We start from the raw sequence: 136202 nt of genomic DNA on the forward strand, positions 1-136202 counted from the left end.
GATGAGGTTCACCTCTCCAGCCCCAGCTGGACATCTGTCTACCGCCACGTCCCCACCACGGGGAGGGGGGTGTCCGGGGTTACGTGGTGGATGCAAGCTGGGGTCCCAGAGCCGCCTTGCTTCCTTATCTCCCTCAGGCCAGCGTGCCCTTGGGACTCTGCCAGAATCCTGTGCAGCAGGCGAGGTCCTGGGATGGAGCAGGTGGCACCCGGGGTTCCCGCTGTGGGATTTCAAAGCACTGGGTGGATGTCGGGAGCCGGGTGAAGTCGTGCATCACTGTGGGGCCAGCCCTGGAGGTGCCCACACATGAGGGCGATCGTGGATCTGCCGGCTCCCCTGCCATAAAAAGGACTGGTGTGGAGGACAGTGGCGTCTGCAGGCCTTTCCGGGGCCTCCCACCTTGTTCTCAAAACCACCTCCCTCCTCTCAGAGCAGGGACTTGAGGCCAGCTCAAGGAACAGTGTCCTCTGGGAGCGACTCCTGCAGGTGGACGTGGTTACAGTCCCCTTGCAGAGAGCAGCCGGGGTCCCACAGGAGAGAGGTGGTTGGCTCTCCCTGCAGGAAGACACAATGAGCTGAGACCCAAGACCCGGGTCCTCGAAGGCCCCGCCCCCTACCGTGGGTCTTCATCCAACTCCCCGACTTGATCCCTGCCCTCCATGGCAGCCCCGGGCCCCCCACATTGACTCCAGGCTGTGGGTGAGCCGGAGGATCTCACATCCTGACACCTCCCGCTGCATCATAAACACAGTACGCCCGGAAGGACCAGGCTCCCACCACGGACCTGCCGGACCTGCCTCCTCCCGCCTCCCCAGGGATGCCCGAGCCTGCTCGTCCTTCCTCGGCCCCTAGAGCCTGTCCAGCTGACAGCCAGCCTGTCCTCTGAACTGAGCCCCTCCTATGCGACAGTGAGGGGACGTGGGGTCAGCGGCTCCCCAGCATCTGTGCTGAGGGGACCGTTCACCCATCTCCCAGCGGCCATGATGAACGCTCAGTGAGCAGCTTGGCTACGCCCCTTACGCAGCGCTCCTCAGCTGCCTCTGAGAAGGCAAACGCGCCTGGCAGAGTCCTCATTAACCAATTAGCCCGGCACTAATTACAGGCTTTGTGGTGTAGGGCTGAGGCAGCCCCAGCTGCCATAGCCTCCCCACCCTCCCCACAGCCTGTCCCCACCTCGGAGGCAAGCTCAGTCACCTCCCTAGAGACCGTGCCCACGCTCCCACTGGGTGCAGCCCAGGACAGGTCCTCCATGGACCTACAGTGTCCCTCAGAGCCTGGCTCTCCATCCCCTTCCCAGGCCAAACTCAGGAAATGGCGCTGTGTGCGCCCCGGGGCCTGTCTGTAGCCGGTTCCCTGGAGCCCCAGGCGTAGCGGCAAGGGCTGACTCTGAGGTGTGGAGATGTGAGCTGAACAGGAGCTCCCAGGGCATAGATGTGCCTACTCGGAGCATCTGGAGAGCAAGCCCCCAGGGCAGCCAGACTGGGCCACAGGGCAGAGAGGATGTTCCAGAAGGCTGGCCTGCACCCACTACTCCAGGAGGCTGGCTGGAGAGGTGACAGGGGCTTTCTCCACTGCAGAGTCGCTGGCAGCTGTGGCCACCGCCATAGGGCTGGGTACATAGTTGAAGGGAGGGACCCGTGCAGCCCTGCTGGGGGAGCCATGCCTGCTGGTGGGAAAGCCTCCAGTGACGACACTCAGGCCCTCATGGGTGAAGGGCGCAGAGGCGCCAGACGGCTTGGTGAGGACTGGCCCGTCCACATCACTGCCCAGTGGACCAACGGGGCCGCTGGCCGGGGCCTGTGGGGGATCCCTGCTCTCCAGGCTGGGTGACGTGCTGGAGTTGGTCTTAGAGGTGGCCACATCCTCTGTCTGTACCACTGCGTCACTGGTCTTGCGTTGTGGAGTCCCAGCGGGGCTGTCCTCGGGTGATGGACCCCTGAGGGGCAGGGCAGTGGCCGGCAGGGTGCTACGCAGGATGTGGGGGACATCTTCGTCTTTGATTCGACGCCAGGTGGTACCTGGCGCGGCCACCCTGGGCAGTGGCCTGGTCTCCCCGTCGCTCCCCCGGCGAGTGGTGTTAGCATGGGTGGTGGGCACAGAGGTGGCACTCTCTGGCCTGCGTGCAACGCTGATGTGGGGCAGGGAGGCGTACCGCTTGACTGTCTCAGGCCGCCCGGGAGGCGCCCGCACAGGCAGGCGTGAGGGGCTCTCAGAGCTGGTGCGCCTGGGCGCACGCGGAGCAGGACCTGGCTTGGCCTGTGGGGACCTCTGTGGTGTCAGGGGCTGCCGTGGGGACGCTCGCAACTCATCACAGCGAGAGGAGCAAAGGAAGACAGCAGGGAGTGCGGGCCGGCCACGGTGGGGCGAGGCGGCCTGGGAGGTGGAGGCCGTGGAGTCCGCGGAGGACAGCTCGGACCGGCGGCGGCGAAGGAGACCCGGGGATTCCTTGATGAAGGTCAGCTGCCTGCGGAAGCCTGAGCGGTCCGAGGACTCACTGCCACTGGAGCGGGCTGATGCCATACGCACGAGGCCCGGGCGGCCACCACGCACCCCCACAGCCCCCTCAGTCCCAGCTCTGCCCCTGGGTCCAGACTCTGGGGACGGCCTGGCCAGTGGCGGTGGCCCTCTCTTGGCTGGCCTTTGCATGAACGGGATCCGCACAGGTGACTTCTGGGTCTTGTGTTGCTTAGCCAGAAGGGCCCGGGCCGGTGATTTGGGCACTGGGGACCCTCCAGGGCCAGGCAGAGGCCCTGCAGTCGGAGTGGCCAGAGGGGACCTCCTAGGCAGGGGCTGGGACGCTGGCGAAGTTTGTGAGGAGCTTGAGGATGGAGTCTTGGCGAGGCGGGCTGGAGGGGTGGCGCTCCTGGGCGGATGACTGAAGGCTGCTAGCTCCGAGATCTTACCTGGCCGGTGGAGGCTCCGTGAACGCTGTTGCCCAGGGCTGGGGGTTTTGGTGGTGGTTTCTGGCTGAGGAGTACCAGATGTCCCCGTCTTCTTAGGTGTGGTACAAGTGCCAGAAACTCCTCTGGACTGAGCCCGGGAGGCTGGGCTGGCTGTGTAGATCACCGTCCGTCCCCGGAGCATGGCTGGTTCCCCAGCCACCGTTTTCTGGGTACCCTTTGCCTTCTCGGGGCCACTAGGGAACCGTGGACTCCCACTGATCTTGGAGGAAGTTGCACCCCGTTTCTCTGGGCGCCAGACACCCCCAGCCTCAGCCCCAGGCTTCCGTGCTTTCCTGGGTTTGGAGGGCTGTGTGGTGGACCCTGCTGACAGCCCGGACACCAGAGACAAGAGGGACTCGGACTCAGAAGACGCCTCCAGGCTGGCCTTGGCTGCCGCCTGGTGCAGCCACGTGACGATGGAGTTCGCGCCCTCCTGGATGGCCTGCCACTCAACACTGTCTAAGTCGGAGGCTGGATCAGAGCCAGGCGCCTCCTCGCGGCATTTCCGGGGTACCTCCGTGGGCCGCGTGTTGGCCCGGGTAGCTCTGGTCTTGCGACGCCGAGATCCAGGAACCTGGGTCCGGCGCCTGGGCAGAGCTAAGCTGATACACCTCTGCAGTAGTTCCTCCTCTGCTCTGGGGCTTGGAGAGCTGTCCTGCTTCCTGCCTGGGCCTGGGTCCTTGGTGGTTGCCTGCTCCCGGCCTCGGGGGTGACTGGCCGGCTGTTCAGGGGCCTCGGGCTCGCTCAGGGAGCTAGCTGAAGAGTAGCAGGGTGGGGTCTCATCCACGATCAGTCTGGGCTGGGCCCTCACGGGGGGCGTGGCAGTCTGTGACGCCCTGGATGGGATCTCCTTCCTTCCTGTGGGTTTCTCACGCTTAAGAGCCCGCGGGATGGCAGACGGCAGCCGGGGTGGTGGTGCCGTGGCTGGTGGCTCCTCCTCAGAGTCATAGAAGCAATACACCGCTTCCTCCGTGGGCGTTGTGAGGCACAGCGACTGCAGAGCGCCGTCCCCTCGGGGCCGGGTCTGGCACGCGCCATCCCTGTTGGATCGAGCACTCTGGGGCCGGCTAAGGGGTAATTCCAGTCCTGCCCGGCTCCTACCGGCCCCCCGGGTCTGCTCTGTACTCTTACCAGCGCTTGCCGCCTTGGGTCGGTGCCCACGGGTCTGCCTGGCAGGGGCAGCTCGGCCTGTGGGTTTCTGCCTCTCTCCGGGCGCTCCGGGCTTGTCCCTGGAGGGTCCCTGTAAGGTCTCATCACTGAGCGATGCCGCACTGGAGAAGTTGACAGGTGTGCCCTCTTCAGAGTCGGTGCCAGAGTCATCATCCGGAGCCGGGGCGGGCACTAACATGTACACGGGCACCGGCAGTGCCCGGCGGCCAGGCACCAACGCAGAGACCACCTTGCGGAGCCGGGCGGGCATGGCTGCCCCCAGACATTCACGCAGTACCTCCAGTTCTTTATCAGCTGCTGACCGAGCCCTAGAACCAGCCGGCGCTGGGCCCTCCAGGCGGCCGGGGGCCTCATCCCTCCGACGGTGTCCCCCGCCGCCGCCGCCCCCGCCTGCGCGTTCTGGGCAGGCTGGGGGCCTCAGTCGCAGCTCCACATCCTGCTGGACGTACAGCTCGTGCAGGGCCAGCGCGCTGAGGCTGGAGGCGCAGGAGAAGTTCTCATCCGGCTTCTCCACTGTGAACCGCACGCTGCCCGCGTCCAGCTCCGAGGGCGGCTGGCGCCGCTCCCGACAATCTGCGATGTCGAGGAAGCGCTTCACGTAGCTCTCCCACTGCAGGCTGAACTGGCTGGTCTCAGGCTGGCCGGGGGGCGCCGGCGGCGTCTTGCTGCGGCTCGGGGGCATCGTCTGCCCGGGGCTGTCGGGCAACTCACTGGGGCTCACTGTGCCACTGCCCAGCCCACTGCACGGGTCACTGGGGATGGAGCTGGCAATGGAGCGGCTCTCGAAGCTGCCCAGAGAGCTCACAGAGCTACAGCGGCTCAGGACCAAGGGCGTCTCCTGGATGCAGTTCTCAGAAGAACTGGACGGCGTTGCATCCTCCACCCCAAGACCTCTACTGCGGCCCCGGTGCGGGGCTGGGATGGACACGGGCAAAGAGGTGGACCCAGATGCTCGCCACGCCCCGTCCAGCTCCGCCTCACCGGGGCCAGCCTCCTCCAGCCCCTCCAGGGATGAATCACTGTCGTCGTCGAGGTTCCCAGCCTGGCTAGGGCCAGCATGGCCAGCGGAAGACAGAGACGACAGTGAACTGCACCGGGAGAGGGACATCGCCCCATCTTGGGCCACGAGTTTCTGCAGCACCTTGCTAGCGGCTGCAGGCAGCGGGGAGGACACCAGTTTCTCGGGGACTTTGCTCAGGCTATCTGCAGGTATCCACGCCTGTTTCCGAGCCCCTGGGGAGGCTCCGGGTCCAGCGAGGGGTCTGACACCCGCCCCAGTGGCACCATCGAGCAGTGGCACATGCTGATAGGTTGGGGATAGCTTGATGGTACGCACGCGGGCATCGGCGGCGGCTGCCGTGTCCCGGGCAGGCAGTTCAGCCCGGCTGGGCAGGTCCAGGTCCAGCCGGCTGGGCCGAGTCTGCCCGCGCAAAGGGTCATCACGGTGCTCTGCCAATGCAGCCAGGGGGCAGGGCTGCATGTGTTCCCGGGGACAGTAGCCGTCACTTGTGCTTCCACTGTTCAGGCTGTCGTTAGAGAGGCTGGTGTGCGCTGCCTTGAGCCTCAGCAGAGGGTGTGCCCGGCTGCTGGCCTCACGCCGCCCACCCTCGGTGCCTCGGCAGGGAGAGCAGGACTGGGCACGACCCTCCCTTGGTGCCTCCTGCCCGGGGTCCCCCGAGCTGAGGCTGAAGCTGTCGTCCGAGGAAGTGTGCAGGGCAGAGATGTCCTCCACCAGCCGGTCGATCCGAGCTACGGCCAGCGCCAGCTTGGCTTTAGCTTTGGCAGCCACAGCCGCCTCCCCGCCAGCCTCCTTCTCGGGTTCTAGGCCACCCTGGCGGGCAGGCTGGGTGCGGGCCAGTGCCTGGCCCTGAAGAAAGGGACCGCCAAGGAACATAGACAGTACTGCGGGGCTGGCAGGCTCAGCTGTGGTGGCTGCGGCAGCCAGGGATGGTGCATCATCATCGTCAAAGCAGCCAGAGTCAGAGGCGTAGTCCTGCACCAGCCCGTCTAGGTGGCGGAGGGGCGGCAGGGGCTTCTTTGAAGTGCTCTCGGCCTCAGGCAGACCCTGCTTCTCCAGGTGGCCGAGCGCATGCGCCAGGCGCCGGGTGTCCAACTCAGCTTCCAGAGCCTTCTGCTTTCGGACGTACAGGCTGGGCACGCAGGTGCCCGGGGAGATGGCCGTGGCCGCTGCCTGGTACTTGGCAGGTCGGTGGGCCAGCAGGTTCCGCAGGGCAGCTGCGCTACCCATGGCGATCATCTTGTGTTTGGAGTGGACGAGGTTGCGCAGCATGCCCACAGCCCCCAGGTCCCACAGCAGTTCCTGGTCCCGGGGGCTGCGGGCGGACAGGTTCCAGAGTGTGCCACAGGCATTGCTCACGATGGTCAGGCTGTGGGACGTGAGGTGCTGCAGCAGCGTTTGCAGGCAGTTGTGGTCACGGAGCACCTGCCTGGGGGAACCCAGAGCAAAAGGAAGGTGGGCTTGGAGACCCCAGCCCTGCGGAGCCCACCATCCACACCACACTGCCCATCAGGCCAGGCTGCAATCCAAGCCACACCCACTACAGGAGAGTGTTCCACCGCAAGGTCCCAGCACAGACCCGAGCTCAGCCATGTCCACCCCTGGCCACCCACACTCCCGGCTCCACTACACCCACTTCTACCTTGCTGAGCCTTAGCCAAGTCAGGTCTACCCCGACCTGTGATGAAGCTGATCCCAATTCTGCCTTTCTAAACCCCTCGGCCTTCCACACCCACCGGGCCTGCTGTCCATGCCCACACCCACCCTGCCCGCTGTCCACACCCACCCTGCCCGCTGTCCACACCCACCCTGCCCGCTGTCCACACCCACCCTGCCCGCTGTCCACACCCACCCTGCCCGCTGTCCACACCCACCCTGCCTGCTGTCCACACACACCCTGCCTGCTGTCCACACCCACCCTGCCTGCTGTCCATGCCCACACACACCCTGCCTGCTGTCCACACCCACCCTGCCTGCTGTCCACACCCACCCTGCCCGCTGTCCACACCCACCCTGCCTGCTGTCCACACCCACCCTGCCTGCTGTCCACACCCACCCTGCCTGCTGTCCACACCCACCCTGCCCGCTGTCCACACCCACCCTGCCTGCTGTCCATGCCCACACCCACCCTGCCCGCTGTCCACACCCACCCTGCCTGCTGTCCACACCCACCCTGCCTGCTGTCCATGCCCACACCCACCCTGCCTGCTGTCCACACCCACCCTGCCCGCTGTCCACACCCACCCTGCCTGCTGTCCATGCCCACACCCACTCTGCCCGCTGTCCACACCCACCCTGCCCGCTGTCCACACCCACCCTGCCCGCTGTCCACACCCACCCTGCCCGCTGTCCACACCCACCCTGCCCGCTGTCCACACCCACCCTGCCCGCTGTCCACACCCACCCTGCCCGCTGTCCACACCCACCCTGCCTGCTGTCCACACCCACCCTGCCTGCTGTCCATGCCCACACACACCCTGCCTGCTGTCCACACCCACCCTGCCTGCTGTCCATGCCCACACACACCCTGCCCGCTGTCCACACCCACCCTGCCTGCTGTCCATGCCCACACACACCCTGCCCGCTGTCCATGCCCACACCCACCCTGCCCGCTGTCCATGCCCACACCCACCCTGCCCGCTGTCCATGCCCACACCCACCCTGCCCGCTGTCCATGCCCACACCCACCCTGCCCGCTGTCCATGCCCACACCCACCCTGCCCGCTGTCCATGCCCACACCCACCCTGCCCGCTGTCCATGCCCACACCCACCCTGCCCGCTGTCCATGCCCACACCCACCCTGCCTGCTGTCCATGCCCACACCCACCCTGCCCGCTGTCCATGCCCACACACACCCTGCCCGCTGTCCATGCCCACACCCACCCTGCCTGCTGTCCATGCCCACACACACCCTGCCCGCTGTCCATGCCCACACACACCCTGCCCGCTGTCCACACCCACCCTGCCCGCTGTCCATGCCCACACACACCCTGCCCGCTGTCCACACCCACCCTGCCCGCTGTCCATGCCCACACACACCCTGCCCGCTGTCCATGCCCACACCCACCCTGCCCGCTGTCCATGCCCACACACACCCTGCCCGCTGTCCATGCCCACACACACCCTGCCCGCTGTCCACACCCACCCTGCCCGCTGTCCATGCCCACACCCACCCTGCCTGCTGTCCATGCCCATCCTGCCTGCTGTCCATGCCCACACCCACCCTGCCCGCTGTCCATGCCCACACACACCCTGCCCGCTGTCCACACCCACCCTGCCCGCTGTCCATGCCCACACCCACCCTGCCCGCTGTCCATGCCCACACCCACCCTGCCTGCTGTCCATGCCCACACCCACCCTGCCTGCTGTCCATGCCCACACCCATCCTACCTGCTGTCCATGCCCATCCTGCCTGCCTGCTGTCCATGCCCACCCGGCCTGCTTTGCCCCAGCCATGCCCACTCTCCCTGCTCAGCCATGTCTACGTCTATTTACAGCACAGCCTGGTTACTCCCAGCTTGCTGGTTACACCAAGATTTAGCCACACCCCCGCTTGCCACGCCCACCAGCAGACTAGAACCATTAGATCTGGCACATGTCCATCCTTTAGGTTTGAATTGGAGAAAAAATGAAATAGCTATGGCATAAGCGTACCCACCCCGAGCTGCACGATGAGCTGCGGTGGTTTGGATTTTGTCTTAAGGAAGGCTCGGAGGAAGCCAATTGCTAGCTGACGCTGGCCTTGCATTTAGCTCCCTCTACCAGGGTCTAGTGTGTGCCCTGTACCACCACCCTGGGTTATTGCCGGGGTCTAGTGTGTGCCCTGTACCACCACACCTGGGCTATTTATTTAGCGTGTTTATTTTTAAAACTTAATTTTTATTTTATTTATTTATTTTTGGTGTTTGAGACAGGGTTTCTCTGTGTAGCCCTGGATGCCCTGGATCTCGTTCTGGAGCCCAGGCTGGCCTTAAACTCACAGAGATCCACCTGCCTCTGCCTCCCGAGTGCCAGAATTAAAGGCGTGTGCCACCACCACCACGTGGACAATTATTTTATCGCATGTGTAAGTGTGTTTTGCCTGCATGTGTGTCTGTGCACCACGTGTGTGCAGTCCCCACCAATGCCAGAGGGCCCTGGAACTGGAGTTACAGTGGTTGCCAGCTGCCCAACCTGATGCTGGGAACTAAACCCAGGTTCTCAGTAAGAGCAGTTACTGAGAAGCAACCAGGACCCCATCCACCCACCTGTCCTTTCTCTTTTCTTTCTTTCTTTCTTTCTTTCTTTTTCTTTCTTTCTTCCTTCCTTTCTTTCTTTCTTCCTTCCTTCCTTCCTTCCTTCCTTCCTTCCTTCCTTCCTTTCTTCCTCTCTCTCTCTCTCTCTCTCTCTCTCTCTCTCTCTCTCTCTCTCTCTCTGTTTTAGAAGATCTCACTTGATAGCCCTGCCTGGCCTGAAACTTGCAGAGTGCCTGTGCTTCCCAGGTGCTGGGTTGAGAAGCATGCCTTGCCACGTCCACCTTATTATGAACATTATTTAACAACATGGTTTACTTTAGTCTACGTGTACAAGTGTTTTGCCTGTGTGTCTGGCACCACGTGTGCCTGGTGCCCACAGAGGCAAGAAGAGGGTACAGGATTCCCTGGAACTGGAGTTACAAACGTTTGTGAGCCTCCATGTGGGTGCTGGGAACCGAACTCAGGTCCTCTGCAGGAGCAGCCAGTGCTCTTAACCTCTGAGCCATCTCTCCAGCCCCCAACAATACCTTTTTAACTTAAGCAGTCTAGGGCTGGGTGGTGACCCACGCCTTTAGTCCCAGCACTTGGGAGGCAGAAGCAGGCGGATCTCTCTGAGTTTGAGGCCAGCCTGGTCTACAGAGTGAGTTCCAGGACAGCCAGGGCTTCATAGAGAAACCCTGTCTCAGTGAGGGGGACAGCAATCTAGGATAAGTATCCTCCATGCACTTTTTTTTTCTTTTTTGGTTTTTCTGGAACTAGTGCTGTAGCTCAGGATGGTCTTGAACTCACAGATCCTCCTGCCTCTGCCTCCCTGGTGCTGGGACTAAAGGCGTGGGTCACCACCGCCCGCTTCCCATGTAACTTTCTTGTGCTGTTTTTTTGTATCTACTTTGGTCAACTGGATACAAACCCAGAGGCAGCCGGGGTGAGAAAGACACAGCCCCCATCAGGTTGGCCCAGACTGGCCGGTGGGGAAGTCTGTGAGGCATTTCCTAGATGAACAACGATGCCGGAGGATCCCAGCCACTGTGGGCGGTCCACCCCTGGGCTGGTGGTGCTGCATGCCGTGGCCAGCACCCTCCATGTTCCTGCCTATGCTCCTACCCTGGCTTCCCTCAAGGATGGACAGTGATCAGAACGTGTAGGTCAAATAAACCCTCCCGTGGTGTCTCACGGCAATGGAGCCCTAAGACGCTGTGTGTTACATCCGGGAAAATAAGCCTCTTGCTACACAGGAGGTAGCAGCTGCCATCTGCAGCCCTGCCGTGCCCCGGCCCGCAGTACAGCCGGGCAAATCGGAGCGGAGGCTGACCTGTAGTCTTCTCGGGTGGCGATGAGGCTTGACACGTTGCGCAGGATCCCACCCCCGCTCTCGATGACAGCCAGGGAGTTCCCTTGGCAGCGATAGGTGAGTGTGCTCACCAGGAAACCCAGTGCACCATCGACCTGGCAAATGGCCGCCTTGTTCTCTGTGCTGTGTGCAGACAGGTTCCACAGAGCACTGAGCACGCTCTTCAGGGTGGACTCCTGGATGGTAGAGAAGTCAGCATGAGGGGCTGGGGGCGTGGTCAGGGTGGAGCCCCGCCCAGAATCCCCAAGGAGGGGCTGGGGGCGTGGTCAGGGTGGAGCCCCGCCCAGAATCCCCAGGGAGGGGCTGCGGGGCAGTGAGTTTCTAGTCCAGCATGTGAGTAGCACTCCTCCCGTCCTCAGCAGTGGTGTCTAGGGCTGGAGGCTTCAGAACTTCGGGAGTCCTGGGATCACTCATCCAGTTTGCCTTGTTTCCCCAGACAGGGCACTCATCACCTGCCCCCGTGTCTCCCCACTCTGAGCCTGGGGCTCACGGTGGCCACTATGGGGACCCTCTGCCCTCTCCAATCCCATCCGTCCATGCTCACCTTGGAGGCCCGCAGCACACACTCCATGAGGGCGGTCATGCTGCCGACTTCCCTCAGCACCTTCTTGCTGCTGATGTCCGCACGCCACGACAGATTCCGCAGGATACTGGACACGACCTGGCCGTGGTAGGAGGGGCAGCCACAGTGGACCCGGATCCAAAGGCATCGCCCCCCTCCCACCACGGTGACCCTGGGGAGGGGCCGGTCACCGAAGCTGGGGTGTTACTCATAAAAGGGATCCCGTGGGAGTCATCCCGGCCCGGGAGGAAGAAGGCGCGCCCGCCCACTCCAGCCCTGCCTGGTACCTGATGCAGCTCCTCGCTCTCAGAGGCCAGCTGGGCCACGATGGCTTCCATGCAGCCTCGGCGGGCACACAGGGTGGCCTGTTGGGATGGACACGGAGCAGTTGCTGTCACGGCAGTGAGAAGAGGGGACTCCCCCGCCCTTTCTCTCCCTTCACCCCACTGGCCGGCTGAGGAAAGTGAGACCCCATAGGAGGAGGACCCTGCCAGACAATTCTCCAGACAGTTGTCCTTGCTGGTCTGATGTGATCCCAAAGGAAGCTCTCGCCGGCCTCTGCCCTCTCTAGACCCTATCGCCTGCCTTCACTACCCCTCTGTATGCCGGAAGTGACTACCCCTACCTCTCAGGACCACATCCAGGCTGGGGTGAGCCCCACCCACCCTCCTCCCACCCCTGGGAACCTTGTTGGCAACATCTCCAAAGGTGAGGTTGGTGAGGGTCATGCCAGCGTATCGGCGCAGGGCAAGGTTGAGCGGATCCCGGGTCATTTTGTGCATCTCATAATCCACTTGCAGGAGCTCTGCCACAGCTTGGAGCCCCCCTGTGTGAGCGGGAAGGGAGGCAGGTGACGGGGAGGCCAAGGCTAGCCCAGTCTCTCATCACATTCGTACCCACTTTCCCAGTTCTTGGGTTTGGTTTGGTCTTTTGAGACAGGGTTTCTCTGTGTAGCCCTGGCTGTCCTGGATCTCACTCTGTAGCCCAGGCTGGCCTCGAAGTCACTCTGTAGCCCAGGCTGGCCTGGATCTCACTCTGTAGCCCAGGCTGGCCTCGAACTCACAGAGATCCGCCTGCCTCTGCCTCCTGAGGGCTGGGATTAAAGGCGTGTGCCACCACCCGACTTCCTTCCCTGTTCTGACACGGTCCCCCATACGCACTGCCAACCCGTCCTCTGTACCACGGCATCTAGAGGGGAAGCCCAGGAAGGAACACGAGGGAGGTGAGGGGAGCTCACCTAGTTCGTTCATAGCCCGACGGTATTCCTCGTCAAAGGAGAGCTTCATCACGGCACAGGTAGCCTGGCAGATCTGAGGCTCGATGGGGACAGGGGCTGCGGGCGGGGGTGAGGTTAGAGTTCCATGCCGGGCGTGACATCCCCGGGGGACACCCAGGCTCTCCCTTTCCTCTCCCCATGCTGTCTCTACTGCTTCAAATTCCGTGGCATGTCACACTCGCTGGGTAACGGCCTCCTGTGCAAACGTCTCAAGGCAGCTGCTTGTATAGCAGCAGAAACAGGTCACCGAACCCTGCTGCCAGGCTGGTAGCCCAGGCCTGCGACTTCAGCGCCATAAGCTAAGGCAGGAGGGTCACAAATTCAAGCCCAGCAGGGACAAGTTAGTGAGACTTCGCCTCAGAAGAAAAGGAGGGCTGGTGGCCTGCCCCACCAATACAGAACCCCCAGTGACAGCTGGGGGCGTGGTCAGGGTGGAGCCCCGCCCAGAATCCCCCAGTGAGGGGCTGGGGCGTGGTCAGGGTGGAGCCCCGCCTAGAATCCCCCAGTGAGGGGCGTGGTCAGGGTGGAGCCCCGCCTAGAATCCCCAGTGAGGGGCTAGGGGCGTGGTCAGGGTGGAGCCCCGCCTAGAATCCCCCAGTGAGGGGCTGGGGGCGTGGTCAGGGTGGAGCCCCGCCTAGAATCCCCCAGTGAGGGGCTGGGGGCGTGGTCAGGGTGGAGCCCCGCCTAGAATCCCCCAGTGAGGGGCTGGGGGCGTGGTCAGGGTGGAGCCCCGCCTAGAATCTCCCAGGGAGGGGCTGGGGGCGTGGTCGGGGTGGAGAGTCTTGTGCATTCCTCTGCCCCATCATCTTAGTCCCATAGGTTCAGCTGACAGGGCTCTGAGGCTGTGCGTCCCAAGCCCACGCACGCCGCGCAGGTGCTTCACACTCACCGCCTCCTGCACCCCCCTCGGTCCCGCCGTCGCGCGCCTGCAGCCAGTCCCAGCAGGTCTCACAGTAGGCTCGGATCTGCTCCAGCACGTGCAGCACACGCATCTCCTTGCGCGCCAGGCCCTGATCCGGCTGGGAGAAAACGATGTTGTGCAGCGCCGCGTTGGCGCGCATGCGTGCGTCTTTGGCCCCAGGGGCCCCAGGGGTCCCCGCACGCCCCCCAGCCCCGGCCTCGGCGCCGTGAAGGATCTGGAGCAACAGCGGGAGACAGCCCGAGCGGCGCATGGCTACGCAGCTCTCGGGAGAGCTGGACATGGCCAGGAGCGTGCGCGCTGTGTCTTCCTGGTCGCGCGTTGCCAACATGGACAGGAGCCAGAAGACCACCTCCACCTGCAGGGGGACACAGGGCGAGCGACAGGACGGACGCAGGTCAACAGTGGGGACTGAGCTCCCCCACTGGATGGCAATCCCCCTTCAGGAAGTGGCCGGTGGGCGGTAGGAAGGCTCAGTTGGTAAAGGCACTGGCCACGGAACCGACGACCTAGGTTCCCTTTCCAGCACCCACGTGACGGAAGGAGAGACCCGACGCCTGCGAGCTGTCCTCTGACCTCCTCATTACCCCAAAGCATGACGGCCGCCCTGGGCTCCCACACTTTAACCCCAGCAAGCAGGAGGCAGAGGCGGGCGGGTATTTGAGTTTGAGACCAGCCTCGTCTACACAGAGTTCCAGGCCAGCCGGGGCTCCACGGTGGGACTCCGTCTCAGAACAGAGACCTCTCACCTCACAGGGAGCCTCTGTCCAGGGCGCCTCTCCATCCATCCGGGTTGCCTGGGGACCCTCACCCTACGTCACTGGCGGCCCATCCTCGGACTTTCCCTTCTCACCTTGCTGTTGCCGGGCTGAGGGGTGCCATCCTCAGGGTTCGGGGGAACTTCCGGCTCCTGCTCCTCCTCCACTGCCACGGGCTTCACTGCCAGCAGAGCCTGCAGGGAGAGCATGAGGCTTGGGGGTTCAGTCTGCACCACCCACAGGCTGCAGACCCTTCCTGGGCACAGGATAGGGACCGTCACTCGGTTGACAGAAATCTGTCATCATCCCTGCGGCCCTAGCTCTGCTTGTCCTGGTACCTGGGGCTCCGTCTGCTGCACCCGGTCCTGGGCCTCCAACAGCTCCTTGTCAATCTGCTCCAGGCGCGAAGCGCGGATCTGGAGACCAGAGAAAGGTCAGGCGAGCATGCTTGCTTGGCTGACCCCGCCCCCGACTGACTCCTCCTCCCCGCCTTGACTCCTCCCACCCCTGACTCCACCTCCTAATTCTCTGCTTTGCCGCTGACTCCTCCCATTCAGCCCGCCCTCCTCTCCCTGACGCCCGCCTGTGCACCCCGCACCTGCGCGCGCTGCACCATCTCGTCCGAGGTGCCGAAGCGCTCCTCCATCAGCGAGCGGATGTGCTGGGCCTCGAACTCCAGCTGCTGCCGGATCAGATCCATCTGCATCGAGAACTGCTGGGAGGGGGCACGGGCTGAGGTGAGGCGCGGCCGGGACCGGCCTCCCTGCCACACACAGCCCGTTCTCCCCCATATTCTCTAGGTGCGCCCCGGGAGCTCACCGTGTCAACGTGTGGCAGCTCATCCAAGCGCTTGGACAGGCCCTGCAGCTGAGAGTAATACCAGAGCTTCTCCTTCTCCTCTTTCTCGATCTCGCTCAGCAGGAAGCATCTGGGGGAGGGGTGCGGGGGGCCTCCTTATAGGTGGCGTTCGCAGAGACCCCCCACCCCTGCTCCCAGCTGTGAGGTGGGCACTGGAAGGAAATGAGTGTGGGGGGAAGCTAATTGGAAGGGGAAAACAGCAATCCCTTGGGAGGCTGACGCGGGAGAAGAGCCGAGTTTGAAGTCAGCCTTGACCACAAAGTGTAACCCTGTCTCAAGGGTTCAGGGAGGTGGCTCAGCAGGGAAACGCACTTGCGGCCAAGTCTGATGACCCCAGGGTTCCATCCCCAGAACCCGCATGGTTGGAGAGAAAGGGACTTCTGCGGGCTGCCTTCTGACCTACACACACTCAAGCACACACAAGTAAATCAATTTGTAATGTGAACATTTTTAAACCAGTGACGCTATGGGATTGTGCATCCCATTTCAGCACTTTGGGAGGGCCAGGGATCTTGATCAGTCCTGGCTACACGGCTGAGGGTAAGCCGAGGGGTACCTGACAGCCTCCTCTTAAAGTAGATAAAATAAACCAGGAGGTGGTGGCGCACGCCTGTAATCCCAGCACTCAGAGGCAGGGGCAGGAGGATCTCTGTGAGTTCCAGGCCAGCCTGGGCTACAGACTGAGTTCTGGGACAGCCAGGACTACAAAGAGATCCTGTTTCCATCGATAGATAGATAGATAGATAGATAGATAGATAGATAGATAGATAGATAGACAGATGGATAAAAAGGAAGGAAAGAAAGAAAAAGTAACTCTAGGAAAGCCTCCAACATCCGCTCACCTCCTCCAGTCCACACACCAGCTGTCAGGCCCGGAAGCCCCTCTCCAGGACCGTCACCCAGCACTGAGGAGGCTGAGCCTGAGGGATCGTGACCAGCCTGGACTACATGCTAAGACCCCTTCTTTAATATGTTTATTTAAAGAGGCTGGAGAGTTACCTAGGTGGGTAAGACGTTTGTCACCAAGCCTGGCCATCCAAGTCTGCCCCTGTGGGTCTTCTGGTGTCCCCTGACTACCACACACATGCCATGGTGCTCCCCAAAGAAATAAATGTGGTTGGGGAGCCAACAAGAAAGGGAAAAAAGCAACCAATGGAACTCTATCCCATTTCATGGAGCAGAAGTCTGAGGCAGGGAAGTCTCAGCAGAGCTGACTTAAGGGTGAGCTGTTCGTCGACTGCCCATCTGACTGACCTCATGCAGCCCAAACGGGCTGAGCTGGGTCTCCAGCACTGCCCCCTCCACTGGCCCCGGGCCCAGAATTTTTGGGCTTCTGTCCTTCCATCAACAAAGGCCCCCTTGAGGATCTCTGGCGTTAGGCCTGATCTGAGCCCTGACTTTGGATTCGGCTCTGTCCCTAGAGACGCCTCTATGTCTCCGACTCAGGGGTGCGGGGACCGTCTCCCAGGAGCCTTTCCCCTCGCAGGGAAGGTCCCCATGTCCTCTGTCCTCCAGCTGGGGTCAGCCCCACAGGGATACAGTGCAGATGGGCGTGGACGAGCCCGGAGGTGGGTGTGACTGGTAAGGGGGCGTGGCCGCAAGCCAGTGAGCCAATCACAGGGTATGTGTCCCTGGGGGCGGGCCCTTTCCCACGCCCTCTCACCGCTCCTGGTCCAGTTCTTCGAGCAGGCGGATGGTGGCCCGGCTCAGCTCCCCGAAACTGTCCTTGGACGGGCCAGAGCCATGCACTGGGCTTCCCTCTGGGGTCCGGGCGGCAGGCTCCGGGCCCAGGGCCGGGGGCTGGAACTTTAGGTTGTAGAGGCTACTGATGTCAGTCTGAAGAGCTGGAGACAGGGGCGTCACGGTGAAGGTCAGCGACTGTCCTGCTGTGTCCCCGCTGGCCGTGGGGAGCCCCGAGGTCACTCACCTTTCAGTTGTTCTAACACTTCGGTCTGCCCGGAGGACACCAGGACCCGCGCCTCCTGCTCCAGCTTGCCCTGAAGGTGTTTCAGAACCTCCTGCGGGCAGGGTAGGGAACAGAGCTGTGGTCACCATGGCTACCCGGGGTGCCGCGGGTCTCCTCTCTCAGCCTTTGACCCACGCCAGCCATGCAGACGTCACCTTCATGCCCGAAGTCTCTGTCTCCAGCTTGGAGAGGTGACTGGAGTTATCCCTCAGTTCCTGCCTTAAGTGTGTGTTCTCGGCCTTCAAGGCCTCCACCTGCCTCACCAGCTGCTCGTATGAAGCCATGGAGCTGGTAATCTTCAACTCCTGCAGTGCCTGGGGCCAAGGGGGTCACAAGAACGAGAGCTGGTCCCTGGAGCCCCTTCAGAAAGGCGGGGCCTGAGCCCACTCCTCCCACCCAGCTCGGGTGTGCGTGCTGGGCAGGAATGGCTGTCCGGTGTGAACCGGTCACCCAGGAGCCAGCATTCAGAGACAGACAGACAGAGACAGAGGGGAACTGAAGCTGGAAGCCCTTAGAGGGCTACTTGACGCATACAAGGCTAACTGATGGGTGGACAGACAGACAGACTCGTGGACACCTGCACTGACAGGCAGACAAAGGGGCACACAGACATCTGTCACCCTGCCAGTCCCAGTCAGCAGGTGGATGGGCCACCTGGAGGCTACCAGGCTCACAGACTGACACAGGAGAAGCTGACAGACAGACAGACAGACAGACAGATGGGACCGATCCCCCACCAAAGCACAGATTGCCCGGGCTGGCAGACCGCCCGGCGAGGATGGGTCATTAGCTCGCCCAGAACACTGTGCAGGCCAAGGAGCCCCGGCCAGGGGAGCCATGGGCAGGGCAGGGTGGTGGGGAAAATCCAGACTCACCAAGGTCGTCCCAAGGCTTTGAGTCCTGGCCCGGGACCCCCCCGAAGCCCCACCTCCCTCCATTCACGAGAGGGTCCCCGTGGCTCTGTTCACGCTACCCTCAGCTGGGTCACAGCCCAGCTCTTTGTGCTCCTGCCTGCCTCCTCCCTCTGTCCAGCCTCCTCCCTCTGTCCAGCTGGCCGGTGCCCCCTCCCTCAGCTTGGCTGTCCCTCCACAGCCATCCTGAACCCCCCACAACCCCCTCCGTCTTTGTTCCCGTCCATCCGCGAGAGCCCCCTCCCTCCGCCTTTGTCTGAGACGCACCAATAGCATCCCGCCTCTTCTGCTGCCTCCTCCTCCTCCTCGGGAGCCCCCCTCTCCTCGCCAGCCTCGAGGCTCCATCCCAAATCAACCACACCCCCACCCTGCCTAGGTGCCACCTGCCCTCCGCCTCCCCACACACCTGGACACACACAACCAGATGCTCTTTCTTTCCTCCTCTGATGTCACCCAGGGCATGGGTGGAGGGAACCAGTGAATGTCTGAGGGCCTCAGTCTCCCGTCATCCCACCCTGCCTGGAGGACCTGCTGGGGCCTAGCCATGCCTTCCAGCTTCTTCCTAAAACAGACCTAAATCTCAGTTGTTCCCAGGAGAGAGAAACTGAGGTCCGGGGCTGGGGCTGGGGGAGCCAGAGGAGGAGTAAGACAGGTGTGACCAGAACCCGGACCCTTACTGCGGGGGTACTCAGCAGTCCAGGTAGGTAGCTGGGCATGGCGGCGCACACCTGCCATCCCAACACTGAGGAGGAGGCAGGAGGATCAAGAATTCAAGGCTAGGCCGGGCAGTGGTGGTGCACGCCTTTAATCCCAGCACCTGGGAGGCAGAGGCAGGCGGATCTCTGTGAGTTCGAGGCCAGCCTGGTCTACAGAGTGAGTTCCAGGAAAGGCACCAAAACTACACAGAGAAACCCTGTCTCGGAAAAGAAGAAGAGGAGGAGGAGGAGGAGGAGGACGAGGAGGAGGAGGAGGAAGAAGAATTTAAGGCTAGTTGGGCAGTGGCGGCGCACACCTTTAATCCCAGCTCTCAGGAGGCAGAGGCAGGTGGATCTCTGTGAGTTCGAGGCCAGCCTGGTCTACAGAGCAAGTTCCAGGACAGCCAGAGCTACACAGAGAAACCCTGTCACAAAACAAAACAAAAAACAGGATTCAAGGCTAGATTAGGCTACATATTGAGTTCATAGCTAGCCTGGGCTACATAAGACCCTGTCTCAAATGATCAAACACTAAAAACAAACAAGACAGACCCATGCCCTCTCTGTGCCTGTGTGCATTCATCTGAAGAGTGGGGAAGATCAGCCCCCGGATGCCCCAAAGGGCTGATGGGAGGTCCCAAGGAGGAAGTGGCTCCACCTAGATGCTAATTCCACCCAAGGAGCAAGGCTCATATCTAAATCTGACCCCAGGTTCGAGCGGAAGGCACCATGCTGTGCCCAGCCCAGAGAAGAGACTCAGCAGGAACACAGCCCCCATGCCCACCCATTTGGACGTCTGTGGTCCACCCTTGATGGTTCCCTCAATGTAGCCGACTCCACAGAGCTACCAGCCCTTCAGGCTGGCCTCTGAATCCACCCCAGCCTTACCCCGAGGCCTCTATACCCCTCACCAGGCCCTGCCATCAGCCTCCTCCGGGCTGCTGTGTACTGAAGACACACTCCCCTCCAGGGAATGGGAAGCTCACAGTTGGGTTCCATCCTTGTGGTGCTCAGACACTTCCCATGGCTCCCCAGTGCCCTCGGGACAAACCCTGACCCCCTCCACGCGCGCACGGATTCCCTGGCTGCACACGAAGCCACCTTCCCTGACTCCTGTGGCCCCACACCCTACATAGCCCTACAGACAGCGCCCCCGCCTGCCTCTAACCCCGAGACTCCATCAAGAGGCCCCTTGGCAGATGACGGACAGTGAAACCGCAGTAACTGGACGTGGGTCTACTGAGAGTCATTCAGAAGGGGGAGACACAGGTGTGGAGGCAGGGAGAGACAACACGGGGCGCGGGGAGCTCATCTCTGAATTCCTGTCATCCCAACCCCTTTACAGAGAGGAAAAGAAACAGACCAGAGACACACAGCCACTCCCCAGGGGCGCACAGCATCCTGCTCTCCACTCTCCTCCACCCCTTATGTATCATCTCCTAAGGACCTGGGTGTTGGAGCCCGTGAGTGTGTGTGAGTGTGCGCGTGTGTGTAGCGACTCAGATGCCTTCCTCATCCAGACTCAGTTTCCCCTCAGCTCCTACTCTGCGTTTGAGTCCGTACTGACAGGGCGCGGCAGGTCGCGCCTCTGCCCTCCGCCCAGGGGAAGACGCACGCTTACTTGCATCTGGGCTAGCTGTGAGGCCAGGGCCTCCTTCCTCCTCTCGGCTAGGCCTGCAACCCAGACCTGGGGTGTCTAGGCGTCCCGGGGTCTCAGCAGCACGGGCAAAAGGGGGTGTTCCGGAGGGACAAAGCCGGATCCCGGCCTGGCCAGGTGGCGCTGCCGCTCCTGGCGCTGGGCGAGACCACCGCAAGCGAGCGGGGGAGGATGCGGGATGCGGGATGCAGGCGCTTGGGCCAATGGCGGCGCGGGAAGACGAGCTGGTGCCATGGCAACAGCCAATGGCAACCCGGGGCGGGGATCCAGGCTGACCACCGGGCGTCGGGCTTCCTCTGGGGCTCAGGGGCTGATGGGGTGGGGGCACTGGGATTGGCAAGCCCCTTACCAAGGGAGCAGGGGCGCCGTGAAACCAAAACCCCATGCAAAGTATCAAATTGATCAATGTTACGGCAGAACCCTGGGGGAGGGGGACCACTCAACCCACTAGGTGTGGAGGTGTCAAGACAGCAGCGGCTGGGGACAAGCAAAGCCGGGGTACCCCGAAGTCCTCAGTGACCCGCCCGCGACTTGGAAGGCTGGGAGATGGGCAGGCACTCCGGGGGAAAGATTGGCAACCCCATCTTTCTCCACCATCCCGTCACCCGGCAGAGCATCGGGGCCAGGCCTGTCATTTCCTGTGACGGTTCCTCTCCGTGTCTCTCTGTCCCTGTTTCTATCTCTCCCTCAGTCTCCCTCCATCTCTGACTCCTCGATGCCCAAAGGGATGCCCTTGGGCGTTAACCCTGCACAGCCTGGGGCCGGAGAGATGGCTCAGCAGTTAACCGTGCATATTGCTCTTCCTGCGAACACAAGTTCAGTTCCCAAAATCCAGGTCTGGTGACTCACAACTGCCTGGAGCTCCAGTTCCAGGGACCCCACACCTCCAGCGACTTCCTGCACCCGCATCGTGTGTGAGCGTGCACACACACACACAGCCCAGCTCTACAGGTTCTGAGCAGCCTCTGGCTGCCAGCCCCACTCACGGGACAAAGGTGGCCAGTGCCGGGAGAGGTGGCTGTGGCCCACTGTGGTATTTTCCCACATGGGGACCCAGAAAAACCATGGAACTCCTGCCCTCTGCGGCTGTGAAGGAATCACAGCAGATACAGGCCAGCCAGAGGAACCCCTCACCCCCCAGTATTGCGAGGTAGTAACAATCAAGGGCACCCGGGACCCTAAGGCTTCCGCCCAAGGCTCATCAGGGACCTGCAGCTGCCTCCAGCTGGCTGAACGTGGCATCCAGAGGTGGACACAGCTGTCCCTGATGCTGGGAAGGAAGTGGCCGAGAGGCTCTTGCTGGAGATGGGGAAGGCTGCTGTTCTCACGTCTGACATCCCAGCACTGAGGCTGAGGCAGGAAGGTTACATGGCGTTTGAGGCCAGCCTGTGCTAAGGTGAGACCCTGTCTCAAAAATAAAAGGGGTTAAGCGGGATGGTGCACTTAAGGGCCAGGAGGGGACTGTGCCCGGCACCAAGAAACGAGCGGGGCTTGCTCCTGGCCTGGCGGGTGTCCGGTGCAGCTCTGGAGTGGGGTCTGTGGGGTTCAGTCAGAGCAAGCCACCAAGGCCGGGACATCTGGGGCGGTCCTCATAGGTCGGCTCAGACTTGAGCAGGGCTGGCTGGAGCTGGGGTGGGCAGGTCCAGGAGCCTTTGGCTCAGTTCTGCCTCTACCTCCCTGGTGACCTTGGACGTAACGTCTCCAGCCTTGGTGGCCAGCTTGGCTGGCAGTCCTTACAGAATAATCCTCTCTCTACTCTGTTTTGTCCAGAACACCACAGATTGCCAGGTCCTCTCAGGCAAGGGCTGCTGGGGGGGAGGGGAGAGTGGCCCCTCCCATACGGAGAAACTGAGGCTTGGGCTAGGGAACACACTGCTTCAGTTCACACCTGAGCCCCAGCCAGGCCTCTGGGGATCCTGGGCCTCCTCCTCTCTTCCCTCCTCAGAAGGCTATGAGGACCCCTAGGCAGGACGCCCTTAGCCCTAACCTGGAACATTTCCTCACTCCTGTCCTCTCCCTGCTGGAGGAGCAGCAGACGGACTTGAACCTCATGTCACCAGGCACTCTGAAGCCCTAAGGGCCTCTGGAATCCAATCCCCACCCCAGTCACCAAGTACCCGAGGCCTGACCTTCAAGTGCCCTGGGAGACCCTGCACCTGCTGCACTGTGCGCAGCTCCGGGGTACTCCAGGCTCCCCAGAGGGCGCAATGCACCCTGGGACCTCCATTTGTGACACTGCAGAGGTCCCTGGACCTCCTGAGTCCGATGGCTGCCGCTGTCCTCCTGGCGTCCCGCCAGCCCACACCCCCGAGTGGGCTCCACTGGGTGTGGAGTGGGCCCAGGGGCCGCTGCATGGCCACACGCTGCCCATCCTTTGGGCACGGCTGTGTGCGGGGTGGCGGGGCACAGCCCTAAGTGGGAGGAAACAGAGGCGGTGGAGCACCCTAACGGACCTCAGTTTCCCCAGAGGGGAGCAGGCACCCACCCCCCCCCCCCCCCGGCACGCAAGCTCTTCTTGGCTCAGTCATGTGACCTTGGGCAGCTTAGTTGTGCCACAGCCTCAGTTTCCCCTTACACGGCGGAACTGCGACCTTAGGAATGTCAGTTAGTGGACACTGAGTAGGTGGGCCCTAGCTCCGTAGCGTCCACAGGGAAACTGAGGCCTAGCAAGGTGCAGGGCGTGGTCGGGCCCCGCATTCTGCGCTGTCTGGACCCCGAGCTCGGTGCACCCCTGCTGCAGTCCCCTGTCCCCAGCCGCCGGTCTCCAGAGGGAAGGGGGTAAGAGGAGAGTGAGGGTCCCCGGCGGAGGGATGCGCCTGCGCCTGCGCAGGCCGGGGGAGGGGTCGCCGCCACGCACGGGAGGGGAGTCAGCCCCAAGCTCATGCCCAGGCGGTTTCCTTGGCAACTGTCTCCAGAGCAACTGTGAGACCCCCGACCCATCACGCCGGCCTGCTCCAGCCTGGTGTCCTCACGCTGTCCCCGGGGCCGCCGGTCCCACAGCCAGGACCCCCCGGTGGTTCCCGACCGTCGCCCCGACCCGGACCCCTGCGCCCTACCTGCTCCCCGAAGAAGGCCGAGTGCAGGAGGCTTAGCAGCCCCAAGAGCCCCATGGAGCCGCGGCCGCTGGACAGCGCGGGCCCCGCCCTCGGCCGCAGGGATGGAGGCGGGGGCCGGGAGTACTGCGCCTGCGCACAGACGGGAGGGGGGTTGTCACTCTGGGGAGGGGTGACCCGAGACCCGAGGATGGCAGTATGCGACGGGGACCCGCTTGGGCACAGCGACAAAGCGCATCTCTGATGGGCCTGGGGACCCTGAGAGCCCCTTGGACCCTGGGGACGGTCCAAGGGGCTGACGCGGAGGGGCCCAGGAGGAAGCGAGGAGTGGGGGCCAGAGGCGCCACCCTGCGGCCGGGGACTGGCCGGGGCAGTCCCCGCGTGCGCAGACGCCTGCTGAGTGCCCAGGATTCACTAGTCACTCAGCAAACGAGAGCTGTGGGAGGGAAGGGCGCGGAGGGCCGGTTGGGTGGGGACACGTGTCAACACGGGACACACTGCGTGCCGACCCTGCACGGTGGCGGTGCACACCTTTGATCCCCGAGCTCTGGAATAGAGGCAGATCTGAGTTCGAGGCCAGCCTGGGCTACAGAGCGAGATCCAGGCCAGCCAGGGCTACAGAGAAACCCTGCCTCAGAAAACAGATGTGGTGGTGGACTCGGGAGACTGAGGCAGGGCTGCCAGGTGCCGGGAGATGTAATCTCGGCCGAACGCTGACCACTGAACTACCCCAGAAGGCAGTGTGGTAGCAGGCGACCCCGGGTGACTGAGAACGGACCTGGCAGAGGGGGCGGCGCAGATCTAGACTGAACGGAGTCGGGAAAGGGGGACGGAGTCTGCGCAGTGGGCGGGAGGTGGGGCGGCCCGGAGCTGCGCACTGGGTGATGATCAGGTGTGAAGCCGGGGCAGGGAAGACGCAGTTAGCAGGACACTTCCGGGAGCCGGGTGTTCACTGCGGCCGCGCGGGGACCAGCGGCCTTGACTGGATCTTCGCCCTTTTTTGGGTAGGTTTTTTTGATTCAGGGTTTCTCTTTGTAGTTTTGGTTCCTGTCCTGGATCTCGCTCTGTAGCCCAGGCTGGCCTCGAACTCGCAGAGATCCACCTGCCTCTGCCTCCCGAGTGCTGGGGTTAAAGGGGTGCGCCCGTCAATCTTTTCCCCTTCCTAAGTGTCCCCAGCAGGGCGCTGTGGGTGGGGCTGGTGCCAATTAACGCCAGCGTCAGGAAGCACGTGCCGTTCCTGCTGAGGACCCAGGTTCAGTACCCAGCACCCACTCAAGCTCCGTGCGGTCCCAGAGTCTCCCTCACTTCAGGACACACAACCCAGGTCTCCCACCAGAGAAAGCCTGACTTGAGAGGGGCTAGCCTGGACAAACGTCCCCTCCATGTGCAGCATCCGGTGATGCACCGAGGTCCCCCAGCCCTCCAGCTGCTGAACCGCACCAGGAATCCCGGGACCGCAGGAGTGGCAACAGCCTCACAGTATGGAGATGGGGATGGAGGAGGAGGAGGAGGAGGAGGAGGAGGAGGAGGAGGAGGAGGAGGAGATGGAGGAGGAGATGGAGGAGGAGGAGGAGGAGGAGGAGATGGAGGAGGAGGAGGAGGAGGAGATGGAGGAGGAGGAGGAGATGGAGGAGGAGATGGAGGAGGAGGAGGAGGAGATGGAGGAGGAGGAGGAGGAGGAGATGGAGGAGGAGGAGGAGGAGATGGAGGAGGAGGAGGAGGAGGAGATGGAGGAGGAGGAGGAGGAGATGGAGGAGGAGGAGGAGGAGGAGGAGGAGGAGGAGGAGGAGATGGAGGAGGAGGAGGAGATGGAGGAGGAGGAGGAGGAGATGGAGGAGGAGGAGATGGAGGTGGAGGAGGAGGAGGAGGAGGAGATGGAGGAGGAGGAGGAGGAGATGGAGGAGGAGGAGGAGGAGATGGAGGAGGAGGAGGAGGAGGAGGAGATGGAGGAGGAGGAGGAGGAGATGGAGGAGGAGGAGGAGGAGGAGGAGGAGGCCGCGGCCAGCAGGCCCCTGCCCGGCAGAAGGGGTCCACCACCACTTCCGGCCAGACTGACGGTCTCAGGTTCGTTCAATGGACCCGCGGACCCACTTCCCAGACCAACACCCCGCCGCGTAGACGCGCGCACGCGGCCTCCCCGGGGCCCCGGCCCACGGAAGGAAGCAGAACCCAGGGTCACACACGAGTCTTTATTGGCCACGGCTACTTGAGGGGGATGAAGCGCGAGGAGTGGGTGGCGCCGATGCCAGGCCGGCCGTGCTTCACCGGCTTGTAGGTGATGGAGAACTCGCCCAGGTAGTGGCCGATCATCTCCGGCTGTGGGTTCGAGGACAGCGCTGGGTGTGAGCAGAGGCTCCAGGTCCCCCCCCCCCCCAGGCCCGCCCGGGCCCCCAGACCCCCTCCCGCCCCCTCCGGTCGCCCTGGACCCCTCCCCGGCCCCGCACTCACCTTGATCTCCACCTGGTTGAAGGTCTTGCCGTTGTACACGCCCACCATGCTGCCCACCATCTCGGGCAGGATGATCATGTCCCGCAGGTGCGTCTTCACCACCTCGGGCTTCTCCATGGGCGGCGCCTCCTTCTTGGCCTTCCTCAGCCGCTTGAGCAGCGAGTGCTGTTTGCGCCGCAGGCCGCGGTTCAGGCGGCGCCTCTGCCGGGCGCTGTAGAGCTGCATCAGCTGCTCGCTGCGGGACGGGGAGGGTGGCTGCCCACGTGGGTCGGACACCAGCGGGGAGCGTGCGCGCACGGGGACGGGGAGGGTGCGTGAGCGCACGGGGACGGGGAGTGTGCGCACACGCGGGTCCGAGCCCGGCCGGGCAGTGTGCGCACACGGGGACGGGGAGGGTGGCTGCCCACGCGGGTCGGACACCAGCGGGGCGCGTGAGCGCACGGGGACGGGGAGGGTGCGTGAGCGCACGGGGACGGGGAGGGTGGCTGCCCACGCGGGTCCGAGCCCGACCGGGGACGTGAGCGCACGGGGATGGGGAGGGTGGCTGCCCACGCGGGTCGGACACCAGCGGGGAGTGTGCGGACGGGGACGGGGAGGGTGCGTGCGCGCATGGAGGAGAGGGTGGCTGCCCACGCGGGTCCGAGCCCTCACCACGGACCGGGTCAACCTTGGGCACCCCGCCCCCGGCCGCATCGCTGCCTGCCATCCCCCTCCCCCCCCGCCGTGCGCCACGGGGAGCCGGGCGCGCGGGTTCGAGGCTGGCCCGGGGCCTTACTAGGACATGTCGAGCAGCTGGTCCAGGTCCACGCCGCGGTAGGTGAACTTGCGGAAGGTCCGCTTCTTCTTCTGCTCCACTTCAGCCTGCGCGAGCGCGGGTCGGGGTCACCGGGGCCCGTGTCCGGCCGCGCCCTCCCCCCGCGGCCTCCGCGGCCGGCAGCGCACCGCGCCACCCCGCCACCCCGAACGGCGACCCCGAGCCCCGGGACCCCGGCCCCGGGCGGATGGCGGCGGATACAGCCGCGCCGAGCGCCAGGACCTCACACTCACCATCTCGGCGGCGGCTCGGAAAAGGAAGCGTTGGCTGCGCCTGCGCAGTTATCGCGAGCTCCGCCGGGAGGCCGCGCCCCCAGCCGCGCGCGCGCTTCCGCTCTCCGGAGCCGCGCTGTCGCCCCCTGCTGTGTGGAGGGCAGAGCGCAGCCGGCCGGCCTGGGTGCGGTTTTTGTTCTGGTGTGGAGCTGCTCCTGTCTCTCTTCCTCCTGCCGATTTTTCTGTCTCGGTCTCTCCCCGTCTCAAGGAGTCCTGGTGGCCTCGAACTCGCAGCAATCCTCCTGCCTCCTGCCAGCTTTTCTGTGTATTTTCATGTATTTGTTTTGGTTTTTCGAGGCAGGGTTTCTCTGCGTAGCCTCGAACTCACAGAGATCCGCCTGCCTCTGCCTCCCGAGGGCCAGGATTAAAGGCGTGCGCCACCACCGCCGGCTTTTGCTTATTTTTACTTGTGTGGCGTGTGCGAGCCTGCCATCTCCAAAATGTGCAGGTCAGAGGACAACTTGGAGGAATCAGTTCTCTCCTTCCACCATGTAAGTCCCGGGCACTGACTTCATCAGGCTTAGCAGCAGACTCCCTCGCCCAGTGAACCATCTCCCCACCTACTCTTTTCTGTTTTAGATAGGGTCTCATGTAGCTCAGGCTGGCCTCAAACCTGGTGTGTGCTGAGAATGACCTTTAACTTGGGATAATCCCGCCTCCACCAGCAGAGTGCCTGCACCACAGGTTTGTGCCTCCACGCCCAGCTACAAAAGGGGGGCTGGCTCTTTGTTTCTTGAAGGATGTCCCTCAGCCAGCCATGATGGCATGTGCCTTTAATACCGGCATACAGAAGGCAGACTGATCTACCTGAGTTCTGGGACAGCCAGGGCTACACAGAGAAACCATTAAAAAATAATCAGATGTATTTATTATTCGTGTTTTGCCTGCATGTGTTCTTTATGTACCGTGTATGTGCCTAATGCTGGGGTGGGCATCATATTCCCTGGGATTGGAGTTACACAGAACTGAGCTGCTAGTTCATGCTGAGAACTGAACCAGTCTTCTGGAAGAGCGGCCAGTGCTGTTTTTTTTTTTTTTTTTTTTACTTCAGTTTTAGTGGTTTATTTTTATTTCATGTATATTGCTTTCTTACCTGCACGTATGTCTGTATAAGTGTCAGATCTGGAACTGGAGTTGCAGACAGCTATCAGCTGCCATGTGGGTGCTGGGAATTGAACCCGGGTCCCGGCTCTGAACCACTGAGCCACCTCTCAGTGTCCCCAGTGGGTGGGGCAAAGGGTGTTGGTCTCACTCCAGGGCTAGTTCCCCGATTCCCTCAGTCCCAGCCATGCACTAAGGCGGTCTATTTAAGCCTGGGGATTTCTCAGGGAAGCCAGGACCCTGCCCCCTGCCTACTGAACCATAACTACTTGCAAGTAGTAGACAGCGATGCTTGCTGTCAAACAGTGTGCACCTGCACGTCGGGAGCATCCCCCTCATCCCAGGAGGCTGACACAGGAGGATCCTGAGTTTGAAGCGCCTGCTAGTATGTAGTGAGGGAGTCCCCCCCCCCCACTTAAAGACAGGGTGTCTCTATGTAGCCCTGGCTGTCCCAGAACTCAGATCAGTCTGCCTTCTGTATGCACATGCCATCCATCATGGCTGACTGAGGGACCCTATCTAAAACAGAAGAGTAGGTGGGGAGATGGTTCACTGGGCGAGGGAGTCTGCTGCCAAGCCTGATGACCTGAAGTCTGTGCCCGGCCGGTGTGACTCGGAGGAGTGGCTGCCAGTCCCTGCATGCGGCCTGTCCCCCGACCTCTGCTTTTCCAGAGGTTTAATCACTTTAGTTACATACAGGGATGGGTATGTGTGCATATGGTTAGTGTGCAGGAAATGCCGGCTCTGGGGCAGGGGCATTCGATCCCCTGGAGCTGAGTTAAAGAGGCTTGTTGAGTTCGCCAGCTGCCTTACCCACTATTTTTTCTTTTTGGACAGGGTCTCTGTAGACCAGGCTGACCTCGCATTCAGAGCTCCGCCTGTCTCTGCCTCCTAGAACCACGATTAGAGCTGAATGCCACACAGCTGGTTTCTGCCTGCCTCAGAGTGGGAGCCTCGCCCGGGCATGGCCCCATTTAGCCACAGGTGCCTGTGTGTGGTCGACACAGGTTCCATCTCCAGCTGTGAGCAGCTGTGCTGAGCAGTTGGCACCAGTGGGTGCCGGCCTCTCCCGAGCTGTGCTGCAGCTCCTCCCTTGCTTTCTCAGCCAGGTACTGACAGGTAATACTTCGGGCTTTTTTTTTTTTTTAAAGACAGGGTTTTATGTAGTCCAGGCAGGTTTCAAACTTGCATGGCCAAGGATGACCCTGAACTCCTGAAGGAAAGTGCTCTATTAACTGAGCCACAGACACAGATGTTTGTTGTTTTAGGAGACAGGGTTTCTCTGTGCAGCCCTGGCTGTCCTGGAACTCACTCTGTAGACCAGGCTGGCCTCGAACTCAGAGAACCACCTGAGTGCTGGGATTAAAAGCCTGCATCACCACTGCCAGATTTTTTCATCTGTGTATGGGTGTTTTGTCTGCAGGTACATCTCTGCATCACCTATGTGTGGCACCCACAGGGGCCAAAAGGCAATAGATCCCTGGAGCTAGAGTTACAGATGGTTGTGAGCTACCCATGTGGGTGCTGGGAATTGAACCCGGGTCCCTCTACAAGAGGAACAAGTACTCTTGACTATAGAACCTTCTCTATGTAGCCTTATCTATTTCCTTTTTGACAGGGTCTCACACAATGTAGACCAGGCTGGCTTTGAACTCTTAAGAGACACGCCTACTTCTGCCTTCTAAGTGCTAGGATTAAAGATGTGAGCCTCCATGCCTGGACACTTTTTTTCTTTTAAGGTGTATTTATAAGGGTGTGGAGAGATGGCTCAGCGGGTAAGAGCATCTGCTGTTCAATTCTCAGCACCCACAAGGAGGCTCTCAGATGTCTGTTAACTCCAGTGCCAGGCCACTGTGGGGATTGCACTGTATGCACACGCTGCAGACAGGCTGGCTGATACCTGTACACATATAAGTAGATAAATTTAGGGCCAGTAAAAAGGTTCAGAGGGGCCAGGCATTGGTGACGCATACCTTTAATCCCAGCACTCGGGAGGCAGAGCCAGGTAGATCACTGTGAGTTCGAGACCAGCCTGGGCTACATAGTGAGATCCAGGACAGGCTCCAAAGCTACACAGAGAAACCCTGTCTCGGGAAAAAAAAACAAAAACAAACCAAAACAAAGATTCAGAGGGCAAGAGACTTCTCACAGGCTGGAAGAACCAAGCAAGCTCTGACATGCCCTTCGGCCTCCCCACACCAAAATCAAGGTAAAGTATTAAACATACATGTGGTGGATGTCACTTCAAGGCCAAAGACTCCATGTGGCCAGCCCCGTCTCCTGCATTCTGAGGGGTCAGGCCAGCACACCCCGCTTCGCTTTCATGAGACAGGTCCTGCCAACTGGCACCCATGGGCCCTCCAAAGCACACAGGAAGGACAGAAGGAAACAAGCCAGAGTCTCAGACACAGTAGACACCACTCAGGTTCTGATCCAAACACGCTGCTTTATTCAAACCGGGTCAAACTGGTCAATGGGAACCTGAGCCCTGCTGAGGGGCCTCCAGCAAGGCCTGGCCTGCCCCTGTGTGGGGCCCAGGTCACCTGTGACGTCAGCACTGCCACCTGGGCCAGGGGCCCTGTGGACCCACAGCCACACGAGCCGCTCAAAGCAAGGAATGAACAAAAAACCAAATGCACGCAGTAGTCTCTGCCCACGCCCCAGCCCGCGCCGGCGGGAGCCAGGGCCCCCGCTTTCCCGCACCCGAACCCTGCTTTAAATTAAAAAATAAGCCAGTATACATCGTAGAAAATTTCTCTTAAAAATCTCACAATTTGTAAATGTATATTTTTCTTTAACATAAAAGTTTACAATATACGGTAAAACAAAAGGCTCAGGAAAATAATCTCAAAGAAGGAAAGAAAAGAAAAAAGAAAAAAAGAAGAAAAAGAAACCTGAAATTCTGAATTAAAGCTGAAGGCGTTTTTTAAACCCTGTTGTTGAACCAGTGACGTGTTTTTATTGTGCTGATGGGTCAGAGAAAAGAAATATATTTAAAACCTCAGTCCAGACGCGGCCTCCGCTGCCCCCCTCCCCCAGGTCGAGTGGTCGTTTGTTTTGCCCGAGTGTGTGATTGTCACGAGTTCACCAGTCCCGAATCCTGCCCTGGCGCCATCCCCCTGGCTAGCGCCGGTAGGGATGGAAGCCCTGCACATTGTGGTTCTGCCCGCGTCCGAAACCACTGCCACCAGCGGGGGGACCCCCTGAGCCCGGCACTGAGGGGCCCCCGTAGGAGGGTGGCTGCTGGCTGGGGTCCGAGAAGCCCTGGCCGAAGCCGCTCAAGTCCTGCCCGTAACCTGCAGGGAGAGAGACTGCTTAGCTTATATCAGGGTAGAGCATTCCTGCCTGGCTTTGTCCCCAGGAGGGGCTGGATGGTCAAGCCCAGGGCTGCGGGGGGCCTATCACCCAGCCCCACGCACTCCACACATCCCGGAGAGCTGACTGTGTCACAAACAGGACGACGCAGTCTTGGGGTCCAGCCTAACTTCCCAATAACCCTTTCAGCCAAGCTCCGTGCCTCTCAACAAGATGCTGCCAATGTGTGTCACGGGAGCAGCTTTGTGAAGAGGATGACACCATTCCCTGCCTGCCCAGCCAGTGTGCGAAGCCCCTGTGCAGGCCACCCCCATCCAGAGCACCAGCACACGTGGACCCAGGCTCCACGGGTTCCGGCTTGTGGATGGTTGAGGTCAGTTGCCCAGAGCAGAGGGAAGTAGGGAGAAGGCCACACCTCCACCACAGGCAAGTGAAAGCAACACGTCCCCAGACCTGGGAGCCCTGGCTCAGAGTGCTACACCAGGCGCGTGGCCACGACACAGCAGCAGGTTTCGCAGTGTTCAGATATGCACTTCAGGTCTTCAGGCTGTGTGAACGCGACCCAAGCACATTATATTCATGTAGGAAATGGGGCTGGAGAAGTCAATCCACCACAAGAGCACGGCTGCTCTTTCAGGGGATCCAGGTGGGTTCAGTTCCCAGCACCCACATGGCCACAACCGCCTGCAACTCCAGTTTTCAGAGGATATGATGCCTCCTTCTGGCCTCAGAGGGCTCTTGCATGCATATGGTGCACATAAATTCCAAGTCCACATCAAAGGAAATAATTTTTAAGAAGAATTTCCCTGCCGGGCGGTGGCGGCACACACCTTTAATCCCAGCTCTCGGGAGGCAGAGGCAGGCGGGCAGATCTCTGAGGCAGAGGCCAGCCTGGTCTACAGAGCGAGATCCAGGACAGGCACCAAAACTACACGGAGAAACCCTGTCTCAAAAAAAAAAAAAAAGGATTTCCTTCTGAAAAAACAGGAGCCAGATGCAGAGGTACACACTTTCAATTCCAGCTCTTGGGAGGCAGGCTCTGAATTCAAGGCCAGCCAGGCCTACATAGTTGAGCCCTATTTCAAAAACCAAACAAAATCACAAAACCAACAAAAACACAAGCCTGAGTTTGGTGAGACAGAACTCAAAGCCCTTCGGGAGCTGAAGCAGGAAGAACTCACTGCAGCTCAAGGCCAACCTGTGCTACAGTGAGGTCAAAGTGAGACCATCTCAGAAAGGGGTCGGGAAGGCTGCTGGTGAGGTGCTTCCTGCCTGGACACGGGACCCGAGAGCCAGCTCCAAGGTAGCCCCACTGCCCACACGCCATAGTAAATACATGTACCCACACCATCAGGTTAAGGCTCAGGCTGTCACCCCAAGGGACACATGCTTTACATACTAATGTGTGAGAGTGTGGGTTCAAACCCAGGGCAGAAGTCCTCTACCGCGTCCAGCACAGAAACTTGGTAGGCTGAGGGCACCTGTGGCAGGGTGAGCCAGGAAAGCGGCCTTCCACAGGAGCCGACAGTGCAGAGCCTGGCCACCCCCTGCCAGGTCACTCACCCACCTGACCACGGCTGGCCTTGGCACTGGGCTCCACAGGGGCACCAGCAGACAGACAGGAATCGTGTGAGCCCACCGTGACCCTGTCCTAGCCTATGGCTGCACCAAAGAGACTCCCCCAGAAGACACCTGCAGAGGTGGAGCCTAGGGTAACTCTGACCAAGGGCTCGACAGGAACTCTGGGAGCCCACAGCCCCACAAGGACGGAAAATGGAGCACAGCACCCCAAATCCAGCCTGGTGAGCTCTCCTGCTCCTGCCCATCCTGGGAGCAGCCGGCCACAGCCACTTACCATACTGACCATAGGGGAAGTCCGGCTGGGCTGTTGGGGGTTTGCTCATGTCGGGGGCAGCCTGAGACGGAGGTGGCGGGAAGGCCAGCGGGGCAGCCCCTGGGGTGGCAGGTGGAGGAGGAACCCCTGGAGGGGCGAACTGATCAGGAGGTGGGGGTGGAGGCCCATAGCCAAAACCTATAGCGACAGGAGAAAAAGGCGTGAACAGCCAGTACCAGGGGCAGAACTGAGCATGGGTCAGAGTGGCCACCCAGACGCTCCACCAGACACCTCAGCAGGCTCGGGGCTCAGGCCAGAGCCAGACCAGAGCACCAGGCCGTAATGTACGCAACCTAGGAATTCCAGGTCCAAACTTTGGAAGCCAGGGTGCAGCTCCTTGCTGAATGCCTACCTAGCTCCAAGAGGCCCTAGCCTCTACCCCAGCACCAGCAGAAAAAGCTACCTACCACCAATCATCCCATCAGACTGCTCAGAAGGTCAGTCACCTGAGCTGGCTGTGTCTTCGAGGGCCAGGCCAGGCTAGACAGGTGAGCTGCTCCCAACTGTTCTGCCTTGGGCAGTGTGGGCCGCAGGTCTCATTAGTAAGTGTCCACTGGGAATAACAGGGATGTCCTGGCTCAGCTCCTTTCTCGAGTTCTACTACACACTGACTGCCTTGTCCCTAGACACCACTGGCCCAGCCTGCACACAGCACCAAGAACCCACCATGAACTCAGCCAGCCCTGGAGGACAAGTGCAGAGCGTGGCCACTCTCAGCCTAGCAGGATGGGTGACAGCTGGCATGCTGGGTCTGTTCTGCTGGGGTAGCACTCACTGAATTGAGGTGGGGCGCCATAGCCCTGTGGGAAGCCCTGTGGCGGGGGGAAGCCTCCAGGCGGTGTGGATACAATGTAGGATGTGAAGGGCGGGGGCGGGGGCGGGGCTCCTCTGCCGGCAGGGGGTGGGCCATAGCCACCTGCAACAGAGAGGAGGTAGGTGAGGGTGGGCAGGGCGGCCTGACACAGCCCGGACCCGGGTCCGATCCAGTCTCCTCCCTGCACCAGCACCCCAGTGCACACAGCACGACAGGCCTGCGGTGTGCACCTGACTCACCAATGGCCTGTCCTGCTGGCACCCACATTCCTAGACAGAAAACAGAAGAGAAGGTGCCAGTTAGCCTGCCAAAGCGACTTCTCTTAGTGTTGCCCAGAAACTCCCAGGCGTGTGCACGCGTTTCTCAAGAGGGCCAACTGAGGGGAGGGCCACCTACGGCTGGGGTCCCGACCCAAGGAAGAGGGAGAAGGGCCAAGCACCAGGTTCACGGCTCTCTGCTGCTTACAGCACAGGCCGGTACTGCCCACTGCCGGGCCTGCTGTCTGCCAGGATGGCCTGTGCCCTCCAAGTGGGAGCCAGAGCAGACTCTTCCATCAGTTGCTCTCGTAAGAGCAACAAGGAAATCACCACGGACGGGGCCCAGACACGGCGATCCAATTCGTGCAGAGGCAGCACCAACTGGCTCAGTCAGCCAGAATCCTGGATGAAGCCCTCCCCACACCACTGCCAACGGGCACTGTGTGCCAGGCTGCACACACTCAGCAGTGGACGGGGTGGAGCCACCTGCAGGGCCCTCAGGAGAGAGAACTGGGGTGGCGAGGAGCCCGCCTCACTCACCCACACAGTGGTGTGGCGGTGGAGGCCTGCCTTCCTGGCCCTTTCGAGACAGAGGCAGGCGGGCTGGAAAGTTCAAGAAGGAAGCTGTCCGCTGGCTATGGTGTCAGCAGTAGGCATCAACTTAGTGTGTGCCCTGCGTTCACCTCCAGCACTGAGTCAAATAGGAAAATTCCAGAAAACAGGAGGGCCCTCTGTAGACTCGGGTCCTCTAGGCAGCCACTGGCAGCTCCTATGTTTACTGCAGCCAGCTAGGAACTGGACGGAAGTGGTGACACACTTGGCCACGACACCACACGGTCCTCAAAGGCCAACGCAAGAGCCCTCGAGCCTTCTTGCAGCCTGGGCTGCCGGGCAGGCGCTTCCGCAGTGGGACTAGCCCACCATTTGGGACAGAGAGGCGGCCACCACCTCCAGGACGCCCTAGCACGGCCTGTGCCTCAGTGGGCTCCAGCCTCACCTTGCGGGCCATATCCTTGCTGCCATGTGGGTGGGGGCTGGCCTGCCCAGCCATTGGCTGCGCTGGGTGCCACGCGGCTGCCCCACTGGCTGGCTCCTGGCTGTCCTGGTGCTTGGTTTTTGCTGTCCCGAGGTTCAGCCCGCTTCACCTCCACCTAAACAAACCAAGTGCACTTTAGGGAGAAGCCACCGCGGTGCCCCGCCCTTCAGACACCCGTGGTGACTTATGACTACACTTAACGCCTTACGACTTAGAGTGAGTACTTAATATAAAGCTTACTTAGGCCAGTAGATTTCTTTCTTAAAAAAAAAGAAAAAGAAAAAGAAAAAGAAAAAAAAAGAAAAAAGAAAGAAAAAGAAAAAAAAGTTTGCTCTTTAATTTCTCTGTATAAAAATGTTTCTCAGGTACAGCGGATGCATCTGGAAGACGCCCTGTGTCCCCCACTGCAAGCAGCAGGAGACAGCCAGGTGGGACACCCAGGGGTACCCCGCTAAGGAGGAGGCAGTCTCCTCCCACCCGCCGCCCCCTGCATACCTGAGAAACACGCTGGCTTTGACTCAATTATTTCCAATGTCTAGTGGAAGATAAAGACTTACCTTCCCCAGGCTAACGCTTAAAGACCCTCAGTTAACTCAGAGGAATATGGCAGAGGGATGGATGTAAGAGCCTTACGGTACAGCTAACAAAAGTCAACAAACATGCAATAAATGGACATTGGGATCAGTAAGCAACCTTCATACTGTGTTTGGCAGCAGCCCAGTCCTGGCTCAGCAGGGGACAGCAGACAGGGACCCTAACAGAAGCTGGTGTCTGACCTACTTAGCCAGGAGGCAAGGGGGCACACTCTCTTCTGAGGGCACACTGGTGACTGACTCAGCAGCCCTGTCCAGGCTGCCTGGCACCAGCGGGAGGCCCAGAACACAGACTCTGGTAGGGCCCTGAGGCAGGAAGTAGCACTCAGCAGTCCCACCCCCACCCCCTCCAGCACCCAAAGGCGACCCTGGCAGTGGGAACTTGGTGGGAAGCAGATGTTGTAAGCTGGGGCAGTGTGAAAGCAGGATCAGAGCTGGGAGTTAATGAGCCCTCGCGGCCCCTGGGGACTTGTCCTGTTTACAGAGCAGTGTGTACCCAAGACTGGAGGAACTTGGGCTGTGGCTTCTCAGTCTGGGGTTTAAACACCATGTAGGCCCAGCTCTGGGCACCTAGAGTCCCCCAGGGGCTGCAGTGACCAGTAAAGGTCAGCAATGTGCAGGCTGGGGTCTCTGGGGGAGGGACTTGGGGATAGGGCGGCACTGCACAACCCTTTCTGAGCTTTCCCTAAACTGTACTGTCACAGGACCTTTGACCCACACCCCAGACAGCCCTTCCGACTGCTGGCAGGTGCTGTCCCCTCCAGTCTGCATGCTGGCTTCAACTGAGGCTCAGGGGGTGTCAGAACAAAGCTGTCCCATCTCAGGGGGTCTGTCCAGGAAGACAGGATGAGCCTGTAGGCCATAGCTTGGGCCGCTGCACGGTCCCAGAGCAAGAGATGCCCCTGTCTCTCTGTACTTGGGTCCAGCACAAGCAGCCACAGGAGTGGCAGGCAGGTAATCTAGTCTCAGAGCTAGGGCCTGACATAGCCAGGGTGGTCATGCACGCTAAGGTGGCTGGAGTGGCCTTCACGAGGGCTGGATGGGAAACCTGTGCATGCGGCTATAGAGATCTGAGGCCTGGGATCTCGGGAGGCCCCGGGCCCGCCCTGCCCACTCTGGCAGCAACACAGTATGAAGACGGAACACCAAAGGTCACTTGACTGCACGTGGTTAAGTGCTATCAGAGCATGTGGCTGGTCCCGGAGTTTCACAGTAAGTGACCCGACAGAAAACCAATCCTTCAGGATGTTTCAGTGCTCAGTTTGGAGCTGGACCTCGGCTTGTGGAGGCTCCTGCTCTTATCACGTTAAGGTCACTGTTACACAAGGGGCTGGGCCACATCTGAAGGAGTGGTCATGGAAACCGAGCCTGAGGCAACACTAGGGTCTCACTGAAGGCGGCCCACCTCCCAGGGCCCCGCCCCCTATCCCGGCCCCCCCCCCCCACTCCAGGGGCAGTGCCCACAGTGCCCTGCTGGGGAGTCCCCACTGTCCAGTGAAACCCCTCGTTGCCCGCGGCTCGGCTTGGTCTTAAGGTAAAATAAAACTACAACTACACACTTTTTTGCCCATGATGTCGTGAAAATGCATGTTGACAGCCTGGTCCACTGATTGTTCGTCCTCGAAAGTAATAAATCCAAAACCTAGCCAACGACGAAGAGTGAATCAAGGTAGCAGGGCGTGTGACACAAAACAGGATGATGAACAGTATCAGGGCGGCCACGGGCTCGAGCTGGGTTTCAGACAAAGCCTGTGTGCGGCAGAGGGGCCATGGCCCCACGGGGCTGGGGGGACAACGATGACACCCCCCCTTCTCCGGGCTCAGTGTGGTCACGGGGACCGGGTGCCTGGGAGGCAGTGGGAGCATGTGGTGTGCTCTGGCTCTTCTGAAACCCAGCTTCTCCCCCGGGGTTTGCAATTGGTTTTGCAGCTAGTGCTCACAGCAGCCCCCGCTGTCCTAGGCGGTCCCGAGTGCAGGTCCTATCGCGCCTCGCCAGGCTTACCCAACGCTGTTGGCTAAGCCCGCGGAGTCCTATGTCTAACAGTCCTACTCTTCTATGCACATACGATATAGGTAAATACAGGTAATACACAAAGATACAGGCCACAACGGGTTCCAGCAGGTCAAATTCTGCTGTCAGCAGCAACAGCAAGAGGCATGGTGTCATTAAAAAAAAGAAAAATAAAAGAAAAAGAAAAAAAATTTCAAAGGAAAAAAATTTAGCATTTCCCAAACACAAGAAAGTGGCAGTATAAACGAAGTTTGGTTGGTCTGGGGGCAGGCGCGGCCACCCGGCTAGGGGCAGGAGGGACAGGGCTCTGGCGCTAGCATCTCCTGCGGCGCCCCGGCCCAGAAACCTCGGGGAGCAAAGGGTGAGGGGGGCTCAAGACAGAAGTGCCGAGGGCTCAGAGGACTCCCCAGCAGAGGCAGAAGAGTGAGCGACGAGGGTCTCCTGTGCACTGAACAGGGAGCTGGAAAGGAGCGGCCTAGGACAGGACCACAGCTAACGGAGATAGGATGTGGCGGCTGAAACAGGGCAATAACCCTCTGAGGACGTGGGAGGCAAGAGATGGAAGCAGGAAGAAAATGTGCCCGAGGGACCAGAGGTGAGATGGCAGGAGGGCAGGTGGGGCTAGGGCTCCTGCTGTCCTGTGCAGACCGCGTCAAGGCACGGAGGGAGCCAGATGGACACTAAGGCTGAAGTCTAGAGGAGCTGGAGCTGGAGGCTGAAGAGACGAGACCAGGGACAGGACAGAGGAGAGCAGGAGACTGCAGACAGGGTGCTTGGGGACCAAGAGGTCTGCAGGGACAAGATGGCCTGCTGTCTCAGGTCAGCAGACATGGAGCAGGAAGGAGAAGGAACACTGAGACCCACCAAGACCCTTGAGGAGCCAGCAAAGCCAAGAAGACAAGAGGGGCTGTAAGGGGGCCCTGCTGACCCAACCACTGCTGTCTGCCACCCACTGGGACACTTCCAAGCCCCCAGGGGACACAGGCCCACATGCCAGCCCCAAAGCTCTTGGCCCAGCTCCTGCTGCCCCTCCAGCGCAGGCCAGCAACACTAGCTGGGGCTGGCCGGGCCAGGCGAGGGCGGCAGGAGGGCGGCGGTGGCGGTGGCGGCGGCGGCAGCTGTGCCAGCCGTGGGCGGGAGCACTTAGGGGCTGCCCGCAGAGTCCCGCACACCGAGGCTTCGCAAACTCAGAGGCGGCATTTGGAACACAACATAGTGATGAAGACATGTGAAAAGTTGACATTCTCTCAAACGGCGGGAGTGTCTGAAGCCACCGGGCTGGCTGGGTCCAGGCACAGTGCAAGAGGCCGTGGGTCGTGGGGGAGGAGCCGGGGCAGGCTGTCTACAAGGCTGTGTCAGAGGCAGCAGCGGGACAAACACACTGAAACTTCGTTTACACCCCACGGGAGCAAAGCCGCTCCGTCCTCTGACTGCGGGCGGGCCTGTACCTGTGTGACTTAACTTAGCACCTGGAGAGAGATCTAGAGAGACATCGTTAATCACAGACAATCACAGAGAGAGGAGCAGCTTACTTAACGGTACCGTATCCTATGACACTACGGACGTCATTAAGCATGTATGTCTACCATAAATTAAGACTAAGACTTAACAGCTAAACCACACGAGTGAGCAGTGCGTCCTGAACGGATGGAGGAGGCTCAAATGGCAAACTATGCTCCCGAGTGGTGGCGTGCCACGGGCACCTGAGGAGGGCCTCTGATGAGGGGACATGTGGACGAAGGCTGTGTGGGCCGAGGGACAGGCAGTGTGAAGGCAGCAAGGGCTGTGTGAGGTGAAGGTCCTGTAACATGGAGCGCTCTGGCCCAAAATGGATGCCCAAGCAGAAATGTGGGTGACAAACAGCCACACAGAGAAAAGAAGGGCTGGAGAGCAAGGGGGTCACCTGCTCCCTGGCCAGCGTGGAATGAGTCTAGGGCACTGCCTGACCTGGCTGCAGCCAGGCCAGTGTCAATCACAGACGGCAGTTGGAATGAGGGCTTCGAAGCCTGTGTTCTGGAAGACCTTTAAAACCAGAAGACGGGTTGCTATTCGTGTTGAGTGGTCAAAACACCCCACAGGGAGGTGGGAGCAATGTGTGAGGAGTGGGAGGCAGGAAATCTGTGTCTCGGCATGTGGCCAATGGCACTGGCTGTGCAGCATCCAACCCTGGCCTGTCTAGGGCGAGATAGTTTGCCATCTGAGGGGAGGACATGGGTCAGGATGAACGGGTTCAGTCCTTACCTCGAGGCCGCTGCTTCTCTGCGTCATAGATCATGACCACCTCGGTGACCTGTGGACAAAGGGGGGATGAGGCGGGCACCACAGAGGCACCCAGCCCCTGTTCCAGGTCCCAGGGAACCAGCCAAATGAGAGACAACTGTGATCCTGGCTGCATGTCCCACGAGGGACGAGGTCTGGGAGATGCCAGTCTTCCCCTGGCCTGGGCTCTGCTCTGTCTGATGGACATATCACCACCCCAAAGGAATGAGCATCCTCAGGGTCATCTGGGTACTGCCATGCCTAATCACACCCCAGTGCAATGCCTGGCGGTTCAGGCCTCTGATGTCTTGTCTGCCTCACATTGCAGCTCAAAAACCCACAGTGAGCAGAGGGCTCCAGCCTGTTCCAGAGGAAAGGCACCACAAGAAGCCATGAGGAGCTCCAGTCTCTGAGAGGCCAGTGGTTCCCACACCAGAAGCCTATGTGGGGGGCCAGCTGCCTGGCCACCACAAAGCAGCATGACTCCCAGCCACGGCTAGCTCCCCACTGCCCACTGGCCTGCTCTCCCCAAAGCCCCAGGCAACACAGATGAGGAGACTGAGGTGTGGGGCATGGTAGGGGATGTGCCCAGAAATGGCCACGGCGGCGCACAGAGCTCACCACTCCGAACTTCTTGAAGTACTCCCTGAGCTCCGTCTCGCCGCAGTTGTGGGGAATGCCCCCCACAAAGATCTTGTTGGATTTGCTGCTGTCGCTCCTGGGTCCTTTCTGCTGTCGAGGAGGAGGGGGTCAGTGACTTTTGGTGGCTCGCTCCCCCACAGCTGCTCCCCCACAACCCTGTCCGTAGCTCTGTGCTTCTTCTGAGACAGTCTCACTGCATAGCCCAGGCTGGCCTTCGACTCACGGCAGTCCTCCTGCCTTGGGCTCTCCAAGGCTGGGACACCAGATGCAGACCAATCGCCCTGGCCCTGGCCCAGCTTGGCTCTTTTGGAGACAGGGTCTCACCATGCAGTCCTGGTCTGCCTGAAACTCTATGTGTAGACCAGGCTGACTTTAAAGTCAAGAGACCCACCTGCCTCTGCTCCCCGGACACTAGGATTAAAGGTGTGTGTGCACTTCCCATCCCCACCTACAAACACCCCAGCTCACATGGTCTCCGATTCAGCTAAAGCCAGAGCACATGCCAAAAATGCATCACTGCTCTGGGGACACAGGAGACAGGCCCCACACACTCTGCCTTGGAGCAGAGTCAAAGGAGAGAAACAACTCCAAGCTGTCCTCTGATGTCTACATACACACTGTGACATGCACGTCCACAGGCACAAAACAAGCACATGTAATTAAAAAATTAGAACCAGTAAAAACAACCACAAAAAAAACCCAAGCCTGCAACAACCCTGCAATGTCTGAAGCAGGGGGATCCCTGGGAGTTTCAGGCCAACCAGGGCTACAGAGTACCCTGTCTCAAAAACAAATAGCCAGGCAGTGGTGGCACACGCCTTTAATCTCAGACTTGGGAGGCAGAGGCAGGTGGATCTCTGAGTTCAAGGCCAGCCTGGTCTACAGAGGGAGTTCCAGGCTAGCCAGGGCTACACAGAGAAACAAAAAAAGAAATGGGGGGGGGGGGGCGTGGGGAGGGAGAAACAAATAGATGAAAATGATCTTCTTTTTTTATTCCAGGGCTTGAGACGGTCCTGGGGCCTTCTACATGCTAGCAAGTGAACACCAGTGACCTACATTTCCAGTGCAGATGGGGATTTGGGCAAAAACCTCAAAGGCAGTCTCAGGGCTACCAGCTGGTGGTGAGAACCTGGGGACACGAACTGAGGAAAGCTTGGAGCAGCCATGGAGGACATAAGCCTCCTACCCTCCTGCCTATGGTCCCATTTAAGAGGACTACACAGTCCCCATGGCCCCATGCTGGAGGACATCACAGTCCGCATGACCTCATGCTGGAGGACATCACAGTCCGCATGGTCCTAACCACTTTGGATTAGGAGACTGAGCTGTCAGCCGAGCATCCGGAGGCCGAAGCAGGAGGATCCTGAGTTCCAGGCCAGCCTGGGCTACAGGACTTCAGGAGAGCACACCACTGTGCTAATGACAGTGTGCCACAGCAGGTAAGGAGCTCCCGTGAGCAGTGTGCCACAGCAGGTAAGGAGCTCCCGTGAGCAGTGTACCACAGCAGGCTGACCCACTAAGGAGCCCAGAGTGCAACCTACAAGGTAAAACCCCACAAGTCAGAGCCAGCCAGTCCCATGGGGTCCATAGCAGGGACACCCCTGCTGAGGACTCTGTGTGACGAGCTGTAGCCCAGCTCTAAGGCAGTGAGCACAGCACTGTGCTAGGTTTACAACTTTTTTGGAAAATGACTTTCTTAAAAGGAAAAGGGGGCGAGGCTGTCAACAGTCACAAGCTTGCTGGGCCTGGGTCCAAAAGCCCGCCTGCCAGAGGGAATGCCTTAATAGGAAAGTGCTGGAGAGATGGCTGAGTGGTTAAGATCATTGGCTGCTCTTCAGAGGACCTGGGTTTGATCCTGAGCACCCTCATGGTGATTCACAACTGTCACAACTCCAGTTCCAGGGAATCTGACACCCTCTCTGGCCTCCTTGGGCATCAGGCACTCAAGCAGTGCATAGACATACATGCAAAGAAAATACCCATGCACGAAAAAAATACCAATAAATTTGGAAAGCAACTGGGGATTGGCAGCTCACTCCTTAAATCTCAGCACTCGAGAGGCTGAGACCATTTCACAAAAGAAATGAGCCACTTGCAAAGGCCCCAGGTGCCCTTCAGTGTGGGCACAGACTCCCTGGCTGCTGAGCAGGTCCATGTGGAAGTGAAAGCAGTCTGCTGCCAGGCAGGGAATGCTGAGGCTCCTGCTGCTAAGGCATGAGCCGCCCCGGCCCCCTAAGCAGGACTAGTGAGAATCTGCACCCAGCCCAAGATGAAGGGACTTGGCTTTCAATGGCTCATTTCCCTTGTGTCAGTGAACAGAGTGGAGGTAATGGTGGCCACCCACGACCCTCCAGCAGGACTGAAGCACCCAGCCCAGCCCAGCCCAGCCTTACCCAGCCTTCCTTGGGCCGTGTTCGCTCCGGCTGCATCCCCCGGGGTGTGCATGGCTTCGGATCGATCTGTAGGAAATGTCAAGCCAGAGGTGAGCAAAAAGCCATTCCCTCTACAAAGGGTATTGCATTGGCCACTGCTGCATGCACCCAACATACCCCAGGGCTTGTGGCCTCAAGGCTCCACCCTCTAACACACCCATCTTCAGTAGCCTGAACCCGACAGACAACTAATTCAGACACGTGGGCAAAGATGCATGAAGTCACTTACATTCCGGCCATCCAGGGTGTGTGGTCTGCTGGCCAGCACTGTCCCCACACAATTGGGGTCTTTAAACTTGACAAACCCAAAGCCTCGAGACTGGTTGGTGGTTTTATCTTTCATGATGACACAATCCACAACCTCGCCATACTGGGAAAAGTAGCTGCGCAGAGTCTCTGCTCAGAGGAGGGAACAAAAGCACATGTCCCTAGCTTAGGCATAGCCTCAGCACATAGGAACAAAAGCACATGTCCTTAGCTTAGGCATAGCCTCAGCACACAGGAACATAAAAAGCACATGTCCCTAGCTTAGGCATAGCCTCAGCACACAGGAACATAAAATGCACATGTCCCTAGCTTAGGCTTAGCCTCAGCACACAGGAACATAAAATGCACATGTCCCTAGCTTAGGCATAGCCTCAGCACACAGGAACATAAAATGCACACACACAAACATGCCTTTGCAGCACATCAGCCTCACCCAAGCTGCTTGGCAGCTCATTGCCAGGGGAGAGGGCACAGGGTGCAAGGAGAAAGCACAGGAAATCTCACGTGCCAAGCCATCCTGCCTTGTGCTACAAGGGTGTGGACTAACTGCAGGGAATAGGAGGACAGGGCTGGAGAGGCAGGACACCACCACCCAGGCATGCTGACTTTAGAGCAAGCTCTGCTGAGGGACACAGTTAGGTCCACGGGCACCAGAGCCAAGCCTGTCCACAGCTGGATGCCACAGCTCCTACCTTGAGTGGTGCTCCAGTCCAGGCCACCCACGAAGAGCTTCCTGCAGAGAGAGGAGGTTCAGGGTCAGCTGACCCCTGTAGGGTGTCCCACCCACCCACACCAGCCACAGGAAGAGAAATGTGCTCAGTCAACCTGTGGGGCACAGAGCTCAGCGAAGGACTTCTGGCATCCACACTAGGGCAGCAGGGGAAATACCCTTGCTGCCACAGAGACGGCCCTGTCAGTCACACTCCCAGGAAAAGCGCCACCGTGACAGGCCAGTGCCCGCAGGCAGCTTCTGCAGACACTCAGCCAGAGAACTAGAGAAGGAGTGATGTTAGGACACGGCCCCATGAGCCCCGGCGACAGTCATGACAAAGCCTCCCTGACACACCTGGGTCTATCCACACAGCACAGGTTCCAAGGCTAGCTGCACCCAGCGTGAAGAGAAGTGGTGTATCAAATGGCCCTGGGGCCTCACCTGAAGCATCCGGGGACTCGGGAGTCATTCGATCCCTCCCCAGCTCTGGGACACAAGGAGACAGGAGAGTCTGCCCCCCTGGAGCTCTGTTTGCTGACCCTAGGCAGGACACTTGGGGCAAGTCCCTGAGCAAGAAGGGTCCACAGAGCCAGCACCACCATCCCTCAGACATGAGAAATCTGCTCACCTTGCAGGAAACACCAGACACCCTGTCCCCTCCCCCATGCCCTTTGCCACCCATGGGCAGCCAACTACACCATGCCAGACTAGAAACCAGAGACATGAGAGCCCTCAAATGGCCCAAGCACCCTTCACAGCAAAGTCCCGTAGCAGAGTGCCAGTCATGGAAAAGCATGAGTGACCACACAGGTCCCTTGCTTTGCAGTGTGGAAGAGGGGCCCTGCCTGGTCTGCCGGGCAGGGCTAAGGGCAAGGCTGCTAGCCCACTGCCCTCCTGGAACCGAATCTGTGCCAGGGATCCAGGCTGGGCAATCAATTATCATAAACCACGTGTCTCCTCAGGCCATAGCCTGGGAAGGGCAAGGTATGCCCACTGAAACCAAAACAGAGCAAGTTCGGCTCTCTGACAACACCAACCAACCGCTGCCAGCAGAACAAAGCCGGAGGCCACTGGGCCAGGAAGAGGAACCGGTCAGGTGGGTCCAGGCTCCCCCCCCCCCCAGTGCAATTTCAGACACAGGTACTGGGAAGGTGCCAGGCGTGGTGGCACACAGAGCAAGCCCAGCACAGGAGGCTGTGGCAGAAGGATCAAAAGCTGAAGGCCAGACAAGGATTTTTTCTTTTTTGGTTTGTCCAGACAGGGTTTCTCTGTGTAGTCCTGGCTACCTGAAACTCACTCTGTAGACCCGCCTGCCTCTGCCTCCCAAGTGCTGGGATTAAAGGCAGGCAAGTTAAAAGGGGGGGGGGGGGGGGACCAGCCACATCACCAGCATAGCTGAAACACAGACGGCACCTAGAGTGGGGGATGAGGTGCCGTCTCTTCCTGGCTTCAGGCAGCAGAGCATATCCACACCTACAGTTCACAGGCTGCAGGTGTCCAAGAGGAGCCGTGTGTTGTGTGTTGGTGTGGCTATTGTCTCCGGCCATGCCTGAGGAAAGCAGGACTCCTGGCCCGTGCACAGAGTTTGTACCTGGCTCAGAAGAGGCCATCAAGTGACACAGGCACATGCTCACAAAGGTTCTGGAAGGTTCCAGGTTGCAGCTTTCTTTGCAGCTGGACCCGATCTCTAAGCCTGGGGTGGGGAACAACTACTCAATCAAGTAAGGAAGAGAAAGGAAGGAAAGTCAGAGCCTTGGGAAGGCCTGCTGGCCGGCCCCCGGAGCCAGGGGAGGCAGCCACTAAGACCCAGGCTGGGTGTGGAGAGAAGGGGAAGCCAAAGGGCAGATTAATGGCTAGGGAAGGCCGTCCCCAGCTCTGCCAGGCAGACTATGGACAACAGCACTGACCAAGGTGCCTCCAGGGGGAGCTGGTGGACTCGGGGCACCTTCCATGGTTGGGCAGCCCGCATCCTACGTCCTGCAGCCTCCACTTCCCTTAGAGGCTTCTGGCTGTGCACGGTCAGGCAGAGGCCCGGCTGCCCATCCCCAGGCTGACTCCCCACCTCACCTCCAAGGACACGTCATCAGACAGAAGGGACACGAGAATGTGACTCTACTAACTTCTACTGGTGGCCCTCCCTCCCAGATAGTCTTCAGCATGCATGCACTTGTCACACGGCCCAAACCCCAATCCCAAGCCCGACAATGGCAGCCCCTAAAAACAAACAGTAATGTTACAGACACCCATGCTCTCATCCCCTGGGCCTCTCAAATTGGTGACCCTGAGACTCAATGTCTGAAAAGGAACGCATCCTCAAGAGCCTTGGGGAGCCAGTCAAACCCACAGCCCGGGTGACAGCAGCCACTGGCCTGTAGCCAGGGAGCAAAGGCCCTGGGCAGAGGCAGCCCGGCCCAGCTTGCAAATGAAGCGACAGCGGAGCCACTCACTGCTGCTCTCAAACTAACCTCCGCTGAACCTAGGGAATCTGGACCACTGCTCAGCATCATGGAGGCCCAGGACACCCACGCAGAACACCACCCCGAGAAGCCCCCTCAGGCTGAGGAGGACATTCATCTTCACCGAGTACTCCGAGATGGATGCGAGATCACCCCAGCAGGTTCCCTGCCTCCTCTACACCCTCCAATGACCTGTCCCAGAAGGAGCGACTGCAGTGAAGTCTAAGGGCCAGGCAGCTGGTTTCCCATGGCAGGGACACTAAGCAGTGGGGGCCTCTAGGTGGGATACGCATGGACGGTGAGCTTGGCCCTCCCTCTCACAGGCCTGCCACCGCATTCCACCTTCTGCCCGCGGTGCAGCAAGAAGGCGCTCCCCCCATCTGAGATGCCCAGCATCCACACACAGAAGACAGCCAGCACAGGCCAGACCCAGGTCTTCCTGTGAAGTCCTTGCCTCCAGGATGCCCAGGATGCTGACAGCAGTCAGTACACACCAGCTGTAAGATAGATCTTCCCACCACCCTGTCCCACAGGTCTGTCGCTGTGGGAGCTGAAGGGCAGAGTGACCTGAGCCATCCAAGAGGACTGCAGGAGCCTCTAACATGGGCATGAGCCCGCCACCAGAACACTTTCGATAGCTCTAGCAAGCAGGCCACATGAACCTCCTGCATGGGCTGACTAACACAATACAGAAAAACCACAGACTCAGGATGCAACACCCATTTCTACACTCTGGGCCAACCGGATGTCTCACAAGGCATTTGCCACCAAGCATGACAACTTGGAAAGCATATGCATGCACACATGTGCATGCACACACAATTTTAAAAGAAATACAGGCTGGGGGTGGTGGTGCATGCCTTCACATGCAATCACAACACTCACTCAGAAGGCAGAGGCAGGAGGATCTCTGAGTTTGAGGCCAGCCTGGTCTAGAGAACAAGTTCCAGGGCAGTCAGAGCTACAGAGAGAAACCACAAGTAAATTAATAGATCCAGGCATGGCGGTGCACGCCTTTAATCCCAGAACTCAGGAGACAGGCAGGTGGATTTCTGAGTCTATGGCCAGCCTGGTCTACATAACAAAGTTTCAAACCAGCCAGGGCTCTGTACCAGAAAACAAACAAACAAAAAACCCAAGACAAGCCCAACTTTGAGGTGACCCTAATGGTACTGAAGCTGCCTCCAGAGGAAGCCACTATCTACTTTCTGTCCACCTCCTGGGAAGAGGACAGTCACAGCACAGGCCCTGGCCAGCAGCGGCCTTGACAAAGAATGGCTAGCTAGCTCTTGCCATGATCTAGAGCCCGCCAGCCACTACGTGCATGAGTGTGGAGGCCCTACCAGTTGTGACACAGTCGGACGCCCACCTGCAGGTGACTACCTGCCTTGGCTGGACAGGCCAATGAACCCAGGACCGTGGTCTATAGAGGAAACTGCAGAAGGACCCACCACACATCTAAGACAGCCCCAGAAGCAAGGCGCTCTAACAGGGACCCTGGATGTCCCACTGCTGATGCACAGCTGCTATACTTTCTCAGAAAGCAACAGATATACTTGGGGACTGTGATTTGCAACTTTAGAATCTGGCTCTTCACAGAGCCAGGCCCGAGGGTAGGTACCCAGTACTAAAACAAACAAACAAAAAAACAATAAAAACTTTTGTAAACAAAGGTTAGGCACACCTTTAATTAAAGGGCACACCATTAATCTGGGGTACTCAGAAGGCAGAGGCAGGTCCATCTCTGTAGGTTCAAGACCATCCTGGTCTATAATAGTGTACCCCAGGACCGCCAGAGCTATATAGTGAGACCCTGTCTGAAAACCAAAACCAACCACAAAACTCGCCCTCTGGGTAGGTTCCTGGGCTCATCCAGTCTAGACACACACTCCTTCTGCCCAGTGAGTGTGGGAGGCTGCAGTGGTGCAGCAGGATCTGGTACGTCACTCAACGTCCTGGAGGTCTATGCTGTCCCGGGGAAGGCTGCAACAGATGACGGAGCCGGAAACTCTGACCTGCCTCCCAGGTCCACAGTGGCCCTTCAGACCCCAAGCTATGAGTGAGGATGCCACAGGCCCACCACCCACACAGGCACCAGCAAAGTCCTCAAGTTCATGCTGGGGCCCAAGTGCAACAGCCCCCTTCCTTCAGCAAGGTGCTCTGATCCCGGGACAGATTCACAGGAAGCACACCCCTTGCCCATTACATCCAGGTCCTCTGTGCCAGGCACACTCAACACCAAGGGCATTAGGCAGTTCACCCACCACCCCAGGAAGCCTGCCTGATGGTAGCCAGACTCTTCCTATGAGGCAGAGAAATCTGCTAAGGAACCATGATGCAGGGAAGACTGAGAGGAACCAGAGCACCCCCAAGTACAATGTGAGAGTCTCACTGTCTCCCAACCCTGGTGGCATAAGCTGTGGGTAGGCAAATGAACCCACATCATGCCTGGCCATGTGCGCCAACTGCCAAGTCCCTGCACCTGCAGGGGGAGCCTCAGGATGCCACTTAGAGACCCTGGGCCAGAAAATAATTCACAAAGCAGTTGGGGAGTGGCATTTAAGGCCTACTGGGGAGACCCAAGCTGTCCCACTCAGGGTTCCAAGGGACCGCAGGCTCCCAGACCAGGTCCCTTTAGAATTGCAGGTTTGTCTAGACCCTCAAGCTCTGGTTGATATCACGGAGTCCACCAAAGCCCCTGCCTGGGGTTCCCTAGTCCTCGAACTCCTGGTGAGCTCCCTGACTCCCACCTCAGTTTTCACAGCCCAAAAAACTTCCTCTGGTGGTCCCCCAATCCTTTAACCTTGTTTCTGGGTCTCCTAGCACTCTGCACAGAGCTCCCTGGCTATATTTCTGAGCTATTGTTTGGAGTTTCCCTAATCCCAGGCTCCTATGTGAGAGTCCCTATAACACCAAGACCCCCAGATCTCAAGCTCCCCTTCATACTTCCCCAGCACCCGAGTTCTTGGTTTGGGGAGGTCTTCCTGGTTTCTGGGTTTCTCTGTCAGGTTTCCCAGACCCCTAAACTATTGCTTAGAGTCTCCCTCTTATGGGCTCCCTAATCCACTGGAGAATCCCTTTGGGGTCCCACACCTCCCCCCGCCCCGACTCATGTGCTATCCTTGAATCTCTGGTCTTAGGTCCCCCTTTGGGGTCTCCCTACACTTTAACTTATTCTTTGGAGTTCCCCTGGTCCCCCAAGTTATCATTTGGGGTCCCCTTCTCCCCCCTGAGCTCCACTTTGAAACCTCAGGCTCATGGAGCTCTCTTTTGGTGTCTCCATGACCCCTGGGCTCTCAATTATCCTTTGAACAAACAACAACAAATATACATTGACAGAATAATAAATAAGTTTTCCTTGACTTCTTACCTATTCTTCCAGGCCTCCCTGACTCAGGGTGTCCATTTTGGTATCCCCCAGTTTGGCCAGCTGTCTTTTGGAGCCCCCCAGCATCCTGAACTAGCCTCTTGGGTCTCCCTAGTTCCTTAGCTATCCTTTGGGGTTCCCCACCGATCCACTGGGCTCTCCTTAACTTGTGATTCCTGCTGGAGGTTCCTCCTAGTCTCCTGAACTAACCTCTATGATCTCCCCTTAACCACAATTATGGCTTGTGGTCTCCCATAGCACCAAGGCTCCCTTTTGGGGTTCCCTCAGCACCTTGATCTATCCTTTGGTATCTCTGACTCCATAGATTAACTTATGGGGTCCCCTACACCTTAATCTATCCTTTGGGAGGGTCCCTCAGTCCCCCCGGCACCCATCCACTTGGCCCTCCTGCGCCCTAGCTCCTGTGTAGGGTCCCTCAGCACCCTGAGTTACCTTTCGGGGTATCCCTGACCCCTAATCTATTCTTTGGTGCCCCAAACGCTCTGAATTTTATCTGAGTGGAGTCTCCCTGACACTCACGCTCCACTTAGGTCCCTCCAACACCTGATCTACACTTTGGTGTCTCTCAGTCCCACTAAGTATCATTTGATGGCCTCCCTAATCCCTCAACTCTCATTTGGAGGTTCCCACAACCTCCAAAATTATCACTGGAGACTGCTTGACCCCCTGACTCCACTCAGGAAGCCCCTAAACATCCTGACCTACCTCCTCCCTGCAGTTCTATGTAGGTACCCCCAGCACCCTAATGTATCTTTTGGGTACCTCTCAGGTCCTTGAGTTATCCCCATGGGGTCTCCCTGACTTGTAATCTATACTTTGGAACCCCTCAGCACCCACAACCTAATTTATGGAGGGCTTATCTCCGACCTCTACCCTTCGGCGTCTCTCAGCATCCTTAATCTATCTTATGGGGGCTCCATGACCTGTGATCTATCTTTCAGGCTCCCCCACTCCCCAGAGTTACTCTATGGGGTCCCCCCGATCTATCATCTATTCTTTGGCGGTCCCTCAGCTCCGACAATTTAATGTTTGGGGTTCCCAAGGACCCTGGTCCATCTTTGTAGTCTCAATGGCACCTAAGACCGCCTGTGGGAGTCTCTTAGCATCCCTAATTATCCTACAGTGCTTTCCTGACTCCAGGGCTCCACTTAGGAGTCCTCAATACCCTGATTATCATTTCAGGGTCCTTCAGTCCGGCGAGTTACGCTATGGGGTCCCCTAACCCGTGAACGACCATTTAGGGCTCCTCGGACCCGCGAGTCGTCACCTGGGGTCCCTCCAGTTACCCCTGGGCTGCCTTTGGGCGCCCCTCGGCACCCGGCTTTCCTCAGTGCCGGCCCGGCCGGCCCGGCTCCCCGGCCTCCCTCGCTCGCAGCCTGGCCCGGCCCCGTGGCCTCACCCGATCTCGTCGGCGCCCGCGCTGTTCATGGCGCCCCGTCCCGGCCCGCTGCGCCCCGCTCCTCCGGAAGGTCACCGCTCGTCCCTCCCCGCGGCCGCGGCCCGGATCTGCGCAACGGCGGCGGCGCTGAACCTCCTCCCTCCGCGCCAACGGTCGCCGCGCGTCCCCGCGCCGCCGCGCCGCCGCCCTGCGCACGCCCGGGCGCGCTCCCGCACGGGGCCTCCGGGGGCGGAGCCAGGGGCGCGCCGCGCGTGCGCGCCTGCTTGATGAGGGGACACGCGGGGCTCTGCGCCGGCGCAACGGGGCCAGCCGAGCAACGCGCTTCCGCCCCGCCGCGTCTAAGCCTTCTGGGAAATGTAGTCCTCCGCGGTCTCTGGCCTGCAGAAGGCGCGCGGAGGGAGCCAGCCACGTGCGTGCGTGCGCGTGCATGCGGCGCCGGGCGCCCCGGGGCGTGCATGGCGCGCGCAGGCGCAGATGCGGGTTCCCTTTTCGCCACTCGCGAGTCTGAGTCTTGCGTGGGGGCCTACGAGGGATAAAGTCTGTAGCCGCGCCTCAGGGCGCGGTGCAGAACACAGGCTGCACGTTCCCGTCAAGGCATGTGTCGCCTCCCGCTGTTTCCTTTTCCCGGAGGATGATACAGAGGGTCACAGGGGCTGACTCACCTGTCCAAGGTCATTCAGTTAAGGCCCGTTGGGGTCAAAGTAAAAGTTAACCAAGTTCACAGGCTATGAAAAAAAAAAAACAATGCCCTCCAGTACCACTCACATAGACAAACTACCGTCCATTGTCCGCCGGCTCTCTTCTCATTGGGATAATCTGTCTGTCCTCTCTCTCAAAGCAAGTTCCAGTCCAGCTAAGGCTACAAAGTGAGCCCCTGTCTCAAAAAGACATAATAGTAATAGTAATTAAATACCCCACCTCAAAAAGACATATAGTAATAATGAGAAGAAAAAGCAGCCAGGCGTACTCTGTCTCAAAAAGGTGTACAACCACAACACAATAATTCAGTAAACAAGCAAAACAAGCTGGTGGCTCAGCCTGTAGAGCGCCTGCCCAGACTGACCAAGGCCTGGGTTCCACCCCAGCACCACAGAAACGGGGCACAGCAGTGCGAGCCTGCCATTCCGGCACTCGGGAGGTTGGAAAGACCTAGGAATTCAAGGTCATCCTCAGCTACAAAGTGAGCCTGAGGCCAGCCTGGGCTACGTGAGACATTCTCAAACAACCAAAAACAAAATAAACAACACCTCACATGGCCCACAGTGCTGTTTGGGGAGCAGTGGTACCTCCTAAGGACCCAGATGGAAAGCAGGCCAGGCAGGAGAAGGCAGCCCCAGGTGGCTCTCTCGGGGACTGTGTACTACAGTGTGAAACCTCTCTTGGGTGACAAAATAGAGTAACATTTTTTTTTTTTTTTTTTTTAAGGTTTCTCGAGACAGGGATTCTCTGTGTAGCTGTGGTTCCTGTCCTGGATCTCACTCTGTAGACCAGGCTGGCCTCAAACTCACAGAGATCCGCCTGCCTCTGCCTCCCGAGTGCTGGGATTAAAGGTGTGCGCCACCACTGCCCAGCCAGATTGTCTTGTTAGCCTGTCCCTCTGCCAGCCTTCCCTGTGCACAAAGTTGCCCCCAAATGCTCACAGGCCAACATTAAAACATTTGAAGCTAGCCGGGCGGTGGTGGTGCACGCCTTTAATCCCAGCACTCGGAAGGCGGAGGCAGGCGGATCTCTGAGTTCCAGGACAGCCTGGGCTAAACAAAGAAACCCTGCCTTGAAACAAACAAACAAATAAATAGAACTCTATCTGGGTGTAGGGTGCACACCTGTCATCCCAACACTCAGGAGGCTAAGGCAAGATCAGGAGTTCCAGGCCAGCCAGAGCTACAGACCGGGACCCAATCTCAAATTAAACAAACAAACAAACAAACAAACAAAAAAAAAAAAAACCCCACAAAACCCAAAGAAGGTGTGTCTCCTTTTTTCAGAGCATTCCATGACCCACGTGTAGAGGTCAGATGACAACACACAAGAGATGGGACTCGGGTTGTCCAGTCTGAGAGGGCGAGCACCCTCATATGCGGAGCCACGGAGCCATACCTCAGGTCCAAAGGAGACTTTTTGTAACAGCTGACATCGCCACCCAGTGAGGACCGGGTGAATGGAAAGCTCAGAAGACTGGGGGACACCAGGCACAGGATGTGGTCAGAAGGACCAGGCCCGAGCCCTTTAAACTAACATATTGTTGAAAGACTAGATATGGGGCTGAGGCTCAGTGGGCAGGGTATTCTTCTGGTAGTCACAAAGCCCTGGGCTCGACCCCCAGAGCCACGGTGAGGGGGGACAGGCGGATCTCTGTGAGTTCAAGGACAGCCTGATCTGATGAGGGTGACCCGAGACCTGGTCTGCACAGTGAGGTCCTGTGTCAATAAACAAAACCAAACAATCCAACAATCCACTTCTGGTGGGCACGGCAGCTCAAACCGTAGAGAACGGAGTGAAGCAGGAGCTGCTTTCTGATTGATCAGACCAAAGGTTTTTTCTTTGTTTTGGTTTGCTTTTTTTTTGGTTTTTCGAGGCAAGGTTTCTGTGCAGCCCTGGCTGTCCTGGAACTTGTTCTGTAGCTTGGCCTGCCTCTGCCTCCCATTAAAGGTGAGCACTCCTACCCCATCCCCGCCTGGCTCCAGACCAAAGCTTTTGTTTGCAGACGGAATCTCCCTAAGTAGATCTAGTTGGCCTGGAACTCACAGAGATGCCCTTGCTTCTGGAGGGCTGCTTTACAAAGCTTCCTATTTTATGTTTTTTTTTTTTTTGGTTTTTGGTTTTTGGAGACAGGGTTTCTCTGTGTAGCTTTGCGCCTTTCCTGGGACTCACTTGGTAGCCCAGGCTGGCCTCAAACTCACAGAGATTCGCCTGGCTCTGCCTCCCAAGTGCTGGGATTAAAGGCGTGCGCCACCACCGCCCAGCCTATTTTATGTTTTAATTAGACCTCATGAGGTCTTCAGGCGGGACCACTCCGAGCAGAGCAGTGGAGTGTGGAGGCTGCGGTGGGGCCGGAGTTCAGTGGGGAGAGTATTCTCCAGGCAGACACAAAGCCCAGGACTCATTCTGAGCGAGCGCCGCAGACACTGGGCACCGCAGGAGACGCTGGCGATTCTGGCACTGAGGAGGTAGAGCAGTGGGATCTGGAGTTCAAGGCCACCCTGAGGCACATGACAAGCCGCTTAACAAACAAAAGGCCGGGGCTGGTGAGATGGTTCAGGGCACTGGCTGCTCTTCCAGAGGGCCATACGGGGAGCTTACAAACGCCAGTAACTGAGCTCCAGGGGATCCCATGCCCTCTTCAGGCCTCCCTGGGCACTGCACACAGAGGATGCACAAACATAAACAGACACAACACCCATGCACATAAAAATTTAAAAAACAGAACCCCCAAACAAAGTGGAGACTGTCAGGATTCTAACCTGGAGCCCTGGTCCCCACTCTCCTGGGTTTTGGCAGTTTGCCCCATCTGTGAAATGAGGGTATCAACAGTACCATTGTAGCGTATTCTGAAGGCTAATAGTTTTACTGTCCCAGACATCCTTCCAGCTTTGCTCAGAAAAATTATCAGATCGCCACATCCAGGGGTAAACAGGGTAAGTAAGGGGCAAATGTGGGTTAGAGCGGCTGGGGAAGGGCTGGCGTCTTGGACCACACCAGGCCAGTGCAGGTCTAGATTTTTTTTTTTTTTTAGTTTTTTGAGACAGGGTTTCTCTGTGTAGCTTTGCTCCTGTCCTGGATCTCACTCTGTAGACCAGGCTGGCCTCGAACTCACAGAGATCCCCCTGCCTCTGCCTCCCAAATGCTGGGATTACAGGCGTGTGCCACCACCGCCCGGTTTTTTTGTTTTTTTTTTTTTGGTTTTTCAACACAGGTTTCTCTGTGTAGTTTTGGTGCTTATCCTGGAGCTCGCTCTGTAGACTAGGCTGGCCTCGAACTCACAGAGATCCACCTGGCTCTGCCTCCCGAGTGCTGGGACTAAAGGCGTGCGCCACCACCGCCCGGCGTGAGCTCCTATCTTTAAATAAACAAATAAATGCAAATAAAAAGTAAACTTGGAGGAGCACTAGCAGCGGACATGTTGAGATCAGCAAGCTTGGCTGCTTCTCCAGACAGGCCTCTGGACAGTAAACAGAGCACACTTGAGAGCCAGCCAGGCAAATGCAGAAAGTCAGGCCCGGCTCAAAACGCCAGGCGCCCACGGGTCTTGCCCCGCTCCTGCAGAAGCCTGGGCGGTGAACCTGCCAGCACAGCCCACCCTCCGCGGCACTGTCCTGCACCCGGTAAGTACGCCTGGGCCCTCATGGCTCCAACTTCACGGCCGGACAACTAGGCCCCGCCCAGGCCCATAGGCCCCGCCCCATCACCATGCCCTGTGCTTAGTAAAAGGCCGAACGCCACCCAACCCCCCAGGACATCTACCCTAGCCGTCAGGCCCCTTCCCTGCTTCCAACCCCACTCCCAGCCGAAAGATAGGCCCGGACTTCTTCCTAGCCTCAAGCGGGCTAGGCCACACCTCCCCCGTGGGAGGCTAGGCCACTAGCAGAAGGCTGGACTTTATCCTACCCCATAAACACCTACCCCATGGCTCTGTCCCCATCCGTAGCCCTCAGCCCGCCGGCCCTGCTCCTTAGCTGGGTTCCTCAAACTTAGCAGAAGGGTGACCCCACCCCACCGTTCTGGTCCCGCCCCTAGCAGAAGGCTGGACGCTGCCCCTGCCCAGACTCCATCCAGTATGGCTCCTGCCTGCATCCCGTCCCTGCCCACAGGCCCCATCCATAGCACAAGGCTGGACTCTTCCCCAGCCCACCAGTGCAGGACCATCCCAGGCCGTAGGTCCGGCCCCAACAGAACTTTAGTGGTTCCGGCCTGCAGCCCCCACCCGCAGCAGAGCCTGCACGCTCCACCTAGCCTTCAGGCTCCGCCCACCCCGGCACTAGGAGGGACAGCCTCCCAGGGCAAGGCCCCACCCCCTTCTGATGGCTCCACCCACCCTCAGCCGGACTCCTCCCCCCACCCCACCCCGCCCCCGCCAGTAAGCCTCGCCCCGCAAGCATGCTCCGCCCACCCGGTCCATCATTTGGCGAGACTCCCTCTGGGCGCACAGGCCCCGCCCCCGGCTCCGCCCACCCGCCCCGCACTAAGGCTGGACTCCCTCTGGGCGCACAGGCACCGCCCCCGACTCCGCCCACTCGCCCCTCACTAAGGCTGGACTCCCTCTGGGCGCACAGGCACCGCCCCACTCCTCCCCCTGCACCCCTGCCGCTCGGCTGCCGCGTCCTCTCGGCCTGCTGCTGTGCAGAACCTCACCATGAGCTCCTCCGCCGCCAGCCCGCTCTTCGCGCCCGGCGAGGATTGCGGCCCCGCGTGGCGCGCGGCTCCCGCGGCCTATGACGCGTCCGACACGCACCTGCAGATCTTGGGCAAGCCGGTGATGGAGCGTTGGGAGACCCCCTACATGCATGCGCTGGCGGCGGCCGCCGCCTCCAGAGGTAGCTCGCCCGAGGAAACGGAGGTTGCAGCTCAGGCGTGCAGGAGTTCCCATGCGTGCTGCGTGCCTCAGTTTCCTTGCTTGGGGCGTGGGGCTGCCCTGGGGCCACTTTGGCCGGGAAGGGAAAGTGTTGTCAAAGTGTGGGCGCACGCCAGAGGCCCCTGCTCCGAACTGAAACTTCCTCTCCAGAGGGAAGAGTTCTTCTCCCCGGGGCTGGGTTGGAGGGTGGGTCTTCCGACCACAGCCCTGAGTGGAACCGAGGGACAGAGTGGAGGGGCGTGGGGCTGGGCTGGTCCGGAGTCTCCCGGTCTGTGGCTAAGAATAGCTTGGGAAAACTGAGCAGAGAGGCAGCTGTCTAGGTGCTGTAGTCTGGTCAGAGAGGGCCATGGGTGTTGGGGGCGCCCCAGCCTTAAACAGGGCAGATGGGGCCCTGGTGTCCAGTGAAGAACGAAACACGGGTGGAGGGTGGCAGGTGGCAGGCCTCTGAGCCCGGCTTGGCCCTTGCTAACTCCACAGGTAAGGGCCGTAGCACAAACAGCGTCGGCAGGGGCTCAGAGTCCAGGGCTCCCTAGGGCCAGTCCGCAGCCTCCCAGGCCAGCCACTCTGACTGGCAGCTGTCCAGGGCCCACACTACTCTGTTACTTTGTTCTGTCCACCCACACGGTCCTGCTGGCCAGTTGTCCTTGAGGCATGTGACTGGCAGCCAGGCCCCACCTCCACATCCCTCTCCCCCAGCCAAGGCAGCTGTCACGTGTTTTGTACTCGTAGGGGGTCGTGTCCTGGAAGTGGGCTTTGGTATGGCTATTGCGGCCTCCAGGCTGCAGCAGGCCCCCATAGAAGAACACTGGATTATTGAGTGCAATGATGGGGTCTTCCAGCGCCTACAGGACTGGGCCCTGCGACAGCCACACAAGGTACCGCTGGGGTGGCAGCTGGGAGTAACCCCAGCCAGGGCTCGATTCTGGGGACCCATGCGACCCCCAACCTTCTCTCTTGTCCCTTTCCTTTCCAAGGTTGTTCCCTTGAAAGGCCTGTGGGAGGAGGTGGCGCCTTCACTACCTGATGGCCATTTCGATGGTGAGGGCTCTGTGGGCCCGGCAAAGGGGCCAGCTCCAGGGAGTGTGCTGGCCTCCAGATCCGTCTTGGCAGCCTACGCCAACCACTGCCCAACCATACCCTCTTTAGCCTGGTGGGGCTTGCCACCAAGAATGAGGACCTGAGTTCGATTCCCAGGATGCACATGGTGTAAGGAGGGAGTAACTCCTACAGGTTGTCCTCCGACTGCCACACGCACGTGCCCCCATCCTCTCCCCCAACAAGGGCACCTTCGGTGTGCACCGGGGACAGACCACACCAAGACAGCAGCAGTACTGCTGAGGGCAGCCGTGGCTGCGTCGGGGGAGGTGGGGCACGGCCGTCTGCCCTGACTGGCAGGCATGTGCTCTCTCTGCAGGGATCTTGTATGACACATACCCACTGTCTGAGGAGACCTGGCACACTCACCAGTTCAGCTTCATCAAGGTGAGGCTGTAGGGCCAGGGTGGGCAGAGCGTGTGACGTCTACATGCCTTCCGCTCTTCCCACGGCCCCTCTCCTACCCTATCCACTGGCCTCTCTGCAGAACCACGCTTTCCGCTTGCTGAAGCCAGGGGGCGTCCTCACCTACTGCAACCTCACGTCCTGGGGGGAGCTCATGAAGTCCAAGTACACGGACATCACCACCATGTTTGAGGTGCGACCACCTGATGGCAGTCGGGGGGGGGGGCATCCTACCCCAGGGCCTGGCAGTGACCTTAGGAGTGACACAGGGCCCCACTCGACTCTCTGGCCTCGGGGGTCAGCTGTTACGATTTTCCCTCACTAGTTCAAGGCTCCCATGGCCCCCCAGCGCTGGCACAGCCCTGCTCACTGCTCTACCTGCACACCATGTGATCTTAGGGACTGATGCTCTCCTGGCCAATAGGCTCGGGAGTCAGCTGGGGGTCCACGAGCCTCTCTTGCGTGAGGCTGGCGGTGGGCCTGTGCGAGGATGCTTGTTGGGACTAGCGTCCAAGGCTACCTGGCACCCACACCTGGGTCCTGTCCCATGTGATCTGGGGTGACCTGTGCCCCTCCCTACAGGAGACACAGGTACCTGCCCTGCAGGAGGCAGGCTTCCGGAGAGAGAACATCCGCACAGAGGTGATGGCACTGGTGCCGCCGGCAGACTGCCGTTACTACGCCTTCCCCCAGATGATCACACCCCTGGTCACCAAGCACTGAGCAACTGGCCAGGACTGGAATGAGCCTATGTCCTCTTGGGTGCCTTGGTGGCTGGAGTGTGGGCTGCAGCCTCAGCTCCCCCTGCAGTCCCTGCAGTCCCTGCGACACTCTGCCTGGCCCCGCTGCCTTCCCAGAGCTCAGGGAGACAATAAATGCTATCAAGAGGACTGGTGGCTTAGCAGTGAGCTGGAGGTCGGGGACAGACACATCTGGTTCAGAACCTGCCTCTGCCTCAGCAGATGGGGCTTGTCCATCACTGGTGCCCAGTGTCCCCTGCCCTGCCCAGACATGACCAATCAACCACTGTCTGTTTCCAATCTCTCCTTCTTCCTTTCTTTTCTAGTGGAAATCAACATCTTAAAATCTATTCTATATCCTTCCTGCCCATTAAAAATATCTTCGCTATGCCAGGCTGTGGTGGTGCCTTTAGTCCCAGCACTCGGGAGGCAGAGCCAGGCAGATCTCTGTGAGTTCAAGGCCAGCCTGGTCTACAGAGTGAGTTCCAGTATAGCCAGGACTACACAGGACAGGCACCAAAACTACACAGAGAAACCCTGTCTCGAAAAACCAAACCAAACCAAAAAAAAAAAAAAAAAAAAAAAAGCAAAAACAAAAACTAAAAACACAAAAACTCCCCGTGGACTGGGCAAGCACCTGCCCCTCCCATATCCTGGGTCGCCATGGCGTGCCACCCCAGCCTGCCAGCTGGAAATGCCAGCTGAGAGCTGCAGAGTGGAAATCTGCGTGACACAGAGGCCGAGTCATGAAAACAGACTCTAGGCTCATGTCCACACCAGAGGGTATCAGGCCATCAGGCCGCGTTTCCTTCGCCCGGGGCAAACAGCTGGCCAGGGATGTGTCAGAGGAGACCACTGTCCTCACTTGCCCGGAAATGGGTGGTGACTGGCCTGAGCTGCACAGAGGGCAGAGGTCACAGTCTGAGCGGAGAAGCCATTGAGACCGAGCGGCCACCAGCCTCCCAACCCCCTCCGCCTCAGGCTGCCCGAGAGGCCACAGTCCACACAGCACACACTGGGTTTGGGTGGGTTTATTCACACTGGATCCGGGGCTGGCGCTCGGCCCGGCGGCTCTACTTGCGGTACCAGATCTTCAGCTTCTGCTCACGCTTGATCTTCCGCTGCAGCTGCAGGATGCCGTAGAGCAGAGCCTCGGCCGTGGGCGGGCAGCCTGGGGACACACACAGCTGAGGTCTCCACCAGCCCACATGGGGGATGCCTGGGGTGCCCTGGGGTTGGCTTTGGAGGGACAGAGTCCTTGCTGTGCTGGGCCTCCTGACACCCACTCCACTCCTGAGCTGTCTGTGCTCCACACAGAAAAGGGCCCAGGCTGTGGCTCTGGTGACCAGACAGGACCTCAGGAATAGTTACAGAAACTGGACCACTGGGTCAGGGAGATGGGCAAGGAGTCTTGGGCCAAGGGCAGGGAGACAGCTGAATTTCCCCAGCCTCGGAATGCCAGCGACCTTAGGACTGCAGCCTACAGGCACACAGCCCCTGCTGCCCAGCAGTCTGCTGGCAGAGAGCCCGCTGGGGGCAGGACAAGGGGCACACAGCTAAGACATACTGGGCTTGCGAAAAGGACCTGCAGCTCAGCTAAGTCGAGACCCCTCCAGGGCGGCAGAGGGGGCCAGTGTGCCCAGTGCTCCTGGGGGTCAGGACAGAGAACAGGTACATGATGTCTGCCTCTCTGCCCTCCAGGACCCAGGCTGGCTCTCAGCTCGGAGACCATGTCTGGTGTGGTGGGGTGGCCGACCTCACCTGGCACATAGATGTCCACTGGCACAATGCGGTCACAGCCTCGAACAACCGAGTAGGAGTAGTGGTAGTAGCCACCGCCGTTGGCGCAGCTAGGGAGAATAGTGAGCAGTTGAGATGCATGTCCGCCCAGCCCAGCCCCTCACCCTGGCCCTGGGACAGGCCAGACCCTACATCACAGGTAAGAACTGGGTGCAATAAAAGGGGCTTCCAGAACCTTCCGTGGGACGTGTGGGATGCAAGTGCCACTGATAAACACATGGAAAAGTGCCCTCAACCAAAGCATTTCTGCTGAGAGACCTGGGGTGGGTCTGTGGGATCTAAGATGGCTTCACAGAAGTCTGCAATTACTACACAGCACCTGACCTTGAGTGTAACAGGCACGTGCCACCGTACCCAGGTTACTTGGCTCTGGGGATGGAACCCATGTTCCCGCATGTTGGGTAAATCTCTAACCCAACCATGGCCCTCTTTTTCTATCTTTTGAAGCAGGAATTCAATGTGTAGTTCAAGCTGGCCTCGAACTCAGAGATCTGACTGCCTCTGCCTCCAGACTCAAAGACTGGATTGTCTGGATCTAGTGTCCCAGCCAATTGGGATTCCAAGGGTTCCTCCACAGCCTCCATCACAACAAAGCAAGCGGCGGCTGGAATCTAGGAGTGGTGGAGCCGCTTGCCTGGCGGGCAGAAGGTCCTGGGCTCCATGCCCACATTCATTACACGCTGAGCGAGTCACAGCTGCTGAAGAAGCCGGGAAGGGGGGGATGGAAAAACAGAGGGGGCTCTGGGGCTGCCTGGAGCGATTCAAGTCAAGCTGGAGGAATGTGACGGTGGGGCACTGGGGTAGGCCTACCCCCCTAGGCAGCCGAACACACACTCACCTCCCCATGGACACCACATATCGAGGCTCAGGCATCTGGTCGTACACCTACAAGACACTCAGGTCAGGTGTCTGCAGGTGGCTGGGTAGTGGAAGGGGCCGAGGGCACCAGGTGTACCTTGCGGAGTGCAGGGGCCATCTTGTTGGTAAGCGTGCCAGCTACAATCATCACATCAGCCTGACGCGGGCTGGCACGGAACACCACACCAAAGCGGTCCATGTCGTAGCGTGGGGCAGCCATGTGCATCATCTCCACAGCACAGCACGCCAGGCCGAAGGTCATAGGCCACAAGGAGCTCTGAGGGCAGAGACAGTCAGCTGCGTGTCCAGGTACTGTGCCTCCACAAGTGAGCATGCTACTGAGCAGGACCCTCGGAAGGCAGCTTCCAACTCAACACACCCTCCACCTGTGGGCACAGGAACACTGGAGTGCTCGGCAGCCACACGAGGCCAGTGGCGGCTGTAGGCCCAGGACTCTGGGTGGCATCTAGGCCTAGCTGTTGCTCTGGCCACCAGGAATATCCCCTTCTTGGCATCCCTGGATTGGCCCAACTGTCCCTCAGGAATCACCTGGGACTAGCTGGCTGCCCTCAGTGTCCTCTGTCCACTAGTGCTTAAGCTTGCCCAGTACCTGCACCTGAGACCCAGCAGTGGCCCGGGGCCTGGCAGATGTGAGTGAAATTGGTGTCTGGGCTGGAAGTGCCCACCTTCAACAGATCCTGGGGCCCCTACAGTGCTGTGGGATGTTCTGTATGGCAAATGTGTTGCTGATTTGTCAATAAATAAAACACTGATTGGCCATTGGCTAGGCAGGAAGTGTAGGCGGGACAAGGAGGAGAATAAAGCTGGGAAGTAGAAGGCTGAGTCAGAGAGACACTGCCAGCCGCCACCATGACAAGCCGCATGTGAAGATCCTGGTAAGCCACGAGCCATGTGGCAAGGTATAGATTAATGGAAATGGATTAATTTAAGCTGTAAGAACAGTTAGCAAGAAGCCTGCCACAGCCATACAGTTTGTAACCAATATAAGTCTCTGTGTTTACTTGGTCGGGTTTGAGCAGCTGTGGGACTGGCAGGTGAGAGAGATTTGTCCTGACTGTGGGCCAGGCAGGAAAACTCTAGCTACACTATAGTGAGCACCTTGTCTTGGCAGCTTCAAGCTCTAGCATAGTAGAGTCCTAGGCCCGGCACAGGAGAACAAGGCAGGCCCAGGGCATGCGGTCAATGGACAATTGTCAGGCTCGGGCTGTCCCATCCAGGCACGGGAGCCCAGCAACTGTGAACTAGACACCAGAGGGACACATGGGGTAGTGTTGCAGAATATTATTTTAAGATGTGTAGATTTGTTCATGCTGGGAACATCTGTTTAATGATGCAAAGATGTGTTGCATTCTTTTCTGTTGCATGTGTTTAACTCTGTGAAGCTGTGTGACTGGGCCTGTCTAAAACACCTGATGGTCCAATGAAGAGCTGAGCGGCCAATAGTGAGGCAGGAGAGGGGATAGGCGGGCTGGCAGGCAGAGAGAATAAATAGAAGGAGAAATCTGGGAGAAGATCTAGGAGCTAGAGAAGGAGAAGGACACTAGGGGCTAGCCACCCAGCCACCCAGCCACCCAGCCACCCGCCACGGAGTAAGAGTGAAAGTAAGATACACAGAAGTAAGAAAAGGAAAAAGCCCAGAGGCAAAAGGTAGGATAATTGAAGTTAAGGAAAGCTGGCTAAGAGAGGCCTTGTCTTAAAAAGCAAAATAAGCCGGGCGGTGGTGGCGCACGCCTTTAATCCCAGCACTCGGGAGGCAGAGGCAGGCGGATCTCTGTGAGTTCGAGGCCAGCCTGGACTACCAAGTGAGTTCCAGGAAAGGCACAAAGCTACACAGAGAAACCCTGTCTCGAAAAACCAAAAAAAAAAAAGCAAAATAAAATAAATGGTTCCCCCTCCCCTGAAAGGCCATATACTTGGTAAAAAATAATTAGGAATAAGCCTCCATGTGTGATTTGGGAGCTGGGTGGTGGGCCCCCCAAACAGCAAAGAGCCAAAAAGTAAAAACAATCACAGCATAGGGACCACTGGGGACAGACATGGAGAGGGAGGCCATCCCGTGAGCTTTGCTGAGGACCTCGGGCTCCCCAGACTCTGCCCCAGAGGTGATTTTAAAAGGCAATTTTTTTTTTGTTTTTTTTTTTTTTGTTTTTTGTTTTTTGTTTTTCGAGACAGGGTTTCTCTGTGTAGCTTTGCGCCTTTTCCTGGAACTCACTTGGTAGCCCAGGCTGGCCTTGAACTCACAGAGATCCGCCTGGCTCTGTCTCCCGAGTGCTGGGATTAAAGGCGTGCACCACCACTGCCCGACTAAAAGGCAATTTTTAAGCCAGGAATGGTGGCTGCTTTTATCTCAGCACGCAGGAGGCAGAGGCAGGCAGATCTCTGTTTGAGGCCAGCCTGGTCTACAGAGCAAGTTCCAGGACAGCCAGGGCTGTGTAGAGACCCTGTCTCAATAAAAACAATAAATAAATAAAAAGGCATTTTTATCAGCGGTTGATGTCTCAGTGAGTAAAGCCATCTGCCACCAAGCCCGACAACCTGAGTTCGATCCCTGGGCCCCACATGGTGGAAGGAGGGACCGACTCCTGCAAGTGGTCCTCTGGCCTCCTCATGCCTGCCTCGGGGCCTAAGCATGCATATGCACACACGTGCAAAATAGATATGAGATGTGATATTAAAAAGACACACACACCTTCAATCCCAGCACTCGGGAGGCAGAGGCAGGCGGATCTCTGTGAGTTCAAGGCCAGCCTGGGCTACAGAGTGAGTTCCAGGACAGCCAGGGCTTCACAGAGAAACCCTGTCTAAAAAAAGACACACACACACACACACACACACACACACACACACACACACAGAGACGCAAGGCCTGCTGAAGGGCTTAGTCATCCTGAGTGGTGGCTGAAGGGGTGGCGAGGCTCTTAGGAAGGAGCCTCAGGAGACCCTGAGGATGCTGCAGATCTGATGGAGGGGGACTTACCCGGCGCGCCCAGTTGATGAGGTCATCCAGCTTGGCCACCACATACTCTGCCCGGCTTCTGGGAAGATGGGAGGGCTTGGAGACCACAGCTCCAGCTCCAGCTCCAGCCTTGGGTAATGCAGACTGTGTGCTACAAGGACAGAGCATGTGGGTATGGAGGAGACTTAGCCAGGTGACCCCAGTGTCCTGTCCGGGAGCCCAGCTGGAGCAGCTTCCCGGGAGGGGTGGGCACAGGGTCCCAGGACCTATCAACAGAGAAAGGAGCAGCGGCCACACTAGGGAGGCAAGACCAGAGGCCAGGGCCACAGGCCAGGGTGGGCAGGCAGCGCCCAGTCGAGGCCCTGGAGGACGCACTCCAGCCTCTCCCCAAAGCCTGGCTTACCTGCTCGGACCCTCAGTGGCCACATTCTGATGGACTCTGCGCACCTGGGCCACTGCGGCTATGCTGGAGCTGCAAACAGTAACGGCAGTGAGAGGTGACCAGAGCGAAACCAGCTGTAACCGCCCACCGCCCCACCCGCTCCGGCTGCCCTGTTGTCTGTGGGCTGCCCTGCCCGTCCGTCCGCAGTCTGCCCTGCCCGTCCGTCCGCGGGCTGCCCTGCCCGTCCGTCCGCGGGCTGCCTTGCTCTTCCACAGATATAAGCAGAGCCTCTTTGCTTCTGAAAACACCAGCTAGTCAACAGGTTGTCAAGTGTCCAAGCCAGGACAGTTCTGAGGTGCTGTGCTCGAAGCCCAGGGGACAGCTGGTAGTTCCCCTGGGCTGGCGACCTTCACAGCTCTATTCCAAGGCAGCCGGCCTGTGGAGGTCCTGGTGGAGGGCACATGGAACACCTTGCTGGGACAGGCAGTGGGTGAGCTATAAGGGCCCCGAGCCTGAGGACAGTGCTGTCCTGTCTTGGTCATCGCCCTCCCAGACAGTCCCCACACACAATGTGAGGAGGACACCTAGGCAGCCTCACTGAACCTGCTGGGCAACCTTCACCAAGCAGTCCTCCCCTGGTCACTCCTGAGGGACCCTCCTGGCTCCAAGCCCTGCAGCTCCACGCCGCTCCCTGGCAGCCAGACCACATACTCACCGTAGGCGCAGGATCCGCACACACAACAGGCCAGGAGCTAGAGAGAGAAGCATAGTGGCTTGGGTTCAACAGTTTAGTCCCCAGAAGGGGTCCAGTTCGGGGCCCTGGCCCTTCCCTGGAGGGCTCCAGCACACCTCCACTTCCCATGCCTCGCTGTTCCCGCGCCAGGACCCCATCTGCTCCTGAATAACCTGTCCTACACTTGCACACAGCAGGATGCAACCCAGGGGCACTTTTTATATATTTGTTTGTTTGGTTTTGGTTTTTTGAGACAGGGTTTCTGTGTGTAGCTTTGCGCCTTTCCTGGAACTCACTCTGTAGCCCAGGCTGGCCTTCCCGAGGGCTGGGATTAAAAGTGTGCGCCGCAGCCGCCACCACCGCCCGGCCAGGGGCACTTTTTAAAGGAGCAGCTGGAAGCAGGAAGAGAGGCATGGGGGCAGCTTTGAGGGCAGGATGGAGCTATACCCTACACTGACTTATATCCCCCAAAGGCATGCTGGCACCTTCACCCAGCACCTCGGAATGGGATGGTTTGCATGAGCCTTTCCAGTGGTCACGAAGGTGTGCCCTGAAGAAGCAGGACTGGATATTCTTTGTGTGGACAGATGTGAACCAGATCTGAAGAAGTACAAGTGGCATTCCAGCACTTCGGAGGCTGAGAAGGGGGATTGCATATCCTAAGACAGCCTGGCTTACACACTGGAGAAACCCAAACAGCATGAAGGACACACACCCCCAGGGTGGGGAGGGGCACAGAGATTAATACAAGAATAACTTCATGAGGATACGGGGAGATGAGCTCATGAAACCTCAGCCCTGGGACACCCTGATCTTGGACTCCAGCTTCCAGGAATATCGGGTAAATTTCTGTCATCTGGGGCTGGGCATGGAGGCTCACGCCTTTAATCCCAGCACTGAGGAAGCAGAAGGTGGAGGTCTGTGAGTTCAGGGCCAGCCTGGCGTATACAGCAAGTTCCAGTCAGCCAGGGCCAAGCAGTGAGACCCTGTCTTGGAGGGGGAAAGGAGGTCTCATCTGAGACAGCCGCTGCATGATAAAAGGTGGGACTGAGATAGCCCCCCCCCCCCCCCGCCCCCCGCCATGATTTGGGGAATACCCTGCCTCCAAGACCAGGGGCTGGGTTGACAGCTGCTTCCCATGCTATCCCTCTTGCCTCAGCTCCCCTCACTCTGACTACAACGTTGCTCGGGGCGACTTTGTCCCAAGGTCACGACCATGGCCTACTGCTTGGACCAAAGGCAAATGTCTGCTCCGTCTAGACATTCTGTCTGAGGGGCACACACCAGGCCTTGGTTTCCCCATATGAAAATTTAAGGCTTTGAATAAACTCCCAGCAAAGTGAATGCCCTACTAAGTGGTTGGAGGTGCCAGCATCTGGCTTTGGTTTTAATTGCCACAGGATCTCTCTATGTTGCCCAGGCTATCTCTGAACTCTGACCTCAAGAGAGCCTTCTGAGCAGCTACAACTGCAGGCAGGCACCACCAAGCCTGGCTTGGAGCAGACTTTTGTGCTGTCATGCTGGGAATCAAACATGGGGCCTGGAACATGCTCAGTGGGTGCTTTAATACTGGGACACATCCCCAGGCCTCCGCTTCTTCCAACTTTTCTTTCTTTCTTTCTTTCTTTCTTTCTTTCTTTCTTTCTTTCTTTCTTTCTTTCTTTCTTTCTTTCAGGGTCTTACTACGTATCCTTGGCTGGCCTAGAACTCACAGGGATCCCAAAGTGTCCTTTTAAAGCGGGATCTCAGTGTCTAGCTCAGGCTGGGTTCATCAGCTTCCTGCCTCTCCAGGGCTAGGATCACAGCTGTACCTCACAATGCTCTACCATGCCGGGCAGTGGTGGCGCACGCCTTTAATCCCAGCGCTTGGGAGGCAGAGCCAGGCGGATCTCTGTGAGTTCGAGGCCAGCCTGGGCTACCAAGTGAGTTCCAGGAAAGGCGCAAAGCTACACAGAGAAACCCTGTCTCGAAAAACCGAAAAAAAAAAACAAAAACAAAACAAAACAATGCTCTACCACAAACATCCTCTTTGCTGCCCCTAAGGTGTTAATTAAAATTAGCTTCTCCTTCAAATCTGACTGTGGGTAGCAAAACAGAGCAACCTGTAACAGGCTCTATTCACTATTCACTGGCAATCGCACAGCCAGTCCTGAGTGAATTCAGGAAGCAACAGTCAATGCCACAAATCCATGCCCTCCACTCCTCATAGTGTCCACATCACAGCTGGGCCTATAACCCCAGCATGGGAGAGTGAGGCAGGAGCATCATGAGTTTGATATAACCCTAGGCCACACTTAAAGAAAAACAAAACCACCAGGCCGTGGTGGCACAAGCCTTTAATCCCAGCACTCGGGAGGCAGAGGTCTCTGTCAGTTCGAGGCCAGCCTGGTCTCTATAAAGGAGAACCAGTACCGTAAGGACTCTTAAACAGAGAAACCCTGTCTCCAACAACCAAAAAAAAAAAAAAAAAAAAAAAAGGGAAAGGAAAACAACCCACAAAACCAAGCTAAAAGTCCAAGTCTATCATACTAGCACTTGGGGTCGGGTGTGTGGAGGCTGGAGGATCAGGAGTTTAAGGTCAGCTTCCCATCCATGAGATCCTGTCTCAAAACAGGAGCTGGAGTTCCGTTGGCAGAGTCCTTGCCTAGCATGTACCAAGCCCTAAGTTCCCTCCTTAGTGCTGCACAAATGGGCATGCTGGTGCACGCCTGCCATCCCAGGCCTGGAGAGGTGGAGGCCTCAGATCTGTCCTCAGTATACACAGTGAGGCCAACCTTGGCTTCCTGAGACCCTGTCTCAAAGCAACAACCGTCTAGGAGATGCGACCTTCTGATAAGGCACTTATGCCAGTATGTAGAGTAAGCCAGACTGCATCTAATTTAATCCCTGTATATAAAGAGGAAGATACCAAGGCTTCAACAAGGAAACCGAGACATCTGCAATACTAGCGGCCCTGGCTGTCCGGGACGGATGAAGGTGGAAGAGCCCGGGCGTGTGGCCCGAGTGTCCTGGGTCCCTCTCTGCCCCGCTCTCCGCGTGGAGAGCCGGGCTCCTGCAATCTCCTGAGGTTGGGAGACACGCAGGCCTCAGTGTCCCCGACTATAATCTGTGCAATAACAGGAGACGGTTCATCGTTGACAGAACGGGAGAAGTGAAGCCGAGCGCACTTCGGCCCGACCCCAGACCCAGACCTTGTTGAGGGCTGACACCCGACCTGTCGGTCCCTGGGGTCTCCACGGCTCTCACTCCGGCGCTTGGGACCCAAGGTCCCCGCAGCCGCGCTCGCAGCCCAAGACTTCCCCGCTGTCCCGAGCTCTGGCCTCACTCACCCGCCAGCGCCGCCATCTCGGCCTCGGCCTTCAGACAACCTCTGCGGTCCGTCCTCCTAAGCGTTCCGGTCTGGTCCTTCGCCCAAATAGGCACCAGCGGAAACAGGGACCGGGGAGAGGAGGCGTTCCGACGCGCCTACTGCCTGTGGGCGCGCCCGCCCAGTGCGCGCCCCCGGGCTCCTGTGACAAACAGGAAGCAGCCACAAAAGCAAGCAGCTCCATTTTTTTCTGTCTCAGGGAAATAAAAAGCGGAAGAGCGCGTCCCTGGGTGGGCTCGAACCACCAACCTTTCGGTTAACAGCCGAACGCGCTAACCGATTGCGCCACAGAGACAGCATGGCTCAGGAGGATCTGGTACAGTCCTACAAGGCTCGCGGCGCGGACTGTGTAGTGCGCTTGCGCAAAGTAACTCCACACGGGGCGGAGTCCGGGCATGAGCGACGTCTGACACGCAGCCGAAATAGCTCAGTTGGGAGAGCGTTAGACTGAAGATCTAAAGGTCCCTGGTTCGATCCCGGGTTTCGGCAGAGCTTTTTGACTCTCTGAACGTGTCTTTTTGAGATTTTTGCTTCGTTTTGACCCACAACGCTGAATTCTTCCAGTCCAGAGTTTAATTTTTAAATTATTTTTAGATGTTGGAGACCAATATAATATTCTTTAAATTGGTAGAGCTAAAGCCATTACTCACTATGAAATCCAAAAATATCAGGCTGAGGCGTCACACCCCTGTCCTCCCAGCGCGGCTGAGAAGCAGGAAGATGGGCTCGAGGTCAAGTTCTTCCTCTTAAAAAGTCAAAGTAAATAATTAATAATAATAATAATAATAATAATAATAATAATAATAATAAAACATTTTTAAAAATGCCTCAGCAAGCAGTTAAGAGCACTGATTCCTTTTTTGAAAGGACCCGGGACTCAACTCCCAGCTAGTAACTGTCTTGAACTCCCGTTCCAGGAGCTCTGATGCCTGTTCTGACCTCTTCAGGCACCCGGCATGCAAGCAGCCAAGACACCCACACACGTAAAATAAAATAAAGACCGGGCGGTGGTGGCGCACGCCTTTATTCCCAGAACTCAGGAGGCAGAGCCAGGCGGAGCTCTGTGAGTGTGAAGCCTGCTCTGTCTACAGGCTAGTTCCAGGGCTACACAGCGAGACACTGTCTCGAAAAATATAAATAGATAAATAAACAAAATAATTTTTAAAAATTGAAATAAAATGAATCAAATCTAGGAAGGTGAAGTTCAGTGGACAGAGGACTCTCCACTCTCATGCGGAGGCCCTGGATTCCACCCCCAGCACCCCACAAACGGGGCATGGTGTGGCACACCTGTCATTCCAGCACTGGGGAGATTGCTCTTGGCTGCACGGCAATTTCAAGGCCCACTGGGGCTACAAGAGACTCGTCTCTAAAAATAATAAATAGGGTTGGCACGATGGTTCGGTGGATAAAAGCACTTTGCTGCCAAGCCCGACCACCTGAGCCAGATCCCCGGCTCCCACAAGGTGGCAGGAGAGAGCTGACTCCTGAAAGTTGTCCTCTGCCTGGGTACCACTGTCTTGTGCCTGGCATTCCCACATACACATGCAATACACATGACCAAACATAAATAAACCTTAACACTAAGCCGAAATTAACAGGAGAGCTGCTCTGTGCACAGAATTCTATCCAGTTCACAAATGGGGGAACCAAGACTCTACCCTAGGCATTGCGGAGTTCCTACCAGGTGACAGTGTCCTCCCAAGCCCTGGGGCAGGCAGAGGTATGGGGTGTGTGTGTGTGTGTGTGTGTGTGTGTGTGTGTGTGTGTGTGTGTGTGTGTTACAAGGCTGGGTATGGTCAGGAGAGAGAGCTATGGCCTGGAGAAAATCTTTTAGTTTTTTTTGTTTTTTTTTTTTTGTTCTTTTGCTTTTGAGTCTGAGCTTTACTCTGTAGCCCAGGCTGGCCTTCATGGCAGTCCTCCAGCCTCAACCCTACCGGGCCCATCTAGAATTTTAGATTTACAGAAAATTTACAAGGGTAGTTCAGAGGAGTCTTAAGTAGGCCATAGCCAAATGAGCCATATTATATTTTTTTAACATAAAAACAGGTTATAATTTAAAAGTCCAGGGTTATTTTAAACAGTAAAATATTTTCTCTGTAGAAAATAGTAAAAATGATAACATTTCCCAATAAGCCCTTTTAAGCCAAATAATAGCTGAATTATACATATAAATATTGATTAGATTCCGGGACACAGAAGAGACCTGTCTTCATCTGTTCAGAGAGCTGTTTTATTAAGTTGTGTAGGTGAGATTCCTATCCATCTTCCCTTCACAGTTTGATTTACGGCAGACATTTTTCTGTAGGCTAATCCATATTCTAACAAGATTTTAGATAGATATCTACAGAACATTCCACCCTAACACAAAGGAATATACCTTCTCAGCACCCTATGGAACCTTCTCAAAAATTGACTACATGCCATATTATAGTTTAAATATTTTATTTGTGTGTTAGATCCCCAGCCCGGGAGCTCAGGGCATGCTAGTCAGGTGTCCTGCCTAGCCACACCCAAACCTTCTATGTGACAGCGGCTTGTGTCCTGATAAGGCACGCCCCAGTTATCTGGAGGCTGGCTCTACCGGGGTCCCCTCACTCTCTCCAGGTGTCCTGTCAATGCTGGCTCCCCAAAAGTACTGAGGAATCAGCACCCACAGTCCTGTGTGGACTGTAATCTGAGGTGGGCCTTTTGTGTTGGGGTTAGATGAGGTCATGGGGTACCCAGCATGGCATTAGTGGATGGCTTCCAAGAGGAAGAGCCAAGGAGGGTATGGTGGCACCCAACTGGAATCCTGACATTGGAAAGGCTGAAGCAGGCAGATCTCTGTGAGTTCGAGGCCAGCCTGGTCTAGAGTGAGATCCAGGACAGCCAGGGCGGTAGAGACCTTGTCAAAAGAAAGGGAGAGACCGAGTGGTAAGGCAGGATTCCTGGGGGTTCAAGGCCACCTTATGCTACTCGGTGTTTGAGGCAAACTTGGGCCGACAATGAGATCCCCACAGATAGCCCAGCAGAGGCCCTGGCCACCAGGCCTGACTGAGTCCCAAGCCTGGATCCACATTGGGGAAGATAACCGACTCCGAGGTGTCCTCTCTCCGTCTCACACACACACACCATACACACACACTCATGCACAAGTTCGCACACACATACCCACTCCCACTCATCCACACACACACACACACACACACACTAAATGCGATACATTTTAGAGAAGGCTGGGATATGGCTTGGTGGCAGGGCGCGGGTAAGATGTTCATTTGCTTCATCACTGCAGGAGTCTCCTGTCTTACAATGTGCTCCATGCCTGACCTCTCTTGACCAAGCTGCTCCCTGACCCAATCTGCAGGAACCAGGAGTGAAGCTGCTTCCTGTCACCAGACCAGGCTCTGGGTAATAACCTGTAGCTGTGGCTGGCAGAGGATTGGTCAGTGTATCTGGTTGCCTGGCGGATGGACAGGGTCAGAGGGATGGAGTAATTAATGCTCAGGAATCCAGAGCTTCAAGGACATCACAGAAAGGAGAGGACAGACTGGGGCTCCATGAACAGCTGTGGGCCAGCAAGGGGGTGTGATGGGACAGGAAGAGGTGAGGAAGGACGCGGCCATGCAGACGGACAGGTGAGATGGATCTAGGGACACTTCCCATGTTCTCAGCATGGCACAGCATCAATGACAGTCCATTCCCAGTGTGCCTGGGTGTCAGCCTCCTTACTCAGGCCTTTGTCTGCTGGCCACCCAGGGGGGATTTGAGTGGAAATCATGTAGGGTCTGGGTGTAGGATGACACAGGTCGTGTACCTGTGGTATGGGAGGTGGCAAACACCAGAAGATGGCACCAGGGAGCCTAGGGATGGGGTTGGAGGATACCAACCTGCAGGACAAGCCCGGCACACTTGTGGGCAGAAGCAGGAGGCCTTAGGACCAGCCTGGCACACTGTGGGCAGAAGCAGGAGGCCTCAGGACCAGCCCGGCACACTTGTGGGCAGAAGCAGGAGGCCTCAGGACCAGCCCGGCACACTGTGGGCGGAAGCAGGAGGATGTGTCCATTTCAACTGGGGCATTCCTGGCTGGTGGGTCTGCCCGTCACAGTAGAGGGCCTAGGTTGCCCTGATAATGACCTATCTGGTGTCACAGTGCACTTATGAGCCATGGAGGACATGGGGACGGTGACAAGGCAGGGTGACTGAGTGATATCTGATTTCTTGGTCCCTCTAAGGCAGGCCCCAGCTGTGGAGGAAATGAGGGTTCAGGACAAGCTGAGCCACAGGCCATCATCACCCACAGGACACAGGGCTTTAAGAGGTCCCCAAAGCGGGGCACTGCAGGCCCTTCCTCAATCTGTGACGGGCTGTAGCTCTCTCTCAGCCTGCCAGTGTTGGGACCCAGGACAGAGCCAGGGTGCTGTTTTCTCCAGGCCCACCCTCTGAACCGAGACAGAGCAAGCCCGTTCAGTGAGGCCATGTGGTCAGGAGCAGCCAGTGAAAACCCCAGAGACACGACATTCCCCGCCAGTGCCCCACATGGACCCAGGCAGGCCCACTTCCAAAGCCAACAGGAAGCTGAGTCCCTGCCCGCAGGTGTCTTTTGGCTACTTGGTCCAGAGCCCCAGAAGCCACACTGACGGCTCAATCTGGTGTCCCTTCCTGGGCAGCCCCCATGGGCAGCAACAAAGACAGGCTGAGCCAGCCTCCGACCGCTTCCCCCGCCTCAGGTTTCTGGGCCTCGCGGTCTGCAGACAATACCGCCCTGCTGTGCCGGTCTCTGCGGAACCTCAGCTGTCCTGTACCATCCTGTTGGGAGGCTCACGCGTCCCCACCGAGTCCATGTCCCCTTCATGGGGAGGACACCTGTGTGTCCCATACCAGGAACCGAACCCCCGGCTGGACACCCCCCGTGGCTGTGCTGGCAGTCCAGCTCAGGACGGTTCCCTGCCGGCGGCGGCGGTTCTGCCTCACCCTTGATGGACAGAGCGTTCACACAGCCACCTGGAGGCCATGGTGTCCAGTGTGGCGGCTGACGCCGGAGTCTGCCTTTTCTTGCTATCATCCCCACCCAACCCTCAGCCCAGAAGTGGTTTCTAGGTGGGGTGGTGGCCATGCTGGGAACTGGTGACAACTGTTGAGTCCATTTCCAAGGCCTCAGTGCTTGGCTCTGTGGGGAAGGGAGTATGAGGGCGGAGTGCAGCTGACCTGCCTGTCCTAACAGGGACACCTCCCAAACACGCCCCCACCTCCCAAACACACCCCCACCTCCCTCCCAAACACGCCCCCACCTCCCAAACACACCCCCACCTCCCTCCCAAACACGCCCCCACCTCCCAAACACGCCCCCACCTCCCAAACACACTCCCACCTCCCAAACACACTCCCACCTCCCTCCCAAACACGCCCCCACCTCCCAAACACGCCCCCACCTCCCAAACACGCCCCCACCTCCCTCCCAAACACGCCCCCACCTCCCTCCCAAACACGCCCCCACCTCCCAAACACGCCCCCACCTCCCAAACACGCCCCCACCTCCCAAACACGCCCCCACCTCCCTCCCAAACACGCCCCCACCTCCCAAACACGCCCCCACCTCCCAAACACGCCCCCACCTCCCAAACACGCCCCCACCTCCCTCCCAAACACGTCCCACCTACAAGAACTGCTGCTCAAGGGTCCCCAACCCCTGTTCACCACACGAGAGTGGCAGAAAAGATTCCAGAAACTACAGAGAGGACATAAGAAAAACACGACCAGGGAAACATGTCAATGCTCTGGGAGCTGAGTGTTCAAATCAGTCTTTCCAGAAACTTCTGTAGGGTTGACATACTAAGTAACACAGGACCCAAGCGCATATGCCGGCCACACTGTGAAGCGACCATGACACATGTGCATTCAATCACATTTATAAACAAAACTAACAAAAATAATTAAAAAAAAAAAAAAAAAAAAAAAAAAAACAAGCATACACGCACAGAAACTTCCAGAAAGCGTCTGTCTGTAGCTGCCAGCAAGCTTCTGGTGTGTCAATGACATTTGATCTCCTGGACTCAGTACTGAAGGTGCAGGACCCACAGTTCAAAGTCAGCACACTCGGGGGCCTCTTGCTTCTAGCACATTCCCGCAGAGTCCTCTGGCAGGCTGTGGAGGCCTTGCTGGCGGAGTGGAGGCCACCGCATCAGCGACAGCGCCGGCGCCGGTTCCTCTCCTCCAGGAGCTCATTGTCAAAGATTTCCTTTTCCCTTCAGGAAACAAGAGAGGGCCGTGAGACTCCAGGGCCAAGAGAGCATGTGCAGTCGGAGGACAAGCTGCATGACGCAGGCTGAGCAGGTGCATTTATGCATTAAAGAAAAAAGGAGGAGGGGCCGGGCGGTGGTGGTGGTGGTGGTGGTGGTGGTGGTGGTGGCGGCGGTGGCGCACACCTTTAGTCCTATCACTCGGGAGGTAGAGGCAGAAGGATCTCGGATCTACAGGACAGCCAGCATTACACAGGTAAACCGTTGTCTCAAAAAACAACAACAATAAAAAACCCAAAACCCCACAACTTTCCCAGGAGAGCTTGGGATGGAACCCAGGGCTTCCCGCCAGCTAGATGAGCGCTCGGTGGAGCAGCAGGCCCACGTGTGACAGCAATCTTCCTGCCTCACTCGGCCTGTCCACACTTACTCTAAAGATATTATTTCAGGAGCTGGAGAAATGGCTCAGTGGTTGGGAGAATTTGCTGATTTTGACAAGGCCTGAAGTTCAGTTCCCAGCACCCACATGGTGGCTCACAAACATCCCACACTCCAGTCCCAGGGGATCTAATGTCCTCTTCTGACATTCGCAGGCACCAGGCACACACACATGCAGGCAGAGCACCCATTTTCATATAACAGACATATCTAAAAAGAAAAGGAGGGTTCTTTTGGGCATGACTGGGCATTAAGCACCTGCCTCGTAGGAGCAAAGACTTGAGCTCAACCAAGCACACGCGCACACATGTGCGCGCGCGCGCACACACACACACACACACATGTGCGCGCGCACTCACGACATCAGGTGTCACCCTCCAACCCCACCTTTGGTTGGAGACAGGGTCTCCCACTGGACATGGTCCTTGCTAACTAGGCTGTCGGCCTTGAGTCCAGAATGTCCTCCTGTCTCCACTTTCCCAGGGCTGGAACTATCGCACACACAACCACACTGACTGACTGAGACATCCTCTAGCCCAGGTAGCCCAGGTAGCCCAGGCTGGCCTGGACCTCACAATGATGGGCTGAGAACGCTGGATGAGTGCACTAAGTACGATGCCCTCGACCGCAGGGAACTGGGGACTGGATGCACCCTGCAGGGTCGCATGCAATGTCTCCTCTGGATCAAAATCTTGAAAATGGGCCAGGCGGTGGTGGCACACGCCTTTAATCTCAGCACTCGGGAGGCAGAGGCAGGCGGATCTCTGTGAGTTTGAGGCCAGCCTGGGCTACCAAGTGAGATCCAGGAAAAGGCGCAAAGCTACACAGAGAAACCCTGTCTCAAAAAAACCAAAAAAAAAAAAAAAAAAAAAATTCTTGAAAATGACAGGAACCACACACTCCCTGGGCTGCTCGGGCATGGAGAGGCCCTGTGTCAGCGGCCCACTGCCCGCCTGGGGATGCTGACATATCGTTAGGGGCCATGTGCCCCGACATGCCAGGCCTGGCTTGTGGCTCTGGATGGAGACCCCACTGCAGTCCTCTGCCTATCACTGCCCGCCCCGCCTGGCTCCCACTGAGGTCTGGCAGCGTGCCCAGAGGTGGATTAGAGCCTCTGGGGCCACACATCTGGAGTGCTGCAGGCCGACAGGAGAGGCATCTTTATCCCGCTGCACCGCTGACGGCCACGTTGCCTCTTAATCTAGCTCCGTGCCCGCCACCAGCCGCACCGGAGCAGGCGGGGAGAGCCCACACCGCCCCACACAAGCAGATTACAGGGGTCTCGGGCAGCACACGCGACCGCAGAGGAGGCTGTTGCCCAGCCCCAGGGTCCTGGCTTGCATCCAGCCTGGCTCGGAGACCAGGCTGCAGACCCGGGCCTTCGTCCAGGCCCTGTCCAGCCCCTGTGCGCGGACACAGACGCACCACGCCTCCTCGCGGAGGAGCTGAGCAGCCCTGTCGCTTTAACCGCACACACGGCATCCAGGGGCCTACCGGTAGCTAAGTGTCGGGCCACGGATGTACTTCTGCTCGGCTGTCTTGTAGTCCACTGACTCCACTGCAGAAATGGCGCAGATGATTGCCTGGGGGGAGACGGAGAGGGCTGTGGCCCAGTGGGCAGAGAGCCAGCCTGGAGTGCAGGAGGCCCTGGGTTCCATCCCAGCATCACATCAACCACGGGTGGTGATGTATACCTGTCATCCCAGCCCCCAGGGACAGCAGGGCAAGAGGATTATCAAGTTCAAGAGCCACCTGGACCCAAGACCTTGTCTGAATGTGTAACACTTCTGACAGGAACTTAGGGAACTACCATTAGTTTAGGTAGTCACACTGTGGTTTTGTTAAATATATCACTGGTGTTTGAAATTGTTTCTGCTGGGCATGGTGGTGACACACGCCTTTAACCCCAACACTCAGGAGACAGAGGCAGGAGGATCTCTGTGAGTTTGAGGCCAGCCTGGTCTACAGAGTGAGTTCTAAGACAGCCAGGGCTGCACAGAGAAACCCTGTCTCGAAAAACTAAAAAAAGAAAGAAAGAAATGGTCTCACTGTGCAGCTTAGGCTGGCCTGAAGTCTGTGTCCTCCCACCGCAGCCGCCGAGTGCTGGGTGACAGGTCTTTAGAGCTATCTTCAGTTCGGATGGGGCATCCCAGGCCTCCAGCGTGCATGCTCAGAAGCATCTGCACTGCCTGCTCCTCAGGACCTCCCCGCCTGCGACTGTCACACCTGACCCTAGGCTGCTAAGCCCAAGACAGTCAAAACCACCCAGTTTTAAGCTACACATTTAAGTACTTATAGGTGACTCCAGGGGTCAGGTGTGGGGGCCAGATCTGTCACCCAAGTACTTAGAGGCTGAGGTAGGAGGATCGATCCAGTTTGAGGCCGGCCTGAGCTACGAAGCTAGCACACAGCTCCACCATGTTCTTTCTAACTGAAGCGGACATGTCCTAGCCACGGCAATAAGACAGTGGGGACCACAGCAAGCATGGGGGTCCGCCCGAGGGCATGGGGGCCGCCCAGGGGGCATGGGAGCCCGCCCAGGGAGCATGGGGCGGCTGAGCATGGGGCACCCACCTCGGGCAGCAGCACGTCCAGGATGAAGCGAATGCGGTCCCCACTGCCACGGGCAGGCACCTCGCCGTCCATGTCTCGGCAGATGTCCTGCAGGTACTCCACCACCTCGTCCAGCTGTGCCTCATCCTCCAGGTATGTCTCCACGCAAGTCACGTACTGGCCAGAGGTCAGGAATGTCTTCAGCCAGCGCGAGGGCTTGCGGCTGCACAGGACAGCCCGCAGGTGGCTCTCCGCACCCTTGGCCTTCACAATGTACTCCACCAGCTTCTGGTTGGCTCTGTCCCGCGCAGCCCTGGAGCGGTCGGGCAGCACCTTCCTGCATGGCCGCCACTGTCCTGGCCGGCTGCCCCCTGCAGGCTCCTCAGGGTCCCCCTTGCCCAGCTGAGGAAACCTGGTCCCCAGGACGTCCTGTTGGATGGACTTGCGCACGGGGTAGCCTGTGAGGGGACACACCTTGGGAGCTGTGTGCTCTTCACCTCTCCCCTGCCTCTCTCCAGAGCGCTTGTGCCCATGAGGAGAATCCTCATTCTGGGGACCACTGAGTGCGCCAGCTAAATGCCCCGGGGTGAAGACAGTATTCCTCAGACCCCCTCGCCCGGCACACAGCTGTCCACTCGACAGGGATGCAGGGCAGGAGGGCAGCCGAGGTCACAGAGCTCTGCCCAGGGTAAGACTGGCATCTCAGTGCATATACCAAGGACGGCAGGAGACTCGCAATGATGGTCTCTCAAGGACCAGAGGCAGACCCTATGCAAAGAACACGTATACGTACTGATGTCAGCAGCGTAATACTCCAAGAAAGACCCAGCAAAGGAGCCGCAGCCTGTGGAGGACACGAGAAAGGGCCGTGCTCAGACCTGCACCCTGCCAGCTCCTGTGGCTCAGGACTCCTGGCCAGGAGCCTTCTGGTCTGTGCTTGACCTGAGGCAGGTCTGTGGGGTGCAGGTCTGTCCACTGCCCCAGGAAGGAGCTGCCAGGGGTCAGTCACCACACAGAGGCGGTGCTGTGTGGAGGGCCCGGGCCTTCAGTCAGGGGGCTGCGCCTGCTCCCACCTTCCACAGAAACAGTGTTGTCACAGGTCAGCAGGGCCAAGACAGGATGTGGGACAGGGACACATCTACCTCAGCTCCTCCATCCTGCCCTCAGGAGGTGGCACCCGCCCCCCTCCCTGGGGTACAGCCCACATACCCAGCCGCACACGGTAGTCGGTGATAAGCGAGACACACCAGCCGATGGCCTGGGCGAAGTCCTCCTTGGCTCTGTCCTACAAAACCCAACGACAGGCACCGGTGCTGTGGCCGCTGCGCAGCCCTGAGGCCTGGTTTCCCGGGCTCCAGGCTCAGGCAGCTGCTGTGTGGCCCAGACTCTCATCCACTCACTGTGGCCTGGCCCTCTCAGGGGGTGTGACAGACAAGTCCCGTCAGGTGAAGCAGCCAGCAAGCCACCGGACTGACCTTTTTAGTCTTTTTTAGACAGTCTCATGTAGTCCAGGCCTTGTATGTAACCAAGGCTGGCCCTTGAACTCCTAATCCTCCTGCCTCAGCTGCTAGCCAGCACCGCACACCTGACATGTGGATGTGGGTCACCCTCCAACTTCCCCAGTCACCTTGGGGATGCTGTATCCCACACCCAGATTTGTGTGCATGTCCACATGTGTGGAGGCCAGAGATGGACGCTGGGTACCCTCAGCTGACCGACCTCTGCTCAGTCGCTCTCTGAACCGGGAGCTTGCCTGACTCTGCTAGACAGGCTGCTCAGTGAGCCCCAAGGACTGTCTGTCTGTCTGTCTGTCTCCTCTCCCACGCACCACCGTGCTTCCCCTTCAAGCGGGTCCTGAAGATCGCTCAGGTCCTCACCCTGGCCCACTTCACCAAATGGGTGTTGGTGATGAGACGGCCTGGCGTGCATCTACAGCAAGCAGCGCCCTTCACCGTCTCAGTGCCCACACCTCCCGTGGTCCCAGGGTGCCACTCAGAGGGACGGGCCTAACGGCCACGCTCAGGAGCCGTGACACCCGACTGACTGCTCAGTGCAGAGCATCCTCCGACACCTGGCGCTTTGTCTTTGAGTAAGTACAACAAGTCTTCCTGGCCAGAGACCAAGCTCATTCAGGAAGGCAAGTTCAAATCCCCAGAACCACAGAAAATCAGACATGGCAGTACAGTGTGGCCCCGCACTCCCAGGGTGAGACAGGATGGAGACAGAGTCCAAAGAGCCCGAGGGCCAGCGAGCCTGGGGTACACAGCACAGCGGAAAACAAGGGGCAGGACTGACATCCAGGCTGTCCTCCACCTCCACAGGTGCCTCAGCACACACACACCCTCACAACCATGCACACGCGCGAGCACACACACACACACCCTCACAACCATACGTGTGCATGCACACACACGCGCACACGCATACACGGCACAGGCCGCCACCTACCAGCAGTGCGTGCTTTTCCTTACAGTCAAAGTGCTTGAGCCTTCGGAGGGACACGGTGATTCTTGACAGAACAGAGGCCAAGGTCAGCAGCCGCATCCCGGGGAGGCGCCCATCCTCCCAGACTTAACCTTGCTTTGGGCTGCAGCTCCTCCATGGCATGGGGCCCAGGTCGCTACCCCACCCAGCCACCCTCGGGTGCCCACAGGTGTCCAGGGTCACCTTCTGGAAGGTGCCTGAGGGGTCTCGGGGACCACTGTGAGAGGGCTGGCCGCTCCTGTGTGCTGCTGGCCTAGCAGAGGACCCATAGCCGAACTGGCCAGATCCAGTTCAATCAAGAACCGCATCATGCTGAACCTCTTCTGCGGGGCGCTTGCGGGGACACGGGGCCTGGGCGCCTGTTCTAGCTATCTAGCCGAGGCCCCAAGTGGCCCTGTGGACACCAAACTGTGTCAGCAGCTCTAGTCAGGGCCACCACAGAGGTCTCCGGCCCGCCCAGGCCTATCAGAGTACTGACCCTCGGCCCTTGGGGTTCATGTTGCCCTCAATGAACAGCACGCTGGCTTTCCTGTCTCTCCGCCGGACACTCTTGACCTGTGGACAAATCGGGATAGCACAGCATGACAAGGGGCGGAGGAGACGCTCCCCAGCTCCTCTGAGACCCCCTCTGGGACTGGGCCTGGCCAGCCTGGTGCGGAGTGTGACCCAGGCTTCAGGCCCCCTTTGCTTCCTGGGGCTCTGTGGTATTATGACGCAGAATCCAGCGATTCTCCACTGGGTCTTGTTTTGAAATCTCTGTGCACATGTGCAGAGGTCCACGTGTGGAGGCCACAGACAACCCTGGCCGTGGTGCACGTGCGTGCACCAGATTAGCAGCCAGATTCCCAAGCTCCCCCGTCTCTGCCTTCCCTCCCCACGAAGGACGCAGGCGCACTCCAGTCTGCCTTCCCGTGCACTCTACAAGCTGGACTCGGGTCTCCATGCCGGTACAGCAAGAACTTACCACCAGGCTGTCCTACCCACTCATTGTGTTTCTTTAGGGTCTCATGTAAGCCAGGCAACGGTAGGGCACACCCTTAATCCCAGCACTCAGGAGGCAGAAGCAGATGGATCTCTGTGAGTTCCAAACCAGCCAGGGCTACACAGAGAAACCCTGTCTCAGAAAAATTAAAAAAAAAGAGAAAAAAGAAAAGAGTCCCGCGTAGCCACCCTGGCCTTGAACTCTTCATGTGGTTGAGGTGACTTTCTAGGTGCTGGCATGACAGCCCGTGTCCCTGCCTGTGCCTCGCTCTGGGTTGAGCGGAAGCTGTTCACGGAGGCTGGGCACCAGGGGAAGCCCAGAATCCACTGTGTGGACCTGACATGGCCCCTCTCCCGGGGCCGTGAGAAAGGGAGAGCAGCAAGCCCTTTCCCAAGCAGTACAGATGGTCCCCAAGATGCCAACCCTCAGGCCTAATCCTGTGCCCGGAGACTGTCACCCCAGTAACCCGTCAGCCCTGGGAACAGACAACTGTAAGAAAAGACACGGGGGAAGTGTGAGGAGCGTGCAGGACGGGGCTGAGCCAGGCCGCCAGGAGTCCCTCAGCTGCTCCACACGAGGCCCAGCTATCGCTTGGCAAGTCACTCAGATTCCGGCTGCTCTCACCTCAGGCACTCTGTCTGTCTGTCTGCCTCTCTCCTCCGTCCCTCTTTTGGGACAGGGTCTTGAACTTGACACTCTTCTGCCTTAATTTCCCAAGTGCTGGGATGACAGGCCTGCAGCTCCACACACAGGCAGCATTCCAGGACTAAAAACCCGCACCATCTGATAGAAATTTAACTGGGGCTCAGGTTGTGGCCCCGGTGGCACGGCACCTGTCTAGAGCTAGAATGTTCCAGGTCCTGGCTTCCACCCTTAAAGAAATAGAACCAGGCAGTGGTGGCACATGCCTTTGATCCCAGCACTCAGGAGGTAGAGGCAGGAGGATCTCTGCGAGTTCCAGGCCAGCCTGGTCTACAGAGTGAGTTCCAGGACAGCCAGGGCTGCACAGAGAAACCCTGTCTCAAAGAACAAAAACAAAAGATTTCCAAAACAAGACATAAACCCATAAAAATAAGCTAAGTGTGAGGACAGCATCCGTGACAGGGGAGTGAGGGGCGGGCACAAAGAGATGACAGGGTGGGAGAGCCTCTACCTGGAGAAGTCCCCACGGGACGGACGGCTGCAGCTCCAGGGCATGGATGTACCTGGGGCTGCCCTTGGCAGGGCTCAGGCCACACAACAGACCTTCGGTGGGACTCAGATACCTTTTTGTTTTGTTTTGTTTTGTTTTTCGAGACAGGGTTTCTCTGTGTAGCTTTGTGCCTTTCCTGGGACTCACTTGGTAGCCCAGGCTGGCCTCGAACTCACAGAGATCCGCCTGGCTCTGCCTCCCGAGTGCTGGGATTAAAGGCGTGTGTCACCACCGCCCGGCTTCAGACACCTTTTTATTGTTATTATTATTTTGTTTTGTTTTTGAGACTGGTCTCCTGTGTCCCAGGCTGGTCTCCAGCATTCTTATGTAGCTGGACCATGAACTTTGATCCTCCTGCCTCAGCCTTCTGTGTACAGGGGTTAACAGGCCCGCGCCATCATGCCCACGGCATCATAGGACCTAAATTCAGGGGTCTCGAATGCAGGAAACTTGAAGCACCCATTCCCGAAGCTCAGCAGAGCACATTGCTCACACAGGCTTCCCTGAGGTGACGTGGCGGGAATCTCACTTAGAATGTCATGTTAAGTGGCCTTCATCAAATGACCAAGCCCGTCATGTCCAGGTCATCAGCACCTCATCCTTCCAGCATTAACAGAGCCACCAAACTCCATGCCTGAGCAGGGAAACAGGAGCTGAGCCGAGGGACCTGGTGCCCGCAGCAGCGGGTGGCAGATACACTTACCACAGCCGGCCAGAACGGGTATTTTTGGTATTTAAGCCAGACCAGCATTCCTACTTCAAATGATCGTGGTTCTAGGATTAAAAGGAAGGAAGAGAAGGGCTGAGTCAAAGGCACCTCAAACAAGTACAGTAGAGACAGAGAGAAAGAAAAATCACGTTCACCATGGCACCATTTCAGCCCAACTCTAACCTCAAATACCAGGAAACCCAGACAGTTCGGGCGGACACAGGGCGCAGAGACAGAGAGTCTGAGCACTCATTATGGGCCATGAGGCCCTGACTGTGTGTGTCCCCAGTGACAAACGTCCTGTGGCAGGAGATGAAGCTGTAGGATGGATGAGCTCTATCCCAAACCTCCATCTCTAAGTCTAACATCCTTCCCAAAGCAGACACTTAGATGACTGTGTCCATGCCGGGCATGGTTCATGCTGGGCACTCTGCACCAAAATGTGGATTATATAATCACACGGCTCACAGAATAAACTGTCCTCCCAGGAACACTAAGTTCAAGGAATCTGAGAAACTGAGGTCACAAAATACAGAAAACACAATATTTTCAGAGGAGGAAAAGTCTTTCTGTGCTGTGGCTTGAGACAGGGGTCTATGTACACCAGGCTGTCCTAGAACTCGCTCTGTAGCCCAGGCTGGCCTCTGCCTCCCAAGTGCTGGGGTGACAGGTGTGCACCGTGCCCGGTTTATGAAGCTGCTGAGGACGGACCCGAAACCAGGCTTTGCGGGTATCATACAAGCGCTCCACCATGGGGCCGCAGCCCTGGCTTTGTTACTAACTTGCTCTTTTTGTTTGTTGTTTGTTTTTTGTTTTTTTGGGTTTTTTTTGTTTTTCGAGACAGGGTTTCTCTGTGTAGTTTCGGTGCCTGTCCTGGATCTCTCTCTGTAGCCCAGGCGGGCCTCGAACTCACGGAGATCCACCTGGCTCTGCCTCCCGAGTGCTGGGATTAAAGGCGTCCGCCACCACCGCCCGGTCTGTTACTAATTTCTAAGGCAGGATTTTATTATGGAGTCGGAGCTGACCTTCAACTTGGGATCCCTCTGCCTTCGCCTGGCTTTCTGCGTACAACTTCACATTTTCTACTTGTCAAGAACCCCAGGATGAGGGACTGGAGTAGACAGAGCTTCAGCATCAGGAAAACTGGCAGGAAGTGGAGGGGATGCTGCCATGCTTCCCACCACGAAACCCACTGGCTGTGAAGGGCTCCTGGGCCAGCAGGAACTAGGGGAGGTGGTGACAAGCTCCGAGGAGGGGACAGCCCAGCCAGGAGAGACCCTGGCTGGGAACTGGCAATTGTCAGGAGCTGGTCTGGTGGGTTAAGGAAGCCATCAGCTCAAACCTGCCATCCACGGACACGAAGCTGAGGCCCCCTGCAGCCAGGACGCCCTCATCTTCAGAACTGACCCAAACCACGAAGAGCTGCGGGGCGCAGCTCACACCAGCACCCAGGCCCTTCTAACACTCTAGGTACTCAGTGGGAACTCAGCCACTCGGAAGGAACAGGAGGTGAGATGGAGGAACCTGGCGGCCTTCACTAAGAACCCGGTGTCTGCAGCTGCCCCCAGCCTGCCCTGCGTCATCTGGGCAGCATCCCAGCGTGCACCTGGCTCAGGAGAGGCCCTGGGTTCCTCAGTGGCTGAGCCATGCCTGTGCACTCAGCCGCCCTAACCTCCACGTCCTTCTCAGCTGCACCCCTGCACCCCATCCATGCAGCACTTTTAGGGAGGACCTGCACTTCCCCAGACAGACATGGGCTCCCGCACCACTGCAAAAGTGGCTCTGCCCCACTGAGAGCAGAAGAGCCTACACCTTCCCTCCGTGTGCCCAGAAAGGGGCAGGACAGGGCTGGCCACCTCCCCCGAGTCCTCTGCCTCCTCTCAAAGCACCATTAGAGGCTCTAGACAGGTCTCAGGTCAGTCAGAGCATAAAAACTGAAATGTCAGGTATGGAGGTGCACACCTTTCATCCCAGCATTCTCGAAGCGGAGGCAGGGGGATCTCACTGAATTAGAGGCCAGCCTGGTCTACACAGGACGTTCCAGGCCAGTTAGAGGCACACCGTGAGACCCTGTCTAAAAACAAAACCAAATCACCACCAGCGCCAAACAATGAGGACTTCCGGGAGTGCTGCGCAGGGTGGGGCCTCACCCACCGCTCTCCCAAATGTGCCTCTCTTACCGTGATACAGAAGGATCCGGGGCGGCTCTTCCTCCTCCTCCTCCTCCTCCAGCAGGGGGTGGATGGACTTGAACCCTGTGGACTCTTCCGAGGACACAAGATCTGCCGAGACAGGGGGACACCACTTGATGGCCACCTCTCACCCTGCCAAGGGCTAGGGACAAAGGACCGTCTACAACAAAGACTGAGCCTGCACACAATTCAACAAGGGTGCACTCTGTGGTCAGATCTGTGTTTGCGTTTTTGAACATTCTCTACATGTACTTGTGTGTGTCTATGCATGCATGTTGTGTGTGTGTCTGTGCATGCTTATGTGAGGTTTGTGTGTGCATACACGTGTCTAAGCATGTGTGTGTGAATGTGTTTGTGCATGTGTGTGCATGCACATGTGTGCACTCGAGCACACACATGGAGGTCAGAACTACTCTGTGGAATTAGTTCTCTCTTCCACCCTGTGGGTTCCTGAGATCAAACTCAGGTCACTAAGCTTCATGGCAAGGGTCTTCACCTGCTGAGCCGCCTCGCTGGCCCTCCGTTTTGTTTAAATTCTGGTGCTAGGGATGAACAAAGGGTCTCATGCTTGCCAGGCGAGTGCTCTAGCTCTGAGCTCCAGCCTCAAGTACATCTTAAAAAATAAAATAAACAGGAAGAGAAGCAGAGAGCAGCACTCACTCAGTGACAGAAAGTGTGGGAACTCCAGGTGGCGACCCTGTCCGACATGTGGATACACAGAGAACGGTCCCCCAGAACCAAAAGGTGACTGCAACAAGGTGAGACATGGTGGAGGGGCCAGGCAGAGGATGGCCCTGTGAAGGATCCCACTGTGTCCCACGACCACCAGATCACACACCTGATTTCTGATCTCCCTGCCAGGCCTCAGTGGGTCAAGACAGGTTTACAGGAGACCAGCCCCTGGCTGCAGCCACCCACAGGTTTCAGAATGACCTCTGGAAGGCTCCTGACACTAGGCCCCCTAATCCCCTCAGCAGGGCCCCTCACTTACTGGGAATGTGCTTTTGACACTCAACAAGCAAGAGCTACACAGAAGTGCTTTTCAGGGGTCACTGACTGCTACCCCCAACTCTGCCTGAGCTCCCACTCAAACACAAAGACAGAGGTATCTGCGAGGAGAGAGTCACTACACCGTGGGGGACAGCAGGCGTCCCTGACCGTGGTTACCTTCCTCTGGTTGCTCACTGTCACCAGCACTGCACAGCGCCATGGCCTCCCCAGACCAGCTCCCAGGGGAGGGCGCTGCCCCCACAGTTCCAGTCCCCAGCTGCCTGGCGGGTGGGTCCTGGCCTCCATCCAAGCGTGGCCTCTTTGTGGTGCGTCCTCTGCCTCTCTCAGAGGCCGGGAGCAGCTTGCTGCTGCCTGATGGCACAAGCTGGTCACAGCCTTTGACCCCGGCACAGGGGTCCTCTCCCCAGGTTTGGGAGAGCAGCCTAGGTGAAGCCAGGGCCGCAGAGTTGCTTGCCTGTCCCTCGCTGCCTGAGAGACTCTCCCCCTTGGAAAGGCGAGACTCTGTTCTACGGCGCCGGGTAGGTTTCTCTCCCAAATTCCTCCGCCTTTTATTGGTTGTATCCTCCTGTCCACGGTCCGGTTGTGACCCAGAACTGTCCTGAGACCCATCTCCACTGTGGGAAGGCGATGCTGCCCTCGGGGTTGCGTTCTCTGGGAGGTCTGTCTTGGGGTCCTCTTCGGATGCACACAACCCCGCCAGGCTTTGTGGTGCGCATTCCCACCTCTTCCTGGGTGTGTGCCGAGCAGCCACATCTACACCATCTTCACCACAAAGAGATGGAGAAGGGGCGCTGGGGACCCAAGAGGCCACATCTGCGTGTGGCTTCTCGTTCTGGGACGGTGAGGTCTCATCTTCCGTCAGACGGCTTTCAGGACTCAAGCTGGTCCTCTCATTCAAGATATCCAGGGCCACTCGCAGGGAACGTCGATAGGCCAGCTCCTCCAGGGGGGTAGCTGGCACGTCATTCTGAGAGGCTGTGGAGACAGAGATCGCACAGTGAGGGCCTGCTCAGGTGCCTGGGGTTCACCACTGCAGCATGCAGCAGCAGACAGTGACCACATCAATGCCCGGCACCCGCCTCTACAGACAGACTCACAGGCAGGCCCGGCACTACTCTGCTATGTGTACCCCCCAAAAAGAGGACAAAGCCAACACATGGCTATACATTCACTGTGGGCTATGACTGAAGACCAGCACACACCCAGAATGACCTCAGCCTGACTGGATAACCACTAACTCCCGCCAAGTCCCGAAACAACACTGTGTATAAACATGTCCGAATGTCTTGCACTGTTTATTTGAATGGGACGTTGGGGACAGCTTCACACTCACCGGGATAACTGCCTCCGTCTACCAGGCCCATACTTGGTGCTTGCACTGGGGACATCCTTGTTCTCTAAGCAAGGTGGTCAGCACAGCTACCCCTCAACAGCTGTGGGTTCCAGGAGACGGAGCCCTGGCTTCAGCTGCCCTGAGCCTGTCTCTGCTGGGTGGTGACTGCCGCCACTTAGGACCCTTGCCAATGTGTGCCAGTACCAGGCCTGGAACGGGGTGCAGAAGTCTAGCTCAGCCACAAGAGGAAGGGTGCGGGGTGCTGAACTGAGGCCCCCCACACAGAGGAGGAGTCCCACCACACACGCAGCCAAACGCACCTCAACGACAGTACCTGCAGGTGACAGGGAGGTGGCGGTGGCAGCGGCATGAAAGCTGACCGCTCTGTCCTTGCTCCCCTGGGCTTTTTAATTGGCAATTTATGTATGTATGTATGCATATATGTCTGTACGTATGTTATGTACGTACATACGTGTATGTCTGTCTGTGTTATACATGCACAGGTGTGTCTCCCTGTATGTTATGTATGCACGTCTGTCTGTGTTATGTATGCATGGGTGTGTCTCTGTATGTTATGTATGCCCGTGTCTGTTATACATTCACGTGTGTCTGTCTGTCATAGATGCATGTGCCTCTGTCTCAATGTCTGTCTGTATGTTATGTATGCATGCAGTGGTTCCAAAGACTAAATGCAAGGCTTCATGTGAGCAGGGCTCCTACCACGGAGCTCTGGCCCAGCCCAGCATTCACCTCTGCAGAGGCTGAGGCTGCAGCAGGCTGGCCTGGGACCTGCCACCCACTACCTTCCTAGTCCTTCTGACTGAGCTTCAAGGCCATTTCCATCCCCAGAGAACGGCCTCTGGGCTCAGGGACAGCGGCTCTCTGCTCCTGTGGGGGCAGGTGTCCTCTCCTGTCCTCCTTGCCCATCACAAGGCTATCTTTAAGATGGCTCTTGCTGGGGTTGGGGATTTAACTCAGTGGTAGAGCACTTGCCTAGCAAGCACAAGGCCCTGGGTTTGGTCCTCAGCTCCGGAAAATTTAAAAAAAAAAAGATGGTTCTTGCCATCTGGTAGGTCTGGTTTTGGCTACAGGTCTGAGAAGCTATTGGTATGTGGAGGACCCCAGCTGGAACCTGTGATCCCACTTCCAGGCCTGCCTGGGCTGCAGTAGGAGACTCTACCTCAAAAACTAAGAAACAAACACAAAAACCAACAGAAGCCGAGGCCGCAGCTCAGTGGCTGTTCCGCAGGCCAGCACTACCCAAACAAAAAGCCACAGACATAAGCAACTAGAGCCGACTCTGGTGTGGGCTTGGAAAGCAGGTGCCGAGGTGGGCGTAAATCCTCACTCCGCACAAGGCCCTGGGTTCTGTCCCCAGCACACATGAATGCATCATCACAGCACTGGGAACTGGAGCCAGGAGGATCGGGAGTTCAAGGTCAGCCTCTGCTCGACAGTGATTTCAAGACCAACCTGGGCTACATAAGACCCTGTCTCAAAAGGGGGAAGGAAAAAAAATAAAGGCAAGCAATCCATTTTCCCTTCTGTGAGGCTCCCCGTGATGAAGAGGCGTCGCGGTGGCACAGCACCTTGGTGGCCTGGCTGGAGCCCTTACCCAGGAAGGCGGCAATGTTCTCAATGTGCGACTTCTGCAGCTTCTCCACGGCCGAGCTCTTCACCTGGATCCTGCAACAAAGAGCGGTTAGTGCCGCCAGCCTGCAAAGCTGACTGTCCAGATGTCCTGCTCAACCTTCCGCTCATACCGAGAGTCACACTGAAGGAGGGCAGGCGGGACACACTGCCGGAGGGGACAGGCACAGCCAACCAGGGTGGATATGGCTTTTTTTCTTTCTCTTTTTTTTCTCCCATTTTTTCCCCCGCTTTTAAGAAAGAAAAGGTCGGCTGGAGTTAAGAGTAAAAATAAATTCAAATTGGGACTTTCATGAGGCAAATCCGACTTTCAACTGCACAAATAACTCCTTTGTTAGGTTTTCCGAGTAGCCGCTAATGTCACCGAGAGCTGTTTACAACCCAGCAGGCGCGTTTTAGTTTAAAAGGACGCGCTTTCCTTTTAAACTCAAGTATTCAATTACCTTCCCTGCCGCAGGGAGAGCGGGAGCTGGGGACTCTCCAGTGGTGGCGGCTCTGAAGATGGTACAAGAAGGAGCGGGCTGGGGGACCCGGGAGACGGGCAGCCCGTGGACTCTTCAGAAGGGAGGACAGTGACAGGGGACCGTACACGCAGGCCCACACCCACAATGTCCTTGCAGATGACCCATGAAGGGTCACCAGGTGCAGGACAACAGAGTCCTGCCACCCATCTGCCTTTCTGGCGTGGAAAAATGTTTTCTTAGTGGCGCAGTGGGCCCGGCACAGCCGGAGCAGAACCAAGTCACACTGGCCCTCGATGGGGGGGAGACCACAGCACGGCTCCCTGGGGAAAATTTCTATTTATTCGCCCTTGAGACCCCTCTCCTGCAGATCTCAGGCCTCATGGAAGACCTTCAACTTGAAATTGGTGTCAAATAAATTCCGCTGTCCTCTGGACAAGGCTGTTAGTGTGGAAAGACGAATAAATGCAACAGAAGCAGGCTTCCCTTCTTTTGGTGAGAACCATTTTAGAAGGCTCAGACAGAAGGAGAGAGAGCATTTAAAAAAAAAAAAAAAAAAAAACCCATACACTTAACTTTTCCTTTAGCGAGAGTATTTGAACATCTAGAAATAATTCTTTTTTTCTCTTATTTTTCGCTGAAGTCTCAGTTCTGGCCAAAACCTATGTGTAAAAAAAGAAAAAAAAAATCTTGTTATGGCAACGTGCAGGAACAGACATGTGGCAAGCCCTTCCTAAGGTGACGGCCATAGGATTGAACAGGCACCTAAGTTGAGCTCCTTTGATTCAGGCAGAGAAACTGAGGCACTTGAGCCCATGGCCATCCAAGGTTAGGGCATAGGCTCAGCACTTCCTGTGAAATTGCTAGAAAGCACCCCTAAACACCACAGTTATTCCCTGTCTGGGGGCGCCTAGCTAGACACTTCCTGTAGTCACAGCCTTCCATGCCTTTTTATAGCCGACTCTGGTTATTTTTATTTATTTTTTTTTCTTTTCCTTAGTGCGAAAAATAATTAAAGACAATTCTGGATATAGAGGCTCCTAAGTGCCAGACCAAAACCCGGTGGAGTGGAGGGAACCCCGGGACGCATGCCAGCAGATCCGGGCGCCAAGCATTCACTCCGAGGGAGCAGAGCCTGATAAAGACCTTGTTGTCACCAAGTCATTTCTAATTCCACAATGAAGAGAAAAGAGCCGTCACCTTCGCAGGCCACAGCCGCTTCTCCCATCGGCAGAGGACATACTTGGCGTCCGTCATGATGCGGAGCTGTGGCAAGAAGAAGCTGCGCTCACGGTGCTACAGGGCCTGACGCCGGAGGTGCCCTGCAACAAAACGCGTGATGGTTTAGAAATGGTCTGCTTGCGTTCAGTGACATTCGCACAGACAGGAGCTTCAAGGGCAGACGCGTCCTCACACACAGCCTCCAGGAGACAGGGAACCTGGCCATCAGTCAGTGCAGGGTCCTGGGACATGGGGAGTGGGCGCACTGTTTCCCTTAAGTAAAACTCAACAGACCCCTCTTCAAGGTCACACCCAGGGCACCCACAGCAGCAGCAGGCGCTCCAGTCAAAGCTCACACCCCCCAGCCTTAGGCCTGAAGGGTGAGGGCAGCATACACACACACACACACACACACACACACACACACACGCCCGCCCGCGGCTGCCCCGTTCCCTGGAAGGACAGGGACAGATGCAGGCCTTCACGACATGACACCCCTGGCAGAGAGGGCCAGGCCTGTGGACAGAAATGGAAAGATGGGGGAGGGGGACCAGAGCAGCAGGAAGGACACCAGGGACAAGGAGACCGACAGAAACCAGGGTTTATGTAGTACGAGTGTTCACAGAAGCAAGACAAGTGTTCCCAGAGGGGGTGCGGGCGGCAGAGTTGGGGGACGGCTAACACAGGGTTTCCAGCATGGATGGGATTTCAGGAGGCAAATGAAGACTTCTGAGCAGGTATGGGAATTCAGATAACAAAAGACAGGGCTCAGGGAGCAGAGGGTTTGGGCAGCAAGGGAGGGCTCAGGCAGCAGAGACAGGGTCTGCAGGGAGCGGGTTCCACAGAACGGGGGGCAGTACGGGAAGCAAAGCTCACACAAGGGACTGAGATTCAGGCTGTAGAGTTGGAGTTCAACGGAAATACAGGGTCTGCAGCGACGATGAGGCCAAGCTACAGGGACGCAGCTGCAAAGACTGGGACTCTGACACTCTAGGTTCACAAGACGGATAAGGTTCGAGCAGGAAATTCTGGGTTTGGATTGCAAACGGGGTCCAGCAGGAAGGAACGGGGGTTCAGGCTGCACAGAGGGGTCTATGCAGTAAATTCAGAGTTCTCAGCAAGGACACAGGTTCAGGCTGCAGGGTTGGGGTAACAAGCAGGAAATTCGCGGTTCAGGCTACAGAGAGGGGGGGTCAAGTAAGAAATGTTGGGGTCACACTGCAGAGGTGGGAGAATTGGGTTAATCCGGGGCTTCCAGCAGGAAATTCGGGATCTCAGCAGGGACACGGGTCCAGGCTGCAAAGGGGGAGATGAGGCAGAAAACTCGGGATTCAGGCTGCAGAAGAGGGATATCAGGCCGGAAATACGGGGTTCAGGGTGAAGACAGGCCGAAAATACGGGGCTCTCGGGGGGGACGGGGTCTCAGACTACAGAGAAGGGGGTCCAGGGAAGAAAACACAGGGTTCGCAGCAGGAAACTGGAGGCTCTCAGCACCCGCGGGGCTCGGCCGCACATGGGCCCTGCGCAGAACCGGACGCGGCCCAGCCGCCGCCCTTCCCCAGGCTCTCCGCCTGCGCCCCGCCCGGCCCTCCCACGGCCGCAGCGGGCTCACCCACCCCCAGCCCGCCCGACGCGGAGTCCGAGCCTGAGCGACCAGGCCGCGGCGGTCCCAGCGGCGGAAGCCCGCCCGCCAACCGCCGCCGCAAGACCGCGCGCTCACCGCCTCCACCGCCGCGCAGATCCCCGCGGGCTGGGGGCGGGGCCTGCCTCCCAGCGGCGCCAGGCCCCGCCACGCCCCCGCCCAATAGGAGGTGCGTACCTGCGCCTCGGCCCCGCCCCCGGACGCTCGCGGCCCCCGGCGGGCCACGCCCCCAGCCCGCCGGCCACGCCCCCAACCGCCTCCCCTCCTGCCCATCAACTGGTGGTGCGCTCCGAGAGGGCTCCCCCTGGGCTCGAGGCAGGGTAAACCTCGCGGCCCGCGCCGAGTCCCACCCACCCCCGCTGCTGCCCAATGAGAGGCTCGAGTTTACGTTTGGGCCCCTCCCACTGACGGCGGCGGCCTCGTAGGCCACGCCCCAGGCTGCAGGCCACGCCCCAGGCTGCAGGCCACGCCCCCAGTCTTCCCCCCAGCCTGTGGTCGTGTCTGAGCCGTAGAGCAGGAAGGTCCGTGTTCCTGTGAGCCGCAGTGGGTAGACCGAGGAGGGGGTTGGAAAGAGGAAGGCCTCGCCAGCTCGTTTGCATGCCGCCTCTGACAGAACCTAGTACCTTCCAGGTGACCCAGTTCCCACCCCAGAAAGCAGGAGTGGAAACAGGATGTGAGGGGACCCCGGTGCCCCCAAGTGTCCTCGAGCCGAGCCGGTGGCTGGGGGCAGGGGCTGCATCCAGGACCTCCATGGACTGTTCTAGAGCGGGAAGCTTCCAGTTTGTCCGCCCACAGCGAGGCACTGCTGCCGCAAGCAGTCATTGGTATAGTAAGATATATATTCGGTTTTCCGAGACAGGGTTTCTCTGTGTAGCCCTGGCTGCCCTGGAGCTCACTCTGTAGAACAGGCTGGCCTCGAACTCACAGAGATCCGCTTGCCTCTGCCTCCCGAGTGCTGAGATTAAAGGCGTGCACCACCACTACCCAGCCACACTCAAGTTCTTAACTACATTCTCTGTCCCCAAGGCTGCTCATCTGTGCGGTGTCTCTTACCTGAAGGTCAGGTCCAGCCTCTCAAGACAGTCTCCCTGGGGAGACTCCAGCTGCCGCAGGTCGAGGTGGCGTCTCTCCAGTGTCTCCCGAAGATATGTAGAGAGGCATTACTCTTGGCCTCTGCTTATATACTGTCCTGCGTCTGGTTATCTCGAATGAGCGGTGTCCCTGGGCCTGGTTATCAGGCCCTGCGTTGGTGTAGTGGGGTTCCCAACAAAGCTGTTTTTCTTTGTCTAAAACACATTTTTTCCCTATTCTCATCCCAGGTGGAGAACTGGCTTTGTTGGAGAGGACGATGGGCCTGTACCCTGATCCATCCATATGGTGGCTGTGTACCCCAAGTTCCACTAGGTCAGGAATCACAGGCCCAGAAGCTCAGATGGCAATTCTGGGGTCTCCCAGCAGCACTGGCCAAGGGGGAGAGATGTGCCACCGGCCACTGGTTCTTCAGGTAATTCTCTTGAAGTGGTCCCCACATCACCAAGCATTACTGTATAAGCTTGGAGACTGTGAGTTGTGTGAGCGTGTGAGTGGGTACGTGGTGACGGGGATGTGGGTGAGTGGGTAAGTGGTGGAGGGGATGTGTATGAGTTGGTGAGTGGGTGAGTGGTGGGAGGTGTGGGGTGGGCAGGTCTCTCAGCAAGGCTGGTTCTATGGGTCCACAATTTGACAGCAAGTCAGAAACAGTGAGAACCAGATATGGTAATGCAAGGAATTAGTTAGCCCAGTCACCAGCTGACCAACTATTAACCCAGCCATCTAGTAACCTGGGTAGCACGAAATGTAAAGGGTCTTATTAATAAAAACAAACCTGGAGCCAGGTATTGGGGTGAATGCTGAAAGATCAGAGAAGCAGAACAAGCCACAGCTTCCTCACCTGGCCAATTCCTCAGCTGATCCTGTTTTCTCAGACTGGAAGCCTCTCAGTCTTTATCCAGAATGATTCTCAGCTGAACTGCTGCTCAAAAGCCTAAAAGCTTAACCAGACTCTAGTTCCTGGTCCTCACGCCTTAAATACCTTTCTGCTTCCTGCCATCACTTCCTGAGATTAAAGGCATGAGTCACCATGCCTGGCTGTTTCCAGTGTGGCTTTGAACTCACAGAGATCCAGAGGGATCTCTGCCTTTGGAATGCTAGGATTAAAGGTGTGTGTACCAGCATTTTCTGGCCTCTGTATCTAGTGGCTGTTCTGTTCTCTGACCCCAGATAAGTTTACTAGGGTGCACAATATATTGGGGAACACAATATCACCACAAACCTGTTCATGGTTTAACCAATTTGCCAGTTGATCCAGTCATTATTAACCATTTAACTTGGTCCCTAGTTAATCCATTCATCTATTAGTCAGTTAACTTGGTCCCTAGTTAACCCATTCATTTGTTAACCAGTTAACTTGGTCCTTAGTTAACCACCTGTTAAACAGTTAACTTGGACCCTAGTTAACCCATTCATTTGTTAACCAGTTAACTTGGTCCTTAGTTAACCACTCACCTGTTAACCAGTTAACTTGGTCTCTAGTTAACCACTCATCTGTTAACCAGTTAACTTGGTCTCTAGTTAACCCACACCAGTTACTCTTATTCGGCTTCGGTGAACAGGTCTGCAGGGGCTGGGCACAGGGTAACATAGACCTTGACCTCACTTGCTAACACAGTCTCCTGTGTCTTTTCTCATTGGGGTCCTCTAAAGACTCCATGACCCCAAGTGCCCGTCCCACCCCTCGTGAACTGAATCTCCCACATCCACTGGTGCCTTGCACACATTTGTAATTGGATGCATCTTGCACACATCGGTAAAACTTGAGCAAGGGACACGGGGCCGTGTGGGGCGGGGGGCACAGTCTGGGTTCCCAGTGAGCTCCCTTCATGGCCAAGTTAGGGTCTTGGATGTAGGGACACTGGTTCAGAGGCCACCGTGCACAGCTGGAAGCTCACCAGATGAGCGTGCAGCACTCACCTGACGCTGAGTTAGTTCGTCTGTCATCAGCTGACGAGGAGCGGCTGGGAGGCGGCTGGGCTCGGGAGGGGCGTGCTAGCTGCGCCTCAGGGAGGCCTGACTTCCATCCCCGGGACCATGCAGAAAGCCAGTGTGTGCGGCATACTAACCCACCTCTGGGGAGACCAAGGACAAGGTCTGGAGCTGGCCAGCTGGCCCGCCTCGGCGGGGGTGTGCTCCATGGCGTGGGTGTGCTCCACGGTGACTGGGAGACCGTCTTCACACAAGGTGGGAGAACGTGAGAGACAATACTGAGATTGACTTCTGGCCTCCATGTGCATGCACACACACACACACACACACACACACACACACACGCACGCACACACACACACACACACAGGCACACCCACACCCACACAGGCACACACGCACACGCACGCACACAGGCACACCCACACCCACACAGGCACACAACACACACACACACACACATGCACGCACGCACGCACGCGCGCGCGCACGCACACACACACACACACACACAGGCACACAACACACACACACACACACACACACACACACAAACACACGAGAGACAGAGACAGAGTGCGCTGAGGGCCTGCAGGGACAGGGCTGCGGTTAACAGTGCATACAACTCTTGCTGAAGACCTGAGTTAGGTTCTCGGCACGCTCATCAGGCAGCCGACAGCCACCTGTAACGCTAACTCCAGGGATCTGATTCTCTTTTGACCTCCACCTGCAGCTGCACATACACACATTCACACACATGCACACTCGCACACATACACACTCGCACACACACACACAGGCAGGAGAAGGCATCCCCTCGGCCCCCTGTGGGGTGTGAGTAGGCTGGGCGCAGAGGCGCAGCACACACTGGTTCCCCCTGCACTTGGCTTTAGTCTGGAAAACGCCCTCTTCACATTAAGTCCACAGAGCCAGAAATTCTCACTCCAGGAGATTCGCCCTGAGGACGGAATGTGTGGGCAAGGACCAGTCACACAGCACCATGACCTGGAAAAGGGCCAACTCACTCCCTGCAGCCAGGGCTCCGGTCAAACCTTCCCCTAGCATGCCTGTTGAGTTCAAGGTCATCTTAAGCTATTTAGTTAAGTTGGAGGCCAGCCTGGGCTAATTGAGACCCTGTCTCAAAACAAAACTTAAAAAAATAATAAAACGAAATAAAAACCCCTGGGCCGTCCTTGGTGGGTGAGCCTCGGGGCGTTTGTTGCTGACCTTGGCCAGCCTTGCCGCACAGATGGAATCACGGGTCTGAAGCCTCCTGGTTCCCAGGCCGCTGGCCTGCTGCGGGTGCCCGGGTGTCACTCATTCTGCGGTGATAGCAGATAGGGGAGGGAGTGCATTTCACCAGATGGCTTCAGAATTCATTTTCTGAGATGCAACCGGGCTTGTTTAGGAAAATGCCTTAATTAGTCCTGGGGGTGGCGAGGGAGGCCCGGAGGACACGAGATGAAAAGGGGCCGCAAAGACACAGCCAGCTTCCTCCACGGGAGAGCACAGCCTGGCACACAGCTCGCAAAGCCCTGAGAGGCGGCGGGGACCAGAGATCAAGAGCCAGGGACAGATGGGGTGTCACACGACCTTCAGTCTGGGCCCTGGGGCTGCGATGTGGGGACGGGGAGACCTTGTCTGAGCTGGACCGGTCCAGAAAGAAGACAGAGACAGATGTGACTCGGTGCCCTGCCGGAGCCAGCCCAGGGGTGACACCCACAGGTGTGTGACACACGCCTGTCTCCCGCAAAGTCCGCTGGGGGGAGGGAGCATCCCGTGTGGATTCCTGCTGCTGCTGCCTTCCACTCTCTAGTGCTGTGATGGCAACCGTCCCACCATGCCTGGTGTATGTGGAGCCGAGGATGGACCCCAGAGCTTTGTACATGCCAGGCGAGGGCTCTGTCTACTGAGTCCAGGCTCAGCCTTTGTTTTGTTTGAGACAAGGTCTCATGTAACCCAGATTAATCTTTTTTTTGTTTTTGTTTTTGTTTTTCGAGACAGGGTTTCTCTGTGTAGCTTTGGTGTCTATCCTAGATCTCGCTCTGTAGACCAGGCTGGCCTCGAACTCACAGAGATCTGCCTGGCTCTGCCTCCCGAGTGCTGGGATTAAATGCGTGCGCCACCACTGCCTGGCTAATCCAGATCTTTTGAGCTGGGAAAACCCACCTCCAGTCTGGGCCACGCTTTTTGCTTGAAGCCTGTATAGGACGTGGAAGAGGGAAGTTCCACTCTTGGCCTGCTGGCCCTCGCCTTGCTAGCACATCCATCCTTCACCGGCATCAGAGCCTCCTCCTTCAGGATTCTGGTGCATACTGAAGACCAGCTGAGACACCCAGCCTCATGGACTGAGCAGCTGCTGGAGTCCTGGGCCTTCTGTTCACAGCCATTGTTGGATTAGCTGGACCACAGCCTCTAAATTATTCTAATAATCCCCTTTCTCTCTATGTACACCGAATCATTCTATAAGTCCTGTTACTGTAGAGAACCCTGACCAATACAAAGGTATTTCAAATACAGTTACACTCAGGACTGGCGAGACTGTTCAGGGGTACAGGGTCAACCAAATTTGAAGACCCAGCATAGCAGAAGAAGAATATCCATTTCAGTACCATGGTGCATGCCTGTCTCCAGGTGTCATGGCACAGGTGTGTGGGTTCACTCGGATCCATGGAAAGAAAACTCAGAGGCACCTTACAAATGAATTTAGCCTTTCATGGCTGCAGGTGGTCCAGTCTTTAAAGACTGAAACACTTTCCCTTCGTCCAGGGCATTTTTATTTTTCTCTATATTTACAGTTTAGCCAGTTGATTTCCAAGTGTTCAAAACAACCTGAAAGAAGTTCCCAATAATACAATGCCAAGTGCAGATTCCTCGATTCGTCAGGTACCATGGTTTTCGGGGGTTTCCTGAACAAAGTTTACATAGGCCTTTGTATCCTTGGGGGACTCTGAGAAACAAAGGTGTCTGCTGAACAGAAGCTGGGTTAGGGCTAGGTACCACTCTCTGGAGCCCAGGCCAGGAGGAGCCCAGTGGGAGTGCAGCCACACATGCCAGCCTGGGCTACCTAGTAAGACCCTGTCTCAAAAAACCTAAAGAAAAAAGAAAATCAGTTTGTGCAAAGTGTCCTCTGGCCACCATGTGAGTGTTGTGCTATGCACATGCCCAACACACACACACACACACACACACACACACACACACACACACACACAAATGTAAAAAAAACTTACGGAAAACAAAGTTGCAGGTTCTAAGGGATTGTCTAGAACCTGCACGTATGTCTTTGTTTTCTATACAGAGTCTCACGAAGTGGCCCTGGCTGGCATGGAATTCTCTGTGTAGACTAGGCTGGCCTCGAACTCACAGAGAGACACTTGCCTCAGCCTCCTAGTGCTGGGATTAAAGACAGGCAGCACTACACCCAGTTTTGGATATACCTTTTTGAGGACACAATTTAACCCATTACAATGTCAGGGGAGGGGGGCACACCTTAGAGGTGGAGCCTCTGTGTGATCCCAGAGATCCACCTGCCTCTGCCTCCCTAGCCCCGGGATTAAAGGCGTGCGCCACCACACCTGGCCATAAATAAATCTATACAAAGAGCCCTGGCTTGTCCTTGAAGATCCTGGCTCATCTCTCTGTTGTGGTTGTTTTCCCAAGTGTGTAAAAGACAGCATGTCTACCCTCTGTCACCTGACCCTGGCCCCTGGGCCTTACACAACAGCCAGGGGATGCCTGCTGCACAAGAGGGACAGGCCAGGCGTCCTGAAGTGCTGAGTGAGGGACAGAAACACCCAGTGGGTCCAGGTGACAGCCGCAGGTGACAGCCGCCGGCCAGGAGGAGGAAGGACTGAGGAGGATAGGCTTTTTCCCTCAACAGCCTGTGGATGAGGGACTTTGGGGCCCGGCTGTGGTAACGGGCGTTGAACGTGATTATATGAGGATGGAGCCATGGATAGATGGGTAGAGTGTCGGCTGTCAGCTCAGCACTCAGGAGGTGGAGGCAGGAGGATCGGGAGGTTTAAGGTCAGCCTTGGCAATAGCTACTTCTAGGCCAGCCTGGGCTATACTACCCTATCTCAAACAAATTAGCTAGGTGGTGGTGGCGCATGCCTTTAATCCCAGCACTCGGGAGGCAGAGGCAGGAGGATCTCTGTGAGTTCAAGGTCAGCCTGGTCTACAGAGCAAGTTCCAGGACAGCCAGGGCTACACAGAGAAACCCTGTCTCGAAATAATAAAACAAGAAAATAAAAAAAAAAAGAAAACCAACTATACACGTGGGCACAGAAAAGGCAGACAAATACCTCGTTTTCTCCAGTCCTACTGTGTGTTTGCAATGCACCTGTGTCCCAGCTTGGCGGTGTTTCTAACAGAGGCCTGTGAAGAGCACCCCGCCACACACCACGCATCCTCCTGCAGCATGGATTGCCTCCCCACTGCAGCTGAGCACCAGAAGGATCAGAGCGGGACTGCGGGTTGAGGATGAGATGGACACTCAGAAAGTGACCCTGGCCACCAAGGCTCCCTTTGAAGGCTGCGGTGACTCTCTGATTCTGGAAGCGTCCTCTCACAGAGAAGAACCCGACCCGGTCCCCAGCCCAGCGGCACCTCCCAGCCGCCCCAGCACAGTCAAGGATTAGGCCCCTCCAGTTTCCATCCCTTTTGCCTTTGATTTTTTTTTTTTTTAAGTCTTTCATTTTAACTATTAGGCAATTCTGGGAGTGTCATTTACATTTCAAAAAAACACAAAAACCCTCTCCGGCTAGGATTTGTTTTTCATTTTTTTTCCTGCCGCCTTGTTCTTCCCTGAGACTTCCTCCTCTACTGTCGCTGTTTCCTTCAAGGTCCCCTACCACACCAGCACACACAGCTCCTTATTTGTTGGAAGCTCCCTCCAGGCATCCTCCACCTCCAGCCAGGCCTCTTCTGTCTTCCCCAGAAGCTCCAAGTGACCTTTCCATGACAGCACCAGCTTGGAGGACCCAAAATTCTCAGTCGCCCCAAATCCCGCTTGAATTCTATAAAATACATTAGACATAGGAGAATATTTTCTTTCTTTTTTCTTTTTTAGTAAGTGAAGACCTTGTTCAGGGTTTGAAAAGGGCTCACCACACCAAGCTTCTCTTACTCTTTTTTTTTTTTTTTCTTTTTTTGGTCTTTCAAGACAGGGTTTCTCTGTGTAACCGTCCTGGGTGTCCTGGATCTCACTTTGCAGACCAGGCTGGCGTTGCCTCCCAAGTGCAAGGATTAAAGGTGTGTACCGCCTGGTGGTACACAGGCAGATCTTTGTGAGTTCGAGGCCAGCCTGGTCTACAGAGCGAGTTCCAGGAAAGGCGCAAAGCTACACAGAGAAACCCTGTCTCGAAAAACCCCCCCAAAAAAACAAAAAAAGGTGTGTGCCACCACTCCCTGGCTGCCTCCCTTACTCTTGATTCAGGTAACCTTTCACTAGGTTGCCCAGGGCAGTCTTAAACTATCTGTGGAGCCCCGCCTAGAATCCCCAGTGAGGGGCTGGGGGCGTGGTCAGGGTGGAGCCCCGCCTAGAATCCCCAGTGAGGGGCTGGGGGCGTGGTCAGGGTGGAGCCCCGCCTAGAATCCCTAGTGAGGGGCTGGGGGCGTGGTCAGGGTGGAGCCCCGCCCAGAATCCCCCAGACAGGGGCTGGGGGCGTGGTCAGGGTGGAGCCCCGCCCAGAATCCCCCCTGACAGGGGCAGAGGGCCCACTCCCTGAGCTAGTCAGCTGACCTGGAGAGGCAGCCAAGGTCTCAGCAGGACTCTTGTGTTGAGAAGAGAAGAAGCTGAGTTTCCCCAAAGTGGTGCCAGTGAGGGTGGCATCTACTGGGTCGGCCCCTCCCATCTCTGCTCCCCTGGTATTTGGGATCCTCCCCCTACGGAGCTCAGCACATCGGGTGCATCTTTCTCCTTATGCTGTCTCCCCAAATCAAAGACCCTGAGCAGGCAGCTCTCCCTCTTTTTAAGTACACACAGCTGTCAATGTTTTGTAAACACCCCGTGTTTGCTTTCCGGCCCCATTCTCTTTTTCTCTGTCTGACAGCTTCACACACCTTTTTTTTTTTTAAACAGGGTTTCTCTGTGCAGCCCTTACTGTCCTGGAACTCCCTCCTTAGCCCAGGCTGGCCTCGAACTCACAGAGATCCAGATCCACCTGCCTCTGCCTCCCCAGTGCTGGGATTAAAGGTGCATGCCACCACACCCAGCTTCCTAAACAGGTCTTAGCACCTGTGACTTCTGCAGGCCCCAAACTGTGCATGGCTTCTCCTGCCACTGCCCAACCCTGGCAGAGCTTCAGGGACCAGCTTCCTTTCTAGAACAGGCTGTCCCTGGAGGAAAGTGAGGGATGAGTGCAGGAAGGGCCTCCTGTCCCAGGCAAGAACCTCCTAGATATTTCTGGCTGCTAAGCTTATAAAAACTTCACCACAGGGACTGGAGAGCTGGCTCAGTGGTTAAAAACCGGGCGGTGGTGGCGCACGCCTTTAACCCCATCACTCAGGAAGCAGAGGCAGGCGGATCTCTGTGAGTTCGTGGCCAGCATGGTCTACAAAGAAAGTTCCAGGACAGCCAGGGCTACACCGAGAAACCCTGTCTTGCCTGTCTTGAAAAACCAAAGAAAAAAAGAACATTTGTTGTTTTTTCTGAAGACCAGTGTTTAGTTCCCAGCACCCACGTGGCAGCTCACAACAGTCTGTAACTCTAGTTCCAGGGGATCCAACACCCTCTCTGGTCTCAAAAGACCCCAGGCATGCACAGACAGGCAGACATGCCTAAATTTAAGAAACACATAATTTTTTAAAAAATAATTTATTTAAGTTTATCTTATGTGTATTGGTGTGAAGGTGTCAGACCCCTGGAATTGGAGTTACAGACAGTTGTGAGCCACCATGTGGGTGCTGGGAATTGAACTCAGGTCCTCTGGATGAGTAGCCAGTGCTCTTAACCTCTGAGCCATCTCTCCAGGGCCAGAAATACATAAATTTAAGAAAACAAAGGCATCTTAAACCTTCCCTCTCCCCCCAGCCCCATCCTTCTTGCCCCTGCCAGTGAACAGGCCTGGACCTGTGAGGTGAGCCGCAGACTCTTCTGCAGCCATGGTACTATATTACACCCCAGTCCAGGCAGTCCATGCACATGCCTGTCCCCCGGGCTGACCCCAACTTCATTCGGAAAACATTTCCATTCCTCCTTCCCAGAAAATGACAAGTTTGAGTCTGACTCCGACTCCGACTCTCCTTGGGGGGGCGGGGGGCAGGGGGGACAGGTTCCCTGGTGTTTTGAGAAAAGCTGGCAGAACTCCTGGGGAGGTGAGAGCCCCCTCCTTCCCATCTGGCCTGTGCGGGGCCTGACCTGACTTAGAACCCCAGAGTTATACGTCCCATGAGCAGGACAGAGCAGCTCCCCCAGCGCTCTGGAGGTGAAGAAGCGAGGATCCTGGGTTCAAGGTTGTCCTGGTCCACAAAGGGGATTTAAGGACAATGTGGGTTGTAGGAGACCCAGTAACAAAAAAGAATAACAAGATAAATGTGAAGAATGAAAGAAAGAAAGAAGGGAGGGAGGAGGCAGGTGGGCAGGCGGGCAGGCTGACGGCGAGATGCTCAGTGGGTCAAAACAGCACTTGGCCCCAAGCCTTGCAACCTGTGTTCGGTCCCAGGCCCACATGGTAGGAGAGACGTGACTCCTACAAGTTGTCCTCCATGTATATACTAAATTAAATAAAAGTAAGGTGCGTGGTAGCATACACCTTGCTCAACACATCTGTCAACGTCTGTTATGAGGACACATAGCAGAGAAAAAGCAGACCCTACCAGGGCCCGCAGCGCCCCTGGAGCTGGAACAGGATCAGGGACACCTGCCACCTCTTGTCCGGTCCCGCCATGACAGTGGTGCACACACATCTGGGGACTGGAGGGGAAACTCCAGAGGGTGCCCAGGATTCCCCCAGGTTCCCACCCAGGCAGTGGGGGTGGTCATGGGATGGCTGTCCCATGATCCCAGACATCTGATCTCTGCCCCAAGCCTGGCTTGGCCCAGGCCTCTGCTGGGTGACATGACAGATGGGCCCCCGAGGGGAAGCAGCCTGGGCCTCGACAGGCCTCCCAGGGCCAACAGGTATGTAATGCCCATCACGAGCGGGTCAGACCAGTCTGATGCACCCCAGCAATTAGCTGATGAGCGATGGATCATTGATCGCTGCTGGGGCGCCTCTGAGCGGCCTCATCCATCTCCTGGCCCGAGGCCTGATTATGCATTCGCTGTGGGAGAGGACAGCCGGCTGTGGGCCTCTTGTTTTATTCATGGAGCCCGGCTCCCCGGAACCATTACCGGTTTTTAGCAGGGAGGCCTAGGCCTGCACGTGTAGGGTACAAAGTGACAGTTCCCTGCCGTCCACACCACAGAGGGTGGGAAGGAAAGTAAATACCGTGCAGGCCTGGGAACCACACACAGCTCCGACAACCCTGGAAACTTCCAGAAAGGGCTCCAAGTGAGCAGTAAGCCTTTTCTTTTATTAAATATAGATATGCATATTTATTTTGAGACAGGGTCTCTCTATGTCGCCCTGCCTCTCCTGGAACTCGCTCTGTAGCCCAGGCTGGCCTCGAACTCAGAGATCTGCCTGCCTCTGCCTCCCGAGTGCTGGGATTAAAGGTGTGTGTCACTACTACCCTGCTAATATATTTTATATTCAAAAAATAATATGAGGGATGACTCAGTGGTTAAGAGCACTGGCTGTTATTTCAGAGGGTCAGAATTCGGTTCCCAGCACTCCGGGTCACAACCACCTGTAACCCCAGCTCCAGTGGGTCTGAAGTCATCTCCTCCAAGGGCACAGACGCACACTCACTTACACACAACAAATAAATAAATAAATAAATTTAATATGTCTATGACACATGCGTTGACCCCTTATGTATTTGGTGGTGATAAACTCCACACTGGCCGGATGTGGTAGCCCATGCTCTTAATCCCAGCACAGGAGAGACAGGAGATAATTGAGGCTAGCCTGGTCTACATAGTGAAACCGTCTCACACAACAGCACCACTTCTGGCTACGGCTCGGGACGCTGTGGGGCCCGGGCCCACCTCTTTTGGGGATGGAAAGGGCGGGGAGCCTCGCAGGAGCCGAACCTCACCACACCCTCCTCCGGCTCAGCCGTCAGACACACACATGGGTCCAGTGTGACTACTGCCTGCTGAGAGCCGTCACCCCGGCCTTGTCCAGGGCGGGGGGGTTGAAAGAAAGCAGACCCCACCGTCTCCCAGCTAGGACACAAAACCCCAACAAAGACAGCCTGCCTGGAGAGGCTCTGCTCTAGTTTCCATGGCTGCCTAGGGGCAGACAGAGGCCAACAGAGCGGGGACGGCAGAAAACGCGGGTCGACAGGCGACATTGTGCACCCCTCCTGAGAGTCCAAGGATGTCTACAGCCCTGTCAGTCTGATTTGGGGAGAATCCAGATCCGTAGACAAACTCAAGGGGTCTTTTGTGAGCCCCTTCCCTATGTCCCTTGGCCCACTCCAGCCCTCCCGGGCTCCTGGGGCCACTCCACCCCAGCAGTCATCCACATGGGGACTTTGGGGGAGAGTTTCCCAAAGCTGGACAGGGTCAGTCTGGGACCTGGAAGTTTCTGCCAGCTCTAAAACACACTTGGAAGAAAAACTCCCAGGCTGCCTTGTTTCTGTCCCTCCAACTGGACCAGAAAAGTCAGCAAAAAGAGACACAAGGTCCCAGGTAGGAAACAGAGCCACAAAACACACACCGAGCAGCTGGTGATGGACAGAAAGAAAACAAGCCAACACACATAATTACAACTCCCTGGAAAAACAAAACCTCAGATTGACCAATATTCATACCTGAGTTCAAATGCCAACAGACTTCTGGGTCTATCAAATCAGACGAGAATTCAAGTTATCTCAGCGCAGCCCTGTGTGTGTTGGCATTCCGGAGTCCCAGGGTCTGTCCTGAAGGTCCCAAAGAGTCACACGTGTCTTAGACGCCCATTATGGGGATTGTCCCCAACAGAGAGGTCATCATGAGCATCCAGGGCACACGTCTGTGCAGCATTTCATAACAGGTTTCCTCAGGCCAGAAAGGGGACGAGGGTGGCCTCTGTAGCCACAGCTGAGAAGCAGTCGCCTAGCACGCACAAAGCCCGGGGTCCATCTCCAGCACAGCGTGGACTGGGCACGCTGGTGCACACCTATCATGGGATGGTGGAGACAAAAAGATCAGGGTCACCTTGGCCAGTTGTGAGCTCTAGAGCAACCTGAACTATACAAGACATTGTGGGGTTTCATGGCAGTTTGGTTATTGTTGCTTTGTTCTTGATTTTTTGAGACAGGGTTTCTCTGTGTAGCTTTGGAGCCTGTTCTAGAACTCACTCTGTAGACCAGGCTGGCCCCAAACTCACAGAAATCCACCTGCCTCTGCCTCCCGAGTGCTGGGATTAAAGGCTTGAGCCACCACACCTGGCTTGACCTTATTTTTTCTTACTTTTTAAAACTGAGCCCTAAAGAACAGACGTTCAGGAAAAAAAGCATAATGTCCAAGAAATGTTAGCTGATTTGAGATTAGCATGTACATGTACCGTCTCCGCTTCACCCAATTTTTATTGTTTTATGTGTGTCTTGGGGCTGGAGAGGTGGTTCAACAGGCAAGAGCACTTTTTCCTCTCCCAGAGGATTGAGTTTGGTTCCCAGCACCCTCACGGGGCCACTTCCGGTGGCTCACAACTGTGACTCAGGAAGATTCCATGTCCCGTGCGGTGTCTCCCAGCCCGGGGTGCTGTTCTTAAAAATCTTTACGTTGTCCTCCGTGCATTCAACCCTGACAAGATACCAGTCCCAGGGAGACTGCCGTCCAGGGGAGGGCGCAGAAACCTGGGCACCTGGGAACTTTGGTTTCATGGCAAGTGTAGAGGACAGACACCGAGATGGGGACAGACAGACACTGAGATGGGGACAGACAGACACAGAGATGGGGACAGACAGACACAGAGATGGGACAGACAGACACAGAGATGATGGGGACAGACACAGAGATGGGACAGACAGACACAGAGATGATGGGGACAGACAGACACAGAGATGATGGGGACAGACACAGAGATGATGGGGACAGACACAGAGATGGGGACAGACAGACACAGAGATGATGGGACAGACAGACACAGAGATGATGGGGACAGACAGACACAGAGATGATGGGACAGACAGACACAGAGATGATGGGACAGACACAGAGATGATGGGGACAGACAGACACAGAGATGATGGGACAGACAGACACAGAGATGATGGGGACAGACAGACACAGAGATGATGGGACAGACAGACACAGAGATGATGGGAACAGACAGACACAGAGATGATGGGGACAGACAGACACAGAGATGATGGGGACAGACACAGAGATGGGGACAGACAGACACAGAGATGGGACAGACAGACACAGAGATGATGGGGACAGACAGACACAGAGATGATGGGACAGACAGACACAGAGATGATGGGACAGACACAGAGATGATGGGGACAGACAGACACAGAGATGATGGGACAGACAGACACAGAGATGATGGGGACAGACAGACACAGAGATGATGGGACAGACAGACACAGAGATGATGGGAACAGACAGACACAGAGATGATGGGGACAGACAGACACAGAGATGATGGGGACAGACACAGAGATGGGGACAGACAGACACAGAGATGATGGGACAGACACAGAGATGATGGGACAGACAGACACAGAGATGATGGGACAGACAGACACAGAGATGATGGGACAGACACAGAGATGATGGGACAGACAGACACAGAGATGATGGGGACAGACAGACACAGAGATGGGACAGACAGACACAGAGATGGGGACAGACAGACACAGAGATGATGGGACAGACAGACACAGAGATGGGGGCAGACAGACACAGAGATGGGGACAGACAGACACAGAGATGATGGGACAGACAGACACAGAGATGGGGGCAGACAGACACAGAGATGGGGACAGACAGACACGGAGATGGGGGCAGACAGACACAGAGATGATGGGAACAGACAGACACAGAGATGGGACAGACAGACACAGAGATGATGAGGACAGACAGACACAGAGATGGGGACAGACAGACACAGAGATGGGACAGACAGACACAGAGATGGGGACAGACAGACACAGAGATGTTGGGACAGACAGACACAGAGATGATGGGACAGACAGACACAGAGATGATGGGACAGACAGACACAGAGGTCAGGACAGACACAGAGATGAGACAGACATAGGGCCAGACAGACCTGCACCCCATCTTCATGGCGGTGCTGACACCTGCCGGGTGAGGACCTGAGGCTCAGGAGGCGCTCATCTTGTGTTTCCAGGTCCGTGGCACTCTGCCCTTCCCCGGTGCCTCCCAGCCTGGCCTCCGGAGAGGGCCTTGCGTAGCTCAGATCGGGCAGGCTCTCAGAGTGCTCCACCGTCTCAGGCCTGCACCGCTGGGGTGTCGCAGGTATTCCAGAGGACCCCTGGGACCTGCGAATGTCACCTTAGAGTTAAGTCTTGGTGGAACCAAGATGTGACGCCAGCGGTGTCGGGGACACCCACATCACCGGGCACCAGCTGTGCGTGCTGGGTGCTAGGCAGCAGCGAAGGACGTTCCCGAATCCTCGACCCCAGCTTCTCACTAGGGCCAGAGCAGGGGCCTCAGGGGGGCTCAAGAGCTCGGCGTGAGAATCCGGCAGTGTCCCTTAGCCTCTGGGAATGGAAAACGATGGGGGGGGGGGGTGAGGCTCAGTGACTGAACCCTTGTCCGGCATCCCTTCTCCACCTCAGGCAGCCGTCCCTGCCATGGGTGCATCTCATCCCGGGCCTCTGCTGCTGGCAGAGCTGTGTGGCTCCGCAGCCTGGGGACAGTGGTGACACCTCTAGGTGGCTCAGGACTCCAGCTCCACCCACCGCAGGTCCGGCCTCAGGCCTCCGCACAGGCTGTTCCTCCTGCTGGGTGCTGACCCTTCAAGAGGCCTGGCTCTGTCCCTTTTCCTACGAACTGTCTGACTGCCAGAGACAGAGGGAGCACTCTTAGAGCCAAGACAGAGGACAGATGGACAGACAGAGGACAGATGGACAGGCAGCTCACTTCTGCAACTTCCTGAGCTCAGGCTCCAGCGGTTTTCTGTTCTTCTTTGTCCTCCTTCCCCTGCTGCCCCAGGGTCTCCAGTTAACTCTCCAGCAGAGGCCGGCCTTGAACTCTGATCCTCCTGCCTCAGCCTCCCAAGTGCTGGGGTGACAGGCCTGAGCCACCAAGGCCTTGCCTGCCTCTCTGCATGTCTCTGTCTCTTAGCAGGACTGGACAGGCGTGTGTTGTGTCCCCACCCGCTTCCCACACAGCTGCAGGTGGCTGCCTTGCACCTGGCTGAGTCCCTTCCTCACCTGTGAGGCAGGTGTGTCCCCTGCTCCCCATCCCCCCGCTCTGAACCTTCCTCTCTCTGTGCCCTTGGTGCTGAGGGGCTCTTCCTTTGGGCCCACTTAGCAGATTAGAGAAACTGAGGCTGGGGCTGTGGTCTCCATGGACACAAAGCTGGGGCGGGAATCCCAGTGCCTGTGGGTTCCCAGGCCCAGGGTGTGTGCGCGTCTGACTGACGACGCACTTTGTCACCACCATTTGGTGTTTCAAGTTCAGGAGTGGATGCCGGGGGATTGGATTGAAATTCTCCCTCCGTGCAGGGCGGCCCGAAATCCTTAATGCATTGTTTAGACAGCAGCTTTCAACCCTGGAGGAGGGGGTGGGAAGGGACGGGGACGGGGTGGGGGGGGGAGGTCACCTTTTTTCCCCTGCACAAAGGTCAGCCTCAGACTGTTGCCAAGGCAACGGCTAGCTTAAACATGAGGGTTTTAGGGGAGATGGTCTCAAACCCCCTTGGGAAGATGCTCTGGGTGGGCTGGATGGGGACCTTGGGCCCTTTGATCACTGTGGGGGGATCCTGGAGGGAATGTGGGGTTCAGAGAACAGATCTAGGCCGAGTCTGTGGTCCCATCCAGATTACTCTGCTCCTCAGCTTGTCAGTCTGTGAAACGTGAGCAGTGGGGCCGGATGGAGGGCTTGGGGACCAGGCAGGTGCCCTGGGAGGGTGAGCCCGGTCTCAGAGAGACTCGGTTTCTCCTGTCTACCTCCTATCCAGGCGTACACCTCAGGCCGGACACCTGGAAGAAGAGGGTAGGTAGAAAAGCCACCCCAGCACAGACAGGGAACACTGGTGCGGTCTGTGGTGGGCCGCCTCTGAGACTGACGGACCGCAGGCCCGGCTGGACACCCGGCTTCAGCTCTAGGGACACAGGGCTTTTGTCTGTTTTTGTTTTGTTTTGTTTTTTGTGTTTTGAGACAGGGTTTCTCTGTGCAGCCCTGGCGTCCTGGATCTCGCTCTGTAGACCAGGCTGGCCTCGAACTCACAGAGCTCTGCCTATCTCTGCCTCCCGAGTGCTGGGGTTAAAGGTGTGCGCCACCACCACAAAGTCTGTGTTTACTTGTGTGTGTGCATACGTGTGCGTGTGCATGTGTGTGTGTGGGGGGGGGTCAGGGGACAACGTGCAGAACTTGGTTTTTATCCTCGACTGTGTGAGTTGCAGGAATCAAGCTTCGTCGTCAGACTTACAAGCACATTTCCCCACTGAGCCCTTTCACTGACCCTGAGAACCCATGCTCTTAAGACAAGAAATGGAGCTGGAGAGACGGCTCACATCCTCTTCTGATGCACACGGGCTCCTGCACACACATGGTTCATGTATGTACATTCCGGCACACACGAAAATAAAGCAAATATATTTTTAAATGAAGAAAAGAGAGACGATAAATAAGTGGGTGTGGGGACCCACACATGGAATCACAGCACTCCGGAGGCTGAGGCAGAGGATGGCTGTGAGCTCCGGGCGAAGGAAAATAAAGACGAGCCAGAGCGTGTGTCACTGCTGGGGACAGAAACAGTGAATTCTGGGACCAAAGTGTGGGGACGTGTGTCAGCCAGTCGGCCTGGACTGGATCCAGGGACCCAAGTAAGACATCATCGGGAACAGAGTGAGGCCACAGAAGCAGAAGGCCGTCTCTGTGAGTGGTCTCAGTCCCACTGCGGGGTGGGAACGGCCCACACTGGCACCCGGACCAGCGCCAGTGACTAGGACTCTGGAGTCCAGGCTACTTCCCTGGTGACTGAAACAAGACTCAGAAATTTAAAGTTCATTAGCAAAACACGTGCTCGGAGGCTGGGGAGAGGGCTGCGTGTGTGTGGTGCTTGCCATGAAGGCTGAGGGCCTGAGTTCGAATCCGCAGCACCCAAGGGGAAGCAGGAGCCGTGACATGTGCCTGTAACCCCAGCACTGGGGAGTGGACCCAGCCCAGGAGAGCTGGAGAGTGCTGGGTTCAGTGGGAGAGACCACGTCACAAGTAATGAAGTGGAGGGTGGCCGGGCGGCAGTGGCGCACACCTTTAATCCCAGCACTCGGGAGGCAGAGGCAGGCGGATCTCTGTGAGTTCGAGGCCAGCCTGGTCTACAGAGTGAGTTCCAGGAGAGCCAAGCTACACAGAGAAACCCTGTCTTTTTTTTTTTTTTTTCAGAGCTGAGGATCGAACCCAGGGCCTTGCACTCGCTAGGCAAGTGCTCTACCACTGAACTAAATCCCCAACCCTGAGACCCTGTCTTAAAATAAAACCACTTTTCAAGGGGTAGAGAAATAGCTCAGTGGTTAGCACACTGGCTGCTCTTCCAGAGGATCCAGGTTTGGTTCCCAGCACCCACTTCCAGCAGTCGTAACTCCAGTTCCAGGGGATCCAGTTACCTCTTCTGGGCTATCCTGACACATACATTTAGACATAATTAGAAAATAACTCAAAAATAAATCTTTTTAAACAGGGCAGTGGTAGCGCACGCCTTTAATCCCAGCACTCAGGAGACAGAGGCAGGCGGATCTCTGTGAGTTCAAAGCCAGCCTGGGCTACAGAGTGAGTTCCAGGACAGCCGGGGCTGCACAGAGAAACCCTGTCTTGAAATGCCCCACCCACCCAGAGAGCAATCTTTTTGAAAGGACTGGTGAGATGCTCCAGGGGCGACAGGGCTTGTCACCAAGCCTGACAACCTGAGTGGATCCCTGACTTTCTCAAATTATCCTCTGACCTCCATGGGTGGGTCATGTGACCAGCAGACCCACCCCCTATGTAAACATACACTGATAAATAAATAAGTAGATATAATAATAAATTTTTTTTTTGGTTTTCCGAGACAGGGTTTCTCTGTGTAGCTTTGCGCCTTTCCTGGATCTCGCTCTGTACACCAGGCTGGCCTCGAACTCACAGAGATCCACCTGCCTCTGCCTCCCCAGTGCTGGGATTAAAGGTGTGCGCTACCACCACCCGGCTGATACAATAATAAATGTTTAAAAATAGATAAAAACAAGATGACTCTTTGAAAACAAGAGACATTTGACCCTAAACCGAACAAACACACATATTCCTTCCTGTCCTGTGTTCTGTGTCCCTGGCCAACAGGAGCCTTGTTTAGAGGTTCTGGTCCTGGAGGGTGGTAGGGAAGCCCCGGGCAGCAAGCGCTGGTCCCCAGGCATCCTTCTTAGCAATCCCCAAGCTCCTAGCTGTGCTGGGCTGGGGATCTGGGAACCTGGAGGGGCCTGAGGGGCAGCGTTCGGCTGAGGAGACCCCCTGCTGGGTCACACGCAGATGCACACACATGTAAGCGGCCCGCAATTTACCCCCTTTCTTTTCCTGAAGTCAGACCCTGTCTCAAGCAGGGGCTGTCCTGACACCACAGATTTCATGGTCCTTTCATCACGCCAGCCTGTGGCTAGAAGGCGCCCAGCCCAGCTCACAAAGGCCCCCTAAGCCCTCCGAATCCGTCCCTACACCCCATATTCTCCAAGTGGGAGCCTCCTCTCTCATTTCCTATTAACTTCAAAAGTCGCAATCCTATTACAGCGGGGTGGGGGGTGGGGGGGACAGCGGCCCACTGGAAGAGGACGCCATTTACACCGTTTCCCCGCTGACCAGGCTGGGTGGGGAATCCTGGAGACACCTGGTGACCTGAAAGGCTGTCTTCCGGCCCCCGCGTGTGCACAGGCACACGTGCAGAAAGAACACACATGCCGTGTACTCCAGCCGCACATGACTCGGGACGAATAGGATGGAATCGCAGCCCTTGGCCCCAGCGCTCACAGGATGACGCACGGGGGTGGGGTGGGGCGGGGGCGGGGGAGGGGGAGAACACGACACACACACACCTGTGCAAAGGCCGGGGTGGGGGGGGCACTTGGGTTTGATCCTGTGATGCAGTGGAGTTCTGGGGTCAGCAAGCACAGGTGCAGGGTGGCGACATCATCTGAGGGGTGTGTTAGTCCATTCAAGGGAAACCCATGTGCTAATCACACACAGGGGGTCCCAGAGGTGATAACACTGCTAGGAAGCCCCCATGTGTTAGTGACACGGGACACAGAGGTGCTAATTGCACAGGAGACCCCGAAGTTCCTTTCTGATGCCCTCCTCCCCCCCTTTCTCTCTTCCCAAAATCTACTGAGAACCACACAGCTCCTGCAGCTGAAGGAGGCCCCAGAACGCGTGTCCATTGGCAGGTGTCTGAGAGGGCCCACAAATGGTGCCGGGGCGACGTTGCAGGAGTGAACTGAGGAGGTGCCCATGGCCTCGGTCTCCCCTCAGGCTGTCCATGCAGAACCAGCCCCTCCACTCCACCGTCCACTGAGCCCAGCACTCGGGGCTCTCCTGTGCTTACTCAGCTCAGCCTCGGTTTCCCCATCCATACCTGCTCAGCCACATGGATGCTGGCCATGCTGGGCTCAGCAGCGGCTGGGCGTGGCTGGCTGACAGGCTGTCAGGTGGGTGTCACCGTGGGGCCTTGGTGTCCCGGGAGCCCAGCGACCTGGCCGAGAGCAGGGCTGGTGCTCTGGAGGCTCCTTGAGGAGAGCGCACCGCCACAGCTGGGTCTCCACTGGCCTCTTCGCTCCACCTAGTGGCTGCTGGAGCTGCGGGCCACACAAAGCCAGGAGAGAGAGGGACACCTCCTCTGTCCCACTTTCCTTCCAAACTCTTGTCTGGGAAACTGAGGCACGCACGGACCCACTGGCTCTGTGACCGTCTCCAGGGACATGCTTCCTCTGTGGCCTCAGTTCTCCCTTTGTGAAATGGATATAAACAAGCAGAGGGTTGTGTTTGCCCGGCAAGGTGAAGGTTGGCTGTTGCCACACAATCGGCACTCGGCCAATGTTGGCTACTGACTGATACTGAGTAACAGCATCACCACCCAGGCTGACCACGCTCCACGCTCTCCTGCCCTGTCCTCACCTCCTTGCCCTCCCGTCCTCCCTGAGAGCAGGTGCCTCCTCCCTGCCCCCCCAGTGCCTCAGGGTCTCTGCATGGCCACCTTTCTTCACTCTTAATTTAAGAACTTTAGCTTTCACAGTGGTCCCCACCTGTTCCCCTACACAAAATCAAGCATACCACAGGCACAGAACACATACGAGGGGAAGCCGGACGGCGGTGGCGCACGCCTTTAATCCCAGCGCGCTCGGGAGGCAGAGGCAGGAGGATCTCTGTGAGTTCGAGGCCAGCCTGGTCTACAGAGCGAGATCCAGGACAGCCAGGGCTGCACAGAGAAACCCTGTCTCAAAATAAACAAACGAATAAAAATTTAAAGCTGTGAGATTAAGAAACAGCAAGCCTGGCTCTGGGGCCGTCCATCCTCCTTCCTTCCCCACACAGGGAAACTGAGGCCCGAGGTGTCTCAGCAACAGCAGGACCCCACCCCCACCCTGCGGAGAAGCGTGAACCCACCTCCCCCCTTGTTGCCCTCCAGGGAAGGGTCCAGCTTCAAGGCAGAGACCAGGCCAAATTGAAATTGATCGTGGGGAACAGCTCGGCAGGGTGGAACAGACATGAGACCGCCAGGGAGCACCGGGGCACCAGAGCATGCGAACACCCACCCGCCTGTGATGGAGGAGAGCGTCACGTGTGCGTGGCAGGGGTGGGTGGGTGGGGGAAGCTGCTAACAGAGGCCTCCTGGGACCCAGAGGGCACAGAGTAGAGTGTCTGCTGCAGGAAGTGGGGACACCCCTCTCAGTCATTCATTCACTCACTCATTCATTTCAGAATGTAAGGAAATGATTTTCCGTATGGGTGGATGGCCCTGTGGCTCCCCAGGAGCCCTTTCCTCCACCTTATTTGTGGTTTTTAAATTTATTTTTGAGACAGGGTTTCTCTGTGTAGCCCTGGCTATCCTGGAACTCGCTCTGTAGACCAGGCTGGCCTCGAACTCAGAGGAATTCACCTGCCTCTGCCTCCTGAGTGCTGGGATTAAAGGTGTGGGCCACCACGCCTGGCCTTTTAAAAATGTGTGTGTGTGTGTGTGTGTGTGTGTGTGTGTGTGTGTGTGTCCATGGGGGCCAGAAGGGGCTGTCAGGTCCCCTGAAACTGGAGTCACAGGCAGCTGTGAGCTGCCATGGGGTTGCTGGCACTGAACCCGGATCCTCTGCGGGAGCAGCCTGTGCTCTAACCACTGAGCCTTCTCCCCTGCTCTGTCCATGGCTGTCCCTGGAAGGAGCTATGGCAGAATCTGTACAAAGGAGGCAACGAAGAGTGGCAAGCCCTTCCTTATTGTAGGGAGGTCTCCTCTCTCTGGTCATTCCCAGCAGTGTGTGTGACACAGGGAAGTCCCCAGGATGACTCAGAGACGGCAAGCCACAGGGCCGTGACACACAGCCCTGAGGCAGCAGGTTCTGCGCTGGACCACAGAGTAAGGGCTTTCTGTGGGCTCCAGCTGTCCTCGGTACCTCAGTTTCCCAGGGCGGCCTCTGAGCCCCGGTGACCGGGCACGTGGCCACGGGGCAGCCATGTTCCCCTGAAGGCCCGCAGACCCTGACCCGGAAGCCTCCCCTCGGTGCCTGGGCCGAGGGTCGAGCCCCAGATCATCTCCTGGGACCCCTCTTGGGGGACAGCTTCGACGCTGGGATTAGGGAGCCAGGGTCAGGGGTCAACAGCATTTGCCTCGGCTCCATTCAGACGGCGAGGGGATCGGTTCTCCCTGCCATCACGAATTTCCTGAACAAAAGCCAAGCCGGGGACGATCGGGTGCGCCCTGGGGACGCGCGGGCGCTCGGGGACATTCCCACACTCTCCTGCGCCCACGTGACCCGCGTCCACCCTCTGGCCCAGGGAGAGGGGCCGAGGGGGGCACCCAGCGCACAGGTGGGGAAACCAAGGCAGGGGGCCAGAGCGGCGGAGCCGCCCAGCGGCCACGCAGACAGGGGACCTCAGCTAAGTGACCGAGGACGGCCGCACAATGCACCCAGGCTCAGGCGGGAGGTGGCGGCCGTTCCGGCCGGTGGACAAAGGCGGGCAGCCCGGCCCGCGGGGGCGCGTTCCGCTCGTCCGCGCCTGTTCCACTTGAATCCACCCTGGACAGGCCGGAATAATCCCTCCCCGGGCCACTGCTGGGCCGTGACGACTTGAAGGGGGCCCGGAGGGCCTGATTGACAGCTGGGGGTGGGGAGGTAGGGGAGCCCGGAGCCCCCCGACACCCTGAAGCCGCTCTCCATCCCCAGGCACTGGGAACAGCATGGAGAACCGTGGTGGTGATGTAGGGAAACAGAGTCACGGAGCCCACCTAGGCCTGGACACTGAGGTCATCCGTGGGGTGCCACATGCGCCCACCTGAGACATCCTCACCCTGGTCCAGGCTTAGCCCCGGCAATCACTCACTCTCTGTTCACTTTCCCTGCATCTGGACTACCAGTTCCCACAGGTGTCCGGGAGACAGAGTCCTAATCAGCTGGCCTCAGTTTCCCCAGCCGTCCACCAAGCAGCCTCTGAATGTCAAAGAGGGTAACCCCTTCCAATTCCCTATGTATCTAGTGGGGTAGGGTCCCCGGGGGACAGCGGGCGACTTCGTAGCCACGGCTGGATGGGGGAGAGGGGGGTGTGGGATAAAGAGCACCCCTCCCCCAGGGAGGCCTTGAGGTCAGAGAATTCTGGGAGAAATGCCAGAGCCATTTAGAGATCACAAACCCTCAAAAGGAGAAGCAGGGCATGGTAACACACACCTGTCATCCCAGCACTAAGACAGGAGGATTGTTGTGAGTTCCAGGCCAGCCTGGTCTACAGAGTGAGTTCTAGGACAGTCAGAGCTACACAGAGAAACCCTGTCTCAGAAAAACCAAAATAATAATAATAATAATAATAATAATAATAATAATAATAATAGTAATAGTAATAAATGGAAAGGCTGTAACTCAGTTTGCAGAGCTCTTGCCTAGCAATGCATGAAGTCCTGGGTTCCATCCCCAGCACCCCATAAGCCAGGCTTGGTGACACACACCTGTCATCCCAGCACTTAGGAGGCTGAGGCAGGAGAATCAGGAGTTCAAGGTCATCCTCAGCGACATAGTGAATTTGAGGCCAGCTTGAGTGACATAAGACCCTCTCTCACTGGGCAATGGTGGTGCATGCATTTAATCCCAGCACTTGGGAGGCAGAGCCAGGCGGATCTCTGTGAGTTCGAGGCCAGCCTGGTCTACAGAGTGAGTTCCAGGACAGGAACCAAAGCTACACAGAGAAACCCTGTCTCAAAAAACAAAAAGCAAACCAACAAAAAAAGACCCTCTCTCTAATAAAGAAACAAACCCAACCAGACAACAAAATAAAAAATAAAAGGAAAGAGAAACCCCACAAAACACCCTTCTTCTCCCTCCCCGCTCCCCCAGCCACCCACTCTGCACGGGGGTCCCTGCCTGCTGTCTGTTTGGCTTCTGCCCATCCCTGTGGCCTGAGGAAAAGGACCCCACAGCCACTCCTCCTCTGCGATGGTTCCCACGGGACCCCGACGAAGCTCACGACTCAGCACCCAACCCCAGCAAACACAGACAGTGAGAGATCTTTTACACGATCAGAATCAGGAGGAAACTTCCAGGAAACCGGAACACAACGATGGGCCCCGTGGACACACTGGGGTGCAGGGACCCTGAGATCAGAGCCCCTTGGGATTCCATGCTCTCGGTAGGGTCTATCCTCACAGAAACCGAGGGAGGGACAGCTAATGAATAACAGGCCTGATTGCCTTGGGGAGGGTACTCTTGGAGGGACTCCTGCCCCCACACTCCGGGCCTCAGTTTCCCCAGCTATAAAATTGGAATCTTCAATGAGAAAATGGATTTCAAGGGCCCGCTCCCCCAAAGCCCGCTCCCCCAGCCTCCGATCTGCTAATCCCCCCGCCAGCCCTGCACCTTGGTTTCCCTCCCAGTGGCCTAATCCCGGGATTGTCCAGGTCATTAACATTGTACAGGGTTTTCAGAAAAGATTCCCTGGGCCCCAGAGCGGCCCTCTCTGGCGATTAGCTGATTCCTAATTGAAAAAAACCCTCCCGCCCTCCGCCCCTCTCTGTGGGCTCTGGGGCTGGGGACCCCGCAGTTGTGTGGGGGCCCCTTGGGGGCCTCCTTGGGCCTGCGTGAGACAGGGGACAGACTGCAGCGGCTCCTGAGAGCTGGTGATCTGCCTAACGCCTCCTTCCTCTGGCAGAACTTGGGACCCAGAATCTGGTGTCCTAAACCCTCGAATCTCACTCCCTCAGCATCTGTCCCAGGTCCCCAGCAGGGAGGAGGGAGGGTGTGTGTGAGAAGGTTGGCAGAATAGAACCAGGGACGGTCGGGGGGCCGTGAGAGCGGGTGACGTCTCTTGTCCTATCCTGCTGTCCTCAGTGTTCACTGTCGGGTCCCCAACCAGGCAACTTAATTCTGCCTGTCACCAGGATATGGGCCCGGGTTATTTATCCGGTGTATATATGTATTTTAATTTAAAGATCTGCCAGCCAGCACCACTGGCTCCCGTGGAGTCCCCCGCTGCCTCCCTCATCTGAGAGAGGCCTTGCCTGCTACCAGCCCCATCTCTGGCCTTCCAAGGGGGAGTGAACAATGGGAAAAGAGGCCAGCGCCTCCAGCCGCCCCCAGCTGACAGGGAGAGCACTGACTCAGTCCACCCATCAGGCTCCTTGAGACCTTGAGCAAGTGTTCTGGGAAGGTGACAGATTTGGTGAGACACACAGGAACCCTCCGGGTCCTCCGCCATCGTCCTGACCAACCGAAGGAAACTGCTGGATGGACCCTGGTCCACGGTGTGTAGGTAAGGAAGGTGCTGGAAGCCAGGTTTATCGAGTCCCTAAAGGTATGGCCTCAGGTGCTGTCACACATCTCTGTTCCTCAGTTTCCCCTCATAGCCACAGACATGGCTGCTGAGCCACAGGCCTGTTCATGTGTGATAAACGACACTAATATCGCCCCAGTGTGTGGGGACCCAGCTGTCACTGACACAGGGCGGGAGGGAGTGAGATATTGCCTTAACTCTAGCTCAGTGGTGACAGAGGAGAGGGCTGGGGACAGCCCCCAATTCTGCCAGGACCACCAGAAGGCTGTCTAAAGACTCCAGACTCCCTGGCCATCCCACGGTGACTCCTGGCTCCCATTTCTGCTGGAGAAAGCACCCTTGAAGGCTGTCCCATCCTGAGAGCTCCCCAAACTGGCTCTGGCCTGGAGGAGCTCAGGTACCAGGAGAGAGCTGGGGTCCGCACGGGCTGGCATCTCCAGGGACCCACCCCACCCACAAGCCATGAACAGGGTCCCCACATGGAGCCTAGAGAATGAGCCATCCTTCCTCGGTCAACTATAAAGTAGGTCTAGCCTGTGGTACAGATGGGTAAACTGAGGCCCAGCAGGAAAAGCAATTATCTCTCTCCTTGGGAGAAGAGGCTAGCCCAAGAAGCATCAGAAACTAGACATAATTTTGATTTGTTTTGTTTTTCGAGACAGCGTTTCTCTGTGTAGCTCTGTAGCCCAGGCTGGCCTCGAGATCTGCCTGTCCCTGCCTCCCGAGTGCTGGGATTAAAGGTGTGCTGGAAGATTCTCTTATCCCCAGGAGTTAGGTCCACTGTGGGAGCAGGGTTGGGGTAGAATTTTAGCCCCCCCCCAATGCAAAGACAGAGAGAGGACAGTGGGGACCAGCTTTACAGGGAAGGGACCCTGACTGTGCCTTGGCTTCATCAGACCTGGTCCAGCACACAGTCCTCTCTGCCCAGCTCGATGATCCTGGTCCTATCCCATCAACCCATGGGGCCTAAGAGAGGCCTCAGTTTCTCCATCGCCACAGCCCAGCCTCCCTCCCGTGGGCCACACTGCCCATAAGGCCAACTGAACCTTCCCTCGGGGCTCCTAGACCTCCATTTCCCATCGATGGGGTTAGGAGAGTCTGGGTGGACACTCCCTAGGGGACCCAGATGAGGTCTCTCCCTCTCTCAGGCCTGGTCTGTGAGCCAGTAAGTGTAGAGGATGAAGGTGGGGAGCCCAGGAGGGATTCTGACCCTACCCAGCCAGAGGGGTCCCAGGCCTGTATGACTCACCAAGTCCCTGGCCCCCAGCCTTGAGTCCCCACCCCACCTCTCCCTCCCTGGCCTCAATAAAAGCAGAAACACTTTCCTAAGTCCTCTGTGGCATGGCTGGGTCGGGGAGCCCCAGAAGCTCTGTCCATCCACGTTTGGGGGTGCAGCTCCCCTCCCACACCTGCAGGGGCTCCAGGAGGCCTCTGACCCCATGACTGAACCCCAAGTCCCACCCCTCCCGGGCCACGTCCCTCCCACCTTGCATCTGCCCTTCGACTCCGCCCCCTCCCAGGAAGTCCAGTCCCACAGGCACCTGCCCCAGGCTCCGCCCCATCAGGCCACGCCCCCACCCTCAGTGGCTGCTCACCAGCACCTGAGACTAGCTAGCATCCTGGGGTGGAAGCCCTCAGGTCTGCGGGTGTCCCCACGGCCACGTGGGGAATTGTCTGGTTAATTTCCGCCCCGTGTCATCTCTCGTGATTCATGGTTCCCCGGTGTCTCCGGGCTGTGTCCAGGTGTCCCCCTGTGTCCCAGCTGCATCCCAGGGCAAGGTGGAGGCGGAGCCTAGTGATGTCTGCACACAGCTGGTGCTCACTTAGTGCACACCAAGAACACTCTGACCTTGACATGAGAGACGTTTGCTATTTACTCGTTTTAACATGCAAAGGTCTTTTTTTTTTTTTTTAAAGTGGGCTCCTCTTGCTCCAGAGCCAAGGCTGACCCCAAACTGACCATCCTCTGCCTCGGCCGCCCCAAGGCAATTTGTGTTTGACGTGCTTGTTTTCTTTTTGATCATGTAGCTTTATCTGCGTAGATATATACAACATTTATTCAGTCAGTAAACGGACATTGACTGAGTGCCCACTGTGTACCAAGTGCATTCTAGGTGGCAGAGACAGACAGGGATTAAGACAGTCCTGGATCCTCACCCGCGGGGCAGAGGGTCCAAAGATGAAAAGAAAAATCTAGACAAAGGAGAATTACTTGCATAAAAGCAAAAAAAAAAAAAAAAAAAAAACCATGCTGGGTGTGGCACACAACTGCCATCCCAGCACTTGGGAGATGGAGGCAGGAGGATCCAGAGTTCAAGGTCATCCTGGGCTGCACAGCAAGGGCAGCCTGGGCTATGTGTGACCTTGTCTAAAAAAAAAAAAAAAAAAGGGAAAGAAAGAAAAGAAAAGAAAAAGAAAGAAAAGCGGGCATGGTTTTCGCTTGGGGGGCTGGGAGGAGGTGGATGTTGCTTTCTATTGAGAACTGAGGGGCCAGAGGCATCATCAGGGTCCCTGGGGACCTCGAACCTGGCTGTCCCCCACGCCGCCACCCCCTGCCCACGGTGGCTACCGAGGCGGCAGTAAAGGGCTGCGGGAGAGAGATTGCTTCTCTCCGGAAGCTTCGGGTGGAAAAGACGCAGACACAGGACGAGCATACCGATGCCACCTCGGCTCCGGGAACTGCAGGGCTCGGCCTGGGTGGGGTGCCCGGGGTGGGGGCAGGCCCCAGGCCGCAGCTCAGGGGAGTCTGGCATTGGTCTGCCGAGTCCCGGCCTCAGAGGCACCAGCACCTGCCCCAGGCTGGACAGCAGGCCGAGGAGCCGGCCCTAGGGTTCATCTGCATCACTTGGATCCTGTGTCCCTGTCCCAGGCCCCGGGTTGTAAATTTGTATGGCCTGGACTGGCTTTTTCCAAGGATTCTGGGGCTTGAACTTGGGTCCTCAGTGTGCAGCAAGCAGGCTTACCCACCCAGGCGTCTCTGGGGCCCTCGCTCTTTTCTCCTCCGTTCTACACCGTAGCCCAGGCTGGCCTTGACCTCAGAGATCCACCTGCCTCTACCTCCCAAGGGCTGGCCACCAAACCCTGGCTTGTAGCTGGTGCCGCCTCCCTACGTGTGACCTTGTCAGTGTCAGGGTCCCTGGGGCTGGCAGCACCCTGGTCTGAGTGTCCAGGTGGGGGTGTCTCTCTGGGCTCATCCTCAGTGCTGCCGGGCCTCCCCAAGGCAGCGTCTGCCGGTCGGCCCGCCTTCCACTGGGCAGGGCCGGCGTGGACACAAGGCCCTTTGTACGGTCCACCGGCCTCATTAGGAAGCAGCTCCCGTTGCAGGGCCCAGAGCGGCTGAATTAATGGGCTCCGAGCGTTGCCTCTTGGCTAATTGTGCCCGAACGCGGTCGCTGCGGGTGACAGGCAGGCGAGGGGCCGCCGCTGGGGTCCCAGACCCTGTGGGGTCACCTCTCACGGGTGACCCCCATGCCTGTCGGCAACCCCAAACGGAGAACCTCAGCTGGGGAACCCTAGGCCTCCCTTCCCCCAAAGAGAGAGATGAACATCACCCACAGCCCTCACACACTTGAGTCACATGGGGAAACTGAGTCACAGAAATGTAGCCTGGCGATGGAGATGACTCAGAAGGGTTCATTTACTGTGTGTGCGTGTGTCGGGGGGTGCACGTATAAAGGTCAGAGGGCGGTCTCGGGGTCGCGCGAGCCTCCCACTGTGTGGCGACACAGTCTTTTGTTTGTGTACACCAAGGCTGCTGCCTCCACCCCTCGTGCGGCCACACTGCGGTGACAGGCATGCGCCCTCAAGCCAGGCTTTTGTCAGAGGATCGGGGTGATCCCTAAGAAGCCGGCCTCCTACCTGCAGACCCCCCAGTACCCTGAGATCAGACAGGAAGCAGTGAGGACTGCCCCAAGCAAGGGACTCCCCAGAACCCTCCCAACTGCCCCAATTCTAACCCACCCCAACAGACGGACACCAACACCTTACCGTTTGTCCATTTTATTATAAAAAAATACAGACTTCAAAGCGGATTGTGATGAGGGGGCGGGTCACCTGTCCCCCCGCCCCTACAAAAGCTCCCCAGCCACCCCTCGCCATGGCGGCCATCCACAATATATATTTATATAGAATATATATAAAACACAGAGTGAGGAAAGGTGGGTAGAAATCCGAAATCCGTAGAAACGTGTTGTGTGGCCAGCTCCACTCGGCCTTTGCTCTTTCTGTATTTTTGGTAGGTAGCTTCCCTTCCTTTTCAGTCCCGTCCATTTTTTTTTTTTTTTTGGCTTTTTTTTTTTTCTTACAAACATTACTAGGTCACATGATCGAGGGGGGAGGGCTCCAACGGACAAAAAAATGAGTTTATTGCGAAGTGTTGTTTCTATCCTAAAAAGTCCACCCCACTCTTCCCCCCCAAAATAAAAGTCCCCTCGAATCGAAGGTCTGGAAAAATTTTTTTTAAAAAGAACTTCCATTCTGTCCTCAAGAATACATTAAAATAAATCACAGTACACATTTGCTGGCTTCTATTTACAGAAATAAAACGTCTTCCCAGCCCTGGAGACGGCTGTGCCTGGTGGAGGGGCCCGGGTGGCCGGGCGGACTGCAGGGCTGAAGGGCTTTCTCAGATGCGGAGGGAGGGGGGCTGGGCAGCGGCTAGAGGAGGGGGCACGAGGCCCCCAGGGCCCTAGTGAGTGAGGGGCTGGCACCATGCACCCTGCCGAGTCAGGCAAGTCCACTGTGGGCTCCGTCTGGGCTCCGTCTGGGCGGCTGGAGATCCTCTGCCCCATTCACGCCACTCACGTCCCAACGTCACCAGCAACATCAGGGAATAAATTAAATTAACAGAAGACCCTCACGTCTTTCTGACCGAACTAAACAGCGCTGGGAGAGGCCTGGAGCTCTCTGGCGACCGTGGAGAAAGTGGCTCAGCCTGGGTCTCCTCCTCAGGCATCAGGTCCGGGTGTCGCCTCCTGAGCGAGTGGACGGCCTCCTCCAGCGGGACAGCACCATGAAAGAGAAGCAGCAAGGACTTTGTCTCGAAGGTGGCCGCGGCGGCGGGTCCGAGGGCCAAGGTCGAGGGGCCCGTGTGGGGCCGGTGTCCTCTGTCCGGACTCTAGGAGCCCAGCAGGGTCCACAGCACAGGGACCGTGGTGAGGAAGAGGTGGCAGCCACCGAGGCCGCTGCAGGAGCTGTTACTGGTGAAGATGGGCTCCGGGGCCTCGTACAGGGTCTCATCTGTGGGGACACAGGTGACAGCCGTCAGCCAGGCCCCGTCGGGCTGGGCACTCTCAAAGGTCCCAGGCTGGGGGAGGGGGTGCTGGGATGGGACTCCACGACCCCCAGTTCTCTGGATCACTCATGGGGCCAAGGGCAGGGTGAGGAGACCTGGGTCCTTCCCGCGCCCCCAAAGACACTCACTGGTCGGACGCACGTAAACCTTCAATCGCAGACAAGGCCGGTCCACAAGGTTGGGAGGCGTGGCAGCTGGAAGAGAGGACAACCTTCTGGGGGCTCCACGCACCCTTCTCCACATTGCTGACCCCACTCGTAAAACTCCTAGCCACATGTCAAACCCCAGAGACAATGCCCTAGGTTTCCCGGAGTCTCTTCCATGTTTCCTCTATCCAGGTCTGACTCCAAAGGCTGAGTTATGTCTCAGCCCAGTGACAAGGCGAGATTTTATTTATTTACTCATTTATTGATTTGAGACAGGGCCTCTGTATGCAGCCCTGGCTGTCCTGGGACTCTCTTAGTCTAAGAGAGCTTGGAACTCATAGAAAACCCCCTGCCTCTGCCTCCCGAGTGCTGGGATGAAAGGCGTGCAGAACAACCCCCAACCTAGGGTGACATTTTAAATAAAATAAAAATGAAACAAAGTAAGGGCTGAGGAGCTTCGGTGGGTATAGAGGTCACTGAGCAAGCACTGGGGCCCGCGTTCGGATCCAGAGCACCCGCATGTGGAGGAGGCCGCGGGCCTGGGCACTTGTGTTAACATGCGCACACACAAATACATAAACAACTAAGACATCTGGGTGTGCACTCTGCCGTCCTGGCGGAGGTGGAGCTGAGAGACGGACTTCAAGGTCCTCCTCTACGGAGATTGAGGCTAGCCTGGGCTACGTGAGGGTGGCTCCTGGGCGGCAGCTGGGCTAGGAGCCGCAGACTGGGGAGACCTGGAGCTCAGTGGACTGACCGCTGGTGTGGGGACACCACCGCAGCGCTTGTCCCCCATGCTGGGAACGGTAAAAACGAACAAGCGGAGACGGAAGCCATCATTACGCTTGTTACCTTTCCAGGATTCCCATTTCGAAAAGAAAAACGTCATTTTTTCCCTCATATCCCGGGATTTCACTGTGAGCACCTTCTGCACATTCCCACCCGCTTCTCCCTTGATTTAAAGGAGGAGGAAGAAGAAATGGGGTCCTGCTGTCGTTTAATTTGACACAGCGGGAAGGCTGGGTGGTGGCACCCCATCCGCTGCATCCCCGGGGGAACTCGGAGGCTCTGCTCCCTGCAGGGCCTTCCGGGAGACTACGCAGAAACGGAGATCCCTCCATCTCACCCTCCTCCTCCTCCTCCTCCTCCTCCTCCTCCTCCTCCTCCTCCTCCTCCTCCCAAGGCTGTGGGACACGGGGTTGGACAAAAGTTGGGAAGGTTCTGTCTGCCTCAGTTTCCCCATTTGCCGACGGGGCTAGCCTTGGCTACTCACAGATGTAGTAGTACTCGTGGCCGGGCCGGAACTCAAAGCCCAGGGAGAAGGGGGTGAAGAGTTGGAACTTCTCTGAGAACTTGAGGGGCCCCCCGGGCGCCGCGGGCCGGTTGCATTCCCAGCGCTTGAAGCCTCTCTGCCGGTGGTCACAGGACGCGTGGCCCTCGCCGTTCACCATGTACAGGATGTATCGCTCCATGCGCTCGGCCGGGGGCAGCGGCGCCCCGTAGTGCGGGCAGTAGATGTCCAGGTAGTCATTGATGCTCACCTCCACTGTGTAGCCGCCACCGTCACCCACGGCGCCCACTTGAAACCTGCGGGGGGAGGGCCGGTCAGTGGTCAGCACCAGGACGGACCCACGCGGCCCTCTGTCCGCACCACTCTTGCCAGACACTAACTTCAGCCTCAGTTTCCCCGCAAGCAGACAGAGCTCGGAGGGAAGGGCAGCCTGACCTCCCTCCTCGACCTCCCGCAGGGTCGCACCATCTTTCGGGCGCTTGGGGATGAAGCCAACGCTGTGCTACCCCAGGGTGTTTCTTGCTCTCTCTGTGCAACCTCTTGAGACAGTCTTGTAACCTGGGTGGCTGAACTCCACACGCAGCCGAGGATGACCTCGAACTCCCCATCCTCCTGCTCCCACCCCCTGACTTTGGGGCTGACGGACGGCACCGCATAATCCCTCTCTGCCTCTGCGGCGGTTCCGTGGCTCCTGGCCAATCGCATTCCCCCCACCCCAGCCCTGCCTGCAGCCTCAGCCCTGGTGTCGCCCCCGCTGTCCCCCAGCTGTCCTCTAGGGGGGACCGGCCTGACCCAGTCGCGTCGTAGAGGACGGAGGTCGGCCTGTGGGGTTGGACCACGGCTCCCCTTCCATCTCCGCCTCGGGCTACGGCAGCAGGAACCCTCAGATCTCCCCTCAGATCTCCTCGAGTGTCCCCCGGGTCCCTGTCATGTAAACGCGGCCGAGGGGGGCAGAGGGGGGCCCTGTGAGAACCTGTATTAGCATATAAAAGCCTCGTAGCTTGGAGTGGGAGGGAGGGACTGCCTGAGGCTCCTTCACCTCCCAGTACAGCCAGGGAAACTGAGGCCCAGCTCCCCGCAAAGGGGAACGGAATTGGAATGGGTGCATCGTGCAGGGGAGGGGGTCACTGCAGGGCACAGTGGCGGCTGAGGGTTCAAGGTCATCCTCAGCTACACGGAGAGTCCGAGGATAGCCTGGGCTACACAAGCCCCTGTCAGGAACAGCAGCAGGGAAGGCTGATCTTGCTGCTCCCCGGCTCCCGCACCGACCACGAGGCTGGAGCGGAGCCTCCTGCGTGGCTCAGCCATGGGTTTGGCAGTTTCTTGGAGCCTCAGTTTCCCTTACATTCAGGTGTAACCTCGGCGCAGGGGAGGTGTGCTTCAGTTTCCCTTACATTCAGGTGTAACCTCGGCGCAGGGGAGGTGTGCCTCAGTTTCCCTTACATTCAGGTGTAACCTCGGCGCAGGGGAGGTGTGCCTCAGTTTCCCTTACATTCAGGTGTAACCTCGGCGCAGGGGATGGAGCCTCAGTTTCCCTTACATTCAGGTGTAACCTCGGCGCAGGGGAGGTGTGCCTCAGTTTCCCTTACATTCAGGTGTAACCTCGGCGCAGGGGAGGTGTGCCTCAGTTTCCCTTACATTCAGGTGTAACCTCGGCGCAGGGGAGGTGTGCCTCAGTTTCCCTTACATTCAGATGTAACCTCGGCGCAGGGGAGGTGTGCCCACCGTACACCCGGTGATGGGTGACAGGTTCCAAGAGAACCTGCAGGGTGGCTCTCTCCCTCCGTCACTCTGCGCCTTAAGTGTTGGAGCCCCCACCCCATGCCCCACCCCCACCTGCTGTGGGCGCTGGGATCGAACTCGGATCCTGATTCTGGCAAGGCGAGCACTTGACCCACAGAGTCATCTCCCCAGACTCCTCCGTTTGTCTGTCTGCACATGCACAGGACAGAAAAGGACGATAGTGCGCGTGCGCGCGCACACACACACACACACACACCACACACACACACACACACACACACACGCACACACGCACACACACCCCGTTCCTCACTGAACCTGAACCCCTCAGACAGTACTGGGGTTACACAGCACAGAGACATGCCCGGCCTTTCTTGTGGCTTCTGGAGATCTGAATTCAGGTCTTTGCATGTGCACAGCAAACCATCTCACCCACTTGGCTGTCCCCGCGGCCCACGCCCACTCCTCACAGACAGACAGACAGAATTATGGATGGTGGTTCTCAGTAAACCATGGCAAAGATCTGCCAGCTTCATGGTCTCCCCAGACCCACAGCCAGCTGTTCTGAATATAAACCAGACCCCAGACGCAGAGGTCCAACGCCATCCATCTTTCCCTGGCACCTCACCAGGACCCTCGGTCTCTCCACTCCACAGTGCGGTCTCCACCACAGGGCCTTTGCACATGCTCAGTCAGCCTTCCACCCCTGGTATGCACCATTAACCACAGCTGTTTCTGTGCCCTGCTCTGTAACCGTGGCCAATCTGGACCCTGTATACAGTGGTGCTCAATCCACGCTGTTGTTTGAACAAGTGAGTTTCATAAAAGCCAAGGGTCGGAGGCCTTTGGGATCAGCAGGGAACAGTTCCAGGGCGGACAGAGTGAGGACCCGGGGCACCGCTACCCCAGCAGATCTGGTGAAGTATTCCACTTTCCTTTTTCTTTCTCTCTGGCTCTAAAATCGCACCAGCCTTGCCATGTTGGTATTCCCGGTTCCAAGGAGGTGGGTAGCCGGGGGCCAGCACCTACCCTTGCACCGGCTGGTGGGGGGCCACCCCTAAAACGCAAGCAGGTGGAGACAAACTCTCGCGGAGGGGTTAATGACCGCCCCGAGACCTCTCACACTGAGGCCTCGGTCCCTGGTGTCCACGCCTTGAAGCAGACTGCCAGCTTCGCCGCTGGGGACCTGGGTGGCTGGTGGGAGGCACATGGGGACCCGAAGTCCGGCAGGAACCACGACCATTCGGTGTCCACTTGAGACACGATACACGGAGAGGTCTTACAGACCATGTCTCTTGCCCACGCGGGACATGACGCAGGGACCCATGAGGTCCTCTGCAGACTCTTAAGGACAGGTGCTGGGTGCCAGAGGCCTGCTAGAGAGACTGGGGGTCAAGACAAGAAACGGGGGGGACCCGGGCCTCAGTAGCCCAGGCTAGCCTCTAACTCACTGTAGCTGAAGATGGCCCTGAACTGATCCTCCCACTTCTCCAGTCTTGGGACGGTGGGCCTTTGCCACTGTGCCTGGTCTTATGGTTCCGGGACGGAACCCAGGGCTTTATGTACACTAAGTGAGCACTCTTCCCCTGAGCCCAGCCCCAGACCTTTTATTTATTTGTTTGTTTATTTTGAGTTAGGGCTTCATGTAGGTCAAGCTGGTCTGGAACTTACAGCAATCCCCCTGCCTCAGCTTCATGCCCAGTTAGCAGATGGTTCTTCTGGCTCATCGACTACCAACGGCACTTGTCTCTGGCAGCGGCCTCAGTTTCCCTCTGAGCACCACGATCGTCTCTCATTCTTTAGGTCCACACAGGCTGTCAACAATTCTGCCACTCAAGATTCAATTCAACCACCAAGTCCTCGGAACCCCAAATCCTCTGGCCCTTGCCTACTCTAAGCACCCCTAATCTTGGAGGACAATCTCTCTCTCTCTCTCTCTCTCTCTCTCTCTCTCTCTCTCTCTCTCTCTCTCTTTTAATTTTTTGAGACAGGGTTTCTCTGTGCAGCCCTGGCTGTCCTGGATCTCGCTCTGTAGCCCAGGCTGGCCTCGAACTCACAGAGATCCATCCGCCTGCCTCTGCCTCTGCTGGGGTTAAAGATATGTGCGCCACCACCACCCGGCGGCGGAGGACAATCTCTTGCAAAACACAAAGACAAACACATGGCCAGGTCCCCTTCAGGCTGAGCGAGGCCGGCAGAGCCAGAGACAGGACCCGGCCACACTCGGCTACAGAGAAGATGCCGGCCTCAGCAACCGGGCCCGGGCCACCACCATCTTGCTATCCAGGTGTTCTGGTGGGTGGCAGCGTTACTGCCCACATGGAGGTCACCTGGTATGGGACAGCGGGTTGCCGCACTCCCAGAGCCCGGCCAGGCTCAGCCATGTCTCAGAGTGAGTGACATCTGGAGGCAACGGTGATCTCATGTGACACTTGCTTTGGCTCCTCACGACCTGTCTGCAGGGAAGAGCGGCACCTGGTAAGGCCACCTCTGCGGATGGTCCTGAGGCTGCCGGGCCCATGCTGCCGGGCTGCAGGAGGACAGAGCTGTCCCCACACCAGCCCTCGGCTCACACCACACAGCCATGAACACACATGCGTGAGGCTCACGCTCGACACAGGCTCGCACATGCGTGCCACATGCAGATCTGTGTGTGCACCCCCACTCTAGCCTATGCATGCACATGCTCCTCTGCACAACCATGCACACACATGCACACACGAAATCACCCCAGCTTGGACTGCCATGTCACATACACCCTGCGGCAGCCGGCTCTACGTAGACGTACATCCCGGGCTCCCCCGGAGTTGTGGATGAGAACACGCAGCCACACACAAAGCCACAGGCCACTGCAGACTCCATGAACACAGGGGCGTGAGCTGCGGGACAAAACCCACACGAGCCGGAGCTAGGCCACAGAATGGATGAGTGGTCCGTGCCCGGGGTGGGATGTCCCGGTCAGCCCCGGCGAGCAGGAGACAGCTCAGAACAGGTCTAGAGAACCCAGAGGTCAGGGCGGGGTGTCCAGCTGGGTAGGCTGGTCAGACAGACCTGGATAGGGGCTTTGGGGGGTGCCTGGGCAGGCGGGTGCGGGGCCCCATCCACAAGGCCCGTTGTGGTGTCCAAGCTTCCCCGTGGAACCACGGCCGTCAGGAAAGCATCACACAGTCCACAGCCTTGGGGCAGGTGTGGCTGGCCAGGAGGCAGGGCGCGTGGCTGGCGTGTGTGTCTGTGTGTGTGCCCTCTCAGTCATACAGGCGTGTGTCCTACGTGGACATGGGTACTCTAGGACAGGTCCACCCCTCCCCCACATCTGTTCAGTGTCTTTTGTGTGTGACCCATTCTCATGCTTGGGGTCCCAGCACCCCCGTCACTGCCTGTTTTATATCACCCCCCCCCACTCTGCGTCGCCTGCCAGGCTGGGCTGTCGATCCTGCCCAGCTCCCCAGACTGCACCCCGATACTGCGTCCCCTCGGATGCCAGCCCGAAATCGTCCCCGCACGAACCACCCATCAACACCCAGCCAAGACCCCCGTGTGCTGTGTCAATGACAAGGCATGGCCGTCATCTGTCCTCAGGCCCCACTGTGGGATGCCCAGCAGGGTCACCCACAGGAGGGAGCCAAGGAGGAGACAGGGACCTGAGGACACACACACACACACACTCACACACACACATACACACACACTCACACTCACACATGCTCACACACACTCACACTCACACTCACACACACATGCTCACACACACACACTCACACACACACACGCTCTCACACACACTCACACACACTCACCCTCACACACACACACTCTCACACACACTCACACACATACTCACACACACACACACACTCACACACACTCTCTATGGGGCTGGCTCTGCTATCTGCCTGGCCGGCCATTCTCTCAGAAAGCCTGTCCCAACACGCAGCAACAGGAGGTGGCCAGCCTGCCCGGACCCTGGTGCTGATGGGGGACACCTCTTTCCTTCCTGAGCCAGGGTTCCGGCACGCAGCCCTGTGTCCCCGTGGCAAGTGGGGACTTCAGGGGCAGCCATGACCCCCTTCTCTTCATCCCCACATTCCCTCCATCCTCTGTTTTTTTCCAGACAAAGGACAGGCCGCGCTGGGGACAGAGAGACTCTGCAAGCTAAAACCAGAAAACTTAGGCCAAGGAAGCGCAGAGCTCACCCGGCTCCCTGCGCGGCCACTGAGTCTTAATCAAACCCACATGTGACCAGCATAGCGGGCGGGCAGGCGCGGGGGTGGGGGGTGGGGGACCCACTAAGTGGTGGTCTTGCCAGGTTGCTGCAAGGCCCTGGGGTCCCTACCCTCAGCCCTAGGGGACCGGACCCCGCAGCCCTGCCTTGATGGCAGGGACAGTCGGAGGGCTCCCATCCCCACGGAGAGACACTGGTGGCCCTTGTCCCACAGCTTGCCTGAAAGACCAGCTTTTATGCAACTTTCCGTCCATGGATCAGGAGGGCATCCTGGCTGATGCACCCGGCTTAGTTCCTCACCGGTCAGCGCTATACTGCGCCCAAGCCTCAAACACCCCAAGCCTGTCTCCCAGGAAACCCTCCAGCATGCACCCACCTCTGAGATCCTGCGACGACCCAGAGGGTTCTGTGTGTTCGGAATGTGGTCAGTGGCCATCAAACTTTTCTCGCTCAGCCCGTAACAGAGGCTTCTGCCGGGTCCCTGACTCTACCCAGTGCCTGGCAGGGTCTGACCCCCTGGGCGCCGCTGGACAGGCAGGACCGGGTGCCTCTGCTGGGTGTGGCAGGCTGGGCATTCGGCCACCAGGGTCTCCAGTCCCAGCTCCAATTCTCTGGCCATGACCTTGAGGCACCCCTCCTGCACCCCCCCTGCACCTCAGTTTCCCCAGCAGCTAAAAGGAAGGTGGAAAACGATATGCCTAGTTGCACCCCTCAAACTGACCTCCACTTCCTTGGTGCCTGGGGTCCCCTCTGTCCCTCTAAGTGTCTGGGGGATTGGAGCACCCCCCTGGAGTGAACGGAGGGAGAGAGAGGGGACGTTGCAACTTCCCCCAAGTTCATCTGGGGACCCACAGACAGGACGCTAGGCACCTTCCCAAAAGAGCCACGTCTGGGGACTCTCCGGGTGTAAGGGAGGTCCCCAGGGATCTCCACCAAATCCTCAGCCCTCCAGGGTGCTCCCCCCTCCAGGAGGCCAGGGGTTCAAGGGTGTCTCCCCCACCCCCGCGCAAGTCCAGCGAAGGAACTCCAGCGCCTGAGGGTGCGGAGGGTTTCCCCCAAAGTCCAGGAGTCCTGGAGGGAATACTAGGCACCCCTGAAGTTCAGGGGGAGGTCCGTGCGCTGCAATCCCCAGGGCTGGGGCCTCTTGGGGTCCCCGGGGGTCCCCCCTCCGCGCTCACCTGGGGTTGCTGCGGTTCCAGTAGACTGCGTAGCGGTCAGCGTTGGCGCGAGCCGGGTCCTCGCTGCGCGCACGCAGCGGCAGCAGCAGCAGCAGCAGCGGCAGCAGCGGGCGCTGCGCGGGCGCCATGGCCCCGGTGCCGCCGCCGCGCTCGCTCGCTCGCTCGCTCTCCGGCCGCCGCCTGGCCCCGCCGTCTCCGCCTCCGCCTCCGCCGCCGAGCGGGCGGAGCACCGCGCGCTTGGAGATCCCGCCGCCCCGCCTCTGCGCGCGGCCCCCGCCGGAGACCGCGGGCGCCGAGAAACCAGGCGGCGGGAGGCGGCCGTGGCGCGGGACGGAGGCCCGGGGCCGTGCACTGCGCAAGGCGCTCTCCCGGGCTCCCCGGGCGCGGGGGCTCCCCTCGCCTTTGTCCCCGCCGGAGCGTCTTGGAGGGTCGCGGGCGCCCCCTCCCGCCGCGCCCCGGACCCTCCAAGCCTCAGCCGGGCCCCGCCCCGGCCAGACTCGCGCAGACTCTGCCGCGGATCCCCAGGGTCCCGCCCCAGCCACCCGCATCGGGAAGGGGAACCCCAGGGCGCTGCGCCGGGCCCTCTGTGGCCCCGCCCTGTGCGGACTGGACCTGAAGGCTGGTGTGCGCCGCGCCTGGCACCTCAGCACTCGGGAGGCTGAGGCAGGGGGATTGCCGCGAGTTCCAGGCCAGACTAGGCTGCAGAGTGGGACCTTGTCTCAAAAGAAAAAAACAACAAAGAAGTCTAGGACAGCTGTGGTGGTGCACGCCCGTCCTCCCAGCACTCAGGAGGCTGAGGCAGGGGGATCCGACATTCAAGGTCATCCTTAGCTACGGCAGGTGTTTGGGGCCAGCCTGGGCTACAAGAAGCCCTGTGTCAGAAAAACAGCTGAAGTTCCTAGTGACCCTTGCCCAGTTCCCGTCGCCCTCGGCTGTACATCCCTGAGGCCCCTGGGAGTCACTTCCGGGATCGGAGCTCCGGGAGCTGCCCCGAGCCCGGGGGAGGGGGTTTCTGGGGCCCGGACCCCGACTGTGCACCCCGTGGGTTGGCTGGTGCGGTTTTCACGTGCCAGGTCCGGAGCGGGGTGTGGGGGACCCCTGGGGTCTAAGAGGCCCCTCTGTGCGCAGACGGGGAATCCAAAGAACTCAGGCATGTGGCCTTCTGTGACGAGTTCCCAAGCTCCGTGCACACGCGCACCACACACGCATGTGCACACACACGCACACACCACAAGCACGCGCACCACACCCACGTGCACACACGCACCACACCCACGTGCACACACCCACACGCATCACACACACCACACACACGCACGTGCACACACACCACACATGCACCACACACACCAAACACGTGCATACACACGTGCACACATGCATCACATACCACACACACGCACGTGCACACACAGGGCACACACGCACACACACCACACACGTGCACACACACGCACGCACCACACACACATATGCACACACGCACTACACACACACACACCACACACATACGCACACATGCACACACACACATACGCGCGCACACACGCAAGCACGCACGGGGAGGGGGGCAGGTATGAGACCTTCACACAGACCTGGAGGGTCTCCCCCAGATCTGACCGCTGGAATCCTTCCTGTCAGCCTGTCCCACCCTGTTCAGCACAGGTTGCGCTCAGGGACTTGAACTTGTCTGTGGGGTGTTCTAGGATCCCCAGGGTAGGCCCTGGTGGCACCACGGGACATAAAGGTGAGTGTCTCGGGGCTGCCCTGCTGGGACATGAGCGTCTGTCCGCCTTGGAATGGGGAGGGCAGTCAAGATGGGGGCCATCAGCCAGCCTGGACGTTCGGTTCTTGCCACGGCCAGTCACAAGGACACCTAGCAAGGAGGCCACATCCCCAGGCCTCATTTGCATGCTGGGGCCACCGAGTTGAGAGCTGCCGGCCGCCAGTGGATTTGAGCAGAAAGCTCTGTTCTTGTCTGTTGTCTCAAGGTCAGATCCGGAGCGGGGACAGGAACAAAGGCGGCTGTCCCCCACTCTACCTCCCAAGCCCGCCAGTCGCTCCTGGCTCCTGAGGACACACACTATGAGGGAGAGAGCAGGGAAAGCCGTTCCAGAGAACCAGAGAGCCCTGCCTGGCCACCACAGTGACCGGGAGCCTGGCCCAGTCCATAGGGTCGGTCAGTGGTCACCGGAAAACAGACCTTGCTTTGGAGACAGTGGGAGGTCGGGGCCTGCTATGGGGATAAATGTCAGTGAAGGTCAGGGGTCAGCAGCGTGAAGAGTGGGTTTGGACACATCTTGGGTGGAGATCTGTCCCAGGCTACCTGGGTCCCTCATCCATCTCCGGGGGCTGTGTGCTCAGGCCACGGTCCACTCTACGATCTGATCCACACCATGAAAGGCTTCAGTGGCTCTGGCCCAACCTAGTCTGCACCCAGCAACCCTGGCTGGTGCCCCATGGCCCACCGCCCGCCCACTCTGGTACCCAGGGCAAGGCCTCAGGCTCCTGATCTCACAGTCTGGCGGCCCCACAGCCATCAAAGGCCACATCGCTAGGCAGGGGGCTAAAAATATGCAGGGAAGAATTTCTCATT

At 57.8% G+C, this 136202-nt stretch overlaps 7 protein-coding genes and 2 non-coding genes across 14 annotated transcripts; 2 read left to right on the forward strand and 7 right to left on the reverse strand.

The window, feature by feature from the left end:
• Positions 1-805: 805 nt before the first annotated feature.
• Apc2 (APC regulator of WNT signaling pathway 2) lies at positions 806-23481 on the reverse strand. The gene is made up of 15 exons (XM_059252004.1): positions 23376-23481; positions 17212-17370; positions 17018-17108; positions 16754-16934; positions 15052-15160; positions 14831-14944; positions 14571-14648; positions 14328-14426; positions 13445-13832; positions 12517-12612; positions 11966-12105; positions 11567-11644; positions 11262-11378; positions 10679-10893; positions 806-6559 (listed from the first exon to the last, which is right to left on the reverse strand). Exons 1-15 carry the CDS (start codon positions 23427-23429, stop codon positions 1528-1530), a joined length of 6951 nt encoding a protein of 2316 aa, XP_059107987.1. The 5' UTR covers positions 23430-23481; the 3' UTR covers positions 806-1527.
• Positions 23482-25547: 2066 nt separating this feature from the next.
• On the reverse strand, positions 25548-26708 carry Rps15 (ribosomal protein S15). The gene is made up of 3 exons (XM_059251946.1): positions 26596-26708; positions 25821-26055; positions 25548-25688 (listed from the first exon to the last, which is right to left on the reverse strand). The coding sequence occupies exons 1-3, from the start codon at positions 26601-26603 to the stop codon at positions 25575-25577; spliced, it is 357 nt and encodes a 118-aa protein (XP_059107929.1). The 5' UTR covers positions 26604-26708; the 3' UTR covers positions 25548-25574.
• A 3725-nt stretch (positions 26709-30433) lies between these two features.
• Positions 30434-56155, reverse strand: Dazap1 (DAZ associated protein 1). Of its 4 annotated transcripts, none has more exons than XM_059251701.1 (12): positions 56103-56155; positions 44220-44260; positions 43490-43656; positions 43222-43287; positions 40808-40918; positions 40169-40217; positions 37476-37558; positions 35285-35438; positions 34270-34299; positions 33992-34132; positions 33178-33354; positions 30434-31303 (listed from the first exon to the last, which is right to left on the reverse strand). In XM_059251701.1, the coding sequence occupies exons 1-12, from the start codon at positions 56105-56107 to the stop codon at positions 31131-31133; spliced, it is 1197 nt and encodes a 398-aa protein (XP_059107684.1). In that variant the 5' UTR covers positions 56108-56155; the 3' UTR covers positions 30434-31130. The 4 variants fall into 4 exon arrangements, with proteins under 4 accessions (XP_059107684.1, XP_059107683.1, XP_059107682.1 ...); XM_059251700.1 differs by lacking the exon at positions 56103-56155 and adding an exon at positions 51483-51665 and having other exon boundaries at positions 40808-40915; XM_059251699.1 differs by lacking the exon at positions 56103-56155 and adding an exon at positions 51483-51665.
• Positions 56156-56784: 629 nt separating this feature from the next.
• Positions 56785-59421, forward strand: Gamt (guanidinoacetate N-methyltransferase). Of its 2 annotated transcripts, XM_059251838.1 has the most exons (6): positions 56787-57013; positions 57781-57926; positions 58026-58089; positions 58466-58533; positions 58634-58744; positions 59134-59421. In XM_059251838.1, exons 1-6 carry the CDS (start codon positions 56833-56835, stop codon positions 59272-59274), a joined length of 711 nt encoding a protein of 236 aa, XP_059107821.1. In that variant the 5' UTR covers positions 56787-56832; the 3' UTR covers positions 59275-59421. The 2 variants fall into 2 exon arrangements, with proteins under 2 accessions (XP_059107822.1, XP_059107821.1); XM_059251839.1 differs by lacking the exon at positions 58634-58744 and having other exon boundaries at positions 56785-57013.
• Positions 59422-60307: 886 nt separating this feature from the next.
• Positions 60308-69545, reverse strand: Ndufs7 (NADH:ubiquinone oxidoreductase core subunit S7). The gene is made up of 8 exons (XM_059252075.1): positions 69371-69545; positions 66024-66060; positions 65330-65392; positions 64948-65077; positions 62047-62226; positions 61930-61976; positions 61053-61141; positions 60308-60462 (listed from the first exon to the last, which is right to left on the reverse strand). Exons 1-8 carry the CDS (start codon positions 69384-69386, stop codon positions 60365-60367), a joined length of 660 nt encoding a protein of 219 aa, XP_059108058.1. The 5' UTR covers positions 69387-69545; the 3' UTR covers positions 60308-60364.
• An 84-nt stretch (positions 69546-69629) lies between these two features.
• Trnan-guu (transfer RNA asparagine (anticodon GUU)) lies at positions 69630-69703 on the reverse strand. Its single transcript has one exon. It is a non-coding gene; the product is annotated as a tRNA-Asn (tRNA).
• Positions 69704-69824: 121 nt separating this feature from the next.
• On the forward strand, positions 69825-69897 carry Trnaf-gaa (transfer RNA phenylalanine (anticodon GAA)). Its single transcript has one exon. It is a non-coding gene; the product is annotated as a tRNA-Phe (tRNA).
• A 5256-nt stretch (positions 69898-75153) lies between these two features.
• On the reverse strand, positions 75154-93669 carry Pwwp3a (PWWP domain containing 3A, DNA repair factor). Of its 2 annotated transcripts, XM_059251676.1 has the most exons (14): positions 93576-93669; positions 91835-91956; positions 91211-91296; positions 90139-90209; positions 87347-88165; positions 86168-86269; positions 83982-84052; positions 81583-81659; positions 81069-81129; positions 79830-79905; positions 79414-79464; positions 78642-79078; positions 77562-77650; positions 75154-75635 (listed from the first exon to the last, which is right to left on the reverse strand). In XM_059251676.1, the coding sequence occupies exons 2-14, from the start codon at positions 91889-91891 to the stop codon at positions 75572-75574; spliced, it is 2061 nt and encodes a 686-aa protein (XP_059107659.1). In that variant the 5' UTR covers positions 91892-91956; positions 93576-93669; the 3' UTR covers positions 75154-75571. The 2 variants fall into 2 exon arrangements, with proteins under 2 accessions (XP_059107659.1, XP_059107658.1); XM_059251675.1 differs by lacking the exon at positions 93576-93669 and having other exon boundaries at positions 91835-92277.
• Positions 93670-124013: 30344 nt separating this feature from the next.
• Efna2 (ephrin A2) lies at positions 124014-126749 on the reverse strand. Its single transcript, XM_059251979.1, has 3 exons — positions 126446-126749; positions 125155-125220; positions 124014-124971 (listed from the first exon to the last, which is right to left on the reverse strand). The coding sequence occupies exons 1-3, from the start codon at positions 126642-126644 to the stop codon at positions 124850-124852; spliced, it is 387 nt and encodes a 128-aa protein (XP_059107962.1). The 5' UTR covers positions 126645-126749; the 3' UTR covers positions 124014-124849.
• Between the last annotated feature and the right edge of the window lie 9453 nt (positions 126750-136202).

This window comes from Peromyscus eremicus, unplaced genomic scaffold (genome assembly GCF_949786415.1).
Source record: "Peromyscus eremicus unplaced genomic scaffold, PerEre_H2_v1 PerEre#2#chr22_unloc_1, whole genome shotgun sequence".
Classification (NCBI taxonomy): domain Eukaryota; kingdom Metazoa; phylum Chordata; class Mammalia; order Rodentia; family Cricetidae; genus Peromyscus; species Peromyscus eremicus.

Coding starts and splice junctions, on each gene's coding strand:
- Apc2 (XM_059252004.1), bottom strand. CDS start 23,429: ATGGGGCTCTTGGGGCTGCTAAGCCTCCTGCACTCGGCCTTCTTCGGG. Junction 12,613..13,444: donor CGAGGGGGGTGCAGGAGGCG/GTGAGTGTGAAG, acceptor CCCCGCCCGCAG/CCCCTGTCCCCATCGAGCCT. Junction 10,894..11,261: donor GTGTGCTGCGGGCCTCCAAG/GTGAGCATGGAC, acceptor TCTACCATCCAG/GAGTCCACCCTGAAGAGCGT.
- Rps15 (XM_059251946.1), bottom strand. Junction 25,689..25,820: donor TCAACCAGGTGGAGATCAAG/GTGAGTGCGGGG, acceptor TCGAACCCACAG/CCGGAGATGATCGGCCACTA.
- Dazap1 (XM_059251699.1), bottom strand. CDS start 51,511: ATGAACAGCGCGGGCGCCGACGAGATCGG. Junction 43,288..43,489: donor ACACCCTGGATGGCCGGAAT/GTAAGTGACTTC, acceptor CATTTCCTACAG/ATCGATCCGAAGCCATGCAC. Junction 34,300..35,284: donor GCAAGGATATGGCCCGCAAG/GTGAGGCTGGAG, acceptor TTTTCTGTCTAG/GAATGTGGGTGCCAGCAGGA.
- Gamt (XM_059251838.1), top strand. CDS start 56,833: ATGAGCTCCTCCGCCGCCAGCCCGCTCTTCGCGCCCGGCGAGGATTGC. Junction 57,014..57,780: donor GGCGGCCGCCGCCTCCAGAG/GTAGCTCGCCCG, acceptor TTGTACTCGTAG/GGGGTCGTGTCCTGGAAGTG. Junction 57,927..58,025: donor CCCTGCGACAGCCACACAAG/GTACCGCTGGGG, acceptor TTCCTTTCCAAG/GTTGTTCCCTTGAAAGGCCT.
- Ndufs7 (XM_059252075.1), bottom strand. Junction 65,078..65,329: donor GCCACTGAGGGTCCGAGCAG/GTAAGCCAGGCT, acceptor CTGTCCTTGTAG/CACACAGTCTGCATTACCCA. Junction 62,227..64,947: donor TCATCAACTGGGCGCGCCGG/GTAAGTCCCCCT, acceptor CTCTGCCCTCAG/AGCTCCTTGTGGCCTATGAC.
- Pwwp3a (XM_059251676.1), bottom strand. CDS start 91,891: ATGACGGACGCCAAGTATGTCCTCTGCCGATGGGAGAAGCGGCTGTGG. Junction 86,270..87,346: donor CAGTGAGCAACCAGAGGAAG/GTAACCACGGTC, acceptor CTGTCTCGGCAG/ATCTTGTGTCCTCGGAAGAG. Junction 75,636..77,561: donor GGCCCGACACTTAGCTACCG/GTAGGCCCCTGG, acceptor TGTTTCCTGAAG/GGAAAAGGAAATCTTTGACA.
- Efna2 (XM_059251979.1), bottom strand. CDS start 126,644: ATGGAGCGATACATCCTGTACATGGTGAACGGCGAGGGCCACGCGTCC. Junction 125,221..126,445: donor CCACGAGTACTACTACATCT/GTGAGTAGCCAA, acceptor CCTCTCTTCCAG/CTGCCACGCCTCCCAACCTT. Junction 124,972..125,154: donor GGTTTACGTGCGTCCGACCA/GTGAGTGTCTTT, acceptor GTGTCCCCACAG/ATGAGACCCTGTACGAGGCC.